Below are 138845 nucleotides of genomic sequence, written 5' to 3'. Positions count from 1 at the left end.
TGAAGAGTTCAACATCCCAGTATCCATCCCGTGTTCTGCTTGAAGTGTTAACACCAATACCGCACGGTATACACGGTATCCCGTGTTACGCTTCCTAGCGGCTAACCCCACTAACACAATACCGCTTGAAACGTATAACCTCAGTCGTATCGGGTGTGCTTCACACATGTTCCTGGTCATATTATAAACCACAGCAGTGGCTGTGGGTGCATAGCGATAGTTTTCAATGTTACAAACAGACAAACAGGAACAAGTCTGGGTCTTAGATTACAAAATTCCAACGGGGTTTAACATTTGTAGGCGTGGTGACCTTCAATGCCTGATAAAACAAACGCGTGGGTATATCTTCGTTCTTCAAATGTTTATTTTTTAGTTTGTAGAATGAAAGCACGTGATTAGGAGCCTAGTAATACAGGGACACGGAGGCGCAGTGGAATAGAGAACATGGAAAAGAACATCCTAATACAGGTTTTACACCTGTGTAATTTCTTTGTGACGACACTTGGACATTTCCAAAGACAAGGTATGTCATTTATTTGATTTTGTTTAAGATGTTATGTATACGATTTATTTTACGGTCAAATATATGAGGATGTCAACTTTCTTCATTACTTTCAGATATATGTTTATGAAGATTATTGTATATACACGATTTTTTCATGTCACGCGGACTTCTAATCTAGGATTCAGTATTATATAGACTGGTTTCATATCATCAGGGCCAGTTTATCCAAATTGATTAAACATACATGCATCAAAAGTGCATGTGCAGTTTACATATTTGAGTAATTTATGATATTGTCATTGTTATGGTATTGTAATTGTTATGGTATTGTAATTGTTATGATATTGTAATTGTTATGATATTGTAAATGGCTATAGCATTATAATTGTTGTAGTAATGTAATTGTTGTAGTATTGTAAATGTTGTAGCATTGTAATTGTAAAAGTATTGTAACTGCTACAGTATTGTAATGGTTATAGTATTGTAATTTCTAGAGTAATAGAATCATTATAATAACTACATCAACGATAACCATGCTTCCCCCCTACAATTTATATATAAACTGTTTTTATGACATTGCTTCAGGTCCGATCCGCTAGCCTAGTTTATAAATCAAATTTCAAGTATATCGTTTCCGGATTTCAGAATAACAGGGAGGTTGTATGTATCAAAACGTGTGCGTCCTGGACGTCACTAATTAGTATCTGATGAGACCTACAGTGTACGGTATACTACTAGTCAACACAGCAAATGTACATGGTTTGGTATAGCCTCTCCTGGTCCCGATACCAAACGCTATACTTTGTGATGGAAATATGTCTGGTTTTGGCAAGACGTATATCCGTCAAAATGTCTAACGTCTGATGTTGTGGTCTGATGAAACTCGGGGTAGTAGAATCTGTTAATATATGCAGCACAATATTTGTATATGCGATTCAATGACATTTAGAAACTACTCTTCATACTAAAAAATACAATTTTGTGACATTCATGGATCATATAATACTATCTGTGAAATACTGTCGATGGATCACATTTTTTAAACAGTTTCTAAGTATTGCTACTGTAGTGAAAATGTCTCGCTATGCCTAAATGCAGTTTACATAATCCAGATTTTGTCATGTTTCGCTGAGGTCGTAGACCATGTGTAACCAGTGTAATTTGATTAGGACGCCAAGTGGTAATAATTCAAATAGACAGCTGCAGCTTACTATATCTATATATATAATCACAAAAATGAAGAGAACTTTTTGAATATTTCTCATTGAGAGTGTCAATTTCGGATTTCACTGGTGTATCTGATTAGGATACTTTGTGGTTACTGGAGGTACGCACTTTCATGAACAAAAAAACCCAAATTAATCATTAAACGAATAAAAACATTTATGAACCCATAGGTACTCAGGTTTATCCTTAACGAAGCACGTTGGTAAATCTTGGACGGTTTTCTATACTATGTGTATAAAGAATAGTAATTTTGACTGTCTATAGCATGTCAGTGGTGTTATCGATTTTACTGGTATGTACTGTCTATCTGGTGATAGATCTATGATAATGACGGAAAGCTGTAGAGAGCACGTGCTCCAGTGATGGTATATACCTGGATATAATAACATTACCTACAATATGTCGTACCAGGTAGACAGGCCTAATTAATTAAAGCATTGTCAACTTTCTTGGTTTATAAGTGATAATTAAATGTGGTCCTATCGTTTAACTGTTATATACTTCTATCTGTCCTATACTTTAGAGTCTCTTATGATTAGATAAATGTATGGTAAGGTACTTACATTGTACATAACACACACAAAAAGAGAGAAAACATTTCCTTTGAAAACAACCCAATGTGTTAAATTGAAAATAAATCTTGATCGTCATTGTTATAGAAGATATCGACTGAGTTAGCTGGTTTTTTTTTATCAAGCTACCAATGCTTTCTGGATCATAGATCTGGTATTTGTATTACATGTAATGAGTCAGTGTCCATGGTAACACGGAACTCATATAGTCTACATTTGGTATTAGAGTATCAACATCACAAATACATGTATAAAATTATGTCAGATTCACAGACAGTACTTTTAAAGATTAATTCCATTCGTCTGCTAATACATTTTGCCATGTTAGAATTAACTAATGAAAGCTGTTCAAACATGACTGGAAAGCCTACGTTGATGAGCTTACACAAATGTTTGTCAACCTCTGTACACTTTCATTGATCCTCATTGATAAAGCAGTATAAAATGATACGCCTGTAGAAATCTGACGCCTCTCAAACAATTGAACTACGTGTGATGTACAGTATACTTAAGTGCCATACGTGTGTAATGATAATTTACTATTGACAATACTGGGCGTATGGAGGAGCTCTGTTTTTGCTTATCAATAGATAATTAGATAATAAATCTTAAAGCTTCCTCCCTAAAGAAGACACACCATACGATCTTTTAGGTAAAATACGTTGAATATGATCACCCAATACATGCTTCATGCCAGGGACTTATATAATTCGAGAAATCGTGTTTTAGATAATGTATGACTGTCAAATTTACAAATTTTACGGTAGCATATAATATGGCTTTGAATCATACCATATATATATACATTGTACAATGTAAAATAACATGTTACGGTAGCATACAGTAGGGTTTGGAGGTAACATAAGAAGGGCTTTGAATCATACCATATATATTCAATGTAAAATAACGTGTTACAGTAGCATACAGAAGGGTTTTGAATCATGCATTAAAAGGGTTTTGAATCATGCATTAAAGGGTTTTGAATCATACTATATATATTCAATGTAAAATAACGTGTTACAGTAGCATACAGTAGGGGTTTGTCCAAAGAAGCTGACAGGTGTGCTTCTCGTACAAATCACTAAAATGTCGAACATGCAACGTACGGCAACATTTTTAAACCACATGCTTCACAAGTGTCGATAAAACAGCAAACTATGGTAATTAGTTCCAACACATCAACCGAGGAATGAAACCATCTGTATAATTTCAAATTTAGACATTAAACACAATTCAAGGATTTAAATGAATGGGTTTTGTGTTAAATCATTTTATTTTTAACTTTCGTTAGTTGATGTATTTAAAGTAGGATCAGCTAAAACATGAAAAGTACGTTAGTAAAATACCGATTGGTTATGTTTGTTTTACATTGATAAAACCGTACTCCGAGAACCATACTCCGAGAATGTGTAACAGCCGTTTGTTTACCGACAAAATTAAAACACATATTTGAGGTTTTTATTCCTATCGTTCCAGTTAGTTCATAGAGGATTGAAACGTAAAGTGGACTATTTTAATTGGTTGCTTCCATTAAGAATTGTAACCTTTGATGGCGTATAGTGTTCAAGAGAAACAATCCTGGAACTTTAAGTGATAAGTGCCATCACTTCACTTTGGTTAGAAAGCAATTATAATCAAACGTGTGTGGTATTTGTTTACACGAAACTGTTCTGACTCCTTTTTGAAATAGAACGTATTTACTTTGTCATTACAGATGGTTGCCCATCCCCACATTGGTCTATCGACATTCCACGCCGGAAATGCTTAAAATTTTACCCAGAATTCCATGACTTTGCACACGCTGAACAATTATGCAAGAGGGAAGGAAGCAACATTCCATATATGGACATTGACGTTGACGTGACTTCAGCTTTTCAGTACCTTCATTTAACTTTCACAAATTCATCATTTCAATTTTGGACGAGAAGATACCGCGATAATAATGAAATAAAAATAAGCAAGCGAACGACTGATGAAGAGAAAAATTGCGATTTTATGAAACTGGGAGGAGATTGGAATATTTCAAGACATACAAGAAAATGTCAGGAAGAAACAGCAGTCCTTTGTGAATACAATTTGAACGATTCTACCAACAAACTCTTTTCAAAAGGTTAGTATGTTGATATGACTTAGATAGCTTTATTGTATCTTTTGATAAGATACCTTGGCTTAACACACGGTTGTTGTTTTTATTAGTAACACATGTGCAAGGTTGAAGCTTTCACATTATCTTTTAAACTAATACAAGCATATAAAAAAGATATATTATTAAGGATTTACATACAATGTACGTTAATTTATTATGCTTTTTCACTGAAAAATCGATATTACGTCGTATTACATATTTCTTTACACTGACAACAAAATCATAGCATGAGCACTTTTTAATCTTCTCCCAAATATTAATTTGAGTCTTACGGCAGCCTTAGCCAAGCCTTTATAAACGATTCCCAGATTTATGCTTATTAATAAAAACAATCTTAGTCCTGTAATGTCCATACAGCTTTATAATGGAAGCATAGATAATGTAATCTTAAGGTAATGGGTTCATACTGTTTAAACGCTTGTACTAACGTCTTATCTTCACACGCAGAAAGGGGATATATATATATATACCATGATAACATTATTTAATAACTTCGCCTTTGACCATGATTTCATTTTTTATCTACTTCCCTATCTCATTAAAATACCGATCATGACGTTTTGAATATTGACGGCTTTTGACATCTGTTTTTTCCCCGAAATATTTAAATGAAAAATTCTTATTGTGTTTTCAAGTAAATTGTACTAGCTTTACAAAAAGTCATAATTAAAATGGAACGATATAGTAATATTTGAATAATTAAAAAGAGTTGAGCATACATAAATGGACTGTCTCCAAAGCAATAATGACAATAATTGATCTAGCCACAGAAGTAAGAAAAATAAGATTTAAAATCATTTATTGATCAAAATATCACTTTATCATACTTTCGTTAACACAATGCACCTTTATCAAACTTTCGTTAACACAATCCACCTTTATCAAACTTTCGTTAACACAATGCACCTTTATCAAACCTTCGTTAACACATTGCACCTTTATCAAACTTTCGTCAACACAATCTACCTTTATCAAACTTTCGTTAACACAGCCGATCTTTATCAAACTTTCGTCAACACAATGCACCTTTATCAAACTTTCGTTAACACAATCTACCTTTATCAAACTTTCGTTAACACAATGCACCTTTATCAAACTTTCGTCAACACAATGCACCTTTATCAAACTTTCGTTAACACAATCTACCTTTATCAAACTTTCGTTAACACAATGCACCTTTATCAAACTTTCGTCAACACAATGCACCTTTATCAAACTTTCGTTAACACATTGCAGCTTTATCAAACTTTTGTTAACACAACCAACCTTTATCAAACTTTCGTTAACACAATTCACTTTATCAAACTTTCGTGAACATAATCCACCATATCAAACTTTCGCTAACACGATCCACCTTTTTCAAACTTCCGTTAACACAATCCTCTATTTATCAAACTTTCGTTAACACAGCCGATCTTTATCAAACTTTCACTAACACGATCCACCTTTATCAAACTTTCGTTCACACAATGCACCTTTATCAAATTTCGTTAACACAACTCACCATATCAAACTTTCGTTAACACAATGCACCTTTATAAACTTTCGTTAACACAATCCACCTATATGAAATTTTTGTTAACACAACCAACCTTTATCAAACTTTCGTTAACACAACCCACCTTTATCAAACTTTCGCTAACACAACCCACCTTTATCAAACTTTCGTTAACACAATTCACTTTATCAAACTTTCGTTAACACAACCCACCTTTATCAAACTTTCGCTAACACGTCCACCTTTATCAAACTTCCGTTAACACAATCCACCTTTATCACACTTTTGTTATCACAATCTACCTTAATCAACTTTCGTTAACCTACATCCACCACTGATCAAGCTGCCACCTATGTTGTCTTCTCACTATACCGATAACCCTATTATTTAATTATATATCCTCTGGTTCCCCTTATACAGAGACATCGCTTATGTAGTAGTACTACTACCAAGCCACTATAGCTGTCATACTATGCAATCCCGTCTGACCTGGTAGTCCACCTGTCGAGCTACCACATATCCAGTTGTTTCTCTAGAATCACAACTAACCTGGTAGTCACACAGTCGAGCTACAACAAATCCGGTTATTTCTCTAAAACCACCATTTACCTGGTCGTTTCCCTCCATTTCCATTGATCAGTGTGTCGCATAAGAACCCTCTTATCAAGTTACATGTCTATTTAACCAAATTGCCTGTTTTGGCCCAACAATAACCGGTTATGTCGAATAATGATGGCATATTTAATGCATTATATGTAAAATATACAAAATAAATACAATTCACGACTTCCCTAAACCTGCATCAAACTTACCGGTATATACAATTATAATTAATACATTGTAAATATATAAATACAAGAAAACTTTATGTCAATAAAATGTAAATTAAACACATAAACATCATAAATAATTGAAGTACATTTCAAATACTCAGAATGTAGCCTTAAAATGTAATCAAATATAATGAGTCAAATTTAACCATAAAGCAGCTTTAACTCTAGCGATAGCAAATTGATAATTAACACATGCACTACATTGTCGAAAAATCCAACAACAACAGAATGACAAACTGTTGATAGGGGACATAACTCGTGTTGCCTTATATAACTCGTGTTTAATGTATCAAGTATATCGGTTAAAATGTTTTACGTGATTGAATTGTAACCGATGTCTTTTTTCTGTATCTTTTTCCAGATTTTTATGTTCTGGATACCCAGGATCTCGTGGCTATTGGTGCCGGGGTATTCATATTAGCAGCGTTTTGTTTTGTTGTTTTAATGGATATTTTAAAACACACCAGAAGTCCAGACCAAAAGATGGCCGACGGTGCACGTGTATGATGAAAACACACCAGAGATCCAGACCAAAAGATGGTGCACCTGTATGATATGTTTACATACCCGCATCGCTAACCGATATAATTATATTTATGACATATTCCCACACCAGATTCCATTAATAAAGACCCAGTGTCTCATAGGATTCTTCTTAATGGGTGTTTGTCTCAACAGAATGAGGAATTGAAGAGATGGTGTAGAATGACAATAATTCGATATACGGAAGTTAAGGATATCCCCTTAGGTATGCTAAAGTGCCAAGATTTACTGTCACCTACACACACTTTAACGGTATATGGGATTTAGCAGACACATTGACACATTTCACATTATAGCATGACGGTTGTTGCTACCGCCAGTGTAACGCTCCATCGATTAGGTGTCATTCCGAAACAGGATCCAACTTTACAAACGGAATTATTGAAAGCATGAATAGATCGATAGAATGTCGACTAACACACGAACTTGGTCCTGAATAATGAATGTTTATCTGAGTCAATTTAACATATAAGCTACCAAAGTTACCCGATGATTCCAATGAGGTATTCAATTTTATTATACTGAAATGTACGATCCATAACCCGTAACGCATGGATACAGAAATGAAATGCATTCCAATACCATCCCGAATCAGTGTAATTTGTGAGAATGATGAATTCTACATTGGCAAATCGTAACTTGAATCAATTTAACTAATGGGTTATATAAGTCGCACGATTCACTTAATTTCATATTATATCCTGTAGTTTTTCTGTTTTTTTTTTCTTTTGGAGTGACATTAACACGTGACCTCGTGACTCAAGTTTATGAAACAGAGGAATATAAAATATCACATTATAGAATAGCTGCTGCCTTCGTTAAACTACAAGACCATAGTCCAAATATTGGAACCACTCAAGAAGACTTTAAAACAACATAAAATGAATCGTATATGATTCCACAAAACAGCACAAAATGATTATCACATAGAATATTAACAATAACAACAAGAATAAGTACGGTGCTATTAAATCAAATATTTAGATGTATAGATCATTGTATGTATGTGTATTGATTAGACTTTGAATTGATATTGTGTGTTGATTAATTAAGAAGAAACTGAATATTACAAACTAAGTTATTGATGAACGTTAAATACGTCAACACTGCTACAAATCGATTGGTAATTGTTGGTAGTGTTGATTGGCTGTTCAATGTTTATCACCTCTTTCTTTGAACACGACAGTAAACATTGAAAATTGATGGTAAATGTGTACCTTGGTGTATGTAAAATGTATATTAATACATGTTATGTCGTTATTGTATGTGATTATGGGAGAAAATAAAGATACTAATTATCGAATTCTGACCGAGTTAAAGTTCAGGAACTATATTTCATCTGTGGTTGTTTGATTAAAGTGAAAGTAGACAACAATTACTGCCTCAGATTGGCGTGCTTTACGTATGACGCATAATTAACTCTGCAGGAACGATTAAATATCGGATGCCAACTGGCATATTTTGCTTTAAAGCTTAACACTCTCAGAATGTAATATGTCCGTTAAAATCATTTCATATTACAAGTAGAAGTACCTTACAGAACTAAAAACTGTTTTAATTGATTAATTGATTTAATTGATAAGAACTATTTTATTTACAGTACGTAACATAGCAATAGGGAGGGAAAATAAGTAGATAAACCACATTTACCAAGAACACAGAAACAGATGTACAAAATATTAGGAATTAAAAAAAGAGAAAAAGAAAAAAAAATCAAAATATGAGAGAAGATAACGTGTACATTCGGTATTTACAAATCAGTACAAGAATATAACTCTAATTTAAAAAAAAGTGTGGTACAAGACAGTAAAAAAGTAAAACAAAGTACAACATACATGTAGAGACACAATAAGAGACCATTTTGTATCCTCACTTTAACTGGAGCCCAGAGAGGTACAATACAGTATACAGGCAGTGTATTTACTGTAGAATAGGTAGAGATAGAATCGACGAGCTATATCGATCATCAGGTAAGTATATATAATGAAATGTTCGCTCTAACGTGATAAATGTCATTGGTTAGTAATGCTAATATTTTCCTACTACGGAAATATACTTAAATTATCCTTACAGTAAATAAGTCCCGATTGCAATATGCTTGGTAGCAATTATATAGATATCTAGATATAACGACGACGAGGATTGAATGAACGAGTTTATTTCTGTATTACATTTGGGCCTCACAACGAAGTACATGTACCGTTTCCGCTAAAAATTACAACAGCTTCCAATTTATAGGTTTGAGCAATCTGTGGCAGACTTGCAGCTTCTTTTCGCTTTTCTTCATTTTAAGCTACAGTATACAGTTTTAATTGATTTCAAAAAAGAAAATAACGTTTTTACTACATCAGTTAAGTTTACTGATATTTCATTGTTTTTCTCTTTATAAAAAAAAACTTTTAGCTTATTTAATTGCATTGCTATAAAATCGATGGGCATATAAAACAGTTATTACAGAAGGCTTGTTAATAATGAATATTTTCCGCATTAATGGCCATGAAATGGGTTTGATAAGATATTCATGTCATGATACAGTAACATACACTTTAATTCGTTATTTCTTTCACGGTATTAAACACATGTATTCAGTCCAAAGGCTACATTAGATGCATTCCTTCTTCAACGGGTAATGGTCAGGACATTATTTTGATAAGAGATTTATGCCATGATAGGGTTACATATAACGCTGGGAAGGCCACTAGTAATCCATGATAACACAATATACGATACAAAGCATGGCCTTTATGCATACTCCTCAGAATGATCTCGTGGTAATGCTGTTCTCTGTAACATAAATACGTCAGTGTAATATACACTAGATTATGTGATTAAGTTTTAAGAGAATGACGGATGGATATCGAAACTAAATATCGTTTATATCGTCAATTATCCCTTGGGCATGCGGTAGATAGCGGTATTATATGTAATGATATCAATTAAAACTGATCTTTTTAGCACGAAGGCATTCGTCTGACTCCTGTTTGATCAACGTTCAATAATTAGCTTAATGGAACTCATTAACTTACAATTTGTTTACAGGACAGAATTTCGGAGTTTAAGGAAAGTTCCTTAGATCATTTTTCCCTTCAGAACCAATATATTTTAAAGTTAAATTTATAGGACCAATGATATTCACGTGAAAAATATATGTCTAGTTTTCAGGAAAACAACTCTAAATATGAATTATAAAAAACAAGATCTTGCACCTTTATTTTCGATGTCATAATCGTAATAAATGGTATGTTGACGATTGTTTTCCGTCAACTCATTATCATCGTGCCGATAATGCCAACCTACGAATTTTCAACATACAAAATTCGCATTGCTCACGCAATATACCAGATAGAAGAAAGTCTCATACCTTTTTCACTAAACATCAAATTGTTATATCAATTAGAACAGACGATGCTTTTCTTCTGAGGAAACATCTCATAGGTCCTTTACGTAAAAGAACGTTGATGAAACCAGGGCCTGACTCTTGACCACACTCCTTACAAAAAGCTTTTCCTACTTAACTATGTCTCGGCTTCACTCATTTAGTGACAGAATAGTACTGATTCAGAATACCTGGTCTCTCTTATCATTTACATGTATATACAATTTTCCATTGTTTGTATGCAGAATGCAGTTTTCTGATTGGTTGAGGTTTTCTCTTCATACCTCTTTATTTACATTCAGTAGCATTGGGGATAACTGCATTCATTTTTCATAACAACATTAGCCGCATCAAAGTGTGTAGTAATGTCGGGGACCGCGTTACCTCTTCGACGTTGGATTTCATCGTCTTCTCATAGTGTTTTTAATAAACGCGATTTATGTATTGTTTACGTAAGTTCAAAGTTGTTATGGTGTTTTAAATGTTCTAAACATAAAACTCGCTCCAAAAATATTGCAGAATAAATGTTGTATATGGAACTTTTGTTGTTATGACGGTTGCTAAGACCGTGTCAAGAACTGTCTGACACTCTCCCACGAAAGCGGCTGTTCTCTCTCCTCGACGCCACTCCCAGGTTAAAAGATGAAAAAATGCATGTTTTTGTTGCTGTTATTATTGAGCGCTTTAACAGATTATATCAAAAATAATGTAAGGAATGAAATTATTTTTTTCAGCATTCATGAAGTCATAACAACATTGACTTTCTGGACATATTTTCCATGAGTCGCTAACGCGATTCATTGAACAAGTCCAGAAAGCAATGTTGTTATGACCTCATGAATGTTGAACAAATACATTTCATTTCGTGAATGAAAAAAAAATAAAAATGTAAATGGCATGAAAAACGTGACGTCACAATACGACCATTGAGTAGCATTGTACATAAAAAAGTATTTTAGATTTGAAGTACAGTTTCAGAAATCAAATATAAGTTTCGATGTCAATATCTTTTAGCTTCATAAGGGTATAAAAACAAATGTTTTTTTTTGTAAGAATCGCGGATTCATACAGTTTGTAAACAATTTTCATTTACATAGGATGTATACGATTTTTACATGTTTAGTTCTCCAATCACTATCTACCATACATAACCATTCGAAAGTTATTTAATCAAAATATTAAAGATTTCAGTCAAAATTGTATATTAATTAAGAAGTTAGACCTCACTTATTGTCAGTCATTAGTACAGTAGCATTCACAACTACTTCTGTCTCTATATCGATATTTCTGAATAGCTTGAGTCTAGAACGTGGCCTAGTGTCGCGTATTAAATATATGTAAATATTTGCACACCTTATCTCAATATCAATATCAAATTATTATCATTATGACAATTTAACAGTAATGAATAAAATATTACGAGATTATATAAATAAAATTAATGAAATGCAGGAACTCTTTTCTTCCTTTGTCGCGGAGAAAGTGGGTGTTACAAAAACTAATTTTGAACGTAGATTACACAAGGTAAATGTGTTTATACAACTTTTGAATGTGCTATTATTAAAGAAAATATTTTAAATACAGGTAGTTAATACCTTTAAGATTAATTTGGTTATGAAAGTATTGTCCGTGAAAGCTTCGCATTTAAGCAATTTACTTTCATGCTGCATTGCATTATGATATCATAAATTAATCAAAATACAAGTTAGATCCATAAGTTTATGACTATTTAAAAGTCTACTTACTTTTATTGACGTTTTATTAAATAATTTACTTAATGTAAATTGAGGTAAATAAATCAAGTCACGAGGTATAACCTGCATTGTTTGCTGACATTCAAGCTTACAAGGTTTATATAGTGAAAATACAGCGCATATTTCATGTTTCTATAATATGCCTCCTCTAACATTATTATAAAGTATTAATTAAACCAGTATCTTGATGGGTAGCGTAATCAGCTCCCTGCTTTATAATGAGAAGGTTCTTGGATCGATGGATTCCTACAGTGGTGCGGTGCTGTTTGCTATAATGTATATATTTCTTCCGTGTATTCTTTCGATAGTAAATAGAAATCAAAACTTCCTCATTAGCAATACTAATTGATGATAAGAAGTCTTTAAAAAGCCCACTTAGGATTTTCTTTTGATCATTAATTGATATTTCCCAAATTCAGGTGATCAATTACCATGTTTAATTAAATACCATTAACAAAAGCTTTTTTCTCTCAATACCAGAGACTGACTTAAATAATAATAAAAAAAAAAAAACCGGAATTGAGCTTTGATGACATACTTTTTCACAAATCAGAGTGTTTTCAAAAATTCTTTAGTCTTTATACAAAAAAATTGAGCTTTAAAAAGTGTTTTAAAAAGAAAGTTTAATATATTAAAACACTTTTGTCATATAAACCAAAGTTTGTTTTTTGTTGCGTTGCTTTCCTCCTATCAGAGGATTCACCAATAACATTCAATGCATATTTTAAATATCAAAATGTCTTCAGCTGTATAGAAGACATAGAGTTTATCTTATCATTATCTAACGACAAATGTTTCCTTTATCTTTAGGGTAACGTTAATCAGTAATACTTCCATGGCTTCCCTTTTGGAATTCCACCGGTTTGGTCGTCGCTAGTATACTCACCGACGAAACCGTAATTCGAAATTTAAATCATCAAAATGACAGCAAAATATGAACAAAAATCAAGATTTGCATGACACTTGGAAAAGTATAAGGAGAATAAGACCAGGTGTTTAGGCAGAGTAAGCGCCTTTTGTTTAATCGACAACATCCATCACACAACTCTGGGTCAAATCCGGGTTAAGTCACATTCTCAAAATGTAAATTAGCTGCGGTGATAACGGAACCACTAGGCATATCAACACGTACCGAAGACCTCTGACTTCATATCGCATGAATGCCCGAGTGTGAGGGAGGTTTAACGAAAATCGTGATAATCGGAACAAGCCCTTGAATGCAGATTCATTTCTGACATGTTGACACCATAGGTAGGGGAAGCAGGGATATTACTAGATATAAATTGAATTGGGATTGAAATCATCACGCAAATCATCTTAGTTGTAAGCTGTCCCTGTTGGTTACGTTGCAAGTAAAGATCGAGATAAGCCATTGATATTGACGAGTCTGTAGTACCCTGAATTTCAAGTTCTACAATGTTTTGTTATGCTTTTTAATAATAAAACATTATCAAATTAAGAGAGGGAGTGTGTTACAATAATGACGTGAAGCACACTAATAAACTACAAATTATTCATAAACAATTAATTACGTTTTTTCTAACGAACAAAAGCATGAAACATTCTATCATCTGATATCTACTATAGACAACATTAGTTATTATATCCCCACGAGGAAATTCATTAGAATATTCATGTATTGCTGTCGCTCAGCTAAAATAAATAGCAAAACGTTAGTTTAGTACCATACCGGAATTAAGTCAGTTTGACGTGGGAGGTTTTGGGCATTGCACAATGGTAATACAGCCAAACTTGCCCTCAAGACCACCTGATTATATAAATGTCTGCAAAGGTCACCTGCTTCGATGCCCATTGTACATATGTAAGACAAGTCATTGTATATGATCCTCTATATAATGGTATCTACCTATCAGTGTAACTTTTATCTGCTCTCTTCTGTGACATTTGACATGTTGACTGTAATTATAATTCAGTACTGTTTGTGATTAAATAGAGATCATTTATCGTAGTTATCTATTAGAAGGAATCTAAATTCATGGAACCGTTCTCATGCTTAAATACTTTGGTGATAAAATCTGATCGTCGGAAAGACTTCAAGTGTGACATTATCTGCAATGTTTATGTTTTTCTTTTCAACTGATATTTCATACTTCAGGCGTTTTATAGAAATATGGATTGAACAAAGATTTCATGTTTGGGCACGAGATTGGTTTCATGAATACGGGCCATGTTTATCACTACAGCGATCGATCAGTAAGCATCATCACAATGTCTTCTACATACCACGTCAAAATTAGCTATTCCTCGGTTGCAATATCTCGCACAGCAACCAAAGTGCATAAAATATAAAGAAAACGGCCCGATACTGCATCGTTCTCAAACGTGAGTCACACAATCAGTAGAATAACGGTTACACACGTTTCAATAACAAAACAAATCCGCCCGTATATTTTTGTAAGATAACGGAATGTAGTACCTCAGTGTAATAGCGTCTTAAGACGACAGACATTAATGTCAGACTCCTAGCAGAACCGCGATTTTTGTTAACTTCTATGTTCCCTGGGGACATGTGACGTTGAAGATACCAATATCGATCTATTGTCCCTGTCGTACTAGTCCTAATTTTCTACTATTCTTGCCCGTACTTGCTCTTTTGTCTGTTCTTTTCTTTTGGCAATGTTTCCCTAGATACCCGTTTACGTAAGATAGTGGCAGTTGTGAAGGTCTTACAGCCTAATAAAGATTACTGTAATATAGAGACGACATGACACAATCAGGTGGCGTAAGATTCCATTCTAAATGACGATAAGTGAGCAATGCGTAGGAGCTAGGCTTTAGCAGATTTTTGATTCGCATTCACATTATGATATACTTAGTAGTAATACATTTACCTTTATAAAGATAGTCCGATATTCCACGAATGTTTCTTTTAAATATAACTAGTAGTCTAAGGTGTTTGTTTGTTTTGTATTGTTTGACGTCCTATCAATAACTATGGTCATTTGAGGACGGATTCCCTTGTGCTCGATTTGCATGCGTGTTGTTAGTGCGTGTGCTCGCATGTTAGTGTTTGCCTCCTTGAGATACCTTAGAAATGATGCCATCACTCGGATCTAAGGGGAATTTAGAGACTTATGAATAGTTGAACTTGAATTTTGAACTTGTTATGCTTCTTACTTAACTTATTATCTACCAATACTTTTATAACGATTCGTGGATTTAGATTACAAAATCAAATTAAGATACAAACGACAAATTAGATATTAGCAACACCGACGGCAAATATGAACAAAAATATTGATTTACATGGAGACCATTAAAAAATACAAGGAGAGTGCGACCAGGTGTTCCGGAGGAGAATAATGTTCTTCTGCTTCATAGACGACACACGCCATACAATATAGCTCACGTCTGGGTTACGTCACATTCTCAAAATGAGAGTCAATGTGGTGACGACGGAACCACTGGGCATATCAACAAACATCAAACAGGTCTGTCTCCATGTCGCATAAGGCAATACAAAATTTCCATATGAGATCATGATATCGACACAGAAACCTTCCAATGATCTATATCAATCTACATCTCTCGCTACATTTAGTGTCAGTAGTCGACATTTAAAAAAATGATGACAAAGATTTGTAACGTCATCCCGTTAGTTGAAGAAAGCTAGCAATGAAAGTTAGGAGTTTTTGTCATCTGTCCACACACCATTATCCAACACAGGACCTAGCCGGTAACGAATTTACTGGAACAGGTGATCATCGTGTGTAGGGGAAGCAAGGATGTTACCATCTAGAAATGGAATATTAACAAATTGAAAACATCACGGCTATCATAGATCATAGATGTAAGTTGTCCCTACTTTGAAGTAAAAATCGATGTAAGGGTCTGATGTTGAAGAGGCTGTATAATTCTTAATTTCAAGTTCTACAGTATATATCCGATCGACATGGTCAGTAAAGCAGTTGTAAGTTGAATATAGATCATTGTCATTATACCTATAGATGACATTGAAGGACTTCCGATAAGCTCTTCAATATAATCAACATTATATGAAAACAAAAACGAGTCCGCCAACAGAGGGGCACAGTTTTTTCGTGTGTAAATAACTCAATCATTCTCACGTTTTTATCTCTGGTGTATTTCTTTGGTTTTTAGTCGCATGCTTAACGAAATATGGTCCGTATAATTCACAAGTTTGTATATTAACGTCGTTTGTCTTTCTTGGAAAAGAAAGCTTCGATCACAAAGGAATAAAGGTGTTCCTAAAGTTTGAAATGAGGAAATGGTAGCATAAAGAGTAGAAAAAATAAAACGTTTTCGCGAAGGAAATGTTTTTTAGAAGTGGATATTCAAGATGAATTTTTCATTCTGTTTCCTTTTTAGCTTTTTGTTTTTTTCTACGTTCAATAATCGTCCTAGTTTGCAGCTTGAATATTGACTATTGACATATCGGACAACGGCCAGCAAGGTACCTAAACGACCGATTACTGGGGTACATTCGGCTTCACAAACTTTAATAGCTAAATTATATATGTAAATAAGTTTGATCAGCTTAACAATAGGATTCTATTCAAATTAAACAAATCAATGACCCTATACGTTATTTTTTTAAATACTATTTTCTGGTACCTGTTTGTATAGGCACATTGAGCGTGTGACACATAGAATACGCTCAGCAAGCTTAATTCCTATTGTATATTTCTGTAAGGCCGTTCATTTTTGTCTCCCCAGATCGCATGTATTTCGTCAATAGTTGCCATGCGATATGTAATTTCGCATTGATTATTTAGTCAGGGTACTCGGGCGTTATCTACTCGATACACAGATTCATCAACTAACCGGTTGAACAAATAGGATCGCCTTCTTTGAATTTTCCATGAAGAGGTCGAGGCGACCTCATTCTGGTTAATTTATGTTATTGATAATAGTCATGTGTAACGGGGCATGCCCATAGTCGTTATATATGGATACTATTTACAGCAGTCATGAGTGACGGAAATTGTCTATAGTCGTTATATACGGATACTACTTACAGCAGTCAGGTGTGACGGGATTTGCCTATAGTCGTTATATATGGATACTATTTAAGCAGTCAGGTGTGACTGATGAGGCAGATGAAGTATGACACTATTGACAATATTATTTAAGGCTGGTCACGCTCACCTAATCGTGATTTCTATACATGACACGTCGATCTAACACCACGGAACCTTTGATGAGAAAGATAACTGAGAATTATTTATGAATCGATGAATATTAAAAACTGGAACAAACTGATGGAATATTGGAAGTACATTCTCATACCATTAAACAACATTTTGTAAATAGATATTCTAAATGAGGGACCAAATTGCGGTTTTATCACAATTTTGCGATCCCAAAGGTAGAACATCCGTAGCCTTCATACCTACATGATAATGAAAAAGTATTTCCTCTCATGTCTGGATTTTTCTATCGCAATTTCCCCCTAACCTGCATTTAAAAATCCCGCCATTTTGAATTTTTAGAACTATTTGTGCTTAGCTTTGCAAGAATAACCTTTTCAGGGGATGGATTTCCCATACCCGAAAATGGTAACCAAAGGTTCCATAACAAGAAATTCGAAAAATTTCTTTGAGTTCTTTTTATAAAAAAAACTGACTGGATTTCGGATAATGAAGTTCAAGTTTTGACGGGAAGACAGCCATTTTGTTTACGCCATAGCGTCACTTCATTGTTCTTATTGTGACGTCATAATCAAATCACGAGTCTTTATTGCCTGGCTAGCTATGCAATACAGGCACAGAAGGCATGAGGTTATTGCAATTTTAAGAAATAGCGTCTCTCTTCAATTTCATTTAATGAGTAAATATAATGTGATATCTTGTTCGGTTAACTGAATACACAATTAAGATATAAAAAAACTAAACATCTGTGATAAAATAGTAGAAGGCATTTTATTGGTGAGAAAAATAAAGGGTAAGAAAGCGGTAAGGACACTTCACATATACCAGAAAATACAGGGAAATAATAATCTCCAATATTTTTCATTTCTACGAGATATCACAAGTTCACGTATACCAGAAAATACAAAATAATATTTTTAAATCTTCATTACGTTAAACCTTTACCAGACAATACATGACGATTGGTATTGTTATAACGATGGCGTTGTGACGCTCTATTCCATTATGATTCACATTGACCAGATTAGAACAGTTGTAGCATTCACAATACAAGGAAATGCGAATTTCCATTTCATTTCACATTTACCAAAATATAGAAATAAATGTGAATCCCAATTTTCGTTTTAAATTATCCAAATCATATAAGGGGATTTGAATTTCCATTTTATATCACGTTTACCAAAAATACCAAGAAAATGTGAACCGTCATTTCCATTTCAATTTCACCAGATAACACTGTATTACTAAAAAGTACATTTAACACCATTATTCTTCACATGAAAAGAAAAACCGAAAAAAAATCATCAATCAGATAGTGCCATTACACTTGACTTACGCCAGATGTTACAAGGACACGCTGAAATACAATGTTGATCTATGATGATATCAACACAACTATGCATCAAAATCTGTTTTAGTCACAGAAGCAAGTGGGAAAAGCTTCAAAGGTGGAATATTTTAGAGTTAACTGGAATATAAATTTGTTTTCGTTATGTAGTTATAACACAAAATAGCAGAGTGCTCTCTACATGAACAGTAAAGGGGTTTATAATGAGAGAACAGTCTTTTTTGTCTATCTTTTCTTACAATATTGTTAAGCCCCTTAATCAGGCAGTCAAAAGCGATATAACAAACGGTGATGTCATTTTTCATGTTATGGACTAATAATATAGATTGTTTTTATCAAGCTGTACCAGTAAATATTTCCAATTTTTTCAAAAACTTTATCTTGATGGTATTAACACCAATAAAAGTAAAAATATTTTGTGATATAGTCAGTATGTACTCAAGCTGTACCTCCTCTTCATATTTCCCTTTTTTCACAAATTTTACCTTTCTTCTTTATTGTAACCTTTTAACACCGACTCCCCACAAAATCTGGTGATTTCTGCCAGTACTGCTAGTATACATTGAAACGTGTACTCGCTAGAACTTACATAAAACATGACAATAATATATTGCATTTGATGAAAAGAATAAGTAATATGCATTCAAATAGAATATCATTTGACACAGTTTGTTAGCCAATGTTCATCAAAGGCTGCGCTATGTGGTAGCCGGAGTCAAGCACCGAATGTCATCCGTCCATGTCACTATGAAAACATCAGACCTGGCAGTAAAATACACGATGACGATTTGTCGCAGATGATAAAGAAATAATCTCGAATGATTTCTGATTGAAATATATTATGTGAATTAACATATGATATGATATACATGTATATCATACCGGACCCAATCACAATCCCAATTAATCCCAATTATTAATATATATACGTCTTATTATTAATTGTTTATTAATATATTTATTATAATAATTAATTAATTATAATAATTATTGACAAGGATCGATTTACTTCGTGGGCGGTTTTAGAGCATTCCTGCAACAGCACCTTTATACGAGAGTGTATACCAAAATATTGTGATGTGTGAGTCTCATCATCAAATAACGCTGTACTTATCTTTAATTACCAAGTAAGATTATCAGACTAAAACAATAAGTTCATCACTAAGGATACATATTCAACAATATTCGACAATATTTCTCAGTGGCATTTACTCATGAACGTATCAAATAAAATCGATTGTTTAGAGGAACAAGGACGTATATCCAACATGACGTGCTTAGAAGTAAAGGGCCGTATCTCAAATTTGTCAATTTCTAGATTTTGATAAATTACAATTCCGACTGAGATTTTCTTATAGAATATGTACTTGATATCAATGGAAATTATCCAATTCTTTTAAATCACATAGTATTTTAACAGAATTAGATCATTTCAATTGACATAATGTACAGATTCTGTAAGAAAATCTCACTCGTAGTTGTAATTTATTAAAATCTAAAAATGGATAAATTTGAGATACCGGCCCTTTACATCTAAGCACTCCATGTTGGAGATACGTCCTTGTTCCTCTAAACAAGCGAAATAATATATTTAATTGAAATTTTGCATTAACAATGCGAATTTTAGATTATGACCTACAAGATAATATCAGAGTGAGATTCAATTTAAAAAAATCAAATATTATTGTTAGTTTCAATGCTAAGACAACTTTGTAAGTTAACGTTGATATGGAAAGACAAAAAACATAGACGAATAGACACACTAACACACAGTAAGTCTTTAGATCTCATGGAGTTAGACTGGTCCTGGAGGACTTCATACACCGCGTTTGGAATAGGTCATGGTGTCTTCTATCGAATCCCAGGAATATGCCAATCACCATGGTAACCACCGGTTTGAGACACGCGGACTCCAAATCTACAGATGAACACCGAAGTTGTACTTCAACATATGGCGACGATATTGGCGGGTACCACGTGTATAACACATTGATTAGGTACGATAATATTGCGTGAGGTGAACTCTTGGTAGGCCTTAGATGAGCGTTTGGAAGCAGTGTAACTACTTAGTCCATTACGTGTGAGCTCTGTATATCTAGTGATATTGATCACATCACCTTTTGGGCAATTTAAACGTGACTAGTAGTCGGTTCTAGATGCTTGCAAACTGGATTACTAACTCGTACAAGTCATGTACCCAAGGCCGGCCTAGTCGTTTCTAGATCGCACCCTAATTAAACACTTTGTCGTACCAAAGACAAAATTTAAAATGATCAGTTACAGTAGACAACAAAAACGCTGAATCGATATGTAAGTATTGCTTTCAAATAAAAATAATAATCAACATTTGTTTTCACAGTTGCGTTAAAGCATTTTGAATATTGAACTTTCAACCACGTAAGCAGGATGAAACACCAATGTATGCGACTAAATTAAGTTCCAATAAAATGACTTGGCCATAGTTATATATTTACTACCAAAGCAATGCAAGCGAACATTATGCATTTGTCAATCGGTAAAGGCATATTATGTCACGGTAAAAATCGAAATTTCCCTGATGATCAGCCATTCTTTCTGGGCCTTTGTCAACTCGATAGAAATGCATCCCACATTGTATATAGGCATCGTGATGTTTTGCGCTTTGGTGTCAAAGTCTCCTGTGCGGGTGAAAGTCCCGAACATTTCTCTGTTGTCACAAGCTTCTTGTGTGACATGACTTGAATTATTCACCCTAGATATTTTTAAAGCAGCGTTGTAAAGAATATCCTTGGGGTTTTTAGGATACCCAGAATGGACGTATACACGACTTATGTTCACAGGTTTGTGGAATGATATTCTGTAATAGTCGCCCAAGTTTGGACTCAGCCCCCAGAAATATTTGTTACTAAGATCGTAAGCAAACTCGGGTTTTAGATTATCGTATACTTCTATTGAGGTGAATATATCCGCTGGTGGATTTTTCTGATAAAACTTCTTCCTGTCATTCCCCGTTCTATCGCGGAAACTTTTGTCCACTAGAAATTGTTTTTTGTCTTTTAGAGATGAGATGACGCCACGATGTTGAAACAATGACGGCTTCATTAAAATGTCCTTGAATTGTGTCTTTATTCGTTTCATATAATTTATCAACAAATCACCAGGCTGCTCTGAATAAAACATGAGAAGGAATTCCCCTATAGACTGTAAGTCAGCTGCTTGAAACATCTTACCGATGAATCCCAAGTGGGAAAATTGAATACAAAACCATTTTATCTTTGGTGGTCTAGATTTTACGAACCGCTTCACCTGAGATAGATATGATTTTGCAGTGAGTACGTCATCCTCGAGCTGCATATAATATTGTGACAAATTTTTACTATAAAGAAACATATAAGCGTAATCAATGTTCTGTTTGCTTCTCCAGGCAACGCGCGTTGCAGAATCGTTAAAGTTGCGGTCGAGTTTACTAAAATCGGGATAGTACTGATGATCTGGGTGTGCTATCTGAATAAATCCGGAATCTACATGCTCCTTGTAGCTGTCGTACAGTTTCTTAGCCCTGTTTGTTACGACGTCGTGGTGTTGGTCCGCCAGGAATATTAGAATGATAACCTCTTTTCGCTCCTTCACCTGTGTGCTCTTAACAAGGGAGTTAAGTGTGTCCTCAAGGTAGTCCACGCCATCCCTATGTACGGACGGTATACCGATTGTCAGGTAACCTGAAATAAAGAAAATAGGTAGTACAGTGTATTATCAAATCACTCACAGTAGTACCTGTTTAAAAATGATTAATAAAGGAGAGAGTTAATGTGGTCTTAATAGTCACGTAAGTGGCGTTTATATACAAGTGTATGTATCATGAATTGTACGAAACCTTGACTATGACAGTTTAGATTCATTTCCACATACGATGCGGACAATGTTAGGACATATCCGTATCTATGTACTCTTTTAAGAAAGTCGTTTGATATAAACCTTTATACAGCACCAACAAACATACATTGGCCAAAGGTAGATGAGTTCAAGTACGAAGTATCGACGGGAATATTCGCATACATAGAACAATGGTTTTAACAACTAAGTTTTGAAAAACACATGTCCCATACATGTAACCTATTGATAATACTTTGATTCACTATTGAGCTCATATGATGAATAGCTACGTGTTAAAACATGACATTATTTTTCATTTCATATAGAAGAGAAACTGAAAAACATTTAAACGATATGTAGGAATTTACTCTACAGTTGTCGCTAAAACAAATGCGTTCTTATGAAAATCTTAGTTAAGGAATGTAACTCGGTATTAGCTCGGTATCATTTCAATATCCTGAGCTAAGAATGTTGCTGATACCATATACCTTTCCACTCTTTTGTCGTTTTTAATCGAAACGAGTGTCATGGCAATATTTTTGTAAGTTCTATGACTAAAATTGTTTGTGCGTGTGTTTATCCGTTGCTTGGAAATTCGTATGCACGGACAAGTCCTAATTTGCGTTCGCGGTTTGTTTTATTTATGTTGTGTGTGAATTCAGTAGCGGCGAATATTACATATATTAAATGCTCAGGTGGGGATGTATTTAAGAATCTTACTTTATTTTTCTGTTAATGTAATTCAGCAGTGCTCACGTAACTCACAAATATTTACATTTGCGTTTTATTGTCTCAAACCAAACATATGTCATTATCGACGTTTAAGATAACCAAACCAAACATATGTCATTATCGACGTTTAAGCATGGATATTACGCTTGTTCAAGAATACTAGAGACAAATATAAACAGAAATAAAAGTCTTAAAATTATCAGCGCTTGAAAAAAGAATTAAAAAAAAAAAAAATGAAAAAGACTTCAAAAAATAAAAACTGATTATTCTGGTAAATATTGTAGCGTGCTTATGAAGCAGTGAACAAACTGGTCCACCGATGAACATCTAGGCGCAAAAACCTTTCAGTATATTGAATTTGAAAAAAAAGTAATAACAGAAAGAATGGAAACTGATCACTTCCCACATTTACTTCTTACCACAAACTATTTATAGTTCCATGTTAAGGACATTTAAAGGCGTATAGATATAACATGTCCAATGCGATTTGAATGATATTTTATTAGAGGGAGCTGGTACCTTGTAGTTCGCCATGTATCACCAATCACAAGGACCCTGTACAGTAGAATCACAATGACGCCGTATATAATCATCCTTCCTATTTCTTGTCTGAGTGATTTACCTATCGAATCCTATTATTTTTTAGGAAAAAATAGTTAATAGTGAGATTTTTCAGTTCGACAGATTGAACGGAATATTAATTGTTAAAAAAAAATAAAAATAATAAAATACGTGCAACGACTAATTAAAAATGTTTTCAAATTTGGAGTGGAAGGGGGGTAGGGGTGGGGGGTTCCAATCAGCTTTAGAATACTTTTGATAGCATAAATTTGATAAAGGTAAATAGATACCTTGATATCAAACATTTTATGCTAACGAATTGTTCAACAGAGGTTGTGATGCATATACATTATGTAATTCATTGTGGATATCTGTAAAACATTCCTATTCAGTTATGTCAATATATCCTCTGGTATTTACACACTGCCAACTAACGCCACTCGGGATAAACACACAACACACACTCAACAGTCATCCAACAAACACAAATAATAAAGGCACAAAAAAGGGGAAAGAGCAGACAGGTTAAAATGAGAAACCAGGAAGGAAATGATAACATCACAAGCGTTGTAATCAAGGACGGTACATTGATTTGGATCTCTCCAGTGTCTCTTATGTGGGGATAGCCCCGGTACTACATGAGACCCATTGTAAGTCGCCTATTTAGCCGTATACAACGGGTCTTATCATTGCCTATCGATGCCCCTAAAGAGGATACATCAGAACACGATCCGACAGAAGACAATTGGTCTGCGACCTTTCTCCGCTTTCGTATTCCATGAAACGTACAGAACATGTTCTATAATGAAATAATACAGTTCAATAATTCAATATCTTTCCTAAGATAGCGGATATACGTTTAAAATGAGAATCAATTAGCATGTAGTACATAAGCAATATCACATGTATAGCAAGCTAGCTTACATTTGATAGTGTGTCTGACAAACGTTCACACCTTCAAAATGTGCACACTGTCCTTAGGCTGATTGTAGCCCAAATACAGATAGCACGAATTAAGAAGTCAATAATGTACATAAGTGGTCACATTTGTCAACATTTTCTACCGTAAATTTGACAAAATAGACTTAGAGGATTCCGCTCGCTGTAAGGTGGTGTCGATATGAATTAACATTAAGCCTGTAACTAATACCACCATGAGGATACAGATTACCCATATTTTCTACTTCCTTCCAGGAATAATGACATAAGTTAAAAACAGTCAATTTACCACGTACGTATACAGTTCTAATGTCTATTGACTTTCGAATATAAGGTAGCCCAAACAGAAAAAAAACTCAACTATTTCACCGAACCAAGGTCGTTTTAGGCCAACAAGCTATATGAAAAGAAAACAATTCGTTTTTCCAATATTCGCCGATTTAAACACTGTTTTTGTCACTTAAAAATGTATTCATGGTATAATGTAATAAAACACAATTCTCTCCTTACAATGTAAACGAATCTTGTGTTTCGTTAATATCAAATTCTGGTTCTCTAATAAAAAGTTATCGTCATATATAGTAAGCAAACTATGAATTCAAACTCTACTGGAATATAAAGGTTGCCATTGGCGAGGCATTAACACAGACTAGTTCTCCAGCATGTGTTGCCATCGTCACTATGCTGAACGAGCGAACGAATCCGTCTGTAATTAGTTACATTGTTTGCTACTCTCAATGTAGCAAGTCATTCTGATTGCTGTCTGAATGACTATCTCTAGAATGAATTCTTTTGCCTTTTTTTGCCTCCATGATGGCGTCATCTAAAGCTGTACGGTAATCATAATCAGGAACTCTGTCTATATTAAACGTTGCCCAGGGGATCTCTTGGGGCCCGATCTTTAACAATTCTGCCTATTAAGGAGACTCTCAAATCTCCCATTAAATACGTAAGCAATCACACGTGTAAAGCAAATACATGTACTTTTCCCATGGATATGGTCAGTGATATGTAGAACTGGAATCAATGTGTTCCAAGCTCAGAAAGTCGCATTTTAGATCGGGTCTAAGAATTCCACGGCTAATTTAATCAATTCGATAAAAAATATTTTCGAGCATGCAGATGACTAACCCAGTCCATGTAATCGATATCCATTGCACATGACCGTACCTCCAAAGGAAATATCGCATACCCACTTATCCTGATTACATTATATATTATTCATTGTTAATAAAAATCGAACGTAATTTTGTAACATAATGGAATGTGGGGGTGAGAAAACGACATATACCATATCCTCGTGACACGCGCCTAATCAACCCAATCATACAAGATATTACCGACTGGGAACAATGAATCTGTCAACAGGCGAAGCAAATACAACCATTGCTCGGGGCTTCAGTGATACCTAAAACAACTAAGCATCCATTGTGTATTATATAGACGATTTAACACTCGTGTCAATGCAATATGAAATCTATTAAACGAGTTTAATAAGTCGATATGTCACCAACGTTCAGGCGAGTTACAATGAAAATATTTGAAAGGTTTATTGAATTTTATATTAGATTGACATCAGTGTAAAATACCATTTCCTTTGGCGAGTGACATTGGGAGTAAATAGCGGGTATATTTTCTAAGTTCATTTAAAAGAATTTCATCTTTAAATCAAATCCCTTTGTGTGATTGATTCGCAACCAATCTGACACACAGTACAAAACTTTGCAGTGCCGATATTCAACTTAGGGCCAAATGATAGTAGCGCTGTTGTTCCCAATCAAAATCCTTGCTGTGTTTGATTCGTCTGTAGTGCATGGCAAAGCATTTTCATGACATTGATCACAATGGGGTCACAATCATGTCATGTGATCTTGACTGCATCTATCCGCTCATTGAAACAGCCCAAATTAACATTGAGGCAATGAGAGACTGCGGTGCCAAATATGAAGATTTATTTCATTTCACACGTTTCTTGCGATATTTGACATGCCCGTATGATATGCCAGGACAAAACATGACAGCTATATTACAAATATCTATGTGTGTACGTGTCAGGCAGTTCTTTTCTCATTCTAGACAATAACATAACTTAATATAATACTTTGCGGTTAGAAAATGGCAGAAAGTGTTTTTAAAAATTATACACATAAATAGCACCAATAGAAGAAATTTTGCTGTATATGTAAAATAAGTAAAAAAAAAAAAAAAAAAAAATACATCATAAAAAAGAAAAATACATCATACAGCTGCGATGATGAAGATGATGATCAAAAGTGTGGCAACCAGATGGATTCACTTTCATGTCAGAAACATTATGTAAACCTTGACTAAAGGCGGGAAATATGGAATTTCTATTACCGTAAATAAGAATAATTAACATGGGAGACACTTTCAAATTGGCGATAAACGTTTAATTCAATACCTCTAACCAATGAAAATGCAGACGCATAAACGAGACCCATACACATATGCAGTCGGTCGTCTCAATAACGCCTGAAGTTAAAAAATATATGAAAAGTCACTCAAATTTGATTAAAACCGTCTCATTTTCACTAGGGACTAGTAATTATAGTAACACAGTATATTTGAAGTTTTACATGACGTCACGTTTTAAACAAAAATTTCAGACGAGGAACATGTTTTTGACGTCACAATTAAGGTTTTTAGAAGACGACCCTTATCAAGAGAACATAGATTTATCATTGTAATATAGTGAGCATTTGTCTGGTGATACACACATATAGTAACAACTGTGGTGATAGACAGGCATGTTCACATTAAATCCCCCGCTTGTTTCCATACTTTTGATCAATCACTGACAATTCCTAGAAGAACGAGACATCGGTTGCGAGTTTTATATCAACAAACATGTAATATATCTATTGCTGAATTCCAATGGAAAGGTTCTATTCACCAGTGTTTTATTCGGAGCGTGAAAATTTAAACTGCTGTTACAAATTTATCCGCATGAACATCAACATACTCATGTTACAGTTGTAAACAACGATACATACACTGAAGACAAAACACACCATAGCTGTGTAAGTAGAAGGAGCGAGGGAAATGGAGATTTACTAGATAGTTCCTGTATATCGTACAAGGTTCGCTGAAGCCATGACAAATATATACACACAAATCGATGTCTCTGTGCAAGCAACACAACTATAGTGCTTCCATAGTATTTACAAAGCATGTTTTATGATCCACTCGAATCAGCGGACAAGGATTAGCTTTAGCCACACATGTTTAACAAACAGAATGTTACCTAATATTGATGCGGCATGAAACATCAGTTCTAAGATCTTTGATACCTAATATTGATGCGGCATGAAACATCAGTTCTAAGATCTTTGATACCTGATATTGATGCGGTATGAAACATAAGTTTTTTTAGATCAATGTTACCTTATATCATTGATGGACAACGTATTAATAAATCGATAAATAGTTCAGTCAAACATGTGTCTGTGTTCAGCAAAATGAAAAGGAGTAGGGTCCTTCACATGATATCTTCACATCAAAATACACACAAATAGCAATTACTGGTCATATTCAATACATATAACCGTATCTGGTGACTTAGCCCTCACGTGTCAATGTGCCATTGTCGCAAGACAAATGGAATTGCGTCACGTCCAGTCTATATCCATATTATCACTTGATACATAGTCTGATTCAAAGAATGTAGTGCCGTCATGTCAGTAACCCCCTCGGCGAGAAACTGATACCCATTTCGATGTATGTATATACTGGACATGATTAAAAGGGACCCTCCATGAAAATGTGTATAGCTGTACAAAAGCTCTGGACATCGATAAAATGTGTTTTGATTAAAATGTTTATACATATATACCGAAAATACTAAATTACAAATTGAGAATAGGCACTTATTACCTCTGGCATATCCGGGTATCATTACCATCAGGATTTTGTTTGTTTTTTGTTTAACGTCTTATTAACACCCAGGGTCATTTAAGGACGTGCCAGGATTTAGGGGTGGAGGAAAGCCGGAGTACCCGGAGAAAAAACACCGGCATACGGTCAGTATCTGGCAACTGCCCCACGTAGGTTTCGAACTCCAACCCAGAGGTGGAAGGCTAGTGGTAAAGTGTCGGGACACCTTAAACACTCAGCCACCGCGGCCCCTACCATCAGGAACATAAGCTTGGCCTGGTAGTGTTTACGTAGTGTTTACGTTTTGACACAATAAGGTAATTAAACATGGTGTTCACGAATGATGGATCCAATAACGGATGTCTTGTAGAGAGGTAGGGCGGCTATGTTTGGAGCTGTGCTGTAGAGAGGTAGGGCGGCTATGTTTGGAGCTGTGCTGTAGAGAGGTAGGGCGGCTATGTTTGGAGCTGTGCTGTAGAGAAGTAGGGCGGCTATGTTTGGAAGTGATAATGCGGTGATTTCTATGAGCAATAAAGAATGTTGACAGGAGTGATCTCCCCAAACGGCAGACAGATGAATTAGCATCGACTGCAAGGCATAGATAAGGGCATCGAAATCCTCAATAAACAGTATCGACATTTTCTCACATTTCTCCTCAAAATTGAATGGCCTAACTTGACTGTGATATATACGTGTGTACAGCAGACGCGGCAATGATATCGTACAGTACAGACAACATCATCGCTCAAATCGACAGCGCGTTCTCCTTTCCAAGGCACAATATAAAAAGGCGAACGATCTTTACACGACACGCCTAAGTACAGAACACAGGAACCCATTATAGCAATACGATTTAACACTCCGTTTTACGTTATATTTTATAGAGGCCATTCTGAAGAGATAGACTTGAAGTGTACTTCAGTTTTGCATGTGTTTTATAGTCTAAGAGTTTATTCCTTAATCGGAGAGACACATTGATCATGGAGTTTATGCAGTGTTTGATAGATGTGAAAGTGTATGATTATTCATTTGTTGTTTAAGCTTAGTACCGAGCTAGCATACTTACTTGTGTAGTTTCGGAAGTGGCCAAACAACAGCGCCCCCTGCTGGTTTATCCGCATGGGAACAGAGGGATTGATTTGAAATCTATCGAAACTGGATTGCCGGGTTCTGTGATCATTGCTCTGCAGAAAAGAAAAAGGCATGTGTAGTTATAGTGTATCTGTTCCTTGAAAAAGACATATATTTAAGGACATACATAGACCATTTGATGCCCAATAGATTCCCTCTATCATAAGGGCGCATTGCGATCTTCTCTAACGCTGTAACCGCGTCACACGCCCTTTCCGGTCCTTTTATGTTATACCACAAAAGTATAATATTCATATCGCCAAGCATTTAATACATCAGATCATGTTTGCTGAATGTCTTGAAAGCAATACATACATTTAATGAATAATTTTGTTTTTATTTCTAAAACATACATCACACTCAGACTTAGACCACGAAAACCGCACAACGTTCTAAAAAAATAAAAATAAATAAAAAAAAAAAAAAAAAAAAAATCGCAGCGGGGACTGAGAACCTGGTCAAAATGGACAATTATGCAGGTTTTATATCCATATCCCGTCCTCCTTACGTCCATACAAGGGTCTAACTGCGTCCAACACGTGTCCACTAGTTTCTTTCTTCGTCCAAGATCATGCGTGCTCCACGCCCACTCATTCTTACTACGTTTTTTCTATGGCCAAAAAGATCTTTCTACGCATTTATAATGAGTAATGCCTAACTCGCTTTCAATGTCAACAATAGTCGATCATAATGGCCAAATTACTGTCGTTTTCAACAAAAAGTCAAGAGCGAACCAAGCAAAATCTAGGTTTCGTTCTATTCCTTTTTCTTATCGGCATCTGAGTCTGAGTCTGAGCATCAACTATAACCTGATGTCCTTGAATTAGAACAAGGTGCAGAAGAACTAATTGATATTGTGTTGTGATCTAAAGTGACAGAGATTTTGATTTAAATCCGGTATTCAATGACCGATTCTCTGAACGTGGCAAAGAGGAAGTAGACTGGTGAGAGCCTGTCATAAACGAAATAATCACCGCTTGAACGTATTGAAAACATAATGCAGTCTTCAACAACATTGCAAGGTCGAATCATTTTCATTGTACGAGCGTAGAGAGGCCGTATTGAGAACTGCATTGGCGTAGCAAAATCGTCATGACAACGCACTGAGAATGCAATTGTAATCTGTTCCGTCTGTCCGCTGATGAAGTCCTCATTAGGTTTTGCTTACGTCATCACTAGATATTTATGTCAATGTCGTCGTTACTAGTCCTTATTATGGTCTTACTGCGTCCTGACTCCACCACGTCCTCACTACTCTTTTTTCTACGTGTTCAAAGTTCGTACATGCCCTCTATGTCCATGAAAACCATACCACGTCTTTATCAGTGTCTATCGCGTTCTTGTACAAGTTCTAACTGTTCGATGAGATAGTTGTACGCAATGGGATCGTGACTGAGTGTGATAGGGGTTCAAAGAGATGAACTGTTGTGGATATCTTTGCGAATATAAAATAAGAATAAAACTAATCGATCGTCAGCTTTTTAATCATAAGGTCGCATTCTACACGCTTAACGACAAAAACAAACGTGTGAAGTTGTTATTAAAAACATTCTAAAGACTCGGTCACAATCAGCCGTACGTCCACTCAAAATAGTATTACGAAATGTTAAGGAAATTATTGGTCTTGCACGGCCTTGTTGCTAAATTTCGAGCACGCGCACAACCGTAAACGCGTACGATGAATGTTGAACATTACGAAAAACGTAAGTGTGTCGTGCTTCAGACGGAAGGATCATGGATGTTCAAAACACTTAATAAAGGAGGCAGGTCAGCAACTGCGTCCACACGAGCGTTGAAAGTAAGGAAGACGCAAAATAACGACGGGTGTCGCCCTTCCACCGAGCGTTCCCTACTACTCGTGTGGCGTATGTGCATCTATCGAACGTGATTTGCAAGATTGCCACAACCTTCTTGCTACTTCTACGTACGTGCGAATTTTCAAAAGTTCTTACTCCCACCATACGAATTGACTGGTACTTTTTTTGTCCTAAGTGTCTCTCATCTACAACGTAAAACGCAGATGAACCGGTGAGCCTGGTTATGACGAATTTGACCTTGTATTCATTAGACACTCATTGACATTTGGGGATACAGATGGGCGTCAACATTGTGTTAAGATATCTATATATATATGTGACCTCGAGGTCGACTGTTACGCTTTGGCTGGATAACTGATAAACAAAACGAATTTGCAAAAATTATATCAGTTTTTCGGCATAGCCATATAATATTCTTTTGGCCCCGGATATGATGCGACAGGTGGCGTTACTGGTCAAGATCAAGTATGTGATGTAAAATGCAGATATGCAGTTAAAAACGAAACAAAGTTAGGATTGAATGCAAGCTGAATAAGTGGATGTATGTTTTTAAATGACACATTCATAAAATTATATTACTGATTCAAACGCAGTTTTATTATCACCAAAAATGGTTGAAAATGATATAATTGTATTAGCCGTGCTGATACGCATTATTTCGTTAATTTATTTCACCAGTAATTTTACATTATAACTACCAGCATTAAAACTATGCCGTTTATCTCTTTTTAAAGATATTTCTTGTGGCATAAAACGTAAACTGTTATGAAACTTACTACGTTGTCCAAATTCTGATAATATGAACATTAAAACTATCATATGAATATAAACTTCAATACAAACCTCCAAAGTTGTCTTTCTGTTCCAGACTCTGGTGATGCCAAGTCCCAAGGACTTTTCTGTAGATAAATGACAAAAAAGATTCATATGTAAATAGCAATACACAATGGAATTGACCTAGCTGTGTCCACTGTCAATCTGATAACATGGGTGCATGCAATCGATTCTGAATTCTGTATCATTATATAGAAAACAAAAAAAACTATTTTACAGTTAGTTAGAACAATTAATACGATATTGTCCCTAGTATCAGAATACAATTGGAATTATCTCTTCTTATCCTTACATTCCAATGTCATATACAATTTAATTAAACATCCTGTACGTGTGCTATGACGGTCTAGTAATAATGATAACAAGGAGAAATAGGTGTAAGTCAACGTCACGATTCTAAAGGGTATGACGTAGGACAATATAGTCTAATTTTAATATACAGAATTTATATATGTAATTTTATGTTTGTTTTCAGTTATATTTATATATGTTTATTTATATATGTAACTTTGTGTTTTTTCAGTTATATTTATATATGTGTTTTTTATCACCTAGTAAACCGAACTACGATTACCTCATTACATCAAAATCTAATCAATGAATTGAAATGAATGAATGAATGAATGAATGAATTAATGAACGAATGAAAATGATTTAGTGAATGGAAATGAATGAATGAATGAATGAATGGAAATGTATAAATTAATGACTGAATGAATGAATGAATGAATGAATGAATGAGCCAATGAAAATGATTGAATAGAAATGCATGAATGAATGAATAAATGAATGAATGGAAATATATGAATTAATGATTGAATGAGTGAATGAATGATTGAATGAGTGAATGAAAATGATTAAATGAATGAAAATGTATAAATGAATGAATGAAAATGAATGAATGAATGGAAATGCTTGAATGAATAGAAATGTTTGAATGAACGAATTAATGATTGAATGGAAATGAATGCATGAATGAAAATGATTGAATGGAAATGAATGACTGAATGAATGAATGAATGAATGAATGAGTGAGTGAACGGGAATGACTGACTGAATGAATAAATGAATGAATGAATGAATGAATGAATGAATGAACGGGAATGACTGACTGAATGAATAAATGAATGAACGAACGAATGAATGAGTGAATAGATGGTGATGTATACATTTTCTCCAATACATAGGGTAACGTGTCACGATACATTTGTTAATAGCAATATTGATCAAGCAAATATTTATTAGAAATGTAGCATTTGTTTCTGTTATCAGCCTGCTATGAACAAACACATGTTGGAAATCGACATTGTTATGAATTAAGTCACGGTTTTAGCCCATCAACGTTTATGGTACTGTACAAACATTGTAGACATGACCTTTCTGACTGTGTCAACCACAAACGAAAATACCCAATATTCTACGTGTATATCATAGGTCTAAAATCAGCATACATGCGTATTGATTCCTCCCCTTTTCAATTAACCTGGAAACCCTTGTCCGATATATCAACGAGTGTTTACCTATTAATGTAAGTATATGTTTACTTTAAGATATTTACAACTATATAACCATTTGAAACTAGTTCTAATAGTTCTAATATCAAGCTCAACGCCAGAAAATTACAACCATAGACAAGTAATGAATATTGACCAAACGGCAAAGGTAAAGTGACACCTGTGGTACGGCATAGACCTAAAGTTAGAGTGATTAAACAACTAACATTTAATTTAATAAACAATGAGAATAAAACTTCATTAAGAAGGTATAACAAAAAGACATTACTGTCAATTGTTCGTGAAACTTTGCGTCACTAAACGTCCGAACGAGAAACTGTGTGTACCTAAACGCAAGAACGAGAAGCTTTGTATCCTTACACGTCATGGAGAGAACTTTTGTATCCCTTCACATCAGGACGAGAGGTTTTGTATTCCTACTCGTCAGGACGAGAAATTTTGTATCCCTTCACATCAGGACGAGATGTTTTGTATTCCTACACGTCAGGACGAGAAACTTTGTGTACCTACACGCCAGGACGAGATGTTTTGTATCCCTACATGTCAGGATGAGAAGCTTTGTATTCCTACACGTCAGGACGAGAAGTTTTGTATCCCTACAAGTCAGGACGAGAAACTTTGTGTACCTACACGTCAGGACGAGAAACTTTGTGTACCTACACGTCAGGACGAGACGTTTTGTATCATTTCAAGTCAGGACGAGAAGTTTTGTATTCCTACACGTCATGACGAGAAGTTTTGTATCACTCATCTTCAGGACGAGAAACTCAGAACCAGAGAAGGCGACACAATATAGCATAAACAATATAGCATTAACAAGAGCTGGCTGGCACTTGATATAATTGATTTTTAACCGCAAAACGAGCTAGCATTATCTACTGAAATGAGATAGACCTGTGATTAAGTGTTATAACGGGTATATAATTATATACGGGAGGATAACACGACTGCAGTATTGCAAGGCACGCAGACTTATCACCGGACATTATTATGGGATAAAATAATCGTTGGTCATTATACCAGGATAACACATTCACCTTATCGTTGACCTTTAGAAATGATGAATACCGAGAAAGGCGATGGAGATTAATGAACGAATTAATCAGTATCTTTGTGGACCACATCATATTGATTTTCTGTTACGAAAACAGTCATGGCTACATTTTAAAATGTGCTAGGTCAAATTACGATGCCAATAGCATTATACTATTTGCATTTCTATACCAACATCAATTTACGCATGCATTCAGAATTACTATGGTGACGCCAACATGTAACCAACATCACTAAACCATTGTTCCTCTTTATTCACAATCTATAAACAATACATTCACGGTAGAGAACAATGTGTAAACCTGAAATATATAGGGTACGTATAAATGTAAAAAAAAAAAAAAAAGATGAAAAAGATCCCAGTTCGATTTTTGTATCTCAATAACAATAGATTGCCTTACCAGGTGATGGATCGCGCGCATGGCTTTATCATTGTAATAAGACCAGAACACGAGACTTGGTTGACATAGAAACCAAGCGATGTCGCTAGCTTTTCCGGTTTGCATACAATCGGTCCATATCCCGTATATTTCCGTTACACAGTAGACAGTGGCCTAATGACAGGTTTATCTGATCGTATGGCAACCATGATGTGGTTGGCTACAGAAATGTTGCAAAGCATGGTTTTCGTTTGGAAATACGAACGTGATGGTGCATCAACAACACCGTCCACAGAGACGACCATATTTGTTTGATGTATACATATTCTCAATCTTCTTTATTTTTGTCCTCTTTAGAACCTCTCTGTAGGTTATATTATGACGAATGGCATTCTCAACACTATGTGATAGTGTCATCACAATAAAATGTCATCAATCCTAAACTGCTGGCCTCAATTTATGATTCGTAGACTTTAAAAATAACCATTTTCTGCTAATATCTCCTTTAACCCTGCCTCACGTTTGTGGAGGATGTGTGTAAGCGTCTTCTGCTTCATCGAAGACACCGGCCATACAAATCTAAGTCACGATGACACCGGCCATACAAATCTAGGTCACGATGACACCGGCCATACAAATCTAGGTCACGATGACACCGGCCATACAAATCTAGGTCAAATCCTCATTCCAAAAAAATGATTGGAGATTGACTGCTGTTATTTTTGTAAATTTATTGTAGCCAACGGCCATGTTTTTCAAATTAGAAAGTATTTCCTCTTTTAGAATCTTTTCGAATCAATATAGTTTATGTTTCCATAAATCAATATAGTTTATGTTTCCATAAATCGATATAGTTTATGTTTCCATCAATCAATATAGTTCATGTTTCCATCAATCAATACAGTTCATGTTTCCATAAGTCAATATAGTTTCCATCAATCAATATAGTTTATGTTTCCATAAATCAATATAGTTCATGTTTCCATCAATCAATATAGTTCATGTTTCCATAAATCAATATAGTTTATGATTCCATCAATCAATATAGTTCATGTTTCCATAAATCAATATAGTTTATGTTTCCATCAATCAATATAGTTTATGTTTCCATCAATCAATATAGTTTATGTTTCCATCAATCAATATAGTTTATGTTTCCATAAATCAATATAGTTCATGATTCCATCAATCAATATAGTTTATGTTTCCATAAATCAATATAGTTTATGTTTCCATACATCAATATAGTTCATGTTTCCATAAATCAATATAGTTTATGTTTCCATCAATCAATATAGTTCATGTTTCCATCAATCATCATAGTTTATGTTTCCATAAATCAATATAGTTTGTTTCCATAAATCAATATAGTTTATGTTTCTATAAATCGATATAGTTTATGTTTCCATACATCAGTATAGTTTTTATTTCCATAACACGAAGTTTCTTTCTTGCAGCAGCTCTCTATATAACAATCAGAGTTTACAAGATCAACGATACCTCCTAATCGTTAGACGTCTGATCGATTTGTGTAACAAACGAGTGTATGTCTATTTGATGGATTTAGAAATAATGACGTAGATAAGTACTGCGTACGTTTGATCTCGACATTATATCAGTTATTCTTACGATACCATGAATGAGATATTAAAATAAAATAAAATAAAAGGGGAGGGGATATTTGCATTAACAACTCAAAAACAATGAAACATTGGAATAGGATTAAAAAAAACAATTAGTTATTATTTCAATGGGTGAAGCAAATTGGTTAGTGCCATTTCAAGGAATTTGAAAATAGAGTGACAGCAATGTGCATATTGAACGTTACTGGAAAGTACGATGGGGATGGTTTATTGATCATAACATTGTCAATGTCCCTGTGATTTTTTTTTTATTGAATACTGACTATAAACCGCTAATTGAACTGTAGTCCTCTAATTAAAGCTAATGTTTAACCAGGTAAGATTATAACATCACGTCCCATCGCGTTGCCATTCCGTTACTAACCGATCACTGACTTTAATAGAATCTAATTTGTTTCGGACACTATTATGAATTCAAGATTGGACAATTCAATTATTTTTGATCATTCTGTGTCCATATGTAGAGGATATTAAATGGTTTCCCGTTGAATATAACATATATTTTTAGAGTATGACAGAAAATCGATATTTTCGCACTCGTGAAAATATTGAAATATTCTGTCATACGAGTGAAATATATGTAATATTCAACAGGAAACCACTCAGTTATCGTTTTATTGCATTCTGATGCTAAAAACAATATTAAAAACATGAAAAATTAATAGTGACAAAAAGTGCGGGAATCAGTTACACTATCCATGACATCATCTCTTTGTTACTCCACGTCAACTTGACGGTGCCATTTTTAAAGGACTGATCAAGACAAATTAAGCGTTTTCTACTGTCAAAAACTAGCCTGAATATTTCAAAAATACAGCAAAATAACCCATGTATCTATCTTTGCTTCGATTGAAACAAGAGGCCCATGGGGCCTGTATCGCTCACCTGGTTGGATTTGACCAAATGTCAAAATAATGTACATGTTCAATTTGTCAATACATATACAAAAATGTACTCTCTGAAAGACCATATGGATTATTTTTACACCATAATGGTGTTTAAAGAAACTAAGTCCCTTAGGGTGGGGAAAACCCCTTTGGCCTATTTTTACATAAGAATTGTGTTTATCTCTTAATGCCCAGCGATGATGTACATAGTTATGGGATTGAGGGTCACAGTAACCATTTATGCAAAATCTGTTCCCCCATCACCACGGATGTTTCTGACCAAATTGGGTTCAAATCCATTTAAAACTCAAATCTCTATTTCCCCTATTTGGCCCCTCCCTTCAGGCCCCTTGGGGGTCAGAGTCAATATTTATATAAACTCTCTTTCCCCCTTCCCCTAAGGATATTCCAGACCAAATTTGGTTCAAATCCATTCGTAACTTAATAATTAATAGCGATTTAAAGGATTAACCCCTATTTTCCCTATCAGACCCCACTCCCCAGTCCCCTGGGGATTCAGAGTAAAAAATCATACCAACTCGGTTCCCCTTCTCCAATGAATATTCTTGACCATATTTGGTTAAAATCCATTTAAAACTTTATGACTAGTAGCAATTAAAAGACTAATCTCTATTTCCCCTACTTGGCCCTGCCCCTTAGGCCCCTAGGGGTACAGAGTAAAAATTCATATAAACTCTGTTCCATCTCCCCTCAAGGATGTTCCTGACCAAATTTGGTGAAAACCTATTCAATACTTTAGGACTAGTCGCGATTTAAAGGAGTAACCCTATTTCCCCTATTTGGCCCCGCCCCTCAGGCCCCTGGGGGTTGAGAATAAAGATTTACACAAACTTTGTTCCTCTTCCCCCAAGGATGTTCCTGACCAAATTTGGTTCAAATTCATTCGTAACTTTATGACTAGTAACGATTTAAAGGAGTAACTCTATTTCCCCTATTTGGCCCCGCCCCTCAGGCCCTGGGGTTTCAGAGTAAAAATTTATACAAACTCTGTTCACCTTCTGCCAAGGATGTTCCTGACCAAATTTGGTTCAAATTCATTCATAACTTCATGACTAGTAGCGATTTAAAGGAGTAACTCTATTTCCCCTATTTGGCCCCGCCCCTCAGGCCCCTGGGGGTTCAGAGTAAAAATTTATACAAACTCTGTTCCCCTTCTGCCAAGGATGTTACTGACCAAATTTGGTTCAAATTCATTCATAACTTTATGACAAGTAGCGATTTAAAGGAGTAACCCTATTTCCCCTATTTGGCCCCGCCCCTCAGGCCCTGGGGGTTCAGAGTAAAAATTTATACAAACTCTGTTCACCTTCTGCCAAGGATGTTCCTGGCCAAATTTGGTTCAAATTCATTCATAACTTCATGACTAGTAGCGATTTAAAAGAGTAACTCTATTTCCCCTATTTGGCCCCGCCCCTCAGGTCCCTGGGGGTTCAGAGTAAAAATTTATACAAACTCTGTTCCCTTTCTGCCAAGGATATTACTGACCAAATTTGGTTCAAATTCATTCATAACTTTATGACTAGTAGCGATTTAAAGGAGTAACCCTATTTCCCCTATTTGGCCCCGCCCCTCAGGTCCCTGGGGGTTCAGAGTAAAAATTTATACAAACTCTGTTCATCTTCTGCCAAGGATGTTCCTGACCAAATTTGGTTCAAATTCATTCATAACTTTATGACTAGTAGCGATTTAAAGGAGTAACCCTATTTCCCCTATTTGGCCCCGCCCCTCAGGCCCCTGGGGGTTCAGAGTAAAAATTTATACAAACTCTGTTCCCTTTCTGCCAAGGATATTACTGACCAAATTTGGTTCAAATTCATTCATAACTTTATGACTAGTAGCGATTTAAAGGAGTAACCCTATTTCCCCTATTTGGCCCCGCCCCTCAGGCCCCTGGGGGTTCAGAGTAAAAATTTATACAAACTCTGTTCCCTTTCTGCCAAGGATGTTCCTGACCAAATTTGGTTCAAATTCATTCATAACTTTATGACTAGTAGCGATTTAAAGGAGTAACCCTATTTCCCCTATTTGGCCACGCCCCTCAGGCCCATGGGGGTTCAGAGTAAAAATTTATACAAACTCTGTTCCCTTTCTGCCAAGGATGTTACTGACCAAATTTGGTTCAAATTCATTCATAACTTTATGACTAGTAGCGATTTAAAGGAGTAACCCTATTTCCCCTATTTGGCCCCGCCCCTCAGGCCCCTGGGGGTTCAGAGTAAAAATTTATACAAATTCTGTTCCCCTTCTGCCAAGGATGTTCCTGACCAAATTTGGTTCAAATTCATTCATAACTTTATGACTAGTAGCGATTTAAAGGAGTAACCCTATTTCCCCTATTTGGCCACGCCCCTCAGGCCCATGGGGGTTCAGAGTAAAAATTTATACAAACTCTATTCCCTTTCTGCCAAGGATGTTACTGACCAAATTTGGTTCAAATTCATTCATAACTTTATGACTAGTAGCGATTTAAAGGAGTAACCCTATTTCCCCTATTTGGCCCCGCCCCTCAGGCCCCTGGGGGTTCAGAGTAAAAATTTATACAAATTCTGTTCCCCTTCTGCCAAGGATGTTCCTGACCAAATTTGGTTCAAATTCATTCATAACTTTATGACTAGTAGCGATTTAAAGGAGTAACCCTATTTCCCCTATTTGGCCCCGCCCCTCAGGCCCCTGGGGGTTCAGAGTAAAAATTTATACAAACTCTGTTCCCCTTCCCCCAAGGATGTTCCTGACCAAATTTTGTGAAAATCCATTCAATACTTTAGGACTAGTAGCAATTTAAAGAAAAAGTTGACGGACGACGGACGACGGACGCCGGACGCCGGACGCTGCACCATGGCATAAGCTCACCTTCGGGCCAAGTGAGCTAAAAAACGGAAAGTTTCAATGATGTGAAAACAAAGGTTCGTTCTGATTGGTCAAAAAATATCACTGCAAAACCTTATATTTTCAATGCGAATTTATGTCTTGACTGCTCATCGCTACAGAGAAATTATAAGTTTTATTAGTTTGATAAATTTCTATATTTCACTGGCAAAAATGCAATAAAAGAAATTATTAAAGAGACACGACCGATTAAATGACCTGTTAACATATATAGCTGTACCGAAGTCCGTATTAATAATACATGCAGAAAGCCTGTAATATCGTCCAGACGTAGGAGTGCTTTGATGAAAAATATATAATGAAATTACAAGTGATTACTAGAATATCTCTTGATAAATTTGTTGACAAAACTCCTCCCTTTTGTTTTGAAGGTGCAGTCATAACAAGCTCTGTGAGAATGTCAAAACAAACATGTTATAAGCACCACACCGATTACCGACTATGCCTCTCAAGAGTACTAATGAAGTGGTTTTCTTTTGTCCGTCAATAAAGCTGCCTGGTCAGTCCGTCTCAACCCGACGTGGTTGTCGTACTAAGAACTTATGTCTATCATATTGTGGTATTGATTTTAACAAAGCAATTTCCTCTCCAGAACCTGCAGATAGACGTTATCTCTGATACGCAAGATTACGTAAGCGGTGATGGACTACTTCCGGAGACCGTATTATTTCCTGATTCATCCAAAACGGATGTAAAAGGAAAACAGCCATGCATTATGCAGACGGTGTAGATAGTTCGAAAACTAGTTGTAATACAATCACCCTTACACATCAAGATTTGTGTGTTAGCATATATGCTGTTTGTAGTATTCATGAATAATACAAGTTCCATTGATGGTAAACAGCTGATTTTTAGAAGGTTAAACATTAGCACGTGCTGTTTTGATTTATTTTCTATCCCTATTTTATCGTTTTATAGGTTACCAGTCAACACACAGTGTTTGTATCGGAACTGGCTTCACCATCCTGACAAATAGTATAAAATGGAACACTGATATCAAGAAAAGCAGATTTGAAGTGATTTCACTAGAAAGCAGTTGATTAATAGACTAAACCACAACGGAAATAAATGAGTTTGCTCACAAGAAATGAAAATATTACTATTGTGTGCCATTAGTATGGGACTAATGAAACTCAGACACAATATAATTCTGTTATAACGAATGGAATACGGGGAAGTACACAGCAACCATCAATCTGTATAATTTTGTCATTACTTCAAATTGGCATGATTATCTGCCGTCGGTGTATCGATTGCAATAATCTTTCGAGGCGTATGTTTGTCTCCCAGTTCTAAACACGGGTCTCGAGGGATAGAGAGGAGAGGGGACGCGGGATAGAGAGGAGAGGGGACGAGGGATAGAGAGGAGAGGGGACGAGGGATAGAGAGGAGAGGGGAAGAGGGATAGAGAGGAGAGGGGACGAGGGATAGAGAGGAGAGGGGACGAGGGATAGAGAGGAGAGGGGACGAGGGATAGAGAGGAGAGGGGACGAGGGATAGAGAGGAGAGGGGACGAGGGATAGAGAAGAGAGGGGACGGGGGATAGAGAGGAGAGGGGACGGGGGATAGAGAGGAGAGGGGACGAGGGATAGAGAGGAGAGGGGACGAGGGATAGAGAGGAGAGGGGAGAACGAAGTGGGGGGAAAATGGCAGAGAGTTGGGTACAGGTAAGGGGGGGAGAGGATAGAGTATAAATGTCCCACCCTCCATAAAAGAAGTCCCGAGGGAGAGGAAAACGGAAAGATATGGGAGTGGGGGTAGAAATATGACGATCTCGTTTTTTTTCCAGGCCAGTTCCATGGAGGAATTGGGATGCGAATGGTACAATGTGTGCATAGATTTATATAAAAACAATAAGGCTCATCTTATCCAAATGTTGGTGTGAGACATATATTATAATTATTTATTATATTTTATCAAAAACGTTTTATCCTTGATACTAAAATCATTACAACTAAAATAGTTCCAATATGTATTGAAGTATTCAATATTGACGACAAGTTCTGCATAGCATCCTTGTGTGTGTGTTTGTTTGATGTTTGGTCACTTGTTTAGAATTCAGGCTTATGAATTGTACCTAAGCCATATATTACCGTATGCGAACAAAAGTCTATTTCAGTTCACAAGTGTATGGAATATTTGTAGTGTCAACATAGGCTTCATCGGACATATAATGGGTAATACATGAGTTCTGTTTAATACGAGAGTTTTAAAGTGAGTTTAATGGAAGTCTGTCAAACTTACTAAATCAAACATAGTAAGAAGCTGAATTAATATCTATTCTCGAAAACATATTTACCAAGATTATCGTTAATTTCCACGTGTATGTATCTACTGGATAAGTAATATCTTATAGAAAGCCGTACCCGAGACATCTGATAATCTGATTATCTGAGTTATCGAAAGAAATGTGTACAATTGCAGAATTACCTCCTTTTATGATTTTATTTTCATAACGTATAACTTGTCAACCGACTTCAGTATTTTGAGTCTTCACCCTTCAATAGGGTGCCCGGATATGTATCATCAGGGAAATAAACTTAGGGATGAAGTTTCCAACCTATAAACCTATAGATCTTCCTAGTTTATACAACATGTACATGTATAACCACATCACTAGGAACTTTACAATTCCTCACATCACAAATAAGGTCATTTGTGGATATCTAATACACAGTTATCGGAAACTCCTAAAGACCCGTTTTATGATGGGTAATGATTCCTTAAGCCATTCAGACAGTTTCGTGCATCTTTTCGATTTATATGTATTTTTTATAATTATATACATTATTGTATGTTTTTGTTACGTTTAAATATATTTATTCAACATTATAAAAGAATTTCGCGAACAAAATATAACCGGAATTTTCAGGTTCAATAAATTCTTCTGCCATGTCCAATACATGTATACATGATACCATGTTGTGTTATCATGTAGTGACTGCCAGATGCTATCAATATATTTCATAGTCAACAAAAATATTGATAAATATTGTAGTAAAATGCAGTCATATACATATGTATATTGACAAAACGACAGTTGTGCTGTCATATCGACTAGAAAGCGACAGCTGTTGATGCAGCTGTTGATGCAGCTTGATGCAGCTGCATATTTTATAGAGGTTATCTGTTAAGATGTTAGCAATGTATTGATCATTTGATTTTAATTACTCAGATATAGACTACAAACAATGCTGTAATATTGATGGTCTATGTGGTTCCATCGGTACCACACCCATTCACAGATTACAACAAGTATGCATATGATGAATATGCTGGACATTGTAGGATTGCAACGATCCTGCAATATAGTAAAACCATTAAATAGATTTGTTATTGTAAGTTTGAGAGATGGACCTGAATATGATACCTTAGGTAAACTCACCTTGACCTTCTGTAACATAAACATTTCATAATAATATCGGTTAATACCACTTTTTTCTTGAAGATTGATTACAGAAATCAGAAAAAATGGCTTAACGGTAATGAAATCAACATTAAAATGAACACCTGAGAACCGAGTTTGCGTCATACACTTTTATAAAATCTGGGATAGCTTAATATTGATTTTTTTCCCAAAGTTGATCGATAGAAATGCATTAGATAGTGTAGCTAATTTAAGATAATAGTTAATCGCCCGGAAAACTTTCGTAATATTGGTAGTTAGTGTACATATTTATATATTAATCCTAATGAAAATTTGAATACGATTAGTTTACGTGAGGAAATCCTCCTAGTGTAGCTACACGTAACACGAAATGAGGTTTTTCAATATACATTTTGTATAAGGCAATGTTACCCTTCAACAACTTCCGCAACATTACGGCATAATGAATTTGTGAAAATAAATACATACTTGAGAATCATATCATTACATCCGAAATCATTTTTTTCCAAATTGCCAAGCAATACTTATTTTCCTGCAAAATATGATTTTTTCATAATAATTCGAACAGAAATAGCATTCCGCAATATTTTTGCCATAACTCTTGCTCTTATTTAAGAGAAGAGAACATAATTTCAAGTACATAAAGAGGTATGGTCGTTTTCCGCTTATCCTGACCTAGGCCACGTACAGCGATAGTCTGGGCTAAAAATACAGGTAAAATATCATGTGACCCCAGTGATTCCAACAGTACCAAAATAGATCGCCATGGTCCATTGGCGCGCTGTGTGTTGTGAACGGATTACATGTATGTATAGTGTCAATCAATACCATATGAAATAAAGTTAAATTGACATGTTAAATAGGAATTTTACACTACTCATCCATATATGCCTGTTGTCGACGCTGCAGTTTACTTACATTTTGCTTCGAATGATACGGAGTAAATCGGTTTTGATTCCACTCTTTCTTTATCCAAGTAAAAATTTTCTATCTCAACATTTCTGTCTTTATGCTAAAATATTTTATATTAAAAATCCATTTAATGATGAAAATATCTTTCAAATACGACTAAGAAAAATTAAATGGTATTACTCTTAGAAACATAACAAAATACGAATAAGATACATCTTGGTGATTCGAACCTTCGGGTTGCTAAGTGATGGTTCTACCATATGAGCATTGCGGACTTACGGCAATGTGAAGTTTATGTTATCAGTTATAGTCAGTCTAGTTAATGCTAAAATTAAAATATTTTATTAACTACGTTTTTTTTCTCAATTTTTCGATACCAGAATAGGATTTTAATTGTCTTTTGGTACATAGAATAAAATAAGACATTGTAAAAGTTGGTCTTCCGATGCGCTCTATGTCAAAAAATGATATGAATGCGGGAAAACCCCACTCGAAAGTTGCAAACAGCCCGATGATGCAAATTGACGGTCATTTAATGAAATATCCATTGCAATGAACAAACAAACTTTTCGCAAATAAGAATTTTTATATGTTATAGATTTGAGGTTTGAATTCAAAAACTCAGTTTCAACATTTATTTTTTTGATTTTGAAAACGGTCACCGTTAGGTCGAAGTAGGCCGATAGCGTCATACCTCTTTCAGAACTAAGATAAAGTGTATATTGTACATGCAGTATTGGCCAATGACATTCACGTGACATCAGTGCATAACGATACATATCAACGTGGAATCTTCGACGTGATCAATATGGTCGATCTCGACGAAATTAATTAAATATAAGGACCAGCTGGCATGTTCATGCGTTATTTCCTGAACAGAGCCATAGAATCCAGGTTGGTTGTAGAGAGTCATCATGCACGGTATACGGAGAAAGCTAACAAAAACAAACTATCTTGGCTTGGGAATCGTGAAATGTTTTTTTTTCTTCGCGTTGTTATCTTATCAAGTGAAGATCGGTGTTAGTTTGTTGTCATTACGTGAATCTAAGAGTTGTACACGCTATCAGGTGGGTATCAGTCTGTTAATTCTGTTAATTCAGGGCAGTTTATGACTGTAATCTGTAGTCTGGAATGATTTTAATCACACGAAAAACATGTATCTAGCTTTGAATATAATAGCTGCATGGTTCATAGTGCATTGCAATTCACTTTAGGCTCAACTGTGTGTACTATCAACTTTTATTTAAATGTGCTTAGATGTGGTGTGTACAATCATGATTGTAGTGACTGAAATGTTTGATGCTCGCAATATTTCCCAAGATCAACATAAATCGATAAATATTGTGGTAAAATGCGGTTATATTGACTAAACGACAGTTTGTACTGTCTTATCAACTAGAAAGCGACGGCGTTCAACCCAGATGTTGATGCAGTTGCATAGTGCAGATAGGTTGATTTTAGCAATATATTGATCATTTGAGTTAAATAAAAGAGATATAAACTGCATACACTGATGTGATGTTCATGTTCTATGAAGTTCTAGCTTTACCAAACGCATTAATAGATTCCGACAAGAGGCCCATTGTGGGCTGTTGTGATGTAATAAATAAGTGATATGATTTATGGTGATAAAGTGTTAGTTGCTATGAGAAACTGCTTGCAACAAGAATAATCTTCGGTACCAACTATCAATTGTCATCGTTAATTCTAACAATAGAGCAGCGAAATGGAAATTCTTAATCACATAATGTATAGGAAGCTATTGAAAGTGACCATGAGAACCTTTACAGGAACGGCGATTTATTTTTACCCCAGAGGGCAGAAACACAGCCAAACACAGGAAGTATGCTCATGCATATTTCATGGCAAGACTAAACAGTAGAACCAAAGATAACTACACCATGTGTTGCAGATATGGACAGCTTGTCTTTTATGTTATTGTATTTGTAAACCTCAGTGTCTTACCTTTTTTGATACTTTTGAGGCTGTCATGGAAACTGACACTTGAAGAGTTAAGGAGCTGTACAACGACACTGGTTGTCACTAGTAAAATGCCCGTGTACAAAATCTGCTTACGGAGAGGTCTCCTCACCCGGCACCAGGCCATATCGCACGCATAACTTATACACCTCCCTGTCTGTAACATGAAAAATAAAATTTGATTAAATTTACAAATATTTCTTGTTTAAACATGATATTTTGGGATTGGTGTATCAAGCATACGCAATGAAATGTTCGTGTAAAGAAATGTCCTATTATCATTGTCAGAATATGATATCAAGCAAGAAACTGACCTTATCTACACCAGGTTGTAAGTTTTCAGAAAACATCAGTAAGAAGCAATGGATAAACCTACACAAAGTTCGGACCTTGTATCAGATCTATAGAAAGAAGCTTTCCGGACAAACCTGGTACACAAGGTTGGACATTGTACCAGACCTGCTTCTTTCTGGACAAACCTACACAAGGTTGGACCTTGTACCAGACCTACAGAAAGAAGCTTTCTGGACAAACCTACACAAGGTTGGACCTTGTACCAGACCTACAGAAAGAAGCTTTCTGGACAAACCTACACAAGGCTGGACCTTGTACCAGACCTACAGAAAGAAGCCTGCTGGACAAACCTACACAAGGTTAGACCTTGTATCAGACCTACAGAAAGAAGCTTGCTGGACCTACACAAGGTTAGGCCTTGTATCAGACCTACAAGTAAAAAGCTTTCTGTACAAACCTTCTCGGTCACGAATCCTACAGTTAGACGCTAAACAAACCGACACACAGATACACAAAATATATTGACAGCTTTCACAAATACAAAAACAACAAAGAATAGCGACATAATAACAAAACGATAACTCAAACTCAGCATTGATTAAACTAGAACAAATTATAAACATAAATATAGATACACGTGGAGATACAGCATAGCTTAAATGAGTGAAGCTGCATCATACTGCTGTTTAGTCGTTGCAGGTCGAAAGAAATGTCAAAATCAGGTTGGAGAGGTGCAGTGGATTCATAATTCAATAAATTTCATTTGATGCAATATTGGTTTTCAAAAGAAAAAGAAAGTTTGTGTATTTTCTGAACCGTGTCGTTATTTAAATGAAGTAAAATATGACTTGCAGGTTGCGGTAAACCTCAGAGTCTGCCGCCAACAATATCAAAGGATTGTTCAAAAGACACACAAGATATTAACAGATTTTCGATAAAAATTGTAATTTAGATACAATAGATAGCAGCGGAAAATAAATCATACAGATGTTTCACCTTGCTAGGACTCATCAGCAATGCTAAGGAACGTTGTACAGGAAACAAGGGTGTGAACTTTACGGTATCAGTGGACATACTACTCACACAGTTACCGGATGTGAATCAATATTACCAAGGGTATCCCCAACGGGTGTTTATCGTGTATTGGTCATTTGAGATCGATAATAACCTTAATATGCGCTCAATTATTCTCTTCGTTCTATATTTTCTGTTGAATTGGTGTGTGATTGAAGGCATTGCCCATGATGGGAATGATGTTTACATAGTCCTGTCAGCCATTAGAGTCCATTACAAGGCTCTTGTTTGTACTTGATGTGTCCGGGTATACAACACCACATGAGTTTAAGTGATAAGTGTATTAGGCTATAGTAATAACAGTTAGAGGACCATATGGATGCGGTTCATGCATTGATAAAAAGGGTTGGCAACTCTGTTATCAAACCAAATGGGAACATATATGTATTAAATCGAACTTCTTCACCACAGGGTTCTATCGATAATGGTGTATTTATATAAAAAAGATTAATCAGGAAAATACCATGTATGTTCGCAATTTATCTAGTATTATCCTTCAGACGTGGATAATTGTTGTTTGGGAGGAAATGCTATATAAATGGAATAGAAGTAAATTTTCAATTAATATATATTGATAGGCTCAGGTGATCAAGTATCATCTTTTTTTTTTTTTTAAAAGAATGTTTTCTCGTATGTTTGTGCCATTTAAAATTCTTCATTAGTTCATATATCTTGAAATGTTGTGTATTCAATTAAAAAAAGCCATTAAAATATTCTTCCATAATCAGTCATACTGGTCTATTTAGCTTATATATATACATGTACCACACTTGCGTTAATGCATTAACACTCGGTGTTGTCTGTAAAGTTAGGTGATAGCGCTATCATTTAACCAGAGACATGTATACATATATATATATAAAGTTAAACTTTAAAAGGCTTTGTGTATGAATAAATATAAATATAATCAGGTGAAGGGAGTCGCAAAGCTTGACAATGTTAGCGATTATAATATGGAATATAAGTTACCGTGCTAATATTTTGTTTTTATATTTAAATACACGATACACAAAGCATTTCTCATATTTGAAATATATATATATTGATATGAATATATATATTCTAGATTAAGAGTCCAACTAACCATACTTTGATCTAAAACCTATCAGATAGTATACTAAAAATATATCAATCTGATTAAACCTGACTTCGTTTCTACATTAAAAAATAGTTTTCCTTAGGGCATTTATTCAGTATTGAATTGCTATATTCATGTGTGGCGTGAAGCAATAAGCATGTACTTTATTCCACGGCTTGGTCAATAAACCGTTACGCTACGGGTACATACACTACGTTTGTCTGTGATGTTTATTTTGAGATTTATGAAAAATAAACTTAAAATGAGAGAGTAGTGTTCGGTACGGATATCTTTATCGTTTTTTTTTCATTTTGATAAACAGATTTATACATTTTTGTATAACTGTTCACAGTTTGCCTCTAATTTGATGCTATCCGTGGAGTTACGGTTCTCTTCGAAGTCACTTTAGTTATTATGTCTCAGAAATGAAATTTGTTGCCAGTAAATAATAATTATATGGTTTCTACATTAATTACATCAGTGTTAACTATGTAATAGTCATATACACTCGGTCGATTAACCTCATTGCATTTTCATAACAACAATACACGGTTTTGAAACAACAAAACAAAAAGGACACTATAAGATATATATCCTGTTTATAAAGAAAGGATAATTGACATTTTTCGTCAAGAGTGTTTCGAAAAAATAAATTCTTCGCCAAAAGGTAGCTTGTATAAATTTCTTTGTGATAATTTTTGCATGCAAGAATATTTAACGAAGCCACTCGATACGTTGAGCTTAAAAGAAATGAGTAGAATTCGTTTGTATTCTCATGAGTTACGCATTGAAACTGGGAGATATCATAATATAGAAAGAAACCGTAGGTTGTGCTCACTTTGTATGTTGCAAGATATTGAAGATGAATTCCATTACATCTTTAAGTGTCCTTATTTTGATTTATTGCGAAAGAAATACATTAAACCTCATTATATTAGAAATCCTAGCATGTTCAAATTAATAGAGCTGTTAACAACAAATAATAGAAAGGATATCTCAAATCTTGCTTAATATCTTAAGTTTGCAAGGAAGAGAAGATTAGAAGGACTTAATAACCAATAATTGTGTATAGTGATATAATGTGTCTCACACATATGTTTTATTACTTTATTAGTAGTTGATATGTCACTATGGGCGATTCCAGTACAAATCTATGATATGATATTGTTTTTGATGTCAATAGTAAATTAATTGTTGTATACATGTATATAACACATATGAATATGTGGGAGGGTATATATGTATACAAGTGTTGTATATGAATATATGAGTGAACAGGCATACATGTGTGTGTATTGGATGAAGATATAATTAATATGCCTACATGATGTCTACTTGGTATTTACAATCTGTGAATTTTACAATATGCCAGCAATTGTTAATGTATATGTATTTTAATTTACTATAATAATGTTATGGACATTCTCTACACTAAACGTTATATATCACGTTCATTTGTCGGTGTGGGTGTGGTGCGAAAGTGATCAATGTTTTTGTTATATGTATATTCACATGTCTACGGATGAGCCGAAAGGCTTAAAGTAACAAAGAACTTGAACTTGAACTTGAAGATATCTCTCCCATGCATATTCTGACAGGTAAATCTTCTCAGTTACATGAAGATTTACAAGATATGTAAGTCTACAGGCAACCGTAATGAGTTGACCTTTCTTTATTTTGTGTAGTTCCTAATAGTGGAGCTCGAGGTCAACGCGAAAAGGATCAATACTTATTTTCAAAATTAAAAATTCAAAATTGTATTATATACGTTTAAAATTATTTTGACGTCAAGTTAAATGCGTTGACAGAAAACCCCGCCCACTTTCTCAGTGACAATAGAAGATAGCAGTTCATGCATTTAAATAATTTCATGTACATAAAATCCAAAATAGTATTTTATTCATAGCAACAATTCTATTATTGTCTTCGCTTTTCTGGAATAAATAATCTGATATTAAGATGAAGTATGGAGTTAATTTGTATACAATGACATGTAGTTTTCGGAAAGATGTCCGCCATTAATTATGTATATTCATGCGCAGCGAACTTGGTCACGTTCTACACTCAATGTATTGAGAAAAGAGTGGCAGTTGACTCCAATAGGAAGAGCAATGTAACGTACATCACACAATTAGGCTAACCGGAAATTCCTACGCACTCTCCACTTTTAAATCGTCTAAAACCACGAAAGAATGTACTCAAGGAAATAAAATGATATACGGTTGGCTCTAGATGAATTTTGAGAGGAACTAAAATCCAGTTTTTCCAAAGGTTGAATAACATCATATTATATCAAGCATAGACCCGGATTCCGTGTGTAACATTTTCAGTCATGTTTACCATTAAGGGTGTTTGAGAGCTTGTTATATAAAAATATATTTAACAATAGCTGTATAAAATGTATATAAGACCTTAATATAACTCATTTATATGTGTATATATATTTGATATTTTAAAGTACATACTTGAAGTAATACCATATATGAACGTAAATGACCTGTTTACTCATACATACCTACAGTAAACATATATAGATATATGTTACCTGTGGGTACGTACATGATCCAGGTGTGGAATCTATATTCTAATGTAATTAAAATACACATATATATTACACATGTACGTGGTTGACGAATTGTTTGCTATTATGTAACCTATATACAGGTACGCAACGTCGACCTTTATTATACTGCCAGTCAGTGCCTTCCATCTACTTTGTGGTAATGGTTTGTGCCCCATTTGACAAAACAACCCCCAGCTCGCTGTATCGCCGCAGACACAATTACGCACACAGTGTTGCATTTACACCTTGTGTACTGTACAACGGGTCAAATGAAATAGTTCGCCAGTTAACTGAATAGTTAAAAGTACCTGTATGTTCCAAAGACTTTAGATATATGTTCGCGTTTGTAAAAGCTTACCTCGTTACCTGAAATGTCAATTTATTAACCAGTTTATTGTTAAAGCTCACCTATTGTTATAACGAGTGAGTTAACTATAACCTATATATCGACATGTTAATATTGACACATATGATTTTGGTACCAGGGTAGTGGCGGACTGTGGTGAATCTCTATGCACTGAAGTCCGTATTGTGTTGTCGAACATAGGTGATTTATATGAGAGGCTTTAAATCTCCAGAACGTAACTTATAAATAGACATTTCTGTCACGGCCGGGTCGATTCATGTTTCGTGAATACCAGAACAAGCCTATAAATGCATAAAGTGTAGTAGTGTTATAAAGCAGGTATTTATTTGTTTTCCCTCTTCATTCAAACTTTTTTCCTAATCTGTTCATATAATCACACAAAGAACGATTGCATAAAGTTAATCTGAACTAACTTAATCCTAACAATGATATACAAATAAGTCTGCCATGTTTTTAAACACACACACGTAGACCAATTTCACGACAATAGAAAACACGGGTACGCGAACTTACTCTATCTCCGTGACCTACACCCGGAGCGCACATATATAGCAGTGAATCTCACACATGTATAGCGTCTTTATATGAAAATAACGACACAAAGATCCTACCCACACCCGTACCTAGTGTCTCGGTACGGCTCGTGACTTTAATTATCTAGGTATTTATAAGCTGATCCCTAGGTTAGTTGAACACAGTCGTTTGTCTATAGGTTATAGACATTAAGGGCTTATTTTAGAATACACAAAAAACACAGGGATGGCTGTGAAATTTATCTATATTTTCGCACATACAAATTTGCACTGTGTTAAATATACAACATGAATCATTTACCTTTACATTATGTTGTATATACCTCATGAACCGTTAATTAATTCACAACATATACGCGATGTATCATGTCAAGCGTAGCATGGTATCTCAACATGGGAATGGCACTAGGTGACTTAAAATCTAACAGAATTATAGATCATTGTAAAACATGATGTTTAACTTACCTTGTTTTGTTGATTATCACACACACAAACACTCAATGTAATCGTTAAGTAGCTCTCTACCTGTAATTTCGCACAATAAAGCTTAAACACACAGGTGAGAGCTATACAGGTATACGGTGTAGAGAGAGAGAACACACTAGGACTCTCCCTAGCACGTGTACTCGAATGGTTACGACAACCGAACCAGTAGATATACTCTACACAGGACAAACGATCGATATGTCTATGCTGTCTCTGTGTCTATCACAGTGCGCGCTGATCGAGAACTATTCTAATTAAAAATTGATACATTTTTACCGGTTAGCAGGCCAGTTAATTATTAGACCACAGTCCAGTTGTTCATTATTGATCATCAGTGATATCATTTTTGACGTCGTTTTCCATCCGTCAAAACCGAGACCATAATAACATAAGTGTCTGGTCAAAATAAAACATTTATATGTTGATGGTCGTAACTGCTGATTAATAAGTTTACACGCAAATATTGATTGAATTTGACAATAAAAAGTGACCAACACCGAGTTATTGCCCTTTTTATTGAAACTACGATCCATGCAATTACTGTACATCATCCAGTAATTGATTTTATATCATTACTTCAGCAATAAGCCATGTGTATGAAGAAGAATGGAAAATGTCCTATTAATCTGAGACTGAAACAGCCAAGGTTTCCTGAACAAATGATGACAAGGCTGGTTCTCGCGAGGCACTACACAATAAACTTACTGTTTACAGAGCACGTCTAGTGTATCCTGACAGGCCATGATTTTATTGGAATAGTGGCACTACTCAGAATACACACTTTACATATGAGACCAGCATTGCAAATTATCAGATTAGGAATATATTGAATTACGGTCTGTTTCACTTCCCAATCTCGATTTTGACCTATCTTTTGACCTGTTTTGAGGTACCACCGTCAAGGTTTCAACACATTAGGCCCTTAACATCACTGCTGACTCCTAGAAGGCCCAAACAAGCTGTATCTAGCTCTCAACTCGTATTGAACGGTAATTATAACTTTTCTCTCATATCTCGCCATGTTTGATAGAGTTTGCCCATGTAAGCAAGCCTCGGGTTTTACCACATTTTGTGACCCCTCGGGTGGAATATCCCTATCCTACATATACACATATGAAAGAGTCTTATAGTCTTTCTTGTACACGCCAATGGGTTACCTCTTCTTAGTTCCGATAGTTTGTTGCTCATAAAGTTTAACATAAGAATGCAGGTTCACAATATTTTAAAGTTAGAAACCAAACAATCCCAGGAATGTTGTATTTTCCTAAGTCTTATTAACACAGTAACCTAATAAAGGGGCCACTGACGGATGTATTTCTAGTGTTGTATATAGTGATATCACATTGAAATGTTATACATGAAAGAAGATAGTGCGACACAGCACGCGGTCACGATTATACTGACAATGGTTGAACAACACTTTATATGGGGAAATTATCATGAAATAGAGCCCAATAACTTTCCTCACATGGGCGAGCACTCAACTCCACGGCCATGAGTGAGACAGTGTTCAGGGAGACATAACGATATGGGTCCTTTCCTCATCAATTACCATATAAAAATGCAACATAACAGTGCTTCCTACTTAAAGCACCGTCGGGACGAAGGGAATATAACAAGACCCGGGTCAGCATACCTGGCTCCAGTTATAATGAACCAGAGAGATGTCGTGCCTATGTACATACGACATGAAATTTCAGTGAAATTAAACACAAAAATAACATTTAAGATGACCACATTCTATCAGGCACCGCCCTTAAAAGCCTAAATGTATTGACAGGATGTAACAGTACCAGCAACGAACCACGTAACAATCTTTTATAACCTAATATTGCTTGTAACAGGTATTTTCATTGGCTAACGCGTATGGCCGATAACTTAAAGTGACGTTGCTGTTCACTTTATTTCTAGGAGCAAAATAGCCCATCAGTAGATTTCCATAGGCCGACTGTGTGTAGTATATTAAATGAGGATTGACTTATTGTCAAAATTTCTCTGAAAAGGCATATAGTAAATGTTTATTGTAGTGATGCTGATTATGTCACTGGTGATTCATGGCTACCAAGTGAAGATGAACTATGTACATGTCCGTCTGCACTTGCACATTTCCCAATATTCATCTACATTTATCTATAATTGTACTCTTCAATATTTTGGAGGAAATGAATGAATGAATGAATGAATGAATGAATGGATAAATGAATGAATGAATGAATGAATGAATGAATGAATGAATGAATCAATCAATCAATCAATCAATCAATCAATCAATCAATCAATCAATCAATCAATCAATCAATCAAACAATCAATCAATCAATTAATCATTCAATCCAGTAATTCATAAATTTATGCTTCAATGTGTAATGGGTCATTAACATAAAACTATTAAATAATGACATTACTAATGTAAAGTGCTTTAACGGTTGATATTCAGTTATTGGTCTAGAACACTTGGATGGAAGGGATATAATGTTTTCAAAGAAGGGTGTGTCCTCAAACACGAAACGAAAGGGCTAGACCTAACAGAGAAATACAAGTATACCATATATTTCAGTCTTAATCTATAAAATGAGAAGAACAGGTACCATTCGAACATCCTACCTGCAGACTTGTCATAAACACTATACAGAGAGGAGTTAAATCAGTGACCTCAACAGTGTTGTGCCTTACTTGTATAATGGAACATTCAAAATTACTCTACTTTTGGTGCTGTTCTATATTAAAGTAAAATGACCAGGAAATGGTTGTTGAGTCGCTGTCTATGATGTCCAAACCGAGGAAAAAGGGAATCTTTTAAATTATAAATATGATTATATTTCTAATTAGCAATGCCTATGTGCCTGGAAACATTGATACAATAAATAGGTGTATACTATACTCTATATACTTCGTTCCATTGTTGGGTTGTAGTAACATTTTTTATTTTATAAAATATTATCTTCATGATGAACATATTACATGGCAGTAACTTGAGATCAGAAATCTTTAAGAATTGAGCGTCTGGTGACTTTGCATACAGTAGTAAAACACAGAGTATTCTACGCTGTCAAAATAACGTTCTATCATTACATTTTCATTTCACAAATTGTTAAAATACACGAAGAAACAAAATACAAAGTGAGTTGCTATGACTGTAACTACGGTAGTTACACGAATATGTGTTCGCTAAGTTAACAGTAAATTGCCACCAATTTCAACATTTATTTAGAAAACACAAAGAAAAGATATTATTCTCTTATTAATAAATTCAAAATGTATCAATCAATTCATCTTAATAACCATCTCAACAGCTTCCCTTAATTTTACATTCGGGTGTCAAATTGCGCGCCAACCTACTTTATGGAAGTGAAGAGTTCGAAAGTTCTAGAATGCCATCGCCATGTTTCGTTTGGGACACGTACAATTGAAAGTACATAGACAAGGGATACAACATTAATGAACTACTTTTCCCTGCGTTAATTTATTAGAACCTTTTATACTAAAAGCGACAACAAACAATACGAATTATGCCATATCTGTAGAATTCCGGAAGGTTTTATTTTATCGTTGTGTAAAGTGTAACACATTCACAGTCAGAGTTGCCAATGCTATGGAAGAGCACCATACAGCTATATTGAGATGGGATAAACATGACCAAGTTCTCGATATTTCACGTTATAGTTTTTAAGGTTAACATTTTTTAATATTTCATATCAAAATTTTGCTGTCTTCAAAAGCAATTCTTAATTGTGTTGCTGACATTGAACTTGCAAACATAATAAACATTCTAATGACATTGTTGACAGTTTTAGGAGGAGAAAAGCATACACAACATTAACACATTAGGACTCAGTTCGCACTCAAATCGATTTTATACTTACAATAAACACAGAAGAGAAATAGAATCAAATGAAAGCTATCAAATCTAACAAAAAATGAAGAACAAAAATCAATTTTCAACACAACGCAAGGAGAGAAAATGCTCAAGAGAAACACAGAATAATGAAAGTCTGTTAAGGCATGAAAGTGAAAAAAAAATGCGTTCAACTTGCAATAACTTTAATTATCATTCCAGGTATGTCTAGTTCATTAGAGTATCATTCCGGGTATGTCTAGTTCATTAGAGTATCATTCCGGGTATATCTAGTTCATTAGAGTATCCTAGTTCATTAGAGTATCATTCCGGGTATAACTAGTTCAACAGAGTATCATTCCGGGTATGTCTAGTTCAATACAGTATCATTCCGGGTATATCTAGTTCAATAGAGTTTCATTCCGGGTATATCTAGTTCAACAGAGTATCCGGGTATATCTACTTCAACAGAGTATCATTCCGGGTATGTCTAGTTCAATAGACTATCATTCCGGGTATATCTAGTTCAATAGAGTTTCATTCCGGGTATATCTAGTTCAACAGAGTATCCGGGTATATCTACTTCAACAGAGTATCATTCCGGGTATGTCTAGTTCAATAGAGTATCATTCCAGGTATATCTAGTTCAATAGACTATCATTCCGGGTATATCTAGTTCAATAGAGTTTCATTCCGGATATCTCTAGTTCAACAGAGTATCATTCCGGGTATATCTAGTTCAACAGAGTATCATTCCAGGTATATCTAGTTCAATAGAGTATCATTCCGGGTATATCTACTTCAACAGAGTATCCGGGTATATCTAGTTCAATAGAGTATCATTCCGGGTATATCTAGTTCAACAGAGTATCATTCCAGGTATATCTAGTTCAATAGACTATCATTCCGGGTATATCTAGTTCAATAGAGTATCATTCCGGGTATGTCTAGTTCAATAGAGTATCATTCCGGGTATATCTAGTTCAACAGAGTATCATTCCGGGTATGTCTAGTTCAACAGAGTATCATTCCGGGTATAACTAGTTCCACAGAGTATCATTCCGGGTATATCTAGTTCAACAGAGTATCATTCCAGGTATATCTAGTTCAATAGACTATCATTCCGGGTATATCTAGTTCAATAGAGTATCATTCCGGGTATGTCTAGTTCAATAGAGTATCATTCCGGGTATATCTAGTTCAACAGAGTATCATTCCGGGTATGTCTAGTTCAACAGAGTATCATTCCGGGTATAACTAGTTCCACAGAGTATCATTGCGGGTATATCTAGTTCAACAGAGTATCATTTCGGGTATAACTAGTTCAACAGAGTATCATTCCGGGTATCTCAGTTTCAACAGAGTATCATTCCGGGTATATCTAGTTCAATAGAGTATCATTCCGGGTATGTCTAGTTCAACAGAGTATCATTCCGGGTATATCTAGTTCAACAGAGTATCATTCCGGGTATGTCTAGTTCAACAGAGTATCATTCCGGGTATAACTAGTTCCACAGAGTATCATTGCGGGTATATCTAGTTCAACAGAGTATCATTTCGGGTATAACTAGTTCAACAGAGTATCATTCCGGGTATATCTAGTTCCACAGAGTATCATTCCGGGTATGTCTAGTTCAACAGAGTATCATTCCGGGTATAACTAGTTCAACAGAGTATCATTCCGGGTATATCTAGTTCAACAGAGTATCATTCCGGGTATAACTAGTTCCACAGAGTATCATTCCGGGTATATCTAGTTCAACAGAGTATCATTCCGGGTATGTCTAGTTCAACAGAGTATCCGGGTATATCTAGTTCAATAGAGTTTCATTCCGGGTATGTCTAGTTCAACAGAGTATCATTTCGGGTATATCTAGTTCAACAGAGTATCATTCCGGGTATATCTAGTTCAATAGAGTATCATTCCGGGTATAACTAGTTCAACAGAGTATCATTCCGGGTATGTCTAGTTCAACAGAGTATCATTCCGGGTATATCTAGTTCAATAGAGTATCATTCCGGGTATATCTAGTTCGGTTGAGTATCATTCCGGGTATATCTAGTTTAATAGAGTATCGTTCCGAGTATATCTAGTTCAATAGAGTATCATTCCGGGTATATCTAGTCCAACAGAGTATCATTCCGGGTATATCTAGTTCGGTTGAGTATCATTCCGGGTATGTCTAGTTCAACAGAGTATCATTCCGGGTATAACTAGTTCAACAGAGTATCATTCCGGGTATAACTAGTTCAAAAGAGTATCATTCTGGGTATGTCTAGTTCATTAGAGTATCATTCCGGGTATATCTAGTTCATTAGAGTATCCTAGTTCATTAAAGTATCATTCCGGGTATAACTAGTTCAACAGAGTATCATTCCGGGTATGTCTAGTTCAATACAGTATAATTCCGGGTATCTCTAGTTCAATAGAGTTTCATTCCGGGTATAACAAGTTCAACAGAGTATCATTCCGGGTATGTCTAGTTCAACAGAGTATCATTCCGGGTATATCTAGTTCAATAGAGTATCATTCCGGGTATATCTAGTTCGGTTGAGTATCATTCCGGGTAGATCTAGTTTAATAGAGTATCATTCCGGGTATATCTAGTCCAACAGAGTATCATTCCGGGTATATCTAGTTCGGTTGAGTATCATTCCGGGTATGTCTAGTTCAACAGAGTATCATTCCGGGTATAACTAGTTCAACAGAGTATCATTCCGGGTATAACTAGTTCAAAAGAGTATCATTCCGGGTATATCTAGTTCAATAGAGTAGCATTCCGGGTATATCTAGTTCGGTTGAGTATCATTCCGGGTATGTCTAGTTCATTAGAGTATCATTCCGGGTATATCTAGTTCATTAGAGTATCCTAGTTCATTAAAGTATCATTCCGGGTATAACTAGTTCAATAGAGTTTCATTCCGGGTATAACAAGTTCAACAGAGTATCATTCCGGGTATGTCTAGTTCAACAGAGTATCATTCCGGGTATATCTAGTTCAATAGAGTATCATTTCGGGTATATCTAGTTCGGTTGAGTATCATTCCGGGTAGATCTAGTTTAATAGAGTATCATTCCGGGTATATCTAGTTCAATAGAGTATCATTCCGGGTATATCTAGTCCAACAGAGTATCATTCCGGGTATATCTAGTTCGGTTGAGTATCACTCCGGGTATGTCTAGTTCAACAGAGTATCATTCCGGGTATAACTAGTTCAACAGAGTATCATTCCGGGTATAACTAGTTCAAAAGAGTATCATTCCGGGTATATCTAGTTCAATAGAGTAGCATTCCGGGTATATCTAGTTCGGTTGAGTATCATTCCGGGTATCTCTAGTTCAACAGAATATCATTCCGTGTATATCTAGTCCAACAGAGTATCAGTGCGGGTATAACTAGTTCAATAGAGTATCATTCCGGGTATATCTAGTTCAATAGAGTATCATTCCGGGTATATCTAGTTCAACAGAGTATCATTCCGGGTATGTCTAGTTCAACAGAGTATCATTCCGGTATATCTAGTTCCACAGAGTATCATTCCGGGTATATCTAGTTCAATAGAGTATCATTCCGGGTATAACTAGTTCAATAGAGTATCATTCCGGGTATAACTAGTTCCACAGAGTATCATTCCGGGTATATCTAGTTCAACAGAGTATCATTCCGGGTATATCTAGTCCAACAGAGTATCATTCCGGGTATGTCTAGTTCATTAGAGTATCCTAGTTCATTAAAGTATCATTCCGGGTATAACTAGTTCAACAGAGTATCATTCCGGGTATGTCTAGTTCAATACAGTATAATTCCGGGTATCTCTAGTTCAATAGAGTTTCATTCCGGGTATAACAAGTTCAACAGAGTATCATTCCGGGTATGTCTAGTTCAACAGAGTATCATTCCGGGTATATCTAGTTCAATAGAGTATCATTCCGGGTATATCTAGTTCGGTTGAGTATCATTCCGGGTAGATCTAGTTTAATAGAGTATCATTCCGGGTATATCTAGTCCAACAGAGTATCATTCCGGGTATAACTAGTTCAACAGAGTATCATTCCGGGTATGTCTAGTTCAACAGAGTATCATTCCGGGTATATCTAGTTCAATAGAGTATCATTTCGGGTATATCTAGTTCGGTTGAGTATCATTCCGGGTAGATCTAGTTTAATAGAGTATCATTCCGGGTATATCTAGTTCAATAGAGTATCATTCCGGGTATATCTAGTCCAACAGAGTATCATTCCGGGTATATCTAGTTCGGTTGAGTATCACTCCGGGTATGTCTAGTTCAACAGAGTATCATTCCGGGTATAACTAGTTCAACAGAGTATCATTCCGGGTATAACTAGTTCAAAAGAGTATCATTCCGGGTATATCTAGTTCAATAGAGTAGCATTCCGGGTATATCTAGTTCGGTTGAGTATCATTCCGGGTATCTCTAGTTCAACAGAGTATCATTCCGTGTATATCTAGTCCAACAGAGTATCAGTGCGGGTATAACTAGTTCAATAGAGTATCATTCCGGGTATATCTAGTTCAATAGAGTATCATTCCGGGTATATCTAGTTCAACAGAGTATCATTCCGGGTATGTCTAGTTCAACAGAGTATCATTCCGGTATATCTAGTTCCACAGAGTATCATTCCGGGTATATCTAGTTCAATAGAGTATCATTCCGGGTATAACTAGTTCAATAGAGTATCATTCCGGGTATACCTAGTTCCACAGAGTATCATTCCGGGTATATCTAGTTCAACAGAGTATCATTCCGGGTATATCTAGTCCAACAGAGTATCATTCCGGGTATGTCTAGTTCAACAGACTATCATTCCGGGTATATCTAGTTCAACAGAGTATCATTCCGGGTATATCTAGTTCAATAGAGTATCATTCCGGGTATAACTAGTTTAATAGAGTATCGTTCCGAGTATATCTAGTTCGGTTGAGTATCATTCCGGGTATAACTAGTTCAACAGAGTATCATTGCGGGTATAACTAGTTCAACAGAGTATCATTGCGGGTATAACTAGTTCAATAGAGTATCATTCCGGGTATAACTAGTTCAATAGAGTATCATTCCGGGTATATCTAGTTCAATAGAGTATCATTCCGGGTATAACTAGTTTAATAGAGTATCGTTCCGAGTATATCTAGTTCAATAGAGTATCATTCCGGGTATATCTAGTTCAATAGAGTATCATCCCGGGTATATCTAGTTCAATAGAGTATCATTCCGGGTATATCTAATTCAACAGAGTATCATTCCGGGTATGTCTAGTTCAATAGAGTATCATTCCGGGTATATCTAGTTCAACAGAGTATCATTCCGGGTATAACTAGTTCAACAGAGTATCATTCCGGGTATGTCTAGTTCATTAGAGTATCATTCCGGGTATATCTAGTTCAATAGAGTATCATTCCGGGTATATCTAGTTCAATAGAGTATCATTCCGGGTATATCTAGTTCAACAGAGTATCATTCCGGGTATATCTAGTTCAACAGAGTATCATTCCGGGTATAACTAGTTCAACAGAGTATCATTCCGGGTATGTCTAGTTTATCCCCAGTTCAATAGAGTATCATTCCGGGTATGTCTAGTTCAACAGAGTATCATTCCGGGTATATCTAGTTCATTAGAGTATCATTCCGGGTATCTCTAGTTCGGTTGAGTATCATTCCGGGTATGTCTAGTTCATTAGAGTATCATTCCGGGTATCTCTAGTTCATTAGAGTATCATTCCGGGTATCTCTAGCTCGGTTGAGTATCATTCCGGGTATATCTAGTTCATTAGAGTATCATTCCGGGTATATCTAGTTCAACAGAGTATCATTTCGGGTATATCTAGTTCAATAGAGTATCATTCCGGGTATAACTAGTTCAACAGAGTATCATTCCGGGTATAACTAGTTCAACAGAGTATCATTCCGGGTATATCTAGTTCAACAGAGTATCATTCCGGGTATATCTAGTTCAATAGAGTATCATTCCGGGTATGTCTAGTTCAACAGAGTATCATTCCGGGTATGTCTAGTTCAATAGACTATCATTCCGGGTATATCTAGTTCAACAGAGTATCATTCCGGGTATATCTAGTTCAACAGAGTATCATTCCGGGTATATCTAGTTCAACAGAGTATCATGCCGGGTATATCTAGTTCAACAGAGTATCATGCCGGGTATATCTAGTTCAACAGAGTATCATTCCGGGTATGTCTAGTTCAACAGAGTATCATTCCGGATATCTCTAGTTCAACAGAGTATCATTCCGGGTATATCTAGTTCAACAGAGTATCATTCCGGGTATATCTAGTTCAACAGAGTATCATGCCGGGTATATCTAGTTCAACAGAGTATCATTCCGGGTATGTCTAGTTCAATAGAGTATCATTCCGGGTATAACTAGTTCAACAGAGTATCATTCCGGGTATGTCTAGTTCAATAGAGTATCATTCCGGGTATAACTAGTTCGGTTGAGTATCATTCCGGGTATATCTAGTTCAACAGAGTATCATTCCGGGTATATCTAGTTCAATAGAGTATCATTCCGGGTATAACTAGTTTAATAGAGTATCGTTCCGAGTATATCTAGTTCGGTTGAGTATCATTCCGGGTATAACTAGTTCAACAGAGTATCATTGCGGGTATAACTAGTTCAACAGAGTATCATTGCGGGTATAACTAGTTCAATAGAGTATCATTCCGGGTATAACTAGTTCAATAGAGTATCATTCCGGGTATATCTAGTTCAATAGAGTATCATTCCGGGTATAACTAGTTTAATAGAGTATCGTTCCGAGTATATCTAGTTCAATAGAGTATCATTCCGGGTATATCTAGTTCAATAGAGTATCATCCCGGGTATATCTAGTTCAATAGAGTATCATTCCGGGTATATCTAATTCAACAGAGTATCATTCCGGGTATATCTAGTTCAACAGAGTATCATTCCGGGTATAACTAGTTCAACAGAGTATCATTCCGGGTATGTCTAGTTCATTAGAGTATCATTCCGGGTATATCTAGTTCAATAGAGTATCATTCCGGGTATATCTAGTTCAATAGAGTATCATTCCGGGTATATCTAGTTCAACAGAGTATCATTCCGGGTATATCTAGTTCAACAGAGTATCATTCCGGGTATAACTAGTTCAACAGAGTATCATTCCGGGTATGTCTAGTTTATCCCCAGTTCAATAGAGTATCATTCCGGGTATGTCTAGTTCAACAGAGTATCATTCCGGGTATATCTAGTTCATTAGAGTATCATTCCGGGTATCTCTAGTTCGGTTGAGTATCATTCCGGGTATGTCTAGTTCATTAGAGTATCATTCCGGGTATCTCTAGTTCATTAGAGTATCATTCCGGGTATAACTAGTTCAACAGAGTATCATTCCGGGTATATCTAGTTCAATAGAGTATCATTCCGGGTATATCTAGTTCAACAGAGTATCATTCCGGGTATGTCTAGTTCAACAGAGTATCATTCCGGGTATAACTAGTTCAACAGAGTATCATTCCGGGTATAACTAGTTCAAAAGAGTATCATTCCGGGTATATCTAGTTCAACAGAGTATCATTCCGGGTATATCTAGTTCAACAGAGTATCATTCCGGGTATATCTAGTTCAACAGAGTATCATTCCGGGTATATCTAGTTCAACAGAGTATCATTCCGGGTATATCTAGTTCAAAAGAGTATCATTCCGGGTATATCTAGTTCAACAGAGTATCATTCCGGGTATCTCTAGTTCAATAGAGTATCATTCCGGGTATATCTAGTTCAATAGAGTATCATTCCGGGTATATCTAGTTCAATAGAGTATCATGCCGGGTATGTCTAGTTCAACAGAGTATCATTCCGGGTATAACTAGTTCAACAGAGTAGCATTCCGGATATCTCTAGTTCAACAGAGTATCATTCCGGGTATATCTAGTTCAACAGAGTATCATTCCGGGTATATCTAGTTCAACAGAGTAGCATTCCGGATATCTCTAGTTCAACAGAGTATCATTCCGGGTATATCTAGTTCAACAATATATCGTTCCGGGTATGTCTAGTTCAACAGAGTATCATTCCGGGTATGTCTAGTTCAATAGAGTATCATTCCGGGTATGTCTAGTTCAATAGACTAGCATTCCGGGTATCTCTAGTTTATCTCTAGTTCAACAGTGTATCATTCCGGGTATAACTAGTTCAACAGAGTATCATTCCGGGTATGTCTAGTTTATCCCCAGTTCAATAGAGTATCATTCCGGGTATGTCTAGTTCAACAGAGTATCATTCCGGGTATATCTAGTTCATTAGAGTATCATTCCGGGTATCTCTAGTTCGGTTGAGTATCATTCCGGGTATGTCTAGTTCATTAGAGTATCATTCCGGGTATCTCTAGTTCATTAGAGTATCATTCCGGGTATAACTAGTTCAACAGAGTATCATTCCGGGTATATCTAGTTCAATAGAGTATCATTCCGGGTATATCTAGTTCAACAGAGTATCATTCCGGGTATATCTAGTTCAACAGAGTATCATTCCGGGTATAACTAGTTCAACAGAGTATCATTCCGGGTATAACTAGTTCAAAAGAGTATCATTCCGGGTATATCTAGTTCAACAGAGTATCATTCCGGGTATATCTAGTTCAACAGAGTATCATTCCGGGTATATCTAGTTCAACAGAGTATCATTCCGGGTATATCTAGTTCAACAGAGTATCATTCCGGGTATATCTAGTTCAAAAGAGTATCATTCCGGGTATATCTAGTTCAACAGAGTATCATTCCGGGTATCTCTAGTTCAATAGAGTATCATTCCGGGTATATCTAGTTCAATAGAGTATCATTCCGGGTATATCTAGTTCAATAGAGTATCATGCCGGGTATGTCTAGTTCAACAGAGTATCATTCCGGGTATAACTAGTTCAACAGAGTAGCATTCCGGATATCTCTAGTTCAACAGAGTATCATTCCGGGTATATCTAGTTCAACAGAGTATCATTCCGGGTATATCTAGTTCAACAGAGTAGCATTCCGGATATCTCTAGTTCAACAGAGTATCATTCCGGGTATATCTAGTTCAACAATATATCGTTCCGGGTATGTCTAGTTCAACAGAGTATCATTCCGGGTATGTCTAGTTCAACAGAGTATCATTCCGGGTATATCTAGTTCAATAGAGTATCATTTCGGGTATATCTAGTTCAACAGAGTATCATTCCAGGTATATCTAGTTCAATAGACTAGCATTCCGGGTATCTCTAGTTTATCTCTAGTTCAACAGTGTATCATTCCGGGTATATCTAGTTCGGTTGAATATCATTCCGGGTATATCTAGTTCAATAGAGTATCGTGACCATCTAAGACATTTCAAAAATCGCCTGTCCTGGTTTTAATACGATTGTTCCTGACGCATGAGGTCAGGTCTTAAATGGAATCATTGACAGTATACTTGTATTGACCGTGTGTATTTGTTTAGATTTATTGAAAGGTGGAATATTTATATAGCTTTACTAGTACAGTAGTTATACAATAGTACGAACTACTCCTTTATAGAAGGCCGAGATCTAAATTGAATAGCAAAATAGTCTGTAGTGTACCTATATACCGGATATCAAATCCATTGGACAAAACACCAAGGGTATATTCAAAAGTATTTTTTTGGAAAACATTTGTTACCTATTCTGATAAGCCCTCTGATACATTTACCTTCATATGAAAACAAAAAGTGGCACAATTATATACATGTTGATATATTATATATGTCTTATAATGAATAAAACTATGGCCGACAAGTGCTTCATTCTTCATCAGTGATGCTTATTATCAAAAGCATGAAAGGCCAGACGGAAAGTAAAACATCTAATATAGATCGCAGTAGCGCGTTTCTATTTATACGCAGATTTCACCTGAAATTTGACAGCTATAATAAGATGGTGCAAGTATATCAAGAAATGGTTTAAAAACGAAACTGTAATCATTACTCAAAAACGAGGGCAAACTAGGAATAAAGGTTGTATAAAAGAATCAGAAGATATTAGCACACCTTTCAAAACAAACTGAGAGTCAGAAACAGTAGACCCAAAATGAATTAAATAACATCATACAGCTGTTTGGTCCTTCTAGGACTCCTCAATGATGGTAATGAAACCATACAGCTGTTTGGTCCTTCTAGGACTCCTCAATGATGGTAGTGAAACCATACAGCTGTTTGGTCATTCTAGGACTCCTTAATGATGGTAATGAAACCATACAGCTGTTTGGTCCTTCTAGGACTCCTCAATGATGGTAGTGAAACCATACAGCTGTTTGGTCATTCTAGGACTCCTCAATGATGGTAATGAAACCATACAGCTGTTTGGTCCTTCTAGGACTCCTCAATGATGGTAGTGAAACCATACAGCTGTTTGGTCCTTCTAGGACTCCTCAATGATGGTAGTGAAACCATACAGCTGTTTGGTCCTTCTAGGACTCCTCAATGATGGTAGTGAAACCATACAGCTGTTTGGTCCTTCTAGGACTCATCAATGGTGGTAGTGAAACCATACAGCTGTTTCGCCCTTTTGAGACTCCTCAATGATGCTAGTGACACTCATAGTTAAAAAAAAAGAAAAAAAAAAAGGTAAAATCTGGTCGGGAAATACAAATCGCCCATCATTCAATAAATTTGATAGCTTACAATATTGGTTTTCAAAAAACGTGAAAAAGTACATGGATGATAAGACCAGGCCTTCCCAAACAGTAAGCGTTTTCTGCGTAAACGACTATACCCACCATACAAATATAGGTCAAAACCGTGCATTTCTTTACATTGTTGTAAAACATATGAATACATATGTATCTGTTGGTGTAACAAAGACCTCTATGAACTCATAATGAATTTTTTCTTGTTATTAAAAACGATTGGAAATTTACGGTTGTGGTAACGCAATTAAAGCCAAATCCTCCTACTGTGCACTGTCAACAAACATGCACAATACAATATAATACTCCAATATAGACGATAAAAAGCAAAGTATGAAGGATACGGTTGGAATGATATAACAGATTGAAAAATAAACAGAACTTCTGTCTGATCAGAGGGAACATCGATGATTTGATAGCTATCAGAAAAGACTTGAACCTGTTTCATTTGTTTATAATACAGTAAAATAGAAGAATAGCAGTTAAGTTTCCATTTGTTCACATATTTTAAACATTGATATGAAGAGCCAAATTAGTTATGCTTGGTCGCTTTGTTTATAAGTGTAAGATCTAAATATGTACATGTTTTACCCTAGAATACCCCTCACGGGTGCACACAATTATTCTATCTAATAAAAAATACCCCGTGTACTTCTCAAATTCTTACTTCATTAATATCTTATGACACTACTCTCTTGGGTATTTTCAACTACCAATATAGTTCGTAGCTATATGTATGCCATTGTTTTATGTTCTGTGTTTGAAATGTGATCTATTTTACATTTGTACAATAGATATATAATACACGTGTGTCTTCATAGAGGGGAGGACTGCCACGAACATTACTTAACTGATCATATAACGTATTTTGAGTTATTCGGGTCCGGCACCTATACTGAACCATACCGTCGCTATCTGTTTATTTAAAACATCTATATTATCTTAAATATAACCGCATCAGGATTGATAGGGATTATAGATTTGTAAACGAACACAAACATGTGAAAACGTTTATTTTTTGGCTAAAGCAGGAACTACATGGTTCACTGTATATGTTATTTCCCTACCTGGGTAAAACAGGAACTACATGGATCACTGTATATGTTATATCCCTACCTGGGTAAAACAGGAACTACATGGATCACTGTATGTGTTATATCCTACCTGGGTAAAGTAGGAACTACATGGATCAGTGTATATGTTATATCCCTACCTGGGTAAAACAGGAACTACATGGATCCCTGTATATGTTATATCCCTACCTGGGTAAAGTAGGAACTACATGGATCAGTGTATATGTTATATCCCTACCTGGGTAAAGTAGGAACTACATGGATCAGTGTATATGTTATTTCCCTACCTGGGTAAAGTAGGAACTACATGGATCAGTGTATATGTTATATCCCTACCTGGGTAAAGTAGGAACTACATGGATCACTGTATGTGTTATATCCCTACCTGGGTAAAACAGGAACTACATGGATCACTGTATATGGTATATCTCTACCTGGATAAAACAGGAACTACATGGATCAGTGTATATGTTATATCCCTACCTGGGTAAAGTAGGAACTACATGGATCACTGTATATGTTATATCCCTACCTGGGTAAAGTAGGAACTACATGGATCCCTGTATATGTTATATCTCTACCTGGATAAAACAGGTACTACATGGATCACTGTATGTTATATCCCTCCCTGGGTAAAACAGGAACTACATGGATCAGTGTATATGTTATATCCCTACCTGGATAAAACAGGAACTACATGGATCACTGTATATGTTATATCTCTACCTGGGTAAAGTAGGAACTACATGGATCAGTGTATATGTTATATCCCTACCTGGGTAAAACAGGAACTACATGGATCAGTGTATATGTTATATCCCTACCTGGGTAAAGTAGGAACTACATGGATCACTGTATATGTTATATCCCTACCTGGGTAAAGTAGGAACTACATGGATCACTGTATATGTTATATCTCTACCTGGGTAAAACAGGAACTACATGGATCACTGTATGTGTTATATCCCTACCTGGGTAAAACAGGAACTACATGGATCACTGTATATGTTATATCCCTACCTGGGTAAAACAGGAACTACATGGATCACTGTATATGTTATATCCCTCCCTGGGTAAAACAGGAACTACATGGATCAGTGTATATGTTATATCTCTACCTGGGTAAAACAGGAACTACATGGATCACTGTATATGTTATATCCCTACCTGGGTAAAACAGGAACTACATGGATCAGTGTATATGTTATATCCCTACCTGGGTAAAACAGGAACTACATGGATCACTGTATGTTATATCCCTACCTGGGTAAAACAGGAACTACATGGATCACTGTATATGTTATATCCCTACCTGGGTAAAGTAGGAACTACATGGATCAGTGTATATGTTATATCCCTACCTGGGTAAAACAGGAACTACATGGATCAGTGTATATGTTATATCCCTACCTGGGTAAAGTAGGAACTACATGGATCACTGTATGTGTTATATCCCTACCTGGGTAAAGTAGGAACTACATGGATCACTGTATGTGTTATATCTCTACCTGGGTAAAGTAGGAACTACATGGATCAGTGTATATGTTATATCTCTACCTGGGTAAAACAGGAACTACATGGATCAGTGTATATGTTATATCCCTACCTGGGTAAAACAGGAACTACATGGATCACTGTATGTGTTATATCCTACCTGGGTAAAACAGGAACTACATGGATCACTGTATATGTTATATTCCTACCTGGGTAAAGTAGGAACTACATGGATCACTGTATGTGTTATATCCCTACCTGGGTAAAACAGGAACTACATGGATCCCTGTATATGTTATATCCCTACCTGGGTAAAACAGGAACTACATGGATCAGTGTATATGTTATATCCCTACCTGGGTAAAGTAGGAACTACATGGATCAGTGTATATGTTATATCTCTACCTGGGTAAAACAGGAACTACATGGATCAGTGTATATGTTAAATCCCTACCTGGGTAAAACAGGAACTACATGGATCACTGTATATGTTATATCCCTACCTGGGTAAAGCAGGAACTACGTGGATCACTGTATATGTTATATCCCTACCTGGGTAAAGTAGGAACTACATGGATCACTGTATATGTTATATCCCTACCTGGGTAAAACAGGAACTACATGGATCAGTGTATATGTTATATCCCTACCTGGGTAAAACAGGAACTACATGGATCAGTGTATATGTTATATCTCTATCTGGGTAAAGTAGGAACTACATGGATCAGTGTATATGTTATTTCCCTACCTGGGTAAAGCAAGAACTACATGGATCAGTGTATATGTTATATCCCTACCTGGGTAAAACAGGAACTACATGGATCAGTGTATATGTTATTTCCCTACCTGGGTAAAGCAAGAACTACATGGATCAGTGTATATGTTATATCCCTACCTGGGTAAAACAGGAACTACATGGATCAGTGTATATGTTATATCCCTACCTGGGTAAAGCAGGAACTACATGGATCAGTGTATATGTTATATTCCTACCTGGGTAAAACAGGAACTACATGGATCAGTGTATATGTTATATCCCTACCTGGGTAAAACAGGAACTACATGGATCAGTGTATATGTTATATCCCTACCTGGGTAAAGCAAGAACTACATGGATCACTGTATATGTTATATCCCTACCTGGGTAAAACAGGAACTACATGGATCACTGTATATCTTCTTTATTCTGGTGTTAGCATTGTGTTGAATACTTTGGTGAACATTTTGCTTTCGTCCATCCTTGTTCTTCTTTTTATTTCCACAATTAACATTGCTAGAAAGTTCACTTTGCTCCATATTTATAATCGGCAGATCCACAATTAAGCAGGTTCCTTGTTTTCCTTGCAGCGAATGTTTTAGAAATATTTAAAGATACCTGGATATGATATCTCTCTGCTGGAAGCTAAACCCGGAAGATCTGTCAGGTTATGATGGGATTAGCAAACAATTTTGTTCACGTCTTTCATTTGTGAATTTTGTGATAATTGCCTTACACATACTGTCTATTATAAGGCCTATCACGTGTGCATCTTAAAAGACGTCGCTACACACAAAAGTCCAAAAGACAAGTTTACGTACAGGGTTCACCACACAGTCTGTACATGACACTGTAGGAGTCCTATAGCAATGACAGTTAGCTTCTGTGTATTCAAATCAAGGTACAAACATATTGTATTAATCCATTTTCTAAATGATTAAATTTCCGGAGACATTTTCACCATGATTTAATATGGATTGAGTATATATACATGTACATGAAGTCTCGAAATAGGGTATACAATTTATCCACTACATATCTCCACAAAATAGTCGAGAAACGTTTATCCACTTCATATCTCCACAAAATAGTCGAGAAAAGTTTATCCACTACATATCTCCACAAAATAGTCGAGAAACGTTTATCCACTTCATATCTCCACAAAATAGTCGAGAAAAGTTTATCCACTACATATCTCCACAAAATAGTCGAGAAACGTTTATCCACTTCATATCTCCACAAAATAGTCGAGAAAAGTTTATCCAATTTATATCCAGTATATATACGTATCTACTCATCACATCAATTTTGTCCATTAAAATTGGTCTTGACGCAAAATGCCCATGTGAAACCGTTTTATATGACAACGATTCATTTTGATCCAGTAATTTGAACAAGTTGGATTTACAGCTAGGCCTGTCAAAGTTGTCTATATTGTATGTTAACGTCGGGACAGCGACCCGGCTAAAATTAGATTGTTAGGCATGTCATTGACCTAGACAACGTTTAGGTTGGTCCACCAAAAGTTAACGAAATATACTGTATTAGTTCGGGCATTTTATCTGTTGTAATCATCAAATATTCCACCAGTTTTAACTCATTTCTTCATTGTTATGATCAGATGGCCACACGATTAAGTAAACTACGCAAGCCTTCAGAGCCTTGGACGGATTAATGACCTGTAACTCTTGAACATAGACATTTTTTCTAACGATCTTTAATATTCTCGGTAGATTCTCGGTAGATCGTCCTCAATCCATTCACAGAAATGTCAGAAAACATTTCGGAATATCAATGCTATTTACTTACAAGTAAGCTAACAAGACTTTGACTACACGCCGAACTCCAGACGACAAACGGTGTCCTATTGTACCTGAAGACACAGAATACCAAGCTATGCTCTACTACGGCGTTATCACAAATCTCAGACAACGCCGACATAATTGAAGGACATAAAAATTTAAGTTATATATAAGGTGAAACTGTAATGACAAACCTAAAAAACCGGAACATTTTAAAATGCATATGGGTACCCTATGGCTACGCAATGTCGCCTGACACTCCTTTCACGTGGCGTAAATTCTGTTTCAGCCGCTATTTTTATAGATTAATACATTCGTATTACTTGGTGCAGACATAAAATGAAGGATGCACTTTGGCAAAATTGAATTTTTAAATAAACTTCAGTTATTTGCGTCTACTGTAAATAATCTATATGACACTTAGTCAATGGCTACTACCGTAAATAATCTATGTGACACTTAATCATTGACTACTACCGTAAATAATCTATACGAGACTTAATCATTGACTACTACCGTAAATAATCCATGTGAGACTTAGTCATTGACTACTACCGTAAATAATCTATATGACACTTAGTCAATGACTACTACCGTAAATAATCTATATGGCACTTAGTAATTGACTACTACCGTAAATAATCTATATGACACTTAGTCAATGGCTACTACCGTAAATAATCTATACGAGACTTAATCATTGACTACTACCGTAAATAATCTATGTGACACTTAGTCAATGGCTACTACCGTAAATAATCTATACGAGACTAAATCATTGACTACTACCGTAAATAATCTATATGGCACTTAGTAATTGACTACTACCGTAAATAATCTATATGACACTTAGTCATTGCCTACTACCGTAAATAATCTTAATGAGACCTTGTCATTGACTACTACATAATGAATCTATGAAATATTTAGTCATTGGCCAATACTGTAATGGATATATTTAAGACTTAGGCAATGGTTACCAATGTCAATGATCTATGTGTGGTTTAGTAATTGGATATTACTATAATTAATCTACTGGAGACTGATTCAATGGCTACCACTGTAAATAATCCATGTAACACCACGTCAAAGACTACTAAGTTGGGACCAAGTCATTGACTACTGCTGTAATTAATCTATTTGAGACCTAGTCATTGGCTTATACTGAACTGATTCTATGTGTGTTTTGAGAAGAATTATGGAGAACTACAGCATTGATTCTTACATTGTATCATCATTAGGATATGCATTCTATTGTTCAACATGTTTTTTGTTTTTGTTTTTTTGTTTTTGTTTTTAATTTTGTCCTTATTGATGTTACAAAAACATAGTGAAGCTTTTAAAAGAATTTGAACATAGACCAATATTTTATAGGATAGTTTAGCAGAGGTGTTAATGCATACCTTCCGGGTTGTTTATTGGAAACGATAGTTAAATGAAAACCGTATCACATTCTACAATCTACCACATACAAAAACAGACCCGTCACTGGGTATTACGAAACCATTCAGCGTGAGGAAGCTACTTAGTATACATGTAGTTTATTCAACTTGAAGCCTTACGGCTCATAAGTATAACATAGAAACATCAACATACACATATATACAATACGTAACTAATTGTTATAGAGGATGAACAAAACAGTAGGCGTAACTGGTGAAAAACATCCGCAAACATTGATTTTAACAACAAAAGCACAATTTGTCAGAGTAGTCAGGGGGTGGAGAAAACAATAAACATAACTGGAGACGAGTACCTTAAGTCATTAATAAAAAGTAAATAATACAGTTTGTAAGAGTAGATAGATAGTAGTTACCAAACAATAGGTATAACTAATATAAGTATCTAGGATTTTTCAAATGCAAATATATACTTTGTGAGAATAATTAGATGATGAACAAACAATATATATAAATAGATATAAATAGAGATAAGTAACTAACATCGTTAATTCAACACTCAATACAAAGTGTACATAATTTAGATGAATAGTTAGGGTATGAACAAAAAATAGGTATAGCTGGAGATAAACACGTACAATACGATATTGATCTATACTAAAGGTTGGAATCTCGACCGTAGTAACCAGCTTGATTGTAAATATTTTCCAAGATTACATAACTCTTTTTTATTGTGAACAGAAAGTAATTGGACAAGTTTAAAAGAAGACGGGCGATTCCAATAATATTTTTTAATGAATCTTTTTCGAATATCAACATATATTGGACAAATAAGGATGAAATGGAATTCGTCCTCTACTTGGTTCTGGTTGCAATAACGACATAACCTATTTGACCTTGGAATATTACGATACCGGCCTTCTTCTATATAAAGCTTATGCGATGAAAGTCTTAATTTCGAAATAAGTTTACGATACGGATCAGGAATAGATTTTGTTAGATAGAATTGCAGTGTGAAGGTGTCAACAATATATTTATACAGATAACATTTAGAAGATCTTTCAATAAATTCATTTCTTGCTTGAATAAAAGCATCAATCAAACTCTGCTTAAAGCAATGTAAAAATACCTTTTCATTATCAACATAATGAGTTAACCAGACACTACCGAAACCAAAAGACAATAATAATTTTTTAACTTGGCAACGCCAATTACAATTTCTGTGGTTGCAATCCTCCATCTCTTCATAAACCGACTTAAGAACAATATTCTCACATTTGATCAATTTCAGCCAATATTTCATTATTCGACATTTCCTGACGATATGCAACGGCAAACGTCCTAATTCCGAATATATCATGAAGGAAGGCGTACTTGTCTTAACAACAAGGATCTTTCTCAAAAAATCAACATGAACCTTTTCTACTTTGTCTGCAACATAGAAACCCCATGTTTCGCAACCATAATTGAGAATAGAGGAGACGTAAACATCAAAAACGTTCAATTTAGATTCTACATTAAGGGATAAATTATTACAAATTTTCAACACATTATACATACATTTACGGCCTTGTTCTGCAATAACACCTGGAGTTTCTGTGAACTTACCATTAAAGTTAAATACTATACCTAGGTAGTTAAAACGATCAACAATCTCTATTTCATTGCCATCAAAGTAAAAATTTTCGACAACTCGCAATCTACCACAATTACGAAATACAACACTTTTTGTTTTATCAGTATTGACTGTTAATTGCCAATTGTCACTATATTGTTTTAAGGAATCTAACATTATTGTAAGCCAGAAGCAGTTTCTGAGAAAAGGACAGTGTCATCTGCATACATAAGAAGAAAAAGTGAAACATCTCTTAAAAACAAAGCGTCACAGGAGGAATTAATTAGTTCATTTTCGAAATCATTAACATACATAGAGTAAAGAAAGGGAGACAACCCCTCCCCTTGCATCAAACCTCGGGAGCAAGAGAAAAAATCAGACAATTCAGACTTAAATCTAACACATGATTTCAGACCTTTATATAAAGACTTCAAAACATTTAATAATTTCCCTCTGATTCCACTCTGGAAAAGTTTCAAAAACAATTTATTTCTATTCACGCTATCAAAAGCCTTACGATAATCAACAAAACAGCAATAAAGTTTACGATTGTTTGAAAGCATTTTCTTAATTATACCATGTAAAGCAAAAATAGCATCACTGGTCCCAAAACCAGGTTTAAAACCAAATTGGGCATCAGAGACGAAATGGTCATTGAATTAGAAAAAAAATACTACCCGTCATGAACACAAAACAGACTTTTCCGACAAGTACATCTTATTGTCTATCAACCTCATAATCTGTGTTTAAGTTTTGCTTTATTTTTGCTATATTTCTATGTTATATTGCCCAAAAAAAAAAAAAAAAAAAATTAATTCTCAGTACACACACGTGTACATAGACCAGTTTGCTTGAACTTCGTTGAAAACACGAAAATTTACGCACGTACACGTATATCTGTGTATTTCCCACATCAAAGGTTGCTTGGTTTAATGTTCTATGCTGTTGTGTACCTCAAGTTTTCTTTATTTGGATGTACACAAATTGTACAATATTATTTTTTGTTAGACTGATTGTCAATATCTTCAGCAAAATCAGTTTAATATAAGACACGTATATGTACGTGTACGACCGCCTGTTTAACGGTTGTTGTATACTTAGGTATATGCTTAAATTACGGTACTAAAAAAAATATGTCGTGTTGGAAATAGAAATGGGTTAATTTTCTACTTGTTTATGATTGAAAGACTAAATACTCGGACGTCATTGAAAAGTTTATATACCATGTTTCTTTTTATTGTCTATATTTCATACGCGTGTTTTCATTCTCTGAATTAGAGAAAAAATATTACCCGTCATAAGTTAGCTCGAACGTCGTTGAAGACACGCAAATGTACACAAATGCACGTATGCGTGTTGTTTTCCTCTGTCAATGACGAATACACCATAGCTGTGCCTCAAATATATTTTTGTTTATGCACAAATTCAAAATAAGCTAGGTCTATTGACTAGCACTATGCTTGGACTACTTTTAGTTCGCATTAAGTTATAACACAAACCTGGTATATGTCTATTAATTACAGTACCACTTCTGATGATTATTATAACAAACCTGATATATGTCTGATGCTAAACTGCTTATATTACCAGTTTGTTGGGTATAGTAACATACCTGTTGTCAAACTATTTATAGTACCAGTTTCTGATGAGTATAAAACAAACCTGATAAATGTATGATGTTATACTTTTTACAGTACTATGCTGATGGGTATAAAAACAAACCTGAGATGTCATACTATTTATAGTATCATTTTGATGAGTATAAAAAGTAACCTGATAGATGTATGCTGTTATACTTTTTATAGTACTATGCTGATGAGTATAAAACAAACCTGATATATGTATGCTGTTATACTTTTTATAGTACTATGCTGATGGGCATAAAACCAAACCTGATATATGTGATGTTATACTATTTATAGTACTATGCTGATGGGTATAAAAACAAACCTGATATATGTGATGTTATACTATTTATATTACCAGTTTGATGAGTATAATCTGGTACATACCTGGTGATGATGCTATAATATTAGATAATTTCTGATTAGTATAAAAACAAATCTGGTATATATCTAACGTTTTATGTATAGTATCTGTCTGATGGTTGTAACACAATTTTCGAATACTTTTTGATGTTATTCGAATGCATTCACTTTTTAGTATACATATGTTTAACTTCCATTACAACTTGTAACATATGCCTTCTGTTATATATTTATATATCTTTTCTACACCACACAAACCCATTACCTCCTATGAAATCTATGTGCTTTCTTTACATTTTCCTTTTGTACCTTCCTTTATGTCTTTTTTCAAGTCTTTCCTTTCCTCCTTTTCCCTATGTTACTCTTATGGTTGGGTATGTTGGCTATAGTCTCTCGCAGTATAAAACGTTGGTGGGTGCAACTGATGACTACTCCTGTCGATACTTAATTTTCGATGATTATGGGTAATGATTTAGTACAATATAGAGTAGCTATTGGTTGTTTCTACCAGCGTACACATGGTATATTAACTACACTACATTTTGTCATATTTAATTCTATAGGTAAAATTCTAAAAAGATGCAGGTCTAGGTTGATGCATAGCATTACTACATTATTATTAGCCATTCAAACTACTTTGTCTGCCATTACTAATAATTCCTGTTTTCTACTTTTATTACAACTCCTCATCCTATCCTGTAACGACGTTCATCCTAACCCTGGTTCGAATAAAATAAATGACATTTCTGTATTTCATTTAAACATTCGTAGTCTGAAAAACAAAATATCGTTTCTGGAAAATATAGCGTCAGATTACGATGTAGTTTGTGTCACTGAGACTCACCTTGATACTTCAACTGTAGATGCTGATATACTCCTGAGTGGCTATGATTTATACCGAAAAGACCGTGAAACACCGGGAGGGGGCGTAGCTGTTTACACGTCCAGTCTCTTGTGCACTCGTCGTAGAGTTGATCTAGAATTCCAGGAGGGGGAGTTGATTTGGACAGAACTCCAGTTTCCAGAGCAAAAATACCTTCTATGTACAGTGTATAGACCTCCACAATGTGCTCTTACTTTTTGGAATTATTTCCAACACTCTATTGAAATTGCTCTTAATGAAACTTCACGGGTAGTAATTGTTGGTGACATAAACGTAGATCTTTTAACTGTTAGTAGAAATCATGCAATTGTTGATATTCTCGACTCCTTTCACCTTTCGAATATTGTGTATGTGTTGTTGTTTTTTTTTTTTTCTTCTTTGTCTTGTTTTTATTTCTGTCATCCATGTCTATTGTTTTAATATGTGAAAATGTTCTAAAAATAAAAGAATTATAAAAAAAAAAGAGTTATGTAATCTTGGAAAATATTTACAATCAAGCTGGTTACTACGGTCGAGATTCCAACCTTTAGTATATATCAATATCGTATTGTACGTGTTTATCTCCAGCTATACCTATTTTTTGTTCATATCCCTAACTATTCATCTAAATTATGTACACTTTGTGTTTAGTGTTGAATTAACGATGTTAGTTACTTATCTCTATTTATATCTATTTATATATATTGTTTGTTCATCATCTAATTATTCTCACAAAGTATATATTTGCATTTGAAAAATCCTAGATACTTATATTAGTTATACCTATTGTTTGGTAACTACTATCTATCTACTCTTACAAACTGTATTATTTACTTTTTATTAATGACTTAGGTACTCGTCTCCAGTTATGTTTATTGTTTTGTCCACCCCCTGACTACTCTGACAAATTGTGCTTTTGTTGTTAAAATCAATGTTTGCGGATGTTTTTCACCAGTTACGCCTACTGTTTTGTTCATCCTCTATAACAATTAGTTACGTATTGTATATATGTGTATGTTGATGCTTTTATGTTATACTTATGAGCCGTAAGGCTTCAAGTTGAATAAACTACATGTATACTAAGTAGCTTCATCACGCTGAATGGTTTCGTAATACCCAGTGACGGGTCTGTTTTTGTATGTGGTAGATTGTAGAATGTGATACGGTTTTCATTTAACTATCGTGTCCAATAAACAACCCGGAAGGTATGCATTAACACCTCTGCTAAACTATCCTATACAATGTTGGTCTATGTTCAAATTCTTTTAAAAGCTTCACTATGTTTTCGTAACATCAATAAGGACAAAATTAAAAACAAAAACAAAAAAAAACAAAAACAAAAAACATGTTGAACAATAGAATGCATATCCTAATGATGATACAATGTAAGAATCAATGCTGTAGTTCTTCATAATTCTTATCAAAACACACATAGAATCAGTTCAGTATAAGCCAATGACTAGGTCTCAAATAGATTAATTATAGTAATAGCCAATTACTAAACCACACATAGATCATTGACATTGGTAACCATTGCCTAAGTCTTAAATATATCCATTACAGTATTGGCCAAGGATTCATTATGTAGTAGTCAATGACAAGGTCTGATTAAGATTATTTACGGTAGTAACCAGTGATTAAGTCTCATCAAGATTATTTATGGTAGTAGCCATTGACTAAGTCTCGTATAGATTATTTACGGTCGTAGCCAATGAAAAACATCTCACATAGATTATTTACGGTAGTAGCCAATGACTAATTTTCACAAAGATTATTTACGGTAGTAGGCAATGACTAAGTGTCATATAGATTATTTACGGAAGTAGCCAATGACTCAGTCTCGTATAGATTATTTACGGTCGTAGCCATTGACTAAGTCTCACATAGATTATTTACGGTCGTAGCCAATGACCAGAGACCTATATACTAGTATATAGGTCTCTGGTTTAATGTTCTATGCTGTTGTGTACCTCAAGTTTTCTTTATTTTGATGTACACAAATTGTACAATATTATTTTTTGTTAGACTGATTGTCAATATCTTCAGCAAAATCAGTTTGATATAAGACACGTATATGTACGTGTACGACCGCCTGTTTAACGGTTGTTGTATACTTAGGTATATGCTTAAATTACGGTACTAAAAAAAATAGGTCGTGTTGGAAATAGAAATGGGTTAATTTTCTACTTGTTTATGATTGAAAGACTAAATACTCGGACGTCATTGAAAAGTTTATATACCATGTTTCTTTTTATTGTCTATATTTCATACGCGTGTTTTCATTCTCTGAATTAGAAAAAAATATTACCCGTCATAAGTTAGCTCGAACGTCGTTGAAGACACGCAAATGTACACAAATGCACGTATGCGTGTTGTTTTCCTCTGTCAATGACGAATACACCATAGCTGTGCCTCAAATATATTTTTGTTTATGCACAAATTCAAAATAAGCTAGGTCTATTGACTAGCACTATGCTTGGACTACTTTTAGTTCGCATTAAGTTATAACACAAACCTGGTATATGTCTATTAATTACAGTACCACTTCTGATGATTATTATAACAAACCTGATATATGTCCGATGCTAAACTGCTTATATTACCAGTTTGTTGGGTATAGTAACATACCTGTTGTCAAACTATTTATAGTACCAGTTTCTGATGAGTATAAAACAAACCTGATATATGTATGATGTTATACTTTTTACAGTACTATGCTGATGGGTATAAAAACAAACCTGAGATGTCATACTATTTATAGTATCATTTTGATGAGTATAAAAAGTAACCTGATAGATGTATGCTGTTATACTTTTTATAGTACTATGCTGATGAGTATAAAACAAACCTGATATATGTATGCTGTTATACTTTTTATAGTACTATGCTGATGGGCATAAAAACAAACCTGATATATGTGATGTTATACTATTTATAGTACTATGCTGATGGGTATAAAACCAAACCTGATATATGTGATGTTATACTATTTATAGTACTATGCTGATGGGTATAAAACCAAACCTGATATATGTGATGTTATACTATTTATAGTACTATGCTGATGGGTATAAAAACAAACCTGATATATGTATGCTGTTATACTTTTTACAGTACTATGCTGATGGGTATAAAAACAAACCTGATATATGTGATGTTATACTATTTATATTACCAGTTTGATGAGTATAATCTGGTACATACCTGGTGATGATGCTATAATATTAGATAATTTCTGATTAGTATAAAAACAAATCTGGTATATATCTAACGTTTTATGTATAGTATCTGTCTGATGGTTGTAACACAATTTTCGAATACTTTTTGATGTTATTCGAATGCATTCACTTTTTAGTATACATATGTTTAACTTCCATTACAACTTGTAACATATGCCTTCTGTTATATATTTATATATCTTTTCTACACCACACAAACCCATTACCTCCTATGAAATCTGTGCTTTCTTTACATTTTCCTTTTGTACCTTCCTTTATGTCTTTTTTCAAGTCTTTCCTTTCCTCCTTTTCCCTATGTTACTCTTATGGTTGGGTATGTTGGCTATAGTCTCTCGCAGTATAAAACGTTGGTGGGTGCAACTGATGACTACTCCTGTCGATACTTAATTTTCGATGATTATGGGTAATGATTTAGTACAATATAGAGTAGCTATTGGTTGTTTCTACCAGCGTACACATGGTATATTAACTACACTACATTTTGTCATATTTAATTCTATAGGTAAAATTCTAAAAAGATGCAGGTCTAGGTTGATGCATAGCATTACTACATTATTATTAGCCATTCAAACTACTTTGTCTGCCATTACTAATAATTCCTGTTTTCTACTTTTATTACAACTCCTCATCCTATCCTGTAACGACGTTCATCCTAACCCTGGTTCGAATAAAATAAATGACATTTCTGTATTTCATTTAAACATTCGTAGTCTGAAAAACAAAATATCGTTTCTGGAAAATATAGCGTCAGATTACGATGTAGTTTGTGTCACTGAGACTCACCTTGATACTTCAACTGTAGATGCTGATATACTCCTGAGTGGCTATGATTTATACCGAAAAGACCGTGAAACACCGGGAGGGGGCGTAGCTGTTTACACGTCCAGTCTCTTGTGCACTCGTCGTAGAGTTGATCTAGAATTCCAGGAGGGGGAGTTGATTTGGACAGAACTCCAGTTTCCAGAGCAAAAATACCTTCTATGTACAGTGTATAGACCTCCACAATGTGCTCTTACTTTTTGGAATTATTTCCAACACTCTATTGAAATTGCTCTTAATGAAACTTCACGGGTAGTAATTGTTGGTGACATAAACGTAGATCTTTTAACTGTTAGTAGAAATCATGCAATTGTTGATATTCTCGACTCCTTTCACCTTTCGAATATTATAGATAGACCGACACGTGTAGGTCGCACTAGCTCGACCTTACTTGACCCCATTATACTGTCCGACACGAGTAACTTTACTTATGCAGATATTATTGACGTTGAAAGTGACATTTCGGACCATAAGGCGACAACTGCTGAATTGACTGTTAGAACGAATTTCAGAAGGACGTTTGACAGGGAGATTAGATGCTATAATAATGTAAATTATGATTTATTCAATAGTATATTAGACGAGACGGACTGGGTTGACCTTTTTGCGAATGCTAATTCACCAGATGACATGTGTAATCTTTTTACGACTAGATACCTCGACATAGCCAGAGAATGTATACCGACCCGGACTGTGACGATCAGATCAAATGACAAACCTTGGTTTGACTCAACTTTACGTAAGGAAATCAGGAAAAGAAATAGACTGTTGAAATTATATAAATCAGACCGTTCAGACAGAAACTTATCTAACTTCCGGAAGCAACGTAATCATGTAAATAACCTGAAGGAACGAACAAAAGAACTTTTTTATGCTGATATAAATGGTATCTTAGATAGATATTCAAGTTCAAATCCTAGAAATTTTTGGAAAATTATTCGTAAATTAATAAAAACACCTCATGATTCGAACATTATCCCACCTATTAGAGATATACACGGTAACATTGAAATGTCTGATGATAATAAAGCTAATATTTTAAATGATTACTTTGTTTCAATTTCTACTATTGACGACAATAATTTTGATGTACCGACAGTTGAATTACGGACTGGCTCCACTATTTCTGACATACAATTTGAAACGAGTGACATAACTGACATACTGAAATCATTAAATATAAATAAAGCTGTTGGGAATGATACAATCAGTCACAATATGTTAAAAAATACAGCAAATTCAGTAGCTTTACCATTGAGTATTATTTTTAGAGCTTCTCTGGAAACTGGAGTTTTTCCTAAATTGTGGAAACATGCATTAGTTACACCTTTATTTAAATCTGGGGACAAACATATTTTTTCAAATTACAGGCCAATTTCACTACTCAGTACGGTTGGGAAAGTTTTTGAAAGGTTAATTGTTAAATATTTAAATAATTACTTGCTAGGTCATTCATTAATATATAAGTTTCAGTCTGGTTTTCAACCTGGCCATTCGACAGTTCATCAACTTATTGAAATTTATCACACTTTGTGTGAAAATCTAGAAAAAAGACATCCTACATGTTTAGTTTTCTGTGATATATCGAAAGCTTTTGATCGTGTGTGGCACAAGGGACTGGGGGTGAAACTAGCAAACTATGGTATTAGCGGCAAACTTTTAAATTGGCTTTTAAATTATATAAGTGAAAGGAAACAACAAGTTTGTGTGGGTGACTCTAAATCACTTGTTAAAACTACTAACGCTGGCATTCCACAAGGTTCTGTACTTGGTCCCTTGTTATTTATTTTATACATTAATGACATTTCCGATAATCTACAAAGTCTTTCAAAGTTGTTTGCAGACGATACGTCATTATTATATTCAAATCCATCCCCTCAAAATGTTGAATCTGTAATCAACAACGATTTAGAGCACATTCAAAATTGGGCAAATAAATGGTTAGTAAAGTTTAATCCTTCCAAAACAGAGGCACTGCTTATCCATAATTCTGAGCTAGATTATGTAATTGATATTAAATTTGATAATGTTAGTGTGAACTTCGTAGAAAATCATAGGCACTTGGGAGTTATATTGGACGGAAATTGTAAATGGACTAGTCATATTGATGGTATTTGTAAAAAGGTATCGAAACAGATAAGTGTTTTGCGTAAACTTAAATATATATTAAATCGCCACACTTTATATAGAATATATACTTCGTATATTATACCATTATTAGAATATTGTTGTGAGGTATGGGATGGGTGTAGTCTCGGTGACTCAGATAAACTAGAAAAACTTCAACTAGAAGCTGCACGTGTGAATACGGGATTACCATCTTACACTAGTATACAGTCATTATATTCTGAAAGTGGTTTAGAACCTCTTGCTATTAGACGCTCTAGGCGAAAATTGCAGCTTTTTTATAAAATTAAACATAAATTATCTCCAAATTACCTAACATCACTTCTTCCACCATTAGTATCAGAAAATTCTCAATATAACCTTAGAAATGCCAATAATTACTCGTTACCAAATTACCGTTTACATCTTACTAATTCATCTTTCTTTCCCTCTACTATCCAACTATGGAATCATTTAGATAACGAAATCCGACAAAGTGTTACGTACTCGGCCTTTAAACATTCTCTTCAAAATTTTACAGACACAAAAGTTCCCTTCTACTATCAAATTGGTGACAGAAAACATAACATTATGCATGCAAGATTAAGAAACAGATCTAGTACTCTTAACAACGATTTATTTCATGCAAATTTGATTAATTTTAAACACTGCCAATGTGGACACCCTGTTGAAGATGCATATCATTTCTTTTTTGAATGTAATAATTACTCTGTTCAGCGTTTGCAACTGTTTCGTGATCTAAATTATTTCATCCCACTAGACCTGCAACTTCTGCTATTCGGAAAAAATGAACTTTCTCATCAAGAAAATGTAACTATATGCCAATCAACCCAACTATTTATTAAAAATACAAATAGATTTTAAAATATCTTAATTGGAAATTAATGTACATTGTATTTTTGTCTTTGCGGACTCGGGTGACATTCGGGTGTGTGTGAAATGTTATAAATGAAGGACCAGAAAAGAAAAGGAGGAAGACACCACTGGCATGGATTATCATAGACATTAGACAAGTTTGAACGAAAGGAAAGTCGAATTGTGTACCAAAGTGATTGTTGCCCGAGTCCGCTTAGGTCTACCACAAAACTATTTGTCTTTTTGAAGTATTTAGATATACATGTATATCCCATATATATAAGATTATTTGTATCAATATCTTATAAAATCTCTTTCTGTCTCTCTCTTCCTTCCCCCCTCCAACTCCCCCTCTCTTCCCCTTTCTCTCCGTCTCCCTCCCCTTCTGTCTCTCTCTCTCTCTCTTTCTCTCTATTTCTTATAAAATTAGATTGTAAATATGTAAATAAAACTACCATCATGTGAATTTTTTCTCAATGTAAAATTGTATCGGGAGAGGGCTTAATATAAGTTGGAAAACTTGTGCCCAATCCCTTTGTAACAAATTGTAAATTACAAATAAAATATGTTTAAATCAAAAATCAGAGACGATGCTATTCTCCCTAGACCAATCCAACAATCTATTGTTTAAAACGCTAGTAAATAATTTAGATAAACAGCTTACTAGAGTTATTCCTCTATAGTTTTTTTTTTTAATATTTCTTTTATTTTCAAACATTTTACATGGTATACATAAATAGACATCAACAAACAATCACTTGCACACTCGCACCCACAGCATTCAAAAGATCATTGTGTATGCTATGATAGGTCATACATACATACACATACATACATACATACATACATACATACATACATACATACATAGATACCTACATACCTACATACACACACACACACACACCTACATACATACACACATACACACATATATACATACATAGCGAGGCATAACAAATATACTTGCATATGTAGCATCATGACATAACATAGTACAACATAGCATAAATAAACATAACATAAACAGGATTTTCCCTCATATTTTGTTATAAAAGGTCCTTTATAAATAAATCAAAAAAATCAAAAAAGTTTTCTGCATTCAAATGACAGATTTTAGAATTAACAGTACATCCTAAGGATGCAGAGTGCAGAGACATTTAGTTTGGGAGGCCTTGATGGATTTTCTGCATATAGCACGCATGAATCCAGTGTCAGGGAAGATCCTGCATACATAACATACATGTACATACATACACATATATATACACACACACCTATACACACACACGCATCCTCACACACACCCTCACAGACAGAAAGGCAGAAGACACACTAAGGAAGACAGATAGGAAGGGAGAGAAAGGAAGAGAGAGGGGGAGGTACCATTTCTTAATTACATACATGTAATTATTGCATACATGCATGTACAAGAATATTGCGAAATTGTAATACAATATGTATTAAAAGATAAAATACTGATAAATCACTGGGCTAGTCAGCGATACAGACCACAACAGTCAGTGTTATGATATACAATAATAGAAGATAAGTAAAAGAAAAGTAAGTTACCTGTATTTATATAATAATACAGTGTATATAACAATAAGTTTAAGACCAGGGTAGGATGTGTAAAAGACTAATACAACTCATAGATCCAATAAAGGCTTCCACTTCCTCCAGCCTAAATCAAATTGTCTTTTACCATGGTCACTAAGACTGTTATACATATATTTTTGGACTACAAAATTATCTTTAATTACATTAATGAGAGCATTGATATTCAAAGAATTGCTAAGACATCTGGTTTTATATATGTAATGTTTCATAATGATTAAAATTTCGTTGTCAACAGAACTACAATTTTGTAAAACTATTCCAAAAAGAAATGAGTCTTTATTATATGCAAAAGGTATAAACAACAAATCTAACAAAGTTTCAAATTTATGAAGAAGAGTTTGCACCTCCTTGCATTCCCATAAGCAATGTATAATTGTCTCCCTTTCCATATTACATAAAGTACACATAGGGCTAGGATTTATTCTTATCTTATGAAGGAAGGTATTTGTAACTAAGATATGATGAATAATTCTGACTTGAAACCATATCAATTTAGAATTTTTTGTTACCTTAAAGGGAAGATTATATATTTTAACCACATTTCTCTATCAAAGTTAAAGTTCAAATTCCATTTCCTAGTACCTGTAGGAGTTGTTGTTGGAGTTATTATAAACCTGTAGAAGTCTTTCACACCCTTTTTGTTCTTAAAAAATATTTCTAATAATTGTGGTATAAAAGGGTGTGAAAGCTTCTCTGGTTTTAACTCGAGATTTCTTAAATAGCGTTTTATTGCCAATATTAATCCATGATATTGTAAAAAATTAGTATTAATTCCAAATTTTTGTATAAATTCGTCAAAAGAAAGAAAGGCTAGATTTTCAGAATTTTTCATCAAATCATTTAAAGTTAAGATACCTGTCATATACCAGTTGGGATAGAAGACAAATTGTTGTTAACTTTAATGTCATTATTGTACCAAAGAGGTGTTTTAAGAATACCATCTTGTCTTTTTAGCCTCATATCTTCAGAAAAGTTTAATTTATCCCATGCTTTAAAGACATCTTTCCAAAATTTATTGTGGCACCTTGATATGCATAATTTTACAAACTCTTTCCCACAACTATATAGCTTATTTAAATCTAGAGTTGACTTGAGTATCAGATACCATTTGCCTGAAGACATAAATAATCTTCTAATCCAACTTAGCTTTAATGAATGAATGAAAGCATACACGTCAATCATCTTGAGTCCACCATCTGCAAAATTTTGAATAATAACGTCTGTTTTGATCTTATGGCATTTACCATTCCATAAAAAGTCAAATAATAAAGAATTTATCATAGTGATAATTTTTTCTGGTATGTTTGGTAACGTAATGAATAAATAATTTAGTTGTGAGATTAATAAAGACTTGATAATATTGATTTTACCAATCGGAGTCAAGCTCCGCCTCTTCCACGATGTAAGAATTGATTTGAGTTTTACAATTTTTTTGTCAAAATTCATTTTTGGTATTTGATCCAAGTCAACTGAAAACTCAATCCCCAAAAATGTAAATCTATTTTTTCCCCATTGTAAATTCAAATCTGGCCTATATGTTACATCACTATATTTACAGCTCCCTAACCATATAACTTGAGTTTTACTAGTATTGATATTTAACCCTGAAATTTTTGCATAATTATTCAGCTCTGATAAAGACTCATTAAGTGACCTCTCTGACCCATCAAGTATCAACCCGGTGTCATCAGCATATTGTACATTTAAAATTGGTACATTATCTACATCAATACCTTTAATAAGATTATTATTTCTAATTCTTGCAGCTAGCACTTCTGCACATATAATAACAAGAGATCCCAGAGGGATCTTGGCGTCCACCATTGAATGATCTTTATAGGTTCCATGTCAGATTGATCTTTTCTCTACTTTTCCCTTCCTCTAAGTGTTACTAATCTGTGTAAATTCAGAAACAGCCCTCTAGTACTTTTCAAACAAGGGGAACCTATATATAAAATTTAAGATTTAGCAATAATGGCTGTCTGTCGGCCATGTTGTTTTCGGATTGGTCCCAAAATGCAACACCAGGACCAAGGGGAACCTACATATGAAATTTGAGAAAGATCCCTTCAGTACCTTCTGTAAAATAGCGATAACAAACTTCAATTGTCAAAATACAAGATGGCTGCCTGTCGGCCAGTTTGTTTTCTGACTGGTCTCAAAATCCAATATGCATAACTAGGCACAGAGGGCAACCTACAAATGAAATTTCAGAAAGATCCCTTCAGCCATTTCTGATAAATAGCGATAACAAAATTCAATTGTCAAAATCCAAGATGGCTGGCTTTTGGCCATGTTGTTTTCCTATTGGTCCTAAGATGCAATATGCAGAACTACAGACCAAGGGGAACTTACAAAAAAGTTTGAGAACGATCCCTTCAGTACTTTCTGAAAAATAGCGATAACAAACTTCAATTGTCAAAATCCAAGATTGCTGCCTGTCGGCCATGTTGTTTTCCGATTGGTCTCAAAATGCAATATGCATAACTAGGCACCGAGAGGAACCTACATATGAAATTTGAGAAAGATCCCTTCATTACTTTCTGAGAAATAGCGATAACAAACTTCAATTGTCAAAATCCAAGATGGCTGCCTGTCGGCCATGTTGTTTTCCGATAGGTCTCAAATTGCTTTATGCATAACTAGGCACAAAGGGGAACCTACATATGAAATTTGAGAAAGATCTCTTCAGTACATTCTGAGAAATAGCGATAACAAACTTCAATTGTCAAAATCCAAGATGGCTGCCTGTCGGCCATGTTGTTTTCCAATAGGTCTCAAAATGCTTTATGCATAACAAGGCACCAAGGGGAACCTACATATGAAATTTGAGAAAGATCTCGTCAGTGCATTTTGAGAAATAGCGATAACAAACTTCAATTGTCAAAATCCAAGATGGCTGCCTGTCGGCCATGTTGTTTTCCGATTGGTCTCAAAATGCAATATGCATAACTAGGCACCAAGGGGAACTTACATATGAAATTTGAGAAAGATCCCTTCAGTACTTTCTGAGAAATAGCGATAACAAGAATTGTTTACGGACGGACGGACGGAGGGACGGACGGACGACGGACCACGGACGCAGGGCGATTTGAATAGCCCACCATCTGATGATGGTGGGCTAAAAATGTAAGGAGCTATTGGGTCCCCTTTGACGACAACCTCTTTCAATATTGATACGTTCTGATAGATTTCCCCCTTGATTAATTGAAGCATATACATTATTGTTAAATAATTTTATCCACTTTCTTATTTCTGGCCCAAATTTAAAATACTCTAAGACTTTATCAATAAACTTCCATGAAACCGAGTCAAAGGCCTTTTCGAAATCTACTAACATCAACATACCTGGAATATTTAAATCTTCAAGATATTGCATCACATCATACACTGTACGGATATTTTCACCTATATACCTACCAGATAAAAAGCCTGTCTGATCTTCATTGATAATTTTACTTAATACTGTTTTGATTCTTTGTGAGATTACCCACGAAGCAATTTTATAGGCGATATTCAGGAGTGTAATTGGCCTCCAGTTTTTTAAGAAGTGGCGTGGCTTATCTCCCTTGGGAATACATACAATAATTCCATGTCTTTGGGTAACTGAACACTGACCAGCTAAAAAACCATGATTTAAAGAGCGCACGACAAAACAACCTAAATTTTTCCAAAAAACTTAAAAAAATTCTGAAGTAAAACCATCTGACCCCGGACTCTTATTATTTTTCATACCTCTAAGCACTTTCCCCGCTTCCTCAAAAGTTATCTTACCCTCTTAACTATCAGAATCAATATCACTTAACTTTGGAATATTACAGTTTTCTAAATGTAATTCTAGATTAATGTTATCGGTCTCTCTAAACTTATATAGGTTTTCATAAAATAATCTTACTTCAGACAAAACATCCTCTTGTTTAGAAATAATATCACCATTATCTGCTTGTATTTTAGGTATGATCTTAGAAGTGAAATTTCTATTTTCTAGGTTTAAAAAGTATGATGATGGTTTCTCCCCCTCCTCAATCCATTTAGCCCTCGATCTAATTAGACTACCCTTAACTTTTTTAACACGTATCATTTCCAAATCCTTTCTTAATCCGTCTAATTTTTCATGGTCAGGATCAGTTTCCGTCTCTAATAATTCTATGGACACCTTAAGATTGTCCTCATGTAAATTAGCTTGTTTTTTCTTAAAAGATGAATAGGATATAGATCTACCTCTTATTTCCATAAGTAATGTTTCCAAAAATAATTGATCATTTATTAAAAATTGTATATCACTGTTACAAATATTTTTAAGAGAGTCAAAATTATATACAGGTAAACAGTACTGCAGCTTAACCTCCTCAATACAAGATTTAACCATTTCCAAATATTCAGAATCAAATAATAAAGAATTGTTGAATTTCCATAGCCCCTTCCCTTTTTTAAATTCATTCAAAGTCAAAGATAACGTTGGAATAGAATGATCAGATCTATAGCCTGGTTCAATCCTGGACTTATTAACACTAGGAAGAAGAGTTTCGGAGATTAGAAAGAAGTCCATGCAGTCTTGCTTGTTTTATAGGATTTACTTTTCGCCAAGTGTAGCGTCTAGTTTCTGGATAATGCTCCCTAAAAATGTCAATTAGACTATAGCTTTGAATGATTTCCAAGACTTTATTTCTGGCTGCAGGATTATTTACATGTTTATAATTATTATCGTAGTCTAAATTTGGTTCTAAAACTAGGTTAAAATCTCCACATATAATAATATTATCATTCCCAAAGCTATTGACAGTGTCTACAACTAATTCATAAAAGCCCGGGGTGTCCTGGTTTGGTCCATATAAAGAAATAAGTGTTGTTCTAGACCCATCAATAACTATATCAAGAGCAAGAAAATTACCATTCAAGTCTCCTTTCTCCTTAAAAACTTTAAATTCAAAGTTATTATTCAAAAGAATAGCCACGCCACGTGCGTTAGATTTAAAAGAACTAAAATAAGTGTTATAACCCCATTCATTTTTAATAATTTGTTCCTAGTTCGGAGAAAAATGGGTGTCCTGTAAACAATAGATACTGTATCGTTTCTCTCTTAAATAAGAGAACACGTCTTTCCTTTTGATCCTGTCACATAACCCCTGGCAGTTCGCTGACAGCACCGTGATATCATTGGTGTTCATGATCGATGTGTATCAGAGAAGAACCTGGTACCTCCCAAGACCGAGACAGAATAACATAAAGAAAGAAGGGAGAGAAAAGTAGAAGAAAAAAGTAAAACATACAAACCATTGTCAGAATATAGTGACCCACTATCCACTACACACGCACCTGTACATTTTCACCAACACAAATTACCCGTCAACTACACACGTGTGCCAAACCGGAAGTAACAGAGTGGAGATAAAATAAGGTAACATCAGGAAAGCGGAAATCGTTAATCCGGAAAAAAAAGGTTAACGTTGATCGTTCCTAACACCCACACATGCACACACCTATACTCACAGAAAAATTATTTTGTTTGCTTTTGACATTAACAAAATAGATATATACCCATATAAGCTTTCTATAATACTTGAAAAACTTGTCACTGCGTTATTAATGTTACCATAAGCCGAGATATCGTTATATATATGTTTCAAAACAAACAAACAAAAGAAGAAAAATGCCTTAATTGTTTGCTTTTCTCACATAAATCAATACATCTCATAAACACACATGTACACATAATATTGTAACACTAATCTCATATTTGCATGCCCATGTACGTCCAAGTATGTATATCCATTATGTACATATACGCACATTAAATAAAACACACACACACATGTACGTGTATTGTAGTTAATTTGTTCGAAGATATACTTTTTTTATTGCTACGCGCACGTAAGCATCATATTACAACATATACATGTTACATGTATGTTTATTATGTGTATGTGAACGACCGTGTCTCGCTACCGTGCACGTGCATACCAGATACAGTACATGTATGTGTGAGTGTGTGTGCTCGCGCAGGCGCACATAAAACATAATACATGTAGTTCAATCACAACACAACATATACCTTATGACATTGTATGTATTATCTTACATATATATATTTCTGGTATTATATGACCCACATCAAAAGGTAATTTATTTTACACGTTGTACTCTAAACATTTCCATCTACAGATCTAGTACCAGGTATATTAGAAAGATTATAATGTTCACAATGTCAAAATACGTGTGTGCATGCGCTACTTGTAGCTATATATATATATCTACATGCATATACATGTAAGTACTATTACGGTGTGATATATATATCTAACATTTACAAGGTACACATATATGTAAATGTACAGTAACTGTATTATGTCACACATTTATGGTAGTGTTATTCATATTACATAGAATAAAGTAGAATACACCAAACCAATATAAATACATAAAATGTTTTATGGAACTTGATGATAAGCTGAGAATAAATTACTATTTTTTGTAGACCAAGTATCTATAAGCACACTAATAAGATGATATCAATTAACTACAATGTATTTAAATTGCCAAATGTATCAATACGCTACATGCCAGAAAAATCAACTTTGATAAATGCATAGTCACGAACAACAAAAAATAAAATTGGGAAAAAGTTATATTTCAGTTCCTGGTGTACATGCAGTACTCACGTATGATGAGTGTATCAGTCTTTACCACTCACGCTTATTAATTAGCGAAATTCGCGTCATTAAGCAGGTACACACTGGTCAACATAGTGTCATCCGAAATTCTTCGCTTTTTCCCGTTTTTTAGTTTAACAAAGAGTTTACCATCAATAGACCAGGAGTTCTCTACACACTCCAGCTCGTACGCGCGTTTTAAGATTTGCTGGTTTTCCTGGGTTAAGTCCTCGAATATATATATCTTCTTACCCTTCAGTTCTTTCCTGGCCTTCAACACTTCAAACTTTTTTCATTCTACGCGTAAATTTGCAAATAGTAGAACGAGGTCCAAGTCTATGGGCGATGTCTATATCGGTAACTTTCACATCCACTTTGAGGTTATCCCTGAAAAATTTCGCACATTTCTCAACGCAGGCCTCAGCCGTCTCAGTGCGATCACTCTCTAGTCCGACAATCCGAACCGAATTTTTACGACCTTGTTGCTCCAATGCATTATCACGCCGTGTCAACTGAACTATTCTCTCTTCAGCTTTCTGTACACTTATCTCTAATTGTCCCACTGTATCTCGTAATCTCTCGTTATCATTCTCAAGGTCAAACACTTTACCTTCAAGTCTCTCTATCATCTCCACGTTTTCTTGTCTTATTTCTTCTCTCAGTTTCTTCATGTGAGAAATCATGTCATCTTTTGTCATGAGAGTTAATAGTACCTGGTTAATCTGATCGAGTTTCTCATCGTGTCCAAGTTACTTACTAACACTTCACTTGCTCTACGATCAGCTTTCGCTTTATTACTGGTACTAGTGTTCCTGGATTGCGGCATTTTCAAAAATATTCAGTCCAAACAGTAAATAATAAGACGAGTATAGTGTCAACAACGAAATCGGGCAACACGTACCTGTACGTATATATATATTACATATACATGTAGCTCCACAGGAACAGGTGCGCGCGTGGATAGTGTTCACTATGGCGGTCACTGAAGCATGACAAACTTCTCACCCATATCACAAGAGATAATTTCAAATATCTCGAAAAACAGTCACTTTTTCCAAAATCCAATCAGTTATGAATGTTCCATATTGTCTCATAGCTGTGCTTCGTCATAATGATTCCAAATGACTCTGTCCTATTGTGCAAAAAGAGACATTTTGTAGAGACAGAAATACACCACAACTTCACGCTTTCTCGGTGACCACGTGACTTCCCTCTATAGTTGTTTGTATCGTTGGCATCGCCCTTTTTGAACAAAGGAAAAATTATACCCTTTGACCATATTGAAGGAAAAACACCAGCATCAAAAATTACATTAAAAAGTTTGGATAAAATTGGAGCAAATGACTCCCTATATTTCACAAAATAGTCATTAAGAATATTATCAATCCCAGGAGTTTTACCCAATTTGGCACTTTTTAAAACATTCATAACTTCATTATCAGTTATAGTAGAGTCTAAATCAACATAAATCTCTGAATTGTCAAAATCTGAAATATCTAGATTATCGGAAACAACATCATCACTACTAACAGCTTTGAAATGATAAAAAAAGTCCCCAAGAGTTAAGTGGTTTGTTGGACAGTTGGACTTTTTCTTAAAATATTGATAAAAAAGTTTCGGATTTTTTTACGCAACAAGCTTAGACGGTCCCCTTCTGATCTAAAATACTTACGTTTAACTCTTCTTTCATAACGTTTATACGTACGTTTGGCTTCAACAAGGGACAACCTGTTTAAAGGGGTTCTATCAGAATTAAAAGAAAATAAGCTACGTCGATACAATCTGTATAAGCGTTTACATTTATCGCCAAACCAGGGTTTATGTGCACGATATTTTGGTTTACTCTCAGACGGGTTCTTAGGAGATAATTGGCAGCAGGGGCTGAATATTTCATTTAAAACTGAAGAAAAGATATCGATGCCATGATCTACAGAGACAGTAGATGACTGCATATCATTAACAATATTATGTAGTAAATGGATGTTATCATCTAAATTACTCTTCATTTGAACTTCTTCATCAACATTCCATTTATAAAAAGTTGGTGATAACTTAGTATCAACGTTATCTATATGAATATCAATACCTACATGTGCTTCATGCGAATTTGATAATACATTTAAATTAAAACCAATTGGCGAATGGTCAGACCATACATTAAAATCACACACATTGAATTCAGTGATCATATTAAAGAAATCTTTATGTATAAGGACATAATCGATTACGCTTGACCCCAAATGATTATAAAAAGGAAATTTACCCGTGTTTTCACCAGGTGATCTACCATTACATACCCGAAGACCAGTACTTTTACACAGTTGTAACAGTTACGCCCGAAATTATTAACAACGCCATCATCAGATTCACGATTAGGCATAACAGTATCGTTGTTATATACAAAGTTATTTGCAAGCGTATTACAAATTGACCTCGGTATGGAATCAGACTCTATGTAATCAACTGATTTACCAATCCTACTATTCAGATCACCGGCAATGATAACAGTACCAAGCTGTGAGTAATAGCCCACATCATTCTGAATAATATCGAAAACATCAACATCATACAGAGTGTAATATACATTATTTACAGGTGGAATATAAGAGAAGCAAATATAAATATCTTCGGCACCAAATTGCTTAATTTTAACCCACAGTAGAGTGTCTACTTCAAACTTTACCACAGAAATATCAAACTTCTTATTAAACAAAAAAACCAGACCTCCACCTTTACCCTTTTGACGAGGATAAGACAAAATCGTGTAGTCATCACGGAGAAGACTACGGTTTAAGGCACTGTCTTGACTGACCCAGCATTCCGACAGGAAAATTAAATCAGAACCGGAAATAACGTCAACGAAATCAGGGTCGGCTAATTTGCGTTCTAAAGCACGATTAACATTCCATAAAGTTACTTTCACTGGACGGATAACAACCTGACACCCCTACAGATGAGACGACCCAGTCCTGTTGGCTGCATTAGGCGGGGTTGACGTGAAACGACGTCTCCTCTTAGCGCTGCGTGTGACGGGCGTAGAATGTCCCATCCTGGTGTTGCGCGGAGACGCTGCAGAGGCTGACGCCTTGTCACTCGTACAGTCTACCCGATCCCCCGGAACGTAAAGTTCACCCTCGATATATAACTTATCCGATTACAGCAGGAAACTGCTCGTTGATGCCGAATGACTTTCCACGGAGCTTTCCGGATAACTGTAGCACATGCGCGAGGTCCTTATAGTAAATAAAGCGAGCAACTATTGGCCTCGGCTTACCGGACACAAACTTTCCAAAACGGTGAACATTGCCAATTTCGATACGGTAATCAATGCCTAACTCGAAATGTAAAAAGTCCCTGAGTTTGTTCTCAGTGTCCTCATCTTTACTTTCACCCTGAAGACCGTGAAAAACCAAATTATTTTTCATCGATCTACATTGTAGATCAAGAACAAGGGAGCTCATCCTTCTTCAGGGAGTCTAACTCCTTACGAATAACCGAGATATCGGATGTAGATTCCTCGAGTGTGTTCAATGACGCCTTGTTAACATCAACCTGTGTCTTATTAGTATCAAACATTTCTCCATGGGCCTGTGCACTTTGCTCAAATTCACGAGTGCTTACAGTTATATCGCGAATGGTCTTCTCAAACTCAGAGTTCTTCACTCTCACATTGCCAAGTTCATGCTCAAGTTTAATAACTTTATTAGTTAAAGATGACAATGTTTGCTGGACTTTATCAATTTTCTTAACTTGTACATCTATATCACTGGCTACGACCGTAAATAATCTATACGAGACTTAGTCAATGGCTACTACCATAAATAATCTTTATGAGACTTAATCACTGGCTACTACCGTAAATAATCTTAATGAGACCTTGTCATTGACTACTACCATAATGAATCTATGAAATATTTAGTCATTGGCCAATACTGTAATGGATATATTTAAGACTTAGGCAATGGTTACCAATGTCAATGATCTATGTGTGGTTTAGTAATTGGCTATTACTATAATTAATCTACTGGAGACTTATTCAGTGGCTACCATTGTAAATAATCCATGTAAGACCACGTAGTCTAGCAGAATGGTGAAATAATTGTGGGATTTTAAGTAAAAGCATGAAACTTGGCATGATTGTAAGCGGTAATATACTGATTGATTTTGGATATGGGGCCAATGAAAAAAATCCAAGATGGCCGCCAAATCCAAGATGGCCGCCATTTTTCATAAATCTGTAAGATATTGCTTATTGCATCTTCGTTATGTATGGTATATGTCTAAAAAAATGCATAATAAATGTTTGTACACATTGTTACTTATTGTTGTCGATTTTGTATAAAATATCATCTTTTCATTTCAAATATGACATATCGAGTGTGTTTTCCCATAGGAATTATCACTATATAAATAGTTCTATTGCACAATAATACATAAATTGCATCAGAGTGATTTAAAAAATATTGTCCATAAACCAGTAGAAGAAGAAGAAAAGAAGAAGAGTGAAAATAAAGGTAAGAATTAGTATAGTGTGTTAAACAACAATTTTGAGATAGGGGTAGAAATTACCGGGCATTATTTTCATGCTACACTTTGATGAAAACAATGGATGATGAGCCAGATTCTGTTCGTAATGAAAATCTATTTGAAGTAAGTAATTAATACCAAATATTTAAACTAGTTATTTTCTATAATCTCTTTAGTTAATGCTTAAAACAAATCATCCAATATTTTTCAAAAAGTATTTGTATCTAAAAAAAAATATATGAAAATGGAAATGAAATGCTTCTAGTAAGAAGACTTTGACCATCAAGTAAATTTGAAGTACCTTATTTTAATTATATAATTTTAAAAAGCTATTCCTTCAGATATTGATTGAAAATACATCTACATGTATAATGTATAAAAATGGTGCATATATATTATATATAATGCATAAAATTTATTTCAAACGTAGAATAAACTTTAAATTTCCCTCTCTCAAAACTTTTGCTCTCCTCTCCGGTGTCATGGCAAAAATCTATCCTACTAAAAGGTTCCGCTATACTTCGAACCAAGTTGAAGTTTTTTCATGCATTTTTTCATTATTTTTCAGGGCTGTGTATATCCGTAGCATCTGGAAATGAAACATGAATGATAAAAGGAAATCGGTAATAGCTGTGGATTCTTTTCCAGGAGAGATTCCAGCATTAGTTGAGCAATCATCATTAGTGGAAATAGACTGGGGTAAATGCTGTTTATGTCAGCAAACAACAAAAGAGCCGCTAAGATGCCCTTTGAATCTAAAGAGAAAAGACATTGAAACTGGGTATGTATATAAGACAATAGCAGAACATTTGAAGGCATTCAACGAACTTAACTCCTTGCCAGAAAACATAAATTTTGACAGGCTTGCGGCAGGACATGGCATAGAAAGAAATTTAACAATACACAGTGCGAAATACCATAAGAAATGTAGGGACCAGCTGAATGGCACAAAGCTCCAACGGATACGGCAAAAAAGAGAATTCAGTGATGACAATGATAAGGAAAACATCCCACAGAAACTGAGGAGACTACATAAACCGGAATCTCCAAAGCCGACAGAGAAATCACACAAACAGTGTTTCTTCTGCGATGAATCAACAGGGAACTTACATAAAGTCGAAACATTTAATGTTGACCAGCGCATTAGACAGGCGGCTGCCTTATTACAAGATACCTGGATTCTGGGGAAGCTCAGTTCGGGGGATTTGATAGCTCAAGATTCAACATATCATTTAAACTGCTTGGCCACCTTCTATCGAAGAGCTGAAAAACTCAACAACAGTAAAAACACTGATATGACAAAAAATAGACTCCAAGGCATTGCCCTAGCAGAACTTGTTTCTTTTATAGAGGAAGCCTCAGCAAAAAGCAACGATCTTGCTCCGGTTTTTAAGTTATCCGACCTTGCCTCAATATATTCCTCACGACTTGAACAACTTGGGTGTAATATGGAAAGCCGTATTCACTCTACTGACCTAAAGAAACGAATTTTAGATCACTTTCCATCAATGCAGGCTCACAAGCACGGCCGAGAGGTGTTGCTGTGTTTCAACACTGATATTGGAGATGTGCTTCAAAGACTACTACGATAAGTTGGGACCAAGTCATTGACTACTGCTGTAATTAATCTATTTGAGACCTAGTCATTGGCTTATACTGAACTGATTCTATGTATGTTTTGATAAGAATTATGGAGAACTACAGCATTGATTCTTACATTGTATCATCATTAGGATATGCATTCTATTGTTCAACATGTTTTTTGTTTTTGTTTTTTTGTTTTTGTTTTTAATTTTGTCCTTATTGATGTTACGAAAACATAGTGAAGCTTTTAAAAGAATTTGAACATAGACCAACATTGTATAGGATAGTTTAGCAGAGGTGTTAATGCATATCTTCCGGGTTGTTTATTGGACACGATAGTTAAATGAAAACGTATCACATTCTACAATCTACCACATACAAAAACAGACCCGTCACTGGGTATTACGAAACCATTCAGCGTTAGTTAGCTACTTAAACTATATGATAATTTCCATGCCAGTGCGTGATACCTGCAATGCTATATTTCCTTTCGTGATATCAATTGAGACGTGCCTAAAGCTCCTTGATAAGTCTAGTGGGTCTGTTATTATCACCAAAGTTGTATGTTAGAATGAGACACTACGTGGATTAGACGTGGGGATACTTGGCGGGTGTCGTCAATGAAGCGCTAACCCTGCCGGAACATCTGGTCTGGCTTTATTACACATTTCCAACAATATCCATATAGTTATACTTCTATCAATATCCTTCATTTCATTTACGTGTCGGTATTTTCAGTTTGTCTTTGTGAATAATAAGTTGTGTAATTTTAATAATGATAATAAGCTTTATTCACTCTTGATGACACATATGGTCAAGTTAAAATATATATCATTTACAACATCATTACAATATTGATATCAATAGTCATATCGAAATACATCAGGTTAAGTTAAAATGATAATTACATACATAAATATGTAATACATGTAGCTATAAATATTTCAGTAGTAATATAATGATGGACAAATATCACAGTTATATTATTTGAGATTGGCATATTGCACTATTGGATGAATACTGATTTAAAGAGCGCTGCAACAGACAATCACTCGAAAAGGCCTTGGTATAAACATCAACCTGGCTGATACCTTCTAGTATAAGTTTGATCTGAATCAGTTCAAAGGTAGATCATTCTCCCATACTTCACAGAGGAATCTCCGTTTTTGGTAGGGAAAGGTCAAACAGAACCTTCCCTGACCTTGTGGCTGTGACAACTGGAGGGGTGATACTTGTGGTTGTGACAACTGGAGGGGTGATACTTGTGGTTGTGACAACTGGAGGGGTGATACTTGTGGTTGTGACAACTGGAGGGGTGATACTTGTGGTTGTGACAACTGGAGGGGTGATACTTGTGGTTGTGACAACTGGAGGGGTGATACTTGTGGTTGTGACAACTGGAGAGGTGATACTTGTGGTTGTGACAACTGGAGGGGTGATACTTGTGGTTGTGACAACTGGAGAGGTGATACTTGTGGTTGTGACAACTGGAGGGGCGATACTTGTGGTTGTGACAACTGGAGAGGTGATACTTGTGGTTGTGACAACTGGAGGGGCGATACTTGTGGTTGTGACAACTGGAGAGGTGATACTTGTGGTTGTGACAACTGGAGGGGTGATACTTGTGGTTGTCTTTCTAAGGCTCTACAGAGTGTTTGACAATCAAGAATCTCACTCGAGGGTTGGAGATTCCTCTGTCACACTCTCAAGTTAGGGGATGGTTATTTTTCTCCAACCTGACTATTTTATTAACGTAGGGTCAATTGGTTAACACATTAAACAAACGTAATAATGATCAATTGTGGACGTTACGTTAATGTATTGCTTCCCTGACATCGACCATGCAGTTTTTTGACCGATAACTCGTTCGTTCCAACCCGAGGGATTTTAGATTTTGGTGAACGAATAAGATCAATGCTTATTCTGACAAAGATTTGTTAATTTGTTAATACATTTATGGGTGAAAAATAAATAAACATTTGTCTCTTCAGTGGTGAAGAATATCTCAACCCTCGTATAAGAGTTTGGCTAGCCAGCACTAGGCAAGTCTCGTGATGGCCAGCCAAACTCTTACCCTCTGTTTTTATATCCATGTCCATGGAACAGACCCATGTAAGATTCTATTAGTTCGTTTACCAATTTTGTGTTTACCTCAGAAGGACAGTCGACGGCTGTCTTCCTACTTTAGGAGTACATGGACGTGAATCTGGACGGTTCAGCGGGCAAAATAGCGTAAGTCACACAAACGAATTAGAATCGACAGTATTAGCCTTCCATCACCATTCCTTCTATAAACTAAGTGTGGTCAGAACCCTCACCGATCAACAGGGATGACATTGACACCAGTAACCAAGCTCGAAAAGATCAAGGGTCTGAAACATCTGGAATCGGCTGGACATTCCAACAAAAAAGCTTTATGATCACAAAAAAATTACCCCGTCAAGTGCGACGTATCCTTATCGTAAGTTACAGGTAGATCTGAAGTAATCTATTGTGTCCTGGTGAAGGACAGTGTCCGTAATAATTAAAACCCGGCTTCACCTTTCGCTAGTACCTCCCAAGGACATGTAACCTGGAGTGTTTGGAGTTTAATAGGGGCGGGTGTCCAGGAGCACCGACAACAAAAAGCAGAATAAAGAAGGTGATGTTGCATGTCAGAAGACTGGCAAATGTATAAGTGTTAGTAGCATATTTTTGTCTTTTCAGTGTTTTCAAAATAATATATCCATACCACTATCATAATGAGTGACCAACAACACAACATTTCCTACCTCTGAGACCTCTAGTAAAGATGTGGAAATTTGAATATGGCCACCAAAACGGTAGGACAAGAAGGAAAATGTGCACAAGAGTTCAAATCCAAATGTTTCGAGAATATATATATGTTAACAACATGTTCCTGACATTCAGCGGAATGACTCAGATTATATATGGTTAGGTTGATATAGAAAGTTAAGTAAAACGTCATCATAATCCATAACATGCATTAACATATTTCTGACACAGTCATTAATGTCGCCTAAATTATATTTTAGCATGCAACGACTTAGAGGGCAAGAAAAGAACGAAAACGATCAGGTGTTCAATTCTTCCAAGTACATGTATGTTATAGTAAATAGTGTTAAAGTTGTGACTGAACCTATTGACTTTGCACGGTCACAACTGGACGGAAAAAGAATGACAAGAAAAGCGTTCAGGAAGGAAATATATGATAACAATTTCTTGATGACAACCACTTAACATTTTACGGCATACAGTGAGATACAGCAGCCTATTATCGTTTTTAAAATTCAGCAAAATTGTTATTGATAAATTTATTGTACATAGTTATGTCATTGAAGAAAGAGGGGACCGCGATAGCTCAGTCGGTTAGAGAGCCGGTGTAACGTTGAAAATGGACCCCGTAGAAAATTGACCCTTGAAAACTTACCCGGTGTCAATTTTCAATGACGATCCATTTTCAACGTTAGAAAGGCCGGATAGACTCAGGTGAAGGTCCAAGGTGTATGGTTCGACGTTCTTTAACCATGTCGGTGTGTGTTTCTCGAGAAGCTGACAAAAAAGGCTGGTCTGTGTTTTTTTTCTGGTTGCGGACACTTTTTCCGAACAGCACTGCCTCCCGTATGTTGTTCAGTGAGGTGGTTACCAACTACTACACGGATACTCCGCCTCAGAACGACCATGGCTTCTCGCGGGACGATAAACCCAAAAAACAAATACAATCATTGGAGAATAAGTTAAAATTGAAAAGTCGAATCCGGTTGAGAAAGGTGACTGTTTATAATAACGGTAATAATTACTAAACTTGATTATTTTGTTTTGAGATCATCATGGACTTTACCGTTACTTGCGTGTCTTAAATTATTGTATTATCTTGTCTGTCGACAATATAGAAAATTACGACACACTACCTTATGGCTGAACGTGTTTAGTAGAAAAGTAGTTTTTCAGTTGACAAATTAAAATGTTATCGGGTTTCCATCAATCAAACCATTTTATTTTTTAAATATTTGCTAGAGAGCGCCCGTTATAAAGGCATCAGACACTGATTTAAAACCCAACCCCCATTTACACTGAATCAACAATTTTATATTGAGACTTGAATTTGGAGAACGTATACCTCACTTTCAGAAGTACATCTTTATTTAAAACCCCACCGTGTTTCGGAAACAATAAAATTGTGAAGAAATGAAAGTTTCTGAACGTTAATTTTCCCTAACTGCTATAGTTATAAGCTTCGCCGTAACTATGCCTCTGGATTTTAAAAGTTATATTAATTATAAGTTATCGAGCACTTTTTAATGTATCGGTTTTGTTTTATCAGTGTGTACGTTTATATTGTAGGGCATGTTACTTTGTGGTGGTCGAGCCAGTTAATGTCTTTAGACTTGTTTAGATACAATACATATCTTTCTGTTTCAGTTCAACTCTCTTGAGTAATCGCGTTTGATTTTGTCTGTAAGATTGAAAATAAACTATTATTTGGTCGTGCCTTCCAGGTACTGTACTATGTGACAGAGTCCGTATTTAGTTAATTTCCACGTCTTCAACGTCAAAGTGTACATTTAAAAGACACAAACACAACAGCTTGGTCTCGGTAAGGTACTATAAAGCAATACCAGTCCAATTTTAACGCCAAGGTCGCGGTCCTCGGACCCTACATGTCGATGCCTAGGGGTAGTACCAATCAATGGCGACTCTCTTTAACGTAATATTATTGGTAGGTATTAGTAGTGTTTATCAACCCAAACTATTTAATCCTGCCCGATATCAAAACATCAACATAAGATTGTCATCAACATAAGATTGGTTGTGTATACGGCCGTCAACCCTATACCTATCACCTTAGGTATATTACTGTTTATACGTAGGTAATACGATGCTGGGTTTGATTTCGCTATATTCGCTGTCATTAGATATAGCGCGAAAATACCCAAGGAATACTTATATACAGAATTTATAAACATGTTCTAAAATCTGTAAACGTGTTTACTGCATAATGTTTTCAAAGCGGTGTTGATTGAAATTTAATACCCGAGAACTAGTTCCGACTAGAACAATGATTTTAGTGTTTTAATGTAAAAATAAATAAATAAATAATAAAAAAAAAATATGATCAATAAATTAATTAAAATAAATAAAAAGAACTTAATGAACGATGAACATCAGATCGTATTAAATCTAAGTAGACATCTTGATCAAAGTAATTTGTCCATACTAGACGTTAATCGCATGTTATATAAGTCTCGAAAGTAAGATAATTCAGATAACTCTGTCGATTTCTTTTTTGTTTGTCTGTACCTAATCTCCGCGAGGGGGAAATTAAGTTTTATGATGATTTCAAATAATCGAATCGCCCTCGTGTAATAATAGCCCCTCGCGTTTTTAAAATGCTCGGATATCATGGTTTACCGCAATGTGTTTATGTAACTGATGTAAAGCGATTTGAAATTTTAATGAACAACCACTAGAAACGAGGCACTGTTAATGCAAACACTGATATAGCGTTCAAACTAACATTAACAGACCATTGCACACCGAAGTTATTATAAATGAATGATTAGTGTATACCGATTTGATATGGATAGAGAGGCTTTTAGTCTGCGTCAGCTATATATCGTGTTTTATATTGGAATATTTTGAAAACTGTAGAGTTCTCAGGTCACAACGTCTCTTTCTCTCTTCTAGGTCAATCACGATTGTAAAAAAAAAAACAACTATTGTGACATATCGAATCATACACCTAAGTCTATTTGTCATTGATCAGGCATATTTCAAAATTTCATATATAAAAGTTGAATTGTTATACATGTATATAGTTTTGGCGATATTTCCATCATCTTTAACAATAAACATAATTTGTCCCGTTTCACAGAGATGGACCATCGATAATATCAGTTAACCGATTGTTTTGTTATATGACTCAGATAAATATTTTGATTTTAAAGTGTTTTCTCATGAATTTGTACCCACAATCGATGTATACATGTACATAGTATATAAATCGCCGCATTTCAACGACATTTGATTTTCGTTAATGATTCATTATCCCTTTTATACACATCCAAACATTTTAACTAGATTGTGTTTATTAATCTATAATTTATTGTCATTCATTGACATCCATAACAAGTGTACATATCCTAACAGTTAGCTCTTGCTGTAATACATCAGTCACATAAACTTTATCCGTAAACAGTACTTACCGACAACGCCATATCACAGAACACTACCAACACACTAATTTAATTCATATACCCAAATTTATCATGGCTATCCATGCATATTGAATGTAGATAATAAAATGTAGATTACTTACCACTATTTCAATGGTATGATTATGTAATGTCTTTTTAAAGGCTCACCTTTGATCAGTCGCCTTCTTTAACTCTGTTTTGCGTTGAATGTGTTGGACTTCCTGATGACAACTGTCGAAGTAAATACACAACAATCGTTGTAGATCTGTTGATCGTACATAAATGTCCCTGACATGCCGATGCTATATTTGTACTTAGTAACTGATGACAAATGTCCTTTAGCATAATAAACGTCACCAGAGAGAGTCGCTCGACTCGTTCGACAGATAGCCTAGTAGATAGTAATGACTGATCAACCATGGTGCTGTTTTCTTATCAAGTACATACGTGAATGCATGACAATTATTGTGTACATACAATATACACGAATCAGGGTTCACGTGACGACAATATATACAAATAAAAAAAATCTCGCTTAGCGATGTAATTGCAAGTAAACCATTAATGTACTCGCTGTATTTTACCTAGGCAAATCTAGTGTTCCAACTGACTTAACCGTAACAATACATTACGATATAAAGGTGCAGATGTTTAATTGACTCAGAAACTATTTAGTTTCTGTTTAAATTACCCCGCAAAATATCCTTTACAGGAGCCGGGAAGAACACGCTCACGGCATATCGTAATAGACGATAATTCATATGTATCCCCAAAGGATGGGGAATGGTTTCGTCTGTTTCGGAGACATTTGCGTGTCTAGGAATAAGGCATGTATTTCATTGCATGTTTATCTCAGGAGGCATCTAAAACTGGATCCCTACAGAAGAATCGGAAGATTTCTTCTTTGACACTCAATCTGACCTGCTCCCCCTTTGCAGCACTTTCATTCTATCTCCCTCTCTGTTTTCTTCTGTTGGGTCTCCTAGACAACCCTCATCATGTGATCCCGACTGTTATTAGAATAAGCAAGGCGCCAGTTGATCCTAATATCTTGGAAAGCGCTTATAACTATACAAATAGGCTTGGAATTTCGAAATAACTATGGCATATGAGATTTTGATATGCAACGTATACTATGTGAATGTTTTGGAGTCTAATTTCTGTGTCTTGTACACGCGTCCGTTGACAAGCGTCCGTGTATGGTTCCGACTGTTGGTGTTTTTTTGACAAGCATCAAATTATGGTTCCGACTGTTGGCGGTTCCTTGACAAGCGTCCGAATAGGGTTTCGACTGTTGACGTTTCTTTTACAAGCGTCCATATATGGTTTCGACTGTTGGCGTTTCCTTGACAAGCGTCCATATATGGTTTCGACTGTTGGCGTTTCCTTGACAAGCGTCCATATATGGTTTCGACTGTTGGCGTTTCCTTGACAAGCGTCCATATATGGTTTCGACTGTTGGCGTTTCCTTGACAAGCGTCCGTATATGGTTCCGACTGTTGGCGTTTCCTTGACAAGCGTTCGTGTATGGTTCCGACTGTTGGCGTTTCCTTGACAAGCGTCCGTATATGGTTCCGACTGTTGGCGTTTCCTTGACAAGCGTTCGTGTATGGTTCCGACTGTTTGCGTTTCCTTGACAAGCGTCCGTGTATGATTTCACTTGTACTCTCGTCATACGTCACCGCGCCTGTTTGTGATTTTTACATGAATAAAATCATTCCTCAAAATCAATTCTGATGAACCTAGATGGACTTAAGATGACCACTGCTTCAAAATACCTTTATTGAATTTCTCTAGCGTCGTCGATCGTATCAAGGGATTGAAGTAGGTATCTCGTAACAAGCAATGCCTGCTCTAGACTGTTAAATTACAGACATGACGTATCCCTGTTGGGACATTTATGATACGAGTTTGGCTGAAGGATTGGGCGAGGTATCTCCTTAACGTGGACGACTGGACCTCTCGTCATTAATGGAGGTTCCCTGTCTTCTAGTTGACCATTACTGGGTATAGGGTCTGTATAACGACGGTATTACCCGACATATAGGTGCTGGATACGACAAACAGAAGCATTACTCTAATTGATATCCGATTACTTAAGTATATTTGTAATAACGACAGTGATGAGAAGTCAATCCACTCCTTTATCAGAAAATAAAATATTACACAAATTACAAATGTCCTTTACATTGAACACGAAACAGCGTCACATCAAATTGGTAAAGGACAATGTTATGAAATAAGCAAATTGTTGTTCGTGTATTGCTGATAATTCCATCGACCGATTTGACACCGAATGCATTTTAAAATCAACCAAAAATCATATGGATGTGTTTGAGACGGATAATTCACAATAATTGTAATGTACATCTGTATACTGGCAACTAACTGTGTACATTTCAAAATTATTATAATATTGCATGGGAGTTTGACTTCCAATTCGTGTCACTCTCAGCGTAGAGTATTGTGATATATTTGTGAATTCTCTGCAAAAAAGTACTGACCGCCATTATGACTACATTGTACCTGTACTGCTGTTTCGTCTAACATTTTCTCCGCGTGTTTGTTTCATCAGAAACATTTTTATTTATCAGAAATTTGAAAATGACCATCCCAAACCTTAACCCCTGTGTATATATTTATATATGTTTTTTGTTTAGTGATTTTTTTCTGTTAGTAAAATTCCTACTTTTCTAACCTGAGGTTGGTACATATGTCGCAATAGATCAAACAATAACAATTCGATCTGTCAAATAATAGAGAATATTATCGTGTGCGAGGGGAAGTCACTCTCACTCACACAAAGTCGAACATACACACTTTTAGTAAATAGCGAATCACACGACAGCATATCATATCTATATCACCTAAAACTTTGAAAACAAATTAAACATACGCTTATCCTATGATAGAGTTGTATGTAATACACGGTTTTGATGAAAGGACACACGCATACATTGGTGTTATGTACGCTTTATTGTGATTGTATAACTGGAATAAAAGGCTATATTAATCCAGGACGTTCAAATATACGATTCCCATATACATACATTCATTTCATTTCATATTACCTCACAAACAACACTGTCTGTTTTAACTGATATAACTATATAATATGTTACATGAACTTTCTTTATCTTGAATATTACGCGAGAAACGTGGTTAGTCTATGTTAGAAATCATTTGGTAATGAGTTGTCGGATAACAATATTTAATATTTCCATAATTACGATTATGACAATGAAAAAAAGATTGTAATGCATCTTTTAAATGAGAGTCGGTACCGTTAAAAACTGGACAAGTGTTTTTTTCACGTGAATATCATATTTTCTATGAACTAGATAGAGGTACAGTACTAATGTTGGTGTATAGTTTTGATATCTATTACTTAATCTATATTTAGATGTACATGTGCTCATAATATTAGGTTAATGAAGGAGTAAATTCATGTGATCGGGAAGATACCTTACCACCACGGACCAGAGAGGCAAATCCAGCCATTTTGGTGAAAGGTGTGTGACCTATTTACAATATCTCATTCCGAGTGTTTGTGTGGCCAGTTATTTCCTCGTTTGATCATTGCTATTAGACACTGCTGTTTATTTTCTTATTTCAGTTGATTGTCACGGAAAGTCATGCGTGTCATTAAAAACCACTCAAGGGAAACGCAGTCCTAATGTTTGTTTACCTGTTGATATGTGTACTGTCAAATAGCTATCGTTCTGGATGGGTAACCCTGTCCACCATTTGACCACGTTTTCTAATTAATCAGCAACCATGGCAACAGTACAAACGACAATCATACAAAAGTCACGGTGAGTATTGATCATAGTATTGCAATCTGGACTCGTACAGAATTTTAAAGAATTTTGTATATACATTTTAGATAGGAATGTGTGCATGCTGGTTATTTCTCATGCGCGGTAAAAAAAACAAAAAACAAAACAACAACAACAACAACCGCATGCTTCTTTTCAACGAATTACTACGATCATACCGTTTTCAAATGTAATACATAAATAAATGTACGACCGAATGAATGAATGGGAAAATAAATGTACATTTTAATTTAATTTTTTAGTTTTGTAGCTTTGTTTCGAGGTAAACGTCGGGTAATTCTTAACATTGTATCTTTTTGTTGTTCGATTATTTGTATAAAATGGTATCCATTGCGATCATATTATGTTATTTCAATTTATATAGTATTTATTGTGGAGTAGCCTTAGTAATGTTGTAACAATCTTGTGCCTAAAACGTAAATGCTTTTGAAGCAAATAAAATATGTTTAGATAAAAAAAAAAAAAAAATCTTGACGCCAGTGTCTTCGTTTTTCAATCCATGCCAGAATGCAAGTTTTTTTAGCGTGAAGAAGTAAGTTCTGCGTTCTCGGGTACCACACGAGTATACAGCCCTTTCAGTCTCCATCAATGGTAGTCACACTTCGCCACCCGTACGATAAACAAGCTAAAAAACTCAAGGTCAAATTCACTTATCTTTAGGTTTTCTCCCGAGTGAGGTCACCTTGACGACAAGTTTTCCACAAACTTCAAATAGATTTTCTTTATAATTATACCCACGGATACATGGGATAGAGTTTCCCCTTAACGAAAAATATACGGATGTTGTTGTTGAAATCTCATTAATCAGATTTCCGTCAGAGTATGACATCAGATTTATGAAGACGATATACAAATTGTAAGTGAAGGCTATGTCGGCCATACACACTTTTATCCAGGATACTGTGTGTCGGTGATATAGTTCTAAGTGGAGTGGTATGGGTGTTGGTGGCGATATGAGTAAAAACCGACACATTATAGCTATGTTTCATACTTAACTTTGAGGGATATTAGGGAACGTTAAATAGATGGCTGATTATATCCACAACAATACCATTTATTGTTATACATGGATTTAATAGAGGATATATTGCCTCTAGAATCTATTTAAATGCAGCATTTCTTTCAATCATATAATTCTGTATGATTGTATGTGTAAAGACATTGGAAGACGTGCAGTAATCCCATCTGTACCCCTGTTACGTTGTTTATGGTAAGTGGAAGGCGACCAAAAATACTGGTGTGACTGAAAACAAACGTATATACATGTACAACGTAAGTAATGTTTTATTTATTGTTTATGTTTCCAATAAGGACATTAGTGATGATAAGATGATTTTTGTTGTACATTTGATATATCTATCAGTATTGTACACAGGTTAATTATCATACATGTTCGTGTATGATGTTAATACATACGTCATAACCATGGTTTATACTTGTGAGTCCCGTAATGATTTATCTACCATTTATATAGCTATTATTTCATTTCATCATTTTTTGTTTGACGAGACTGCAAATTACATTGGATAGAATAACAGGCAGGGTATTTATATATAATATATGACATATAGGATCAAGAAAGTAATAACGACGGTATGGTCCAATATAGGTACTTGATCATAACAAACAAATGTTCGCTGGATGCGTATTACTAGAAATAGATAATTGTCAAGTAGTCATAACGACAGTACAGTAAATTATCGAATTTTCGAGGCAATCTGTCCCTTATCAAGACACAAGTAAATAACAAATAATATATGAACTATATATATATATATGTGTGTGTGTGTGTGTGTGTGTGTGTGTGTAAGAAGTATCTATCCAGTGTAGTGAGAATTTTGATACTTCCAATACAAAATGAGAACAATATTAAGTTAATAAGTCATTGTATCCATGTATACACCTACCCGTAACATTCTTAGTCATCAATATCAGTTATACCTCTATAAGTCACTGTGTACTTTGTATTAGTGATATAAGAAATAATTAATTTCAGGTTAGTTTTAACATGTATATAGCACTTCGTTTCCTGATGTCATTATTGTGATTAACATAAGTTTATAGTACCACATCTACAAAAGTTTACACGAGATAATGCTAAGTCACATATGTTCGGTGTATTGATATGTCTACAGGAAGTCCGGTGTAAACAATTCCACATACATTACGTTGATATGGCCGTACATGTATGTAAGCCATTTGATCACAGATAGTTTTACGTTTCTGTCAGAGAATCCACTACTGAGGTCGTGTAAGTTTTGATCTCGGATGTTCGTTTTGTTTACAATGAAGACACTTCGAATTTATTTTATAAGAGAATAATACAAACATACCTATTTATATCACTAATATCTAAAAATATTTAGAAGAAAGCAGATGTCCTAATATAATGGTTAGTTTGAAGCCACCTTTGTTTTTAAACAAATGACTGACTTTCTGAAAAGTATGTAATTTGTATCAAAATATACCCATAAGTCAGTGGTTTATCATGCGACACCCCAATTATACCAATTCTAGAAGGTATTGTGATGTATTGTTTCCTGATGCTGATCCATTGCGTACAATTTCAGATTCGAAGATTTCAGAATGTCTGAAACACGTGCAAATCATGGTTACTTGGAAACAGACATAGACGAGTTTCTAGATCAGACTCCACCTGAAGCCCAATCGCTATTCAATGCTGGTAGTAAACTGAGTTTTCAGCATGATCGTGACAATGGAACCAACGGTATCTCCAAAAGTATCGTTCTAACTGAGAACTCGGACACAAAACCTGGTCCTGAAGATATTTCGGCAGATACGCCATTAGTGGATTCAGACAAAGACGAACCCCTCACGTCCAGCGCGTCGCCTTTCTTGCAAGATAATCCACGAACGGAATCTTATGTAAGCGACGGGAATTCAGAGGTACTAACCAACACTCCAAGCTTTCCAAAATGGAAACAAATAGCAGTCGTTGTCTTTTTTCACCCTTCGGTTGGTTTCCACGTAAGAAAGCGAGAAGTATTCAAAAGCAATTTATTTTTATGAAATTTATCTTTATTTTATGTTTGATATAGGCAAAATATCTATAATTTATTTTATCAATTCAATAAAGCATATTTACATACAGAGTACAACTATTATTTGTCAGGTTAATGAAGACTACGACAAGGGGCGAAGAAGACTGGAGTCAACAGAGATCCTCACGACAATCTTACTTTGCTTGGGTGTTTCGATGAGTTGCCTTTTCCTTTTCCTGTTAGTAACATCTCTGATTTCCGCATACTGGGAGCCTAACAACCTCAGAAAGTTTTGTGATGATATACATGTGGTTGGGTATACAAGTCAAGCATGCCGGGACATTGACAGTGGATGATCAGATGGAGAAGGATGGACAGGCTGTACAGTATTTAAAATGGTATTAACAGTGATTATTTCAGTCATAAATCAAAACTGTAATTCGACTGATAAAATGACATTCATTATTTTGTTTATCAGGGATATGTATGGACCTAAATAATTCGCTGAAAGCAGTGAAGAGCCAGTTAAACAATTCCCATATTAAGACATCCAGACATAATTATTTTATCATTATGCCGACATGACAAACAACATGATCTGTGTGTGTCGTCCCTGAAAGAACTCGTTTATTGCTAACATAATGCTATATATCTGTCGTCACATACAGAACTCGTCTATTGCCGACATGACAAACAACACTTTCTGTGTCTAAATTCCCAGACAGAACTCGGTTATTGCCGACATGACAAACAGCATGATCTGTGTAGTCACAGACAGAACTCGTTTATTGCCGACATGACAAACAGCATGATCTGCATCGTGTTATAAGAGTTATCGCGCATGAAACAGATGTGTTTTTGTTAACATTGGTCCAGAATGGACTTCATTACCGAAAATTGCATTAATTTTAACAATGATAATGATACACTGTACTGTAAACACTGCAATGCATTTGGAAAACAATATGAACATGTTACGTGCTTTAAAATGAAGCATACGTCTCAGGCATTTGCTGTTTTAAACACTAGCTATATTCTCTATGGAATAAAGAGGTTACACGACGCTGTTGTATATGGTACTTCTTTTACTCGAGTTAGTTATTTTTCAAACGTTACAAAACCACGTGCTTCTAAAAATAACTAACGAAAGTGAAAGAAATACCATATACAACAACCACGAGTTCGTGTGACCTGTTTCTACCACAATAGAAAAGCTATTCTGAGGATGAAGTGAGCTTTTTTGTGTCAACGTGTGTTCTTTACACAATACCAGGTGTTTTGAAAGCAATAAATTGGTAAGGATCTATATATATATATTGAAGAGTATAACAACACAATTGCTTACTACTTACACAATTGCTTACTACTTATTGTGTTATCTTTTTCAAGACATCGTGAAGCGACTTTCAAGTGTTTGCCAATCAAAATGCATTGAACCACACGATCAAAAAATAGTTAAGGTCAAAGGCCTCCGTGTCGACCAATCAAAACGCATTTAGGGTTTATTCCACGTGTGGTAAAAACTGAATGCTATTCAACAGTTATAATGATTATTCCATGCATTGGGAGTTGAATAACAACCCATCCTCCTCTTTACGTCAGAAATATAGATATCTGGAGACACTACACTAAAAATGTATGTAACAAATACATCCGAAATCTACAAACTAATGCCAGTTTTGACCAAAATAATCTTGGCAAGTGTTCCGTTATTTTTGTCCTCCTAGTTGTTTTAAGGATAATCGTGACGGTACACTTCATTCTAATTACCAGCTTAGACAATTCTTTCCATGTGTATATTCGTGACATTAAGGACATATAAACACCTTGCACGAGGGAGGAAACCGTTTAGGGATGCAGTTCTAAATTAGTAATAAGGTATATTTTCTACAATTCTTTAAGGGTCATTTATATAGCAGAATAATGTTGAATTTCAAACACGAATAGATATCTTGAAATTTGCACAAAAATAGTCATATAATATACCAAAATGTTTGTTTGGACATGTAGTGTCTTAAAATCCCAAATAATTTGATGCAGATGCTAACAATTTCATCTATAGAGCTACTTTGTGGTAAGTTGTAGCATGGAATAATTCTAAGTCACAAAAATAACCAAACGTAAAAAATAGCCAAGCTGTCATGCTCACAATTGCAAGTGTCTATAGCACTGGGTAGGAGCATTTATTTGACCGGATTTGACTTTATGTATGTATAAACAAATATTTAGTTTTGACCTTGGAATGCAAATGGCGGCTGTGGATGATATTACATAAATATGGCATAAAGGGAGGCATTTCAGCCATTGAAAATGTTCCTATATCATACTTTTAAGACATGATTATAGTAAGAATAACCTTTTTAAGACAAATTGTCAAACTGGTGAGTTTTAGGCCTTTTTCAGAAATATATATCTTTTACCCCAAACTCAACGGATGAACATTTTGTCCTTAAAACAGTCTTCCTGTCATGTCAAGAGTTCTCTATAGTATCTAATATGAGCATTTTTGACGTTTGAAATACCTTCTTATATGCCATAATTGTGTGTTATTATTCCCAACCGCCATTTGCATTTCAAGGTCCAAATGCTCCTATTTTGTGCTTTAGATTCTTGTGAACAAAACGACATGACTGTTTTGCACAATAAGCACGATACAAATGAGTTAATTATGTCCCCCTGAAACATGCATTTTTCTCATGTTTTGTTGAAATTTACAAACAACTGAACAAATTAAATGTCAACAGGAAGGCCCACAGTTTGACATAATACATATCAAAATTGTATCAAGTTACTTCTATTATACTGCACTCCAGTAGGGATGTATAGCCATGTAAAATATCAACGGTTTTGGCTAGATTTGCTGTTTAGATGCCCCTTAAGGGGACTCTAACTGAAGATTTCATATTCATTTAATTAAAGCGACTTTTTTTAACTGCATATTCCATACTCATTAAATGACTCTAACTTTAGATTATGTACTCATTAAAGCGACTGTAACTGTAGATTTTATACTCATTTAATTAAAGCGACTCTTATTTAACCGCAGATTTTATACTCATTAAAGCGACTCTATTTTAACTGCATATTTCATACTCATTAAATGACTCTATCTGTAGATTATATACTCATTAAAGCGACTATAACTGTAGATTTTATACTCCTTAAATTAAAGCGACTATTTTTTAACTGCAGATTTCATACTCATTAAAGCGACTCTTACAGTAGATGTCAAGCTTATTAAATTAAAGCGACTATTTTTTAACTTCAGATTTTATAGTCATTAAAGCCAATCTTTTTTAACTGCAGATTTCATACTCATTAAACGACTCTAACTGTGGATTCTATACTCATTAAAGCGACTATAACTTCAGATTTCATACTCATTAAAGTGACTCTTTTTTAACTGCAAATTTCATTTATACTCATTAAAGCTACTATAACTGTAGATTTTATACTTATTAAAGCGACTATAAATGTAGGTATTTATATTGATTAAAGCGACTCTAACTGTAGGTATTTAAACTCATTAAAGCGACTATAACTGTGGTTTTTAGATTCATTAAAGCGAATATAACTGTATATTTCATATTCATTAAAGCGACTCTAACCGTACTCATTAAGCGGGGATTTCTTCTGATAAATATTAAGATAAGTATAGGATAAATTGCTACACGAGTATGTACGTAATATATTCTATAAATGTATGTTTACGGATTTTAAAACACTGTCTACCTCGACTGTTGTTGTAAACAATGCATCATGGAGGGATCCGATTTGTCACGTGGGTGCGATAGATGAGTCCGCACAGCGTCCTGCTTACGAGCAGTTACATGTATATATGCATTCTTGTTGGGTGTTAATGGTTTGCACTAATTTACATGTATGTATACTGTTCCAGATGATTTTCTTTATTAAAGGAAAGTATCGTTTTTATTATAAAAATCTATTACGTCTGAAATGATATTTCACAACAGTTATCTTTAAGTTCAGTTGCTTTAAGAACACTAAACAGTATTGCAAGGAGGTCCAATCCATAAAAACAACGTGGAACATTCCCCAACAATAAAACTGCAGTACACGTAACACCTAAACTATTCTCACCGAGCCACGTGTCGGTGATCAGTGTATCGGATACTTGGTTGTCAATATCTGTATTGTACACGCCCTCTGTAATACGACAAACACAAATGTAAACATACCTTTCCAAGCTTAAATAACCATGTAGCGGGCATTTTTTTTCCGCCATGACCCATGACTGACCTGGTTTTATAGGCGATGTTACATATGTTTAACACAGACTGACCAGGTATCGGACAAAAGAAAGGAATTCCCAGTATTCTTGAAATGTGAAAGTGCATGTTACCTCATCAAGTGTGTGATGGTGTTCAAGTTCCACCTGACAGCCATTGATTACCTACGTCTAGAAATTGTGATTGTCCCGTCTAAAAAAGACCCGAAACAGAAAAGTGACGGTCACATATATTTTCCCTTATATTTATTCATACTCATTAAGCTACTAGAAATTATATAAAAAAAAAATGTCTTAACTTAATGTAATCTTTATTTCTTACCCCCTCCCTCGCCAAAATGCATACGGCAAAACAATGTACAGAAAACGTCATTTCTTGAAGGAAATGATTTTGTCTGCTGAATGTCATCGACGTTATCACAATAGTGTTGCCAACAGCTAGCTCGTGAATGGGTACTACATACCAGATGGCAACAGGTTGATCATTGTTTATTGTATATCTCGACAACATGGGCACCAGTTGGCAAACTGCCCTGGGTAAAAAGTGAACATGCCTATTAGTAATAAAACCATATTATGTCCTACAGCGTGACTTCTGGTGATTACAGATTATCGTCACAGGTAAAACTAGGCCAGTAGGACGAAGTGGATCATATTACCAAAATGTACCCCACGCCAATGTACTTATCCACTTGCAATCATTCCCTAAGATAAAATAACTATCCCCATGTATAATTTACCACTCATCGACATTTGTGAATTGTCATCGAATTCCCATCGTCATTACCGTAACTATTTAGATGTGTATGAACGTCTTGCACACTTTAATTTATCTATGGCGCTGGCTGATTCAAGAGCGGAAACAACCCACAGCCCGGAGATAATGACTATTCATTGTTTATAGAGTCTTGAACGTTGCTAAGGAATGTATACAGTGGACTCTATCTAAACTGGATTCCATCGAGACCAGAGAATTGTGGTATATACGTCTCTGTCGAGACTATATAATTTGGCCTGTTTATAGAGAGCTCCGGATAGTAGAGAATCTGATTTTCTATCATTACATATGCAAAATAACTATAACATTATGTTATATATGTAATAATGTTCATTTCAAAATGAAAAATATCCACAATTTGTAATATGTTATATTTAACTCGTTATGGCATTCCATCGGTTTTTTTATCATAATATTGTTAACTTAGAGAACATCTTTGATTTACGATAATAACTTGACCACGTCTTTGACTATCTTTTGAGTTAAACCTTAAAACCTTAAAATCTTAATGATCGAATCCTCTGCCATCTTTTTTGCCAGTTTTTCTAGATGAGGTAGGTACCGGCTATCATTTCTTCGATTTTATAAATGAATAATCGATGAACTCACTCCTAGATCTCTAGCCAGTTCATTTCAGATTCATTTTCCGCTTTGGTATCGGACTCGGAATCTGTTTCCGTACCAACATAAACTGGTCGGACATTGTCAAGTATACCTTCCTGTTCAGAAGAATTCCTCTCGATTTCGAGTTGATATCAGTAGGCCTAGTGGCGGAAACGTATTCCGCAATCATGGACTCCTCGAGAAAAAATCTCTCTCGCATAAAAAATTTGTAATTGCAACTGATATAATTACGTAAGCAACAATTCAATTTCATTCCGAAAGTTTAACTACTTATGTAATGAAAGTATTTAAACATAAAGAAAGGACAAAATTGAAACACCAAGTCCTAAACGATGATATCATTTTCCTCACATTTTAGGACTCGGCAATAAAAAGTAAGGTTATTTATAATCTTTCATATATAAATCTTAGAATTTTATGCATAAAACATAACTACTTTTCATTCTAATCGTAAAAACTATTCCCGTATATCGCAATATCAAAACCTCTGAGTATACCGCACTATCAAAACCATCTCCGTATATCACAATATCAAAGCCTCTCCGTATATCGCACTATCAAAACCTCTCCGTATATCACAATATCAAAACCATCTCCGTATATCGCACTATCAAAACCTCCCCGTATATCACAATATCAAAGCCTCTCCGTATATCGCACTATCAAAACCTCTCCGTATATCACAATATCAAAACCATCTCCGTATATCGCACTATCAAAACCTCCCCGTATATCGCACTATCAAAACCTCTCCGTATATCACAATATCAAAAGCATCTCTGTATACCGCACTATCAAAACCATCTCCGTATATCGTACTATCAAAACCATCTCTGTATACCGCACTATCAAAACCATCCCCGTATATCGTACTATCAAAACCATCTCCGTATACCGCCCTATCAAAACCATCTCCGTATATCACACTATCAAAACATCTCCGTATATCACACTATCAAAACCTCCCCGTATACCGCACTATCAAAACCTCCACGTAAACCGCGCTATCAAAACCTCCACGTATACCGCACTACCAAAACCTCCACGTATACCGCACAATCAAAACCATCTCCGTATACCGCACTATCAAAACCATCTCTGTATACCGCACTATCAGACCACATCTCTGTATACCGCACTATCAAAACTATCTCCGTATATCACACTATCAAAACCTCTCCGTATATCACACTATCAAAACCTCCCCGTATACCGCACTATCAAAACCTCCACGTAAACCGCACTATCAAAACCTCCACGTATACCGTACTACCAAAACCTCCACGTATACCGCACAATCAAAACCATCTCCGTATACCGCACTATCAAAACCATCTCTGTATACCGCACTATCAGACCACATCTCTGTATACCGCACTATCAAAACTATCTCCGTATATCGTTCTATCAAAACCTCCCCGTATACCGCACTATCAAAACCTCCACGTAAACCGCACTATCAAAACCTCCACGTATACCGCACTACCAAAACCTCCACGTATACCGCACAATCAAAACCATCTCCGTATACCGCACTATCAAAACCATCTCTGTATACCGCACTATCAGACCACATCTCTGTATACCGCACTATCAAAACTATCTCCGTATATCACACTATCAAAACCTCTCCGTATATCACACTATCAAAACCTCCCCGTATACCGCACTATCAAAACCTCCACGTAAACCGCACTATCAAAACCTCCACGTATACCGTACTACCAAAACCTCCACGTATACCGCACAATCAAAACCATCTCCGTATACCGCACTATCAAAACCATCTCTGTATACCGCACTATCAGACCACATCTCTGTATACCGCACTATCAAAACTATCTCCGTATATCGTTCTATCAAAACCATCCCCGTATATCGCACAATAAAAACATCCCAATATATAATGTAGAAAGATTTGGGAATTTGATTTTATCAAATCGATCATCTTCGTGTTTCACATATAATTAACTTCAAGTGCTTAAATTCGACAATTTGTCCGCACTCTCATCATGAGCTGTAATATGGTGTCTTCGGTTAGATTTTATTTTAAGTGTATGATTGTTGACATAGTCATAAAAACAAAGAAACATGTTGCTATGAAAACCGTTCTCACCAATCGATACTTGTTGTAATGGAGCAGGTTAGCCTGTACTTTACAAGGGGGTCACATGAACGCTAGCACTAACGTTAAGTCCATATAAAGAGTGTCTTACCATCAGAGGCGTAACACAATACAGACATATGTTTTATCATCACCTATTGTACCAAATATAGATCATCGAATAAAGAAGGGGCCAGAAGGAACTTCATGCGGAGTACAGTGAACGAAAAATGCATAGACAAACTTACCCATCTTGGAACTGGGAAACCATGCCATTGGTATTGATCTAAATGACTGTATGACGTGACGTGTTTAACAGTGAAATATGAATATACAATATTGTTATTACTTTTGTCAATTATATCTAAAACTCATTTCTTCACTAATGAAAAATAGCAGCATGTATAACTGACCCACCACAAAGTTCCATACAAAGTATGCAGAACGAATCCGTATTCATTTTCACGAAAAAAGCGAGGGACAAAAAAGTTCGGGAAAAAAATCCCTTTATATTTCTCTTACAAAGCAGAATATTTCCGAATGTTACATATTACAACATTGTTTCATGAATATTTTCTTTTATTCTCATTAATTTTTCCTTGATATGTAAACTTAGTTTCGTAAAGGGAAAAGATGGCACTTTTACATTAAACATGTTCCCAGAATCATTCTATCAGTTTCCTTTCAAGAGAAAAAATACTTAAAATAGATTACCAGGAAGCAGCGTCCGCATCAAAAATTAACTAGAACACACACAAGAATACACAAGAATAACATGAAATGGAAAGACATGGAAAGACAGACTACTGTACACTAGAACACACGAACTAGACAAACTTGTGTACACTAGAACACATGAACTAGAAACACAAACTTGTGTACACAAGAACACATGAACTAGAAACACACACGTGTACACTAGAATGCATGAACTAGAAAGACACACAAGTGTACACTAGAACACATGAACTAAAAACACACACAAGTGTACAGTAGACCACATGAACTAGAAAGACACTCTTGTGTACACTAGACCACATGAACTAGACAGACACACTAGTGTACACTAGGACACATGAACTAGAAAGACACACTAGTGTATACTAGAACACATGAACTAGACGGACACACAAGTGTATACTAGACCACATAAACTAGAAAGAAACATTAGTGTACACTAGAACACATGAACTAGAAAGACACACTAGTGTACACTAGGAACACATGAACTAGAAAGAAACACTTTGGTATAATAGAACACATGAACTAGAAGGACACACTAGTGTATACTAGAACACATGAACTAGAAAGAAACATTAGTGTACACTAGAACACATGAACTAGAAAGAAACATTAGTGTACACTAGGAACACATGAACTAGAAGACACACAAGTGTACACTAGACCACATGAACTAGAAACACGCTAGGATACATATAAAATAAACAAAATGATATATGACTAATTTGAGCTTATTCATAAAAGGATAACTAATTTATTGATCATGTTACATCACTTATTCAACAAGAGGCCCAGAGGGTCTGCATCGCTCACCTGGATATGACAAGGAATTACGGAAAATACTGTACATTTCTGCAGAAGAAGGTTTTCGGAGATTAGGCTTTATTTCCCATTTTTGGCCACATGCCTCACATCATGCCCCTGCTGGATCAGGACCCGTCGTTTATAAAATATCAGTTCCCTCAGCTCAAGAATGCTGCAGACCAAAGATGAACCAAATCCTCCATTCATACAGAAGCGGAAGGATTTTTAAGCAATTGCTATATTTCCCCTTTTTGGCCCCGCCCCAGATCCCTAGGGGACAAGACCTATCGTAGATATAGAATTGATTTCCATTCAGCCAAGGATAGTTCAGACCAATTATGGACCGAGTCCTTTCGTTCATACAAAAGAAGAAGGATTTTAACCAATTTGGGGCATATTTTCCCTGTTTAGCCCCGCCCCTTAGGCCCTACTGAGCCAAGCCAATTGTTTATGCAAAACTGGTTCTTGTTCACTCAAGGATGCCTCAGACCAAATATGGACAAAACCCTTTTCTTTCCTACATGAACAATGGATTTTAATGTAATTGCTATGTTTACACTATTGGCCCCGACCCTAGATCTCTAGTGGTCCAGACCAATCCTTCATACAAGATCGATTCTAGTTCACACAAGGATGCTTCAGATCAAATATAGACCGTATCCTTTCAATCATACAAAAGTAGAATGATTTTAACCAATTTGATGCATATTTTCCCTGTTCAGCCCCGCCCCTCAGACCCATAGGGGGCCATGTTCACCGTATCAACAATACTGGCTCTTGCTCCACACCATGGTTGATATTTGCACCGTGAATCATGACTAGTAGTGTAAATTTGACGGACGACGGAAGCAGGACGACGGACGCTGCTTCACGGCATAAGCACAATCAGTCCTTCAGACCATATGAGCTAATACAATTGAATGTTCAGGTGATATTAAAAATGATAATCACCAATTAATGTATTAAAGATTGTAACATCAACTTGAATTAGTAAATTCGATGATATTATGGGAGAAATTACGAGTTATTCAGAAAAAATAATCTGGAAAATTGCAGTTGTCTTTGACGGAAACAATGTATGAAATAATCATCTTTGACAAGATCACCACCTTGAAATTCCACACTGATATGTTTTCCTTGTATGACTCCTCATATCAATTCTGACTGCACAACACAAAGTCATAAATATAGATGTTTCTGGTCCCTTATATAACAAACCATGACTGTAAGCTTAAATTCCAATTAAATGAAACAAAATCCAACCACCCATTGTAATGAATCCATGTTTTATCTACCTCCCCTTAATAAACTTGGATGTAAAAGCAGTCAAACATCATATTTCATGCAAACCAATTGAATCGTAGAGGATAACAAACACATACACTTGTACCATTGTAAACATGACGTCACAATCCGATCTCAGATTCAGGTGTGTCAATTATCTTGCATTACAAACCTCGGGGAAACGCTTATCTATTTATGGGCCTAACAGGGTATTAGTGGAATAGCCAAAACAAATAACGTTTTTTTCGGGGAGGGAAATTGATCAGCTGCGTTTTATCTAAAACAGCACTGATAGTTGATATACTTTTTACATCTGGCCTTGAAGGTTCATGTAGATAGTAAATCAATTTTATCCAGATTAAAAATCACTATTCTGTTGCAATTAAACATATGTAACTTGGGCAATTGTTAATATGTGTCATGGCTATCCATGAGTCTTAATTTCGACATTTAATTTGTTAAGCTACCTGTTACAATTTTTTTGGTAATTTCGACAGATTTTACTTTATAAAAGCATAAACATCATATCAATTAATATCACTTGATTTACTATTTACATGAACCTTAAAAGAAAATATAGTTTTCACAATAAATATAAGCTATTGTTTTCTAGAAGAAATATTAAACTGTTATGTTCACATCTCTTAGAAACAGGAACTTTTTTCACCAGCGTATTGATTTAACTCCGAGAAGTAAAATTCAGCTTTCTAAAACAATCACTATGACTAAAGCCAGGACTGGCAAGGCACGCCTCGCTAAAAACGGAAAACTGGGAGAGTTTTACGTGCCAATCTTCATGGTGACTACTTAACACCGGATAAATATTCCAGCGCTGTCGTCTTCACATAACAGTGTTATGAATAGCGGGACTGACCTAAGGTATCTGCAGTATACGAAGGCTGCCCAGAGAAGGCGGACTTACAGAGCAGGCGGACAACTATGAAGTTGGTCGATATAAAGTATGCCTTTGCTGGATTTGTATTAACCAATTTCGTCTGGATATATGTAGTGTTCAAAGATGTTCGGAGATTTCAGAGGTTTACAGTGGACATCACACAAACGGTCAGTATACCGAGCACACCCCTAGTGCCTACAACACCACTACTAGTTCTCTTTACATCATGGAATGGTTCAATGGAAAGTGGGAATGTTTACAATAACACGTTGTTTATGTGGCGAGAACTTGGACCTGATGTTTCTCTCGTTTTGTTTACTAATGATACTAAGCTGGGGAAAGTTGCAGAATCGTTTGATTGGAAAGTACTACCCCTACAAAGGACTAATTGTGGATATATACCTATTCTGAAGGATATGTTTACTACTGTTATGGCTACATATAATGAAAGCAAGTTTTTCGGTTATAGTAATTCAGATATACTTTTTAACCAAGGCCTTATGAACACATTAAAGATGATTAAGAATAATAAAGTTTTATATAAACGGAAACCTCTCCTGATAACAGGCCGGCGTATTGAAAGCCCAATTGGACTTACAGAAAAAATTCAAACCTGGAAGGACTTTGATAAAGTAAGCCAACGAGGCCTAATGTCGAACGCTTTTGCTTTGGATTATTTTATAATGACGAAAGGTTTTAATTGGAAGGAATTTCCTGATTTGGTAATTGGGAGGCCCAAGATCGACAACTGGTTGATATTTTATGCAAGAAGAAAGGGCGTAACTGTTATTGACGCATCAGCATCTATTACAGCTCTTCACCAAAAAACGAAAAAACGAAAAAAGATTGTTCGGGAGTGTAATAAGGAAATTCTCATGAAATCTAAAAGCATCAAATTCATGCATAACAAAGTTATTAAGGGAAACGCTGAGTGTGCTCATTACGAAACCAGATATATAAAATCTGGAACGTTGACATTGATGAAGAGAGGCTCATATTCGACGGGATGCTGAACACAACAGCGCTGGGAAGCAGTTTTACGATATCTATTTTTAAGCGGTTCGCTTGAACCATTTTGTTTTGTAGAAAAGTTTGATGTGATTATACAAATGTAATGTCAATTTTGAAGTCTTTCTTTATTTAAACATTCGACTTCATTCACAGGACGTTTATAACCGTCATAAACCCAGCTTTATAGGCAAATAACATAACTACGGTGCATTGTAAAAAGACTCTCCTTCGATTCTGTCGATAGTAAAATATATTTATTAGAAAAAGTTTAGTCAATCAGATGAATGATATATAGTCATCGCTAATGGGATAATCAAAACGTCATTATAAGCGTTCGTAATGCTATGATCATATCAACCACTTCACAAATAATCCTTATTTCCGATAGTTGCTATTATTAAAGTGTTATGCGAATGTAAATTTAACAAAAGCATGTGTCCCTATAACGAGGGTTTTCGGTAGTTTTGATTTAGAAGTTGTTACCAGGATAAACACAGTTCTATTATTTATTTAAACGCATAGGATCAACGATATATCTTCAAAAAATATCGTCTATTCTAATCAATATAACAATACATTGTCTATGTATAAAGAAAAAAACGTTTAAGATTGATCTTATCGTGAATAATAGGCGATAAATGTGATCTTGTATGTTGAAAATCTGTGGGTAATTATTATCAGTACAATGCTAATGTGTTGGCGGGAAACTATCGTCAACCTTTCCTTAATTACAAGTATGACAGAGAAAACAAAACAATGTATGGTATATTTAAATTTCATTTATTCAACTTGAAAGTCGTTTCCCTGAAAAGTGGCCATATATTTCTCACGTGAATATTGTAGATCCCATGACCTTAAGGAAATGTATTCCGATAGTATTGTTAAAGGAGATAACTTCCTCCCATCATTCATATTAATACACACATGATTACACATACATTAAAAAGGGATATAATCCATAACATAACGGCATATCTTAATACCGTTAATACCGTACATACTAGTTTACAATATCTACCGATTTAGTTGGTCTGTCATTTTCTTAAAAACTATATGCATAAATTTACCTGTTTTCATCTAATTCTATAAAGTTGTTTACGCTATAACAATTGTATGTATTTATATACGCTTGGATTCCTATATTTTTTAAAATAAATTTTTGATGAGTATCAGAATTAAATGGACATGGCAACAGAAAATTTGATTTTTTTTTTTTTTTTTTTTTTTAATTTTTCCAAGGCACAGCACCGTTTTGTTTAGGAATATTAGTTTTTTTACCATTCTCTATATTTAAGTTATGTGACGAAATTCTTCACGTACATCGTTTGTAAACTGTATCGAAAGACTTAATAGGATAAATAGGAGAAATTTGATCTAAACCATTACATATAATAAGAAAAGCTGCAATCTATAGATATTGATATAGAATTGGCAGTGTTAATGTTTTACTGAAAAAAGTATGAAGGAAAACGTCTAGATGTCGTTAGCTATATAAACCTCGTCTGGGTAGCTAGGTGAAAATGTAATTACCTGTAAAATCGGGGATATCAAGTGCCGTATTAGATACGTATAATAGTGTTATCCTGACGACGGTCACATTTATGTGCATGCGTAGTCGTAACATTAGCCAAAGAACCGCCAAGAAACCTTAGTGTGTGAATCGTTAGAGATAATCCTATTAACTTCCTATCGGCTGTCAGTTTATTGTGTTTTATTGGTCGAGTAAGACCAAGTCAGTATCGTTTACAAATATTATAAATGTATTAACAAAACAAGCATTACAACATGGTGATCAACAGGGAAAACATATGGGTTTTAACGATACAGGTGTGACTCTTGTGGCGGACATCTCAAAGTGACGATATCCCGGTAACCTGGCAACTATAATGGAATTGTCCAATTCGTTTAAATCTAGACGAAAATGTTAGCTACTTTTGTTTGCAAGTTATTTAAATGATTTGTTGATGACAAATGTAAAGTGTTTTCAAACAATAGACAAAATCTGTATTGGAATGCATCTCCAAATGTTTAAATATTATATGCCGATGATGCCGTCCTATTATTAGAAACACCAGATGGTTCACAATTAGCATTAATTGAATTTGAACAATGCTGTAATACTTGGAAGTTCATTAGTTATAAAGGAAAAACTTGTCATCTTCTCTACAAGGAAATGTGCAAGAACTCATCATTGTACATATTGTAACGATGAATTAGAAATACGCCTATCTTTTTTGAACAAGCACAGAGATCAGTGTTTTTTGCTGCTCATAAGAAAATAAGAAACAAATCCCTTCCAGTCAATCTGCAATTGTAGATAACTGATCCACTGATCATGCCAGTATATTTATCAGAAATATGGCGATTTGAAAATACAAATATTATAGAAAAAAATTCCATCTTCCATTTTTGTATGTACATACTTATAATATGAGAAACCGTATAGCTAGTTTTATTGTTCATGTTTTTATCTAGGAAGAAACCCACTAGACACTGAAATTAAATGTAGAATAATGGTATTTTGGCATCAGTTGATTTAGTCAAGTAAGTTATCGAGTTCTATTTATAAGTTTATGTTTATATTATAAGAAAATGGAACTTCTCCATTCAAATGGCTCTCATATATTCGATAATATGTCCTAAACTGGTCTGAAGTATGACTGGCACTATCAATCAACATATTCCGGTATTCTTAACACCTCTGGAGGCAAATGTATTACATACTTGAAACATGTTTTTTTAACTAAGCTTAATACAAATGATAGTAAAATCATGTGTAAGTTTCGGTCCTTGTACTATCTATTCCAACGTGAAAGTGATTCAATTAAAAGTTTAAGTGAGAAATACATACCAAAGTATTGTTTTACTTATCCAAGTGAAACTTAGACTCAAGGATTGTTAAACATATTTAATGTATTTTTTTGTTTGTTCTTGACAAGGTATTAAATCATTTCTGTATCAGGTTGTGCTCCTTCTCTACGACACAATGTAACTATATGAGATGCATCATGTGTGTGTTGCCTCTTGTTACACTCTTCCGCGTCATCGACAGACGACGTCCGGGTCATATCAGGTCCTCAAAATGGGAACAATGGTGGTCATATCATCTACCAGGTAGATATATAACTGACAGGCCGACATAAGAAAGATTATCGAACATTTTAACTTCACATCACACAAAGAACTACCACCAGGCAGACAAACCAGAGAGTATCGAACATGTTAACCTTATATCGTACAGAGAAATAACACCAGGCAGATATATGAAACAGTATCTTATACATTAATGTCACATCACACAAAGATATACCCCCTCCCACGCGAGATCTTGACGTCACCATAAAACCCTTCCATGTAACAAACGAGAGAACCGATAACATTTTTATCCCTACACTACACAAAGCGTACGTTATTTTAAGAGCCAGTTGGTGAACATACAGATAGGCGAGGATGTTAATGTTTAAATATCCTACAGATTGTTATTTTCACGTGGCCATCAATGAATACTCAAAGCGATATAAATGTAATGTTCGGTCGGAAATACGTTGCTTAATCCGCTGTCAGTATCATAGGTCAAACATTTTGTCCAGGAGAAGTCTTGGTTTCTGAAACATGATATTTACACCATAAGGCAATGATTTGTTTGTCCTATTCAGGCATGAATGTGTTGAAAGGATACTAACATCTAACATCGTCATTTAGTGAGTAAAGATCACCTTTGAACCATGCTTCATCTCATTTTTATTCCCGTCATTATGTAATTATACAGTCTTGAAAACAATGGGGAAGTTTAATGATCCACATCGCGATATTTCTGCTAAATATTTTATATCATCTTATTTAATGCTGGTGATTGAGCCTAGTGATTTCATTGCCTGGTGGTTCTGATTTCGAGAATATGGTACCCTGTGTATTATCAACGTTCAATCAACAACTCTGGTAGTTTAAGGACGACCTCCCCTGTGTATTGTTTAACGTCCTACCAACAGCTCATGTAATTTAAAGACGACCTTCCCTGTGTATTGTTTTACTCCTACCAACAGCTCATGTAATTTAAAGACGACCTTCCCTGTGTATTGTTTTACTCCTACCAACAGCTCATGTAATTTAAAGACGACCTTCCCTGTGTATTGTTTTACTCCTACCAACAGTTTTAATGTAACTTAAAGACGACCTTCCCTGTGTATTGTTTTACTCCTACCAACAGTTTATGTAATTTAAAGACGACCTTCCCTGTGTATTGTTTTACTCCTACCAACAGTTTTAATTAATTTAAAGACGACCTTCCCTGTGTATTGTTTTACTCCTACCAACAGCTCATGTAATTTAAAGACGACCTTCCCTGTGTATTGTTTTACTCCTACCAACAGCTCATGTAATTTAAAGACGACCTTCCCTGTGTATTGTTTTACTCCTACCAACAGCTCATGTAATTTAAAGACGACCTTCCCTGTGTATTGTTTAACGTCCTATCAACCTCTATGGTAATTTAAGGACGACCTCTTTATACTGTGTGTTTTGCTTTGGTTTGTGTTGTACAACGTCTGAACAACAGCGATGGTCATTTAAGGACGACCTCCCCTGTGTATTGTTTAACGTCCTATCAACAACTCTGGTAGTTTAAGGACGACCTCCCCTTGAGTATTGTTTAACGTCCTATCAACATTTTGCTTTGGTTTGTGTTGTAGAACGTCTGAACAACAGCTATGGTCATTTAAGGACGACCTCCCCTGTGTATTGTTTAACCTCCTATCAACATCTCTGGTAATGTAAGGACGACCTCCCCTGTGTATTGTTTAACGTCCTATCAACATCTCTGGTAGTTTAAGGACGACCTCCCCTGTGTATTGTTTAACCTCCTATCAACATCTCTGGTAATGTAAGGACGACCTCTTTATACTGTGTTATTGCTTTGGTTTGTGTTGTACAACGTCTGAACAACAGCGATGGTCATTTAAGGACGACCTCCCCTTGTGTATTGTTTAACGTCCTATCAACCTCTATGGTAATTTAAGGACGACCTCTTTATACTGTGTTATTGCTTTGGTTTGTGTTGTACCACGTCTGGACAACAGCGATGGTCATTTAAGGATGTACTCCTCTGTGGTTACGATCACGTTCAAATCTCTTTTTGAACTTGTATAAAGGTATTTTATATTTGCAATATTATGGTCAATCTTATTAGCAAACACGAATCTGAAAGATGTGTCATAAACCTTCTGTTGTTTATAGACATTTTTTTACAAGAATTTTTATAAATAACCAATTTAGCAACCATTTTGAAAATTAAGCACTTTGTACGTTAAGCACTTTGGATTTCTTACCTCGAAATCGTGAAAAATAACAGAAGGAACAATGGGACAAAAAAGGAAGAACACGGACCTCTCATTTTTTGGCTGTTTCAGAAAGACTAATTTGTTTTCTTTTGATATGCTGAATATTTGTTTAAGGTTTAAAGCAGAACTTTTCATATAAAAGGTTAAATCTGCCAAACAAGTTAAACATTAGTATTTTGCCGTTAAGAGTTAAGGGGTAGGGATCATAACTTAAATTGCCATTCCGAGGTAAATGAACAGATTGAAGAAATGTCACTTCCATAATTTAAAAGAATAAAACTATTTGTGTCCGTTCTGAAAGCATCCATACATATCTTACATTACAATGTCATATGGAGGATATCTTATGGAGTTGTCCTGGAATTGGTCAAAAAAGCAAAAAACTCAAATAAAATCACATATTATGTATAATTAGTATCTTTGACCAATCATGACACAAAAATGATCACACGGACATATAATGTTTCTTTCATTGCCTGCCATGCCATTAACTCCCCGTCCCAAACATGTTTAATTCAGGAATCGTTATACATCACAGAAGTGTACATTCTTAAAGACAACATCCCTTATATGGCCATATATGGTCTGGTTTGTATTGTATACGCCGTATCACCACCTATGGTCATTTAAGGACGGGCACACCTGGGTTAGAGGTGCATCAATATGATGGGCGGTGTGTGTCTTAGGAGGCTATGATGTAAAGGGATATATAGACTGATCTAATGACTTGCTCATTAACAGTGGGTATATTGAGACTTTTTATCAATTCCGGCGAGACGCAATACGAAAAAAAACCCCATCGATTTCAAGGAATTCTTTATCAGACTAAAACCAATTGGATCAAATTACCATATACATAAAAACGTCAAGGTGCAAGATCACTAATTGGAATCACAAGAAGTAAAGATATTTGTAAACCCTAATACCACTAAGGTGTCTGCGTAATGGGTTGTTGATGGACAGAAGAACGATAGCAGTGTAGCTGCAGTATCTGGTAATGATGTAACTTTCTGTCGTTTACGAGCACCTGATGCACCGGTATATGTACAAATTATATCCAACAAAATGCCTTATACACTTCTCTGCTTCAAAGCGTAATGTTTTCCTGCAGAGAGCAATGATAATTGTTTGATGAAACTTCATGATGGATCTATGACCATGTCAATTATACATTTATGGAAGAGTCTCGTTGTTTCATAAAACATCACAGCTCCTATCCATATATTGTTTAATTGTTAATTGAGAGTATTAAACACTCTGATGTTGTGCTTAAATACCCAATAACAACGCACGAAGTTATTTTAATCTCAATTGGAAGTTTTTGAAAATGCGCTGTCAGCTTTAAAGGAGAAAATGCTTCACGGTCGTTAACAGGATTTTAATATACAATTATAGCATTTTTATAAGGTCGATGCATGTTTTTTTAGACCCGAGAAAAAAATTCAGCAGAGGACGAAGTCTGAAAAGATAATAGACTCAGAGATAGATTTTGTTCGTAACACTATAAAAACACAAAGGTGAAGTATGAACAGTCATGTACTCTGTCGGTCAATCATTATTACTGATAACTATAAATAGTGTAATTGTCTTTAATACCTTTTGTTCTTGCGATTAATTCCAGAACAATCCATAATTAGACCAATGTAAAGATGACAATTTAATGTTTTGGACATTTTTATGTCTGGATTGTACCGACATACCTTAAGAGGATAATTTATATATGCTTAGCTGCTTACACAATGGAGACTTGGTGAAGATTGCTCGTGAAAGAATCTAGGCAGGCAATCAGCGTTTGGTTTGATTTATGTTGTTTACGGTTCTATCAACAGCTTTGTATAATTCAAAGCCTTATTTACAGTTATAATCTTTTAAATGACATGCATGTAGTCGGTGTGATTTGGGAGGCTGCGATATGTTCATGTTTTCCTCCTTGTGACAGCGCGGAAATGGTGCTGACTTTATAGTGCTATCTTACTGAAGTATACTGCTGAAGATAACCATTGGGACACCGCCTTTGGTCATATTGTACCACATCAACAGGTAGAGTCCCATTTATTGTCGCCAATTACTTATCATGCAATCAGGGCAGCAGGTACATTCCCATGCTTTGGTAAAGGTATAGTGAGCTCATCATAAAAAGTAACAAGAGATCCCAGAGGGAGCTTGATGACCTTTAATGGTTTTGGGTAAGTGTGATATATTTAGTACTTTAATTATCTTTCGTAGCATCTTTGCTCTTTTTACCTATACACATTTACAGCGACAAAATATACGTCGTTGTTTTTATCCGATTCAATATTAAACATGCATCATAAAGGATCAAGGGAATAAAGTCATTAATATATAAAAGTCCTAGATCCAAGGGGAATAGTCATTAATATATAAAACTCCTAGTAGGGGAACAAAGTCATTAATATATAAAAGTCCCAGATCTTTCTAGTAATTCCCGAGAAATAGCAATTACAATCTTCAACCCGAAAGTATGCACAAGGGCCTAGGAGACCTACATATCTTAGTGGTCTAAAAATACCAAATTGATTCATTAATACTGATTATTACATTTTTACCAGTGAAATATCAAAAAATATTCATTCTATAAAAGTGATATTTTTCACTAGTGACAAATATCATATTTATCACTAGTGAAAAATATCACTTTTGCTGATTTGACCAATCAAATTAATGATTAGAAAATACCAAAATAATTGACCAATCAGAAAGCCCGACATATATCTCAGCACCTGGACAGGGGGAACTACATTTTTTGTTTACAAATTATCGCTGTAGGCCTAGTTAGCATACGGGGTAGGTTTTTCGTTGATAAAAAATGTAATAAACAGAATATCTAACAGTGTCTTCAGTAATACCAAATATATTTCACTCGTGTGGCTAATATTTAGATATTTTTCACTCGTGCTGCGCACTCGTGAAAAATATCAAAATATTAGCCACACTCGTGAAATATATTTGGTATTACAGAAAACACTGTTAGATAGCCTCTATTTATTAAAAAACAATCTTTAAAATGCTTTGCAACTCCAAAGGGAACTGTAACCAGTGAGATGTTAGCTGACGATAACGTTTTGCAATTTTTGTATCGCTATTTCTTCAAACATTCTGGAAGATCTTTCGCCAGTTTCATTTGAAGGTTAAAAACGAAATGATTCCGACAGGAAAACGACATGGTGTTGTTACAGAAATAAATCAATGATAAACAGCAGTTGATATTACCCACTAAATGACGACGTAACATGGACAGATCTCGCTGGTTTGGGCATTTGCCTTAATTTTCTCTGTGTAATTGAAAATTGCTTAAACTATTTCAAAATTTCAAGAGAACACGATAAAACGTTTTGTCATGGGACGTCATGCCTGTAAGCTGCTTCTTTTTATAAGACATCTTATTTCTTAACATTCATTTCATATGCCTCTCTATTAGGTACACTGTCATGTAGGTAGAGGGTAGAAATTATAACTGCTGTCCCCATTGGCATTATTGTTTTAGGATCCTATCTTTTTCCTCTTCAAACAACCTTCTTCTTTATTCTGTCTCATATGACACTGTACGGAAGTCTTTGGATTATGTCACCTGGGCATACATGTATCAGAGCCTAAAATGGCAGTTACTACTCCTGTTTAATATTTTAAGATTGTGACGACTGGTTCGGTCGTTGTCAATATATGACTCGGTGAGGTGTCCTGCTGGGTGTCTACAGCAGTATGTTTAAGTGAGGAGTACTATAAAGTCGGCAGCATCAGGAAAAATCTGCCACACAAACACTCACTACATGTATACATCTCGTACACAGGGAGGCCATAGCCGTTGATAGAGCATTAAACAATACAAAAACATATCATAGGGATAGAAGGAACCCGTCCCAACGGAAGAATAACTGATTGCATTTCCTTTGTGAGACGTTTTTTCACTTTTTTATTGACAGTTCTTAAACTTTTACATGAATTACTCTATTTTATTATACTGTATATAAAAATTAAAATTATGTATAAGCATTAACGTCTTTCTTTTACCAAATAGTGACATAATGCCTTAAATTTCAAAATATTCTATACATACACTATACCATGATATTTTTACAAAATCTCAAATTATTTTATGCACACAATGATAGTTCTATTTCAAAATATTCTATTACAAATATAGAACAAAGTATTCTTATAGTGAAAAAGATTATAGTTTAGCATTGACTAAAGGGAATGGACAACTATATAATAGGCCTACATTAATCCTTTCCAGGATACGTTAAGATCAAGAAAGACCGTATCCGATTTCCAGAAATGTAATTAAAATTATTCTTGTAATGTCCGCTCCTCCTCGATACTCTGCGGTGTAAGATCTAATAATACCTCGTAGGAGGTCATCTCAGCATGACCTTTGAGCTCAGCCCATCAACTCGTCGCCTATGAAATGTTCGGTGTTCTTACGTAACGTTCCCGAGGTATTCCAATAGTCGATACCAACGGTAAACAATATGGCTTCCCCCGCTTCGGCTCACCGAGAACATCTCATCGAATTCAGTTTTACAAACGTGTGCTGTCTTTGTGTTTTCCTTAATCGTACGAGAGACAGACAGTGAAGGCAACAGTGTCGTGGGAAAAAAGATTTTTAAAAAAGAGAGAACAAAAAATAGTTTTTTTTAATCAAGCGCTGAATTGAGCCGTAAATACCAAGGAGACACACCCGAAGGCTCGTATGAGACTATTTGCCATTGATGGATTAATGACGTCATTAACCAGTTTTCATTGGCTTATATTTGAAGATCAAAGGTCATGCTGAGATGTCTTGTATTGTAGTGTATCGTAGAGTATCGTAGAGTATCGTAGAGGAATGGAAATCGCAAGTTTAGCATTGATTAGATTGCGATTTCAAGGTATCAAATAAAAAAATAAAAATAAAATAAGAATAATACAAGCCACTCCAACAAGGTAAGCTTCTTTTGTTCCGTCGACGATACTCGCCATGTAAACCTGGTCAAATTCAGATTATCAATATGAGAACGAGGGTGGTGGCTATAGAACAAGAGTATATCACAGTATATCAAACAAACACTTAATATCGCAAAAGTTAATTGGATATTTCCCAATGGAATCATGGTTTTAACCATAAAGCTAGATTATGGTCTTATCAACCTACCGAAGTATTAATTCAGGAATTGTTATACATCAAATACATAAAATATCTAATATGGCATCCAATAAAAACCAAGCGAAAACATAATATCATTTCAAAATGGAATAAGTTATAAGCGTGCCATTAAAAGATAACGATCAATTCATCGCAGAACACTTATCAATATTTCATAATGTTTGAAATCATAGCCAGTTGCCAGCATTATCACGAAATTAGAAAAAGTACCACAAGGTAATGTCGAATTTGTCTTTGTGTCAAAACAAATCATACACTCCAGAATATACATTGTATTAAGGAACGTTGTACTTATCTTTACTTAGCTTTGTACACGCCTGGCTGATTTCTTTATATATATATTTACAGATTACTTATTATTACTCTCGTGGAACAAATATTATTTGCAGCATTTTAAAATCTTTTTTGAAAATAGGATAGATTCCGGGAAATCTTTATTTTATTTCAGTAGAATATAATGACCTGCATTACCCGAGTATTTCTGTATTTGTAAGATACAGATGCAATTATGTGTACCATTTTCGAGGGTTTAATTGTCGAACAGTTTACAGTTGATCTGTTCTTAATGGCAACAAAATAATACACTCCAAGAAATATATATAGAAAAACAATGTCATTGCGCTCTACAAACTCATTGCTCTTAACAAATTGACTGTTTAATGAACTTATTAAGAAAGAAAAAATAAACGCATAAATATATACATAATATAGTGAGATTGACAATTAACCAAGCCACAACAAAATAACAAAGGATTGATTAACAATCGTTCATGTCCTTCGTCTAACACACTAAAGCGTATTGCCTGACAAAAATGACGTTTATCTGCCAATGATTATTTAAAAAGAACTACTATATATTCATAATCAAATAAAGGTGTTTCCTATTATTTATTTTGTCCTTTCTTGCTATTTTGATGCGCGCGCAATCTCCGTCTGCGACTGTTGACTTCCGTTGGTGATTACGAAAAGAATGCGTATTAACAAATTTACGCTTTTCATTTTTGCCATTTGAAAGTCTCCGGTAAAGAAATCACTAAGACTGATCTCATATGTGATGTGATGAATGAAACATATTCGATCCCAAGATATAGAGAAGATTTTATAATTTCAAGATCAGTACTGGTTGCTGATAAATACATCCTCAAGGCTGTTGGAAAGCTGTGAGGTTCAGCTCAGACCACGTATTTCTGTCTCTTCTCCATCATGTTACTCTTTGTTTTTCACCCGCTAATATGAACAAAGCTAGACATACCATGCATCATCCATTTTAAGCATAATATTTTTATCATTATTTTGAGTGCATTAATTCAACCGACAACAAGCTTTATTCGTGAATAAATACAGTTTCATGACACTGACGCACATGAAAATAGAAACTAAAAGAATCAAACTTACAAATGAGACATTAGGAAATTAGAGATTAATCAGATGTTACGAATCGCAGTATTGGGTAGCAGGTATAATTATACCTACAAGACACAGTGACAGTTGTCTGGATCGTTTATAGCCGAATTATAAAGAAAAACCTACCGTAAAGCCGAATATTTTCGCGGGGATGATATTTTCACAATATTGCGGTCTATTGACGTGAGCGCGAAAATTTGACACGTAAAATAATAAAACACTGGTAGATAAGACTGTCATCATATTGTGCTGTTTAATTAGCCGAATTATTTTATTCTCACAGTGAGTTGTTCAGGTTAATCAAACCACGGGGTTCAGTTCACAGGTGGATAATTGTATGTAAACAGCAAAAAAAATAACACTTTGTTATCCGACATCGGGAGCAGTATTCGCGAAAATTACACATCCTATTTTAATTAGACCGCGAAATTTTAATTCGTTAAAATTTAACTGTTTTGTTTAATATGAAAATCTCGACAATTTGACCGGCAAAAATACAGGATATCCTGATACTAAAGTATATACTTGTACTTTGTAAATTCTGTACTGCAATTGATCAAAGAAAATTCATGATTAATCTATAACAATGCAAATTGTACATTTCTGGGGGAATCTCGTTGTTTTATCAAATATCACAATTTCTTTGTACTTTGTGAAAACGAAGGGCTGGATCTAGAGATAATGCTACTTTTCTAGCTGACCAGCGAAACATTAAACAGTCTGACATTGAGTTTAAA

The 138845-nt window shown here is 35.2% G+C and overlaps 3 protein-coding genes across 7 annotated transcripts; 2 read left to right on the top strand and 1 right to left on the bottom strand.

The window, feature by feature from the left end:
- Positions 1-158: 158 nt before the first annotated feature.
- On the top strand, positions 159-8630 carry LOC117335821 (the record flags this gene model as incomplete). The annotated part of the gene is given in 3 exon segments (XM_033896032.1): positions 159-523; positions 4019-4414; positions 7143-8630. Coding segments are annotated over 3 exon segments (621 nt in total). The 3' UTR covers positions 7289-8630.
- Positions 8631-18338: 9708 nt separating this feature from the next.
- On the bottom strand, positions 18339-107296 carry LOC117335820 (alpha-1,6-mannosyl-glycoprotein 4-beta-N-acetylglucosaminyltransferase-like). Of its 2 annotated transcripts, none has more exons than XM_033896031.1 (5): positions 107042-107296; positions 47344-47515; positions 32704-32759; positions 29979-30096; positions 18339-22632 (listed from the first exon to the last, which is right to left on the bottom strand). In XM_033896031.1, exons 2-5 carry the CDS (start codon positions 47483-47485, stop codon positions 21461-21463), a joined length of 1488 nt encoding a protein of 495 aa, XP_033751922.1. In that variant the 5' UTR covers positions 47486-47515; positions 107042-107296; the 3' UTR covers positions 18339-21460. The 2 variants fall into 2 exon arrangements, with proteins under 2 accessions (XP_033751922.1, XP_033751921.1); XM_033896030.1 differs by lacking the exon at positions 107042-107296 and adding an exon at positions 71972-72575.
- Positions 107297-110307: 3011 nt separating this feature from the next.
- Positions 110308-115054, top strand: LOC117336178. 4 transcript variants are annotated; one of them, XR_004534544.1, is made up of 4 exons: positions 111519-111645; positions 111691-111984; positions 113283-113619; positions 113846-115054. XR_004534544.1 is itself a non-coding variant. In XM_033896575.1 (3 exons), the coding sequence occupies exons 2-3, from the start codon at positions 110651-110653 to the stop codon at positions 113740-113742; spliced, it is 498 nt and encodes a 165-aa protein (XP_033752466.1). In that variant the 5' UTR covers positions 110308-110385; positions 110490-110650; the 3' UTR covers positions 113743-113821. The 4 variants fall into 4 exon arrangements, 2 of the variants coding, with proteins under 2 accessions (XP_033752466.1, XP_033752465.1); XR_004534545.1 differs by having other exon boundaries at positions 111520-111645; positions 111691-111922; XM_033896575.1 differs by lacking the exons at positions 111519-111645; positions 111691-111984; positions 113846-115054 and adding exons at positions 110308-110385; positions 110490-110688 and having other exon boundaries at positions 113283-113821.
- The last annotated feature ends 23791 nt before the right edge of the window (positions 115055-138845 follow it).

The sequence above is a fragment of the Pecten maximus genome, chromosome 10, assembly GCF_902652985.1.
Source record: "Pecten maximus chromosome 10, xPecMax1.1, whole genome shotgun sequence".
Classification (NCBI taxonomy): Eukaryota; Metazoa; Mollusca; class Bivalvia; order Pectinida; family Pectinidae; genus Pecten; species Pecten maximus.
Note: the sequence above shows the minus strand (reverse complement) of the source record. Positions and strands in the feature narration are given on the sequence as shown.

Coding starts and splice junctions, on each gene's coding strand:
- LOC117336178 (XM_033896574.1), top strand. CDS start 110,651: ATGGCAACAGTACAAACGACAATCATACAAAAGTCACG. Junction 110,689..113,282: donor ACAATCATACAAAAGTCACG/GTGAGTATTGAT, acceptor GTACAATTTCAG/ATTCGAAGATTTCAGAATGT. Junction 113,620..113,845: donor TAAGCGACGGGAATTCAGAG/GTACTAACCAAC, acceptor ATTATTTGTCAG/GTTAATGAAGACTACGACAA.
- LOC117335820 (XM_033896030.1), bottom strand. CDS start 72,127: ATGGAGCAAAGTGAACTTTCTAGCAATGTTAATTGTGGAAATAAAAAG. Junction 47,516..71,971: donor GTAGTTCCTGTTTTACCCAG/GTAGGGATATAA, acceptor TTCATGTTACAG/ACAGGGAGGTGTATAAGTTA. Junction 30,097..32,703: donor ACAGAAAGACAACTTTGGAG/GTTTGTATTGAA, acceptor TCTTTTCTGCAG/AGCAATGATCACAGAACCCG.